We start from the raw sequence: 144,179 nt of genomic DNA on the forward strand, positions 1-144,179 counted from the left end.
AGGTATATCCAAAGGTTCGAGCGAATGCTGGATAGACCCTTGGCCGATGTATTTGTTTCCATGGCAACTCCGTTGCCGATGACGTCAGCCGCGGTGGGGTTGGCTGTACGCCCTGAAAAGTCAATATCTCATCGTTAAACTATGAATAAAATGAAGCTTTAATGAGCGCACAATTTTTAGAATTATAATAAAGCGTAATTGTTTGCCAATTGTGTTTCAGATGCTGTTTTACATGAGTGTTTGAATCAAATAAGTATCTCAAATTCGTACTTTCATTTATCGATCTTAGAAAAATCAGTGTAATCTTTCATCGCTACATAAAGTTTCTCATTACTTTTTGACATTAATTGATAAATAAGAAATTTATAATTAATTTTTTAATTTTGATTTGATATATTTAAGCCAATCCAAGCCTATTTTACATCTAAAGTAATTTAAAACTCGAGAGTGCCACTCAAAAATGAATCATCTTGGAATATATGTATCTCTTAGATTTTTTCAGCTGCATTATGAAATGTACATAGAGTTAAATAGTTCACTTGCTTCAACCGTTTTTATCAGGAGAAAGATTTTGTGTTGGTCTCTTCGTGTTCTTGAATCGCCGTGTATCAACGTTCTTGCATCAAAGGTTTCCGACCGTCGGGAATATATTCCCAGGAGCTTTCACCACCACCGAAGTGAAAAGAAGAAGATAGGACATTAAATTTCGCAAGGCTAGCCTTTTTAGGGAAGCTTTTTTGCACGAGAGTGCACCTTAACAGGTTTATGCCTCTATCAAGGGCTCTCATCACGACGTCTCATCAACTTTTCAGGTCCTGCCTGGAGGCTAGTGGAATGGCGAGGCCGCAGAAGGGGTTTGAATGGGGACGATGTGAGATTAAAAAGAAACTGGCCTAAAATCGTTGTTTAGCAGGGGATGTTTTTTCATGTGCATTTCCCCAGGCATGACTGTAGGGTTATCCACTGGGAGTTCTGCGCTCATTGTTACGATGACTAATAATAGTTAAAAGTTGGTAATGGACCGTCAACTTGCGAACGTTGATGCATCCATATGTACTGAACTCGCTTTTGCTTAAAGTTGAGTTTTTTATGCATACTTTATATATATTTATTACTACTTCATTCATTCACACGGCGCCTTAAGCGCAAACGTACAAATAAATTCAGAGGTAAGGAAAGAAAGGGATAGGAACATATAATAGAGATGTCGTGGAACAACGTATCGAATGATGAGCAAAGATATCGCACTGCCCGCTATTTTTATTTTAACAGCATAGACTTTCTCTTACTGGGGGGGGGGGGGTGTGTGGAGATCTGTCCGAGGAAAAGTCCTGCGACCTTTTCTGGTCACTCTCTTTGACGCAATCTTCCGTATCTGCCACCGTTTTTGATATTATAATTCAAGAAATAGTGAAATTGCACGATTTGGCCAAATTAAAAGTGCTCCGTTCGGCATGGAAAATTGGTTTCTAGGTATATAACGCAGTCTAGATTCGAAACATTCGAATGGAAACAGTTTTTTGAAAAAAATATACAAGCCCCCCAAAAGTAATATCATAAATGGAAGTTGGCAACACTCTAATTGGCATTAGTAGTGTTTCGACAATTTTTCCTAGGGTGTATCTATCAGGGTATTCCGCGTCTCTGGAATTTATCTCACGGGAGTTCATGGTATTCTCAACCATCTGCCTAGTCCAAGTAAGTTTTAATGAAATTGGAGTCTATTTTTAATGAGATGAAATAAAACGTTGGTATTTCGCCGAAAATCAGAATAGAATTGTCTTAGGAATAGGACCGTGTTTTCGTATGTAAGGCTTGTGCGTTCGTAGGTCCGGAATAGGCCTTTTGAATCATTTTTCTTTCTCTATGAATTCTATGACTATCAACTGATTTGTTGCGTGATGGATAAACGAGGATGTGGCTACAGTGCCGCTAGTGAATTGTAGAAAGGTAAATTCTGAATGGTACACAACAATTTGTTTACTATAACTCTTTAAAGAAATAAGAAAAAACAACCATCGATGTGGGATCATTCTTCGCCATGACCAGTGGATGTAGCCAGGGGGGAATACAGGGGATCCGAACCCCCTTCCCCGAAATATAAAAACTCAATAATTTTTCTTCATAAAAGGAAACAAAATATTAAAAATTATGAATTTACGAAATATTTCTTTAACAAATGAAGTTTTCCGATTATGAAAAGCGTTAAAATTAGTTTAAAAACAAATACTTAGTAGGTACCCCGTTTTTCAAAAAATTTCCCCACTGGATTTGGACCCCCCCCCCACTAACGAAATTCCTGGCTACGCCCCTGACCATGAAAATGCGAGCTTTCACACATCGGTCTAAGCAACTGAACATTCAGCCAGTCAAAACATGGAATTGATGGTTCATCAGCCGTACAGTCCTGATTTAGCACCAAATGGTTTTTTTGTTTCCCTCCGTGAAGAATAAAGTACGTTGGTAAACGATTTTGGACGCCGCAAGAAACTGTTGATGCGCTTAAAATGCATGTTTTGGAGAATCTCAATCGGAATGGAAAAAATGCTATAAAAATTGGTCCAAACATACGAAAAAGTGTATCAAACATCAAGGAGAATAATTTGAAAAACAAAAAAAAAACATTTTCAATGAATAATATTTCTTTAAATTTATTATTCCGAATACATGAATAGCAACCCTCGTATAATCGAAGCCCCAACGCATTCGTGAGCGACTTTGCCTTATTTTTTCATTTAAATCTATGAATTACTTGGAGACTATTATACAAAAATATTTCATGTCTCATAGGACATTCGATCGGGTAGAAAATCGGCTATTTAAATTTTACTACAGAACATTTGGAACAATAGCAATCGAAACGCATTCACACATTTCCTGCCGCAGCTGATTTCACTTTACTTTCCCTCCTTTTCCTTATCACTCTCCTTCTGCTTTCACTTGAGTAATTCCGTCTTGTGCTATCATTCATGCAATCAACTTCTCTTTCTTCCTCACTTTTTACCCAGCACATTGACTGTGATTGCGTCTTATTCCACATTCATACCACTCCTACGTAATAATCATTTTGCTTTGTTCCCTAGTTCCATACCTGTTCCATCTTAGCGGTCACTTCACGTTGCCATTCCACCGAAAACGGCTCTCATTGGCCTTTTTACGTTGGGGTTTTCAATAAGATCACATTTTATCATGCGCCAAAAACCATGCTCTGGGTAAGGGCAACATACCCAGGCGAGACTCAAACCCGCGACCCGCTGCCACCGAGTGCGAGGATATAATGTATACGGAATTATTACAATTTGTATCGAAGCAACTTAGCTGCTAAAGAATTTTTCTTCGACATATTTTATATAATGGGAAACAATTGTGTCCTTTCCACGCATGGGTTTTAGTTTTCTCTCTTTCTAGATTTTGCTATCTATTGCATCTTTGAACCAGGTGCGTGGTGTTCCAGGATATGTATGCATTAGGGACAAAATTATAGCTTATTAAAGTTAACGCTTTTGTCTGAATCATGGTATTTTCTCAACAGTCTTTAGATGCTGTACATGCCCTTCGAAGGATTTCGATATGATCAGCGGATCGTTTATAAAGTTCAAACATTATTATTCTATCTCCTCACCGAAGACATGACTAAGTGCCCTGACAAGTGCACTGCTACTGATGCAGCAGCCAGAAGCTACATGCTTGAATTGGTAGATCCGACCCTCAAACGAATATTCGCAATATTGCCTCGAGTCCCTGTGTAGCTTTATTTTTTTAAAATGTATTTTTTTAGGTTTATGGAAGTTAAGAAATCCGCTGTGGTACTGTGCTGGAACAACTCTTCTGCTGCTCCAGAGGGTGTTAAATCAGGTTTCATCAGCTTATGAATTGATCTTCCGTCGATGCACATTTATGGATCCATATTTTTTATTCCGCATGCCAGCGGCGAAATTTATCAGGATGAGCTTTCTTCAACTGTCCCATGCTCCTGCATCTTTAGGATAGCTTGTTTCGCTTGCGTCCGGTAATTCAATTGAGTTCCATAATCCCATTGATAAAACTGACCATCATTCTTTGCCATTTGATTCGCGAAATCTTGTATTAGTATGGGTATATCGTTAAAAAAATGATATCCTGTGATCTCTGTCGCTAAAATTTCCTAATTGTCATTGATCAATTCTTCCATTTCTGCTATGTATTCCCGAATTCGTCTCCTCTGCTTCCTTTCCTCCTCCTCATTGGCTATCCTTATCTTCGTGTTGTTGTATGTGCATCGCGCTATGTTGCGTACCTTCACGTGTGCGGACACTTGTGTACGTCCCAAAGATAAAGCAACTTATCAAATATGGCATAATAATACATGTCATGCTGGTGTCGTATTCTCTCATCTCTATCTTTGGACATAATTTGCTTCTTCATGCTTCAACTTCTTTTGACCCTATGACCCCAATTACGCAAGTCCCTCTGACTGATAATTCTGGTACATTTCGTAACTTTTTCAGGTTCTCTTCGTAGAATTCTTCGTTTAAGCATGTGATCTCTCATCCTGTGTTTGTAAATACATTTATTTCAGTTCCTCCCATTATGATCACAAAGTCTGGAAATTTAATAATGTGCTTTACTTCCTTTCCCTCTTCCAGTAAAAAATTATGAGGCGATTCAAATGCTTTGCTTATCGCTCCTTCGCCGATTCGAACGTATTCTCCTCTTCACGTGGGTTTTTTTTTCTCTTCCAGCTTTCCTCCTTTTCTTCCTCCTCTGCTCCTTTGGTGTATCCCACATTTTCCTCGGCCTCTAGCACTCGGTGACATCTATCGTGCTTAGCCGCTGTTAGTCTTTCTTCATTGGGTGCTTTCCATTCATCGACACACGTTGACTTGTGTCGTGGTTTTCGTGTTCCATTCTATATATGTGTGTCGCCGACTGTTGTTACACAAGTATCTAACTACTTGATCGTTGGATCATTCTTCCTCATAGAATGGTCCTCTAAGATTGTTAGAACATTAATTGCGTAAGCTTGGTTTCGTTAGTGGTAGGACCCGCGCGCCTTTGTGACGGTGCGGGATTCCTCGTCCCTCCCTTCCTTCCCTATCCCTTCCCAGGAGACGTCGTCGGGCTCCTATCGCGGCGGCGCCTCCTTCCCTTCACCTTCCTGTCCTCCCCCTTCTGGGTGCGGAGGTAAAAAGCTCGCGCTTATAGACCCTGCCCCGGGAGTGTATCCTCGCGAGTCCGCCCTAGGGTTTCGTTCCATTTGTTGTTACACAAGTCAACAAACGATTACGCGCAGGAATTTGAGAGTTATAACCAGTTTTCGTGAGTCAACACTAGTCGACGCGTGGAATAAAAAGCCCCTATTGTCGTCGCTCTGTATTACAATAGAATTTATAGGACGTCTCTACTCAATCCGATAACCTCTCGCATTGTCATCACAGCCGCGCTGCTGATCAGCTATTCGCGTTTCGGGGGAATCACCGCGCTCTTGGCCGCGAGAGTGACTTGGCCAGCTTCCGTTCTTTCTCTCCTCTGGTAATCGTCGCGGTTTGCCTCTTGGTGGTCTCCAATCACGCGTTTGGTTTCCGCTAATTATTCACTCTCGTATTCTTTTGTTTGATCTAATCATATCATTTGCCCCGTCTGCCTAGAACGTCTATCTTCTCTTGGGATCCTGTCGTATCTCGCCATCAATGCCAAGATTGTTGTAGCGAGATAATATAATGTTTTACCATCACTGCACCCATCTCTACACCGAAATGTTGCCTACCATTGCCAAGCTTTTGCCATATATCGCTTGCCTCAGCTCTTTTACTGCGCTGTTTTTGTAGGTAGCGTGTTCTACGCGTAATGGCCGTCGTTTTCCTGGCATTTTCCCGTGTCGAGGGCTCTTCTTACTTCAATTTGTCTTTCTTCCTTCGATAGTGCTCTAGAAACAACGCTCGGAATGTCTATCTAAATGGTCGTACAATGTTTGTGCTGCGGCAAACAAATCCCATTCTCTTCCTTAGTTCCCAGAGCATAATGTAATAGGGTTGGTTCCGGCATCTAGGCTTGGCGCCGGGTTGACGTCCCCGTATGCCAACCTAAATGTCGCGGGTTCGAGTCCCGCATGGGTGGATTCACTACTACCCAGGGAATGGATGTGTGTGTTTTTCGAACAAGTAAATTGTAAGAAAAGGACTATGCACTCCAAAATTCGCTTTTAAATGAAGACGACATTAGATATTATTGTTAAAGGGTAGTTTTTTAATTTGGTATTAAATTAGTTCCTGGATGTGCCTAATGGGTCTTGGTTTCTGCCTCCCGTCGAATGACGGAATCTTAAACGGAACCGTGGATGCTAGTGTCCCGTCGACTCTTTGTTTTTTCTATCCAATTGCTGCGTCGCCATTTTTATTATCTGCTCTTGAATATGTTTCTCCATCTTCGATCCCTCATCTCTTATTTCGGATGATAGCCGTATCATGATCTCTTCATTCTCATCGGTCCTGTCGCGTATACGATGTATCATTCCTCTAGTTATGTTTATCCTTTACTTGCAGGCCACCCGGCGTTGCTCGGGAAGGATAGTACCCAGAGAAGTGGGAACTTGGATTTCATGATCATACACGATTTTTATGTTTTCTCTTTGACAGTGTCAAGAGTTGTGCCGATCAGGGAGGATGTACAATCGCAAAAGTTGCATGACGTGACGTAAAAAACGGTAATGTGATAACGACGCAAAAGACGCGTTGGACGCAACCAAAATTAGCACCACGGGGTTTGAGAGCATGAGTTGTATCTGTGTACTAGCTTTGGTCGTAATACGTGCAGCCGTATGGAAACGCATTGCGGACAGACAAACAGACACCCTCATTTATGTAAAAATAGATTCTTTTTATTAGTGTCTCGATCTCCTCGCGGACTTGTTTCTGTCCCTATCCCACGTCAAATTTATGGGCTTCGAGGCCATCTCTCCATTCTCTCCTAAAGCTATCGGAATTTAATAATATACCTGCTAAACTCTTTTCCCGTTGCTCATTCAATTACTTCTTTAACTGCTTAAACAATTACTGTTGTTCGCCTAATATTCTTTTCTGTTCTTTATCCCTTCTTCTGCTCTTCCCACATCTCTATCTGTTCTTCCCTCATATTTCCTAAAATAGTATCCATCGAATTGTATTCTGCTCTATCATTTGGAATTTACAACCCATCGTTTTCTATAAAAATCCCTTCCGCATCAAATATCGGCTTAAGTCTTTCTTGCAAATCAAATTTTGCCACTTGCGTCACTATCCCACGATCTTTAGTTACCTAGTTTATGCAATTCAGCCTTTTTTAATTCGTGAAATGCCTTAGTTACGTCCACCATTTTGTAATCTCGGGCTATTTACAGTTCGTTCATGTTTCCCGTGGTCTCTCACTCGCTACGAGTAGTCGTGCCTTACACGTTGTGGCGCCAAAAATGAAACTTTCACCGAGGAATCGGTTCTCTTTCTTTCTATTTTGTTTTCATATCGTGTAACGGACAAGTTATATTCTCCTGTGGACGATTGAGACGGGTCTTTCCTGTCTAGCGATCCAAGGGCGTATCCAGGATCAAAACTAGGGGCGGGGGGGGGACAAGCCATGGTTGTTCAAGTTGTAGGTAAGATTTAAGCATGGAAAAGGTGAATGAAATCAACATTTTAAGGGAACTGTAAATTATCTTTATTAGTTTTTAAAAGTATTTGCTTGAAAAAATATTATTTTCCATAAAGACCACTGCAAATTTTGCTTCTAGGGGGCTGCCCCCTCCTGCCCCTCGCTGAGTACGCCCATGTAGCGATCCCCCATCGAGTGACACTCTCTAAGCGTCCCTAGCTCCTTTTCTCAGTTACTTTTTTATTATATTTTCGCGTCTGTTGTTACTCATTGTCTAACTGCCTATCTTATCTGTAACAGTTTTCTAACGCCGTAATGGAGAACTACGACACAAATTTTAATCTTAAGCCCTTTTTCACCTAACAGAAATTTCGTATAACTCAAAATTTCATTATTGAATAAGATGTCATGAAAAAAAATAGTTTTATAGTAAAACTAGCAGGCCACCCGACGTTGGTCGGATAATACTCAGAGATGTGGGAAACTTGGAGCTTGAAATTCATGGTCACAGAGTAGGATTTTAGGTAAAGGAAAAAAGCATCTATGATCATGGTATACAAATGTAACAGCAAACAGTGGAAGAAACGATTTCCGTATACCGCGCACTGGATTACCCCTTGTACCCCGCTCCACAACCTAGATCGATATGTGTCCGTGCGTGCGTAGACACAAAGAGCCGTGTGAACGCATGCCCCAGAGAAAAATCCTTTGAGGTACCTGTTTTCCTTTGGAGCTTGTCGAGATGTGTGCCTACCCGGCAGGATATAAAACCACAGAAGTTTTATGACGTAACGTAACAAATGGTAATGCGAAAACCTTGTAAAAGACGCGTCGAATAAAATGAGAACTACGGGCTTTATGAACGTGAGATGCACCCCTGTACTGACTTTGGTTGTAATCCGTGCTGTCGTATGATAGTGCGTGGCGGAAAGACAAACAGTCATCCTCTTTTATATATATAGATAGATGACTGTCACTCCAAAACTTTTCCATTGATAAGTTACATCATGGCATGAGTGAACAGGAACTAGATTCTGTATTATAGTCGATTTATAAAAGTATCTTTACTAGTTATTTCCAAAAAGTCTCTCTTTAACCTTAAATAAATGAGGAAACTTTATGAAGGTTTTTTTTTTCATGACAAGGGCAAAAATGTTTTTTTTCATAAGAAACTCGATATCTGATGGTTCCTCTGAAAATGGTTTTATTTTTTCAAAGTGTATTTCCCACGAATAAAAAACGACGTATTTTTCATCCTCTCTCGCATGTTGACTGTTATTGGCTCCAAAAAGAGGGAACTGAGTCGCGTGATATCCCTTACCAGCGCCTAATTTTGAAGCATTATTCCTTTATGCTCGGGAAGATTTTGTATACCATTCTCTGCCTACGCTCTTAGTCGATGAGCTCTTGTACCTTCAAAAGTTCGACGGGCACTCTCCAGTGAGAATTCGCTTTAAACACAATGCGGCCTTCGGAGGTATACTCGCATTTTAGCTGTTGCGAGTTACGTCCGCATCTATGCTTCTCCAAGCATTTGCTTTCGAGATGAAACCCCCCCCCCCCTGCTCTTCCTTTGTTTGATTCATCTTTTCCTCTCCGTCTCCCGAGTCTCATATCTTGTGAGTAGTTACGCGTGAAATTAGATGTTGGCGAATCGTCACAATGGCTGGAGACGGTATTGCGGAATCATTCTCTGCCAACGTTTTAAAGTATATTACTTTGCTTATAAGAACAAGTACCGTCCACTCTATGATGAAAAGAAATTTTGCCATGCGGATTGAATTTCTTCCGTCATAAAGAAAATGTTGCGTGATGGATAAGTCAGGCAGGAATAAAGTTGAGTTTTCCACTATTCAAAGAAGTAGATGGAAAGATTAAGATTGCATCGCGTCTTCATTAATTAGTATTGACTTGCCTCTAATTTTTTCAGAGCAAGCAAGTAATGGTCAACTAATCCTAACGTGTGAGGCAATGGAAATAGCTTACACGTTTAAATTATTCCCTAGAACTTACCTTCAAGGTGTTCGACAAGGCATGGTTCCTCCCCGTGTAGACCAACGGTAAAGCAATATTGCTTCAGATTCTACTGTCCGAATGTGTACACTAGGGCGGATCGGAAAAAACGATGTTTTTCAAATCCATCTGGCCCAATGAAAAAAAGTTATGGGACCGATCAAAAATAAGGCCTGAAAAATTTGAGACCTGTACGTGAACCCCTGACCCTCGCTCAAATGCAATTTAGGGGGGGAGGGTCAAAATTCGGAAAATATAATATTTTATGGTCATTCCCTACAGATTTTGCCGAGTTTTGCTCTTTCGGGCAAAAATTTCGTGCATTTTGACGTATATGCCACCGTTTAGCCACAAAATGCCTAATTTGAGTCCGCGTCCGCGAAGAAAATATTCCAACGCCCACGCAGCGTCGCGGATACAAGAGCCGCAGGCCTATCCCTTCCCCTCCACGCTCGCTCCTCCCCCTCCCACGCCTCCAATACAGCAAAATTCATCCCGCGCATTCTGCTAGGAGGTCGTTTATCTTTGATAATATAAATTGGAAGATGGTAGAAGGTAATAAAGGAAGCGTAGTGAGACGACTTGTCCCTTATTGGGCGCCTCGTCGGCGTTAAACAAATCGATGTTACCAACTTTTAGAGAAGTGATGAAATATTTTTAGACCCGAGAGAGATTACCACCCTCCCCCTCTTATATTTTATGTAATATTAATCCTTTACAAAATAGGGGGTGAACAGTGTATTCATCCCTTAAAAATTTATCCATTAGCTACCGTATCATATGTCATAAAAAACGAAGAAAAACGGTTATTTTAATGTTTTTTAACGTTTTTTTTGGAATTTTCACACCCTAAATCTTTTCGACCCCAGTGAAGTTTCCTCTCTCTTGACCCTGATAGCCTTAAAACGTCAGTTTTTTCAATCAGAAGCAGATAACATTAGTATAAGTCCCTTGAAAAGCGATAAGTTTAGATAAGGGGTTGTTTTCCCCAATTTAGGGGTTGCGTGAAAATGGAGGGTGATAGAAAAAAACGGAGGTCATTTTCGGATTCAGCGACCCAAAATTAGCCAGAAGCACCATAAATTGTAGCCGGGTATTTTTTGAACTATTTTTTTGCAGAACAGTGTAATATACTTATTGCTAGACGTTAGTGAAGGAAATAAAATGGCCGTTATGGATAGTTTGAAACATAAAGGTTTCTGCTATTTTTATCATCAAATGTCAGCTACTTTAACATTGGTTTCTTGCGATTAGATTAATTGTTCTTTGAATTAGAAAAATAATCCAAGGAAGCAAGTAAAATATGCTATCGTATTCAATGTATTATGTATCAGGTGAAGGAATCATAAATAACAAAATAATCATCGATATACCACCTAACCAGAAAAAAGCTGTGTAAGTTTTTAAATGTGTTCACTCTGTTGTTTAACTGCCTCTATTTTCTAAAGTATCTCGGCCATAGTAGTGTCTCGGTGGACGGACAGATGATCCATCGTTCAGCCGTGACGGTACCGCCCGTACGCAGGTGCCTCCGGACCCTTATGTGACTTATTGCGGTCATGAAAACGTTACGTTGGTGCTACTCCAATAGTGTTTCTACTCCACTTAGTACTGGTTAGAATTGGCTAATATAAACTAGACTTTCCTAAAGTAATAGGTGAAGCAGATGTAGGAGGGCAACGTGAGCAATTCCACTATGAGTGGAGATTTCAGAATTGAAATACCAACCGAAATGATCAGCATGTGATAGAAAATATCGAATAGCGCTGTATGTGTAGACGACCGTGACCTCGGATAAAAAATATTTCTCACTTCAAAGGGTTAATTATTGCTCTGCCGAAATCTATGATGTGGGCCGTTATTCTGTTGTATGATTTTCCAACAGCGGATGACCACCCATCGAGGAGGCTCATAAGAAAGTGACATCTTCTCTAGAATTGTTCTCGAAGCAATATGATCTTAAACCTATAGGACACTCCTGACTCCTTAAAAAAAAGGATTTGCCTCGAATCATCTCTCATGCATCAGTGTGAAAAAAATAGAGGGAGATATCTAGACTTTGCGACGATACGAAGAAGAAATCATGTCCACGGCGTTAACACACATTACAGGATGCTCATACAGCAAGAGGCAGATAACATTTCGGCGAGAAACGACCATAGGTGGACAGAAGTGACCAGACGGATTTTTAATTATGCGATAAAATACAAAAATGAGCCAACTAGGGTTTATTTAAAATTATCATTAAGAATCATTTTCCTAAAAAATCACTTAAGATTTTCCCGTGGTATTTTTGCCTAACATTAATGATACGGGTTAAAATTGAAGATGCATAAATCTCTTCCTCTAGAAGACACATTTTTAAGGCTATTTAACGGAAGCCCGAACTTTGGGGGGGAATGTCACTGTAGATACTTATGTGAGGGTGGGATTGTATGATACTTAATGCGGAGAAAAAATTTTCAGGCTGTTCATATGAATTATGTTTTCATACCACTGTTAAATATGAAGAAATCGGATTTTGGAGACTGTGGGATAATAAACAGTTTTGATCATCTATCATTTGAAACATCTATCTCACAGAATGTACTTACAGCATCTAAATCAGCGAAAATGGTTTATTTATATTTAATGAACGCTAACATTGATTCAATACGGTATGAGTCTCAATAAAGAGATAGCTTGCGATTTAGCTGCATCTTTACATCAAATCGTCATAATGTTATTCATTTACCTGCATACAATCCATCACAGTAGTATAAATGCCGGCAACCAGATAATTGTCCTTATTATTTTTTCTCGCATCGTCAAGGTGTGATGGTGGTGGTGGTGATGTCAGTGGTATTGTAATAAATATCTTCAGAAACCATCGAAGCTTTATCATCCAGAAAGGGGCACGTAGTGATTTCAGTAGTCATCCATCCTCTCGTCCTGGTAATGTGAGATACAATTCGGCATCGCGGCATATTTTTTGTCAGCAATAAGCTATTTGCGGTATTGCATGAACTACTGGACGATACTTGACACCTTATATGATCAAAATACATGAAGTTTTCACCATGGAAATAAGTATCAGAAATAACTCCTTCAGACTTTAGCACATAAGTATGAAAAGTAAGAAAGTGAGGTAATTAGGGAAAGACTTAAGCTAATAAAGCTACCGTAATTGGCTCCACATGCCAGAATCATGATAACAGAAATAGGAGTATCGGAATGATTTTAGCTGTCAAATAATTCTTTGCAAAGTTATATTTTTATTTATCGTTAAATGCTTGCCAGGAAAACGTGGCATTTATATCGCATTATAGTATATGCGTAGTTTTTTACTCCAATGTTACACTAAATACGAATTAACGTCATAAATTTTTATTTCGAGAGTCTAGTGGAAGCGGTATCGTCTTGTTTTGTTATAGAGCGGAGGAGATTTAGGATTTCATTGAACTCTACTCTTGCTATTTCATGTCTTTGAGCACTTTCGCTTGGCTATTTCGAGTATGAGCCATTTCTTCCAAATTATTCTCAAGCCTCGTGAGGTATTTTCGGAACTTTGGCTCTTAAATTACGCTGACGTTGATGGAGAGAACAAAAGGTTGCTTTGAAATGTTGAAGTTGGGACGCGGATGTGGATACGAGTGGCATTCATTGAGACCCTAGAGTTTCAAGTCACTCTTGAGTACGAGCGGGACCGTTCATTGGCTCCGTGGGTTTATGGGAAGAACTTTTACGCAACGTTACACTGGTGCGAGCTTTTGGGTTGCGAAACTCGGCCATCCCTTCGGCTTTGATCTGCAAATATGCTTTCCACCGAGATTGCTCCCTGGAATTGTTGCGTCCCTCCTCAGCGTTTCACCAAAACTAGCGTTGCGATCCCTGCGTGTGGTACCTTCTCTTCAACCCTCTCTCTCTCCACAGCTTACACCTCCTCTCCGACGACTTTCCCATGGTAAACAGTATTCCTGTCCCAAGCGACATAGACCCTTCATAAGTTTCCCGCAGGAGTGGTCGGAATAGAGGAGACTTTGCTCAATTCAGGTGGATATCAAGTGCTCGTAGAAATGGTTCGAAAATTAACCACCTCGGTCCGTTCCACACAGATGGGGATGAGTGGAAAGACAACGTATGGGGTTCTCTTCTGCTCATATTTCCTTGTCCATTTATCATGGGGGAAGAGAGTAAGCTTATGGGTCTACTGGGGAGTAGACGTTACCTTTATGGACACTTTTACCTAATTTTCGTGCGAATTGGAGGACTCAGAGGATTTTTTGTATGAAATTCGAATGATTTTGAACAGAATTTAATTGACGCAAGCGAGCCACACTCGCGTTTAGCGATTTTATTAATTTTATGGCCTTTTAAGTTGTTAAATTTTTTACGACAATCGGTTTCGGCTATTCAGTAACTTTCAGGTGCGCATCAGAGAGTATATGTATATTTATATAAGGCTATACAACAATACACACTTTGAAATGTTCCTCGGCGAGGTAAATAACGTAAAAAACCCTAGGATGGGCAGTATCACAGAACACACAAGATAAAGATTAAAAACTCACATTAATAACTGAATTTTCGGTGGAATTACCACCTCAAAGTCAGTCTTTTACCTAACTCCGAGGAAGGTGGTAATACCGAAAATTCAGTTATTAATGTGTTTTTGATCTTTATCTTGTGTGTTCTGTGATACTGCCCATCCTAGGGTTTTTTACGTTATATAAGACTTTATTTATATTTAGTACCATTTCGCTCTAGGGTGGAGTGGTGACTGAGGTGGCGAGCGAGGATAGGTTGGGTGTGGTAAATGAAATGGGTGCGTGAAAATGATTACCGTTTAAGGTGATTTAAATTCGGTGTTGAGGTGCGTAATAATATGCTATTATTGAATGGAATCATGATAACCTTCCCTTTGAAATTCTATCAGTGAAATCAAATTTGTAAATGCTCGCATTGAAACGAGAAGGCGCGAAATGTTTGACAAAATCGAGCGGATTTTATAGCTCCTTATTTTAGTATTCATAGAACCTTGTAAATGGGGTTGCCCAATGTCTACCACTATTGAAAATGACAAGGGATTGGTTGTAAATTAAACCTCGGGGTTTCTGTGTGACATAATTCCAAGTTTTAAGTCCAAAGATGTTATCAAAGGCAAAATTATGTAAATGAAAATTTTCAAAGACCGCGAAAACGGGAGGCCTTATAGAAAATTTCTGTGACGTCAGCTAGCATATTTTTATACCTGTACCGAGAGGACATGACAATATAAAGAATTATTAGCCACTATAAGAGTATGCCACCTACTCCTGCTCATTGCAAAATGGCAAAGTTATGGGCGTATTAAATTGGATGCCTTTAAAATAGGGTGGTGTCTCATTTTTCTAAATTACCTAAATCGAAAGATTATTACTCTTGGAATATGTATTTCACGTTTGTAGATGTTTAAATGGTGATATCTATTTTTCGCGATTAAATGAAAAGTGAAAATTTTCAAGCGCCCGAAAACGCAACGGCTAAGTATGAATGCCGGGAAAAGCCCGTGTGACGCCATTCTGGTTCCGGCTGCCGCCGTGTGAGGCCACCTCGGTGCGAGGCTATGAGCGCCGCTACGATGCAGGCTGATAGCAGGTAGCAGAGTACCCTGCTAGCAGATAGCGCTTGGCTTAAATAAGGATTATTAATACCCTATCAAACGTATCGTTACGTAAAATATCCCCTCCCCAAAACTAGGAGCAGGGATTAGTTTATATTGGTCATTGTTGAAAATCTTGAAGCAGAGCGCATCACAAGTCAGGCTGTCTTAATGCTGTATCCTGTCGGGCTCTTTCCCAACTTTTGCTTTTCCATACTCGGCAGCTTCTTATTAATGGGAGAAGATTTCCAGTTTCCAGGCGAGGGAATATATTTTTCCTGCTTATATCAAAGTTAATAAAGAAGCCATAACTTAGAATTTTTCCTTAATTGTGCATTCATTCTGAAGAGTGATTTATTCTTTACGATAAAAAAGAACAAACTGAAACACATAATTATGAAGCTAGTTTGAGTCGATTAGATAAAAATGGCTAGGGGGCACGCTTGATAACTTTCGCGGTTTTTAGATTATAGACGCCATAGTATTGTCAACAAGTATAAATCACTACGAACATATTTGATACATACGGGTAAAAATTAGTATATTTACATTATTATTACAGATAATTTTCTTGCATTCTATTATATTAATCCCAATTGCATGGGAATTTTATTACGCATTCACATCATTTTTAGGCCGTCATAAAAGTTTGTCTTTCCAACGAGCTATTTATTTATTTAATTAGCTATTTACCATCTATTACCATCGTTTTGAACTGATTTGTAGAAATTAGTATCTATTTTATATTCGAGGCCCAAATTATAAAGATATGTAAACTTCCCCAGGTGCTGTGTAAACCTTCCTCATGCACGGGGCAAGTGTACGTATGACTTTGAAAAATTATTATTATTTCAAGAGACGACTGATGATTCACGAAAAAAATCAAAAGCACAAAAATGAGGGTCAAATATTGCCCTCCATGGTGTTTTAATTTTTATTTTTTAACAATATTTGAAAAAAAGCCATATCCCTGTACGTCCGTGTTCGTCCGCGGTCTCCCCAACACTTTCCACCCGCATCCTTCGTCTTCATTTGTTCTCATCTATCAGTTTTCTCTCCTCACCCTCAATGTCAACTACTTCGGGTTCTCTGTCTCTACCCTCCTCAATTCCTGTTATATTTCAATAGCTGGTTATGAGAAGCATTTTTTTAACGAAGAGAATCCTAAAGAAACCAACTAAGAGATGGGAATGTTGACTCAAAGGTTCGCGGATGATGTGTAGCAGTGGCATAACTAGGACCTGGCTTTTGGATGTAATACCAGATTGAATAGCACAACGCACTGGGTAATAATAATTGGGTGAAGCGAGGTCTGTGTGTATTAATTAAAGAAACCTGTCAGAATTTATCAATTATGCACATCAACGACGAAGGTGAATACATTTGAGAGGCCAACTTTAAACTATAAAAAATGAATACTGCATTTCAAACGGTTAGAATTGCTGTGGTACAAACATTGTTTTGTTCTTTTAGGGTTCTTGTGGGTATGCTTGGGTTGAACCACTAATGTGAAACTTGACAGGTGTCCCAGTAATACAAAATAAACCCATTTAATAAGACCGTCTTGTCTAGACCTATCGCTGGAATGAATAGAAATATTGAAAATAGGTTCGTAGGCCGATTCGAGATTTTATGCCAAATGAGTAAGAACTAGCGTTTCCGCTATGATTTTCAACTCTAAATCGTTTCCACTGCGATCATCTTACGCCGTTTCGGCTATTAATAATTGCATTTCAGAGTGGTAGTAGATTACTTCGCGAACCGTGGTTATAATTGTAATCCTATTAACCTGACGTTAGTTAGCTGGTAACATGGCTTCAAAATCCTATTGGAAACACTATCTGTGTGACTGCATCTGATCACGTGGCCTATTGCTCTTTCCCTAACCGGCTCAAGAACTTATTTCCATATTTCTCTTCTTCCAACCATGTTGTTGAAAAGGTAGTCTGCTAGCTCAGGTTAATTTTGCATCACTGGAGCGTTAGTCGTATTACCTATGATCCACTGTATACTGTAACCATTTTATAGAGGAAACAAGACGTTTGCCTTATTTCCACTTTATGGAAAACATTCACTTCACAGTGCAACATGACTACCCTGGGTCTTCTCTTTTACTTCTGTGACCGTCATACGAACGGACGACCATTTCTTTCGCATCGTTTTTTTCCTTTTAAAGTTTCTTTCTCCCTCCCTAAGGAAACGATGATTTTGCCAGTGTGCGACCTTACCATTGTGAGATAATAAAAAGAAAGTATTATATATTTATTGTTCGATTTCTATACAAAAAAGGAGCGCTGAATATGTCCGAATTTTCGGAACTAATAGCATATTGAAATATATATGAATGATGGCCAGGTTACCAATAAATGGATCAATTTTTGCTGTGTTATCAAGGGAATGTGTTTAACTGACATTGATACAACTGTAGTGTCCATTTATGCATACCTAAAGGCACCCTACTCTACTCTCTTTTATGAATCTTCCAGAAAAGGCCGCGCGTTGAACTGTACTGGTGGATGAGATAACACAAACGAGGTAGTCATGTGGAACGCATAGATGTTTGGTAAAAAGTATGATTTCTCCACGAGGTCACTTGCATTATTCATTGATTATATACACGCTCAGTGCTAATATAGTCCACCAATCTACTGTCACGTAAATTTGTTTTGTTACTTCATAGTACTCTTCTTCTCCTGTCCGCGCAACATAGAATTATTATTAATTGTATAAAAAAACGGCTATGCATGACTAAAAATAAAAAAAAAGCTGAGTGGGGCACTAGAAGAGTTAGGCACAAAATTTTTTATGTTATTTAAGATTTTTTTGCCGTTATCTAAAGATGACACTGGCGAAGGGAAAAGGCTGCGGCGCTCGCAGTATTTTTACGCAAATCGCCCTCGGCAACATTTTAGTGTTTTTCAAACCATTTCACATTTTTTTTATTTCTAGGGTTTATTTATAAGGTTACAGGTTATCCATTAAGGCATTTTTTAGTTTTTATTCTGGCATTTTTTATTTTTTCATACTTATCTATTATGCCTTTTTATTATTATATTTTATGCATACGATGATTCATTTTACCGATATCGGCTGAGATAAAGCAGCTTTAATTTCTCGTTACTTCCAATCCAAGAAAATGCAGTGTTTCTTAGAAGTGGTTTTAGATAATTTATAGATTTTCGTTCCGCCGGGCGGCAACTATCTGTGCGCGCGTCAAGTTAGGTTGACTCGGATGAGCGGTTTCTGACTTGTGGTGCCGCTAATCGCGCTGCTTGCGTGCGAACGTTTATTTGAAAACGGAAAAATATAGTTAGTTATGAACACGTGCCCCATTTGTACCAGCTCCGTACATTCCGAGGTCAGGATCCAATCCACAAATCTCCCGCAATGCCCTTGAGAACTTGGCCATGTGTGCAAGCCGACGAAAATGGCTCTCTTTTTTACGGATAAAGGTCACTGAAATATTCTTAAAAGACTCCGACCCAAGGAAAGAATTAAGGGTTGCATCTGGGCTGGAAGGGAGAGAGCTTATTGTTTGCAAAGGAAGAGCAAGGCCATCTAACCCCAACTCCCATTCTTTCCAGCAAGGTGCACTTCCTGTTCCATTTAGGGATGAATAGCTGACGAAGTGTACTGCGGTAAACAAATATAGCCAAATAATATTGAAATGTCTTTTCTACAGACACCGTGTGCATCCGAGAAAACTGTGGCCATGACCTTGTCGGCAGAGTGACCACCTTAACCTTCTTTGGTGCATGGTCACCCACAGAAACCGATGGTCTTGATTGCTCTTCGGTTCTGGTGTGTTGTGATGGATCCATATTTCATCCAAGGTTAAGAAACGGCGCAAAAACTCGTTTGGATTGAAAATTAACATCGCTAAACACTCCTTTGAAGTGATCATACGGTTGTGCTCATGCTCGAGCGTGTGCAATCGCGGCATCTATTGCGCAGATAGCTTTTTTATGTCCAAACATTCATTTAAAATGTGATGTACCCGTTCATTTAAGATGCCTACATAATCAGTCATCTCAAACACTCATTGTTCGATCGCCCAGTATCATTCCATGGATTTATCCACGATTTCTAGCGTGACGACCTGTTTCGGGCGTCCTGAAAGTTCGACGTCACTTGTGCTGGAATGCAGTGAACCACTTCTTCACTATTGAAATTGATGTTGGAGAGTTTCCGTAGTATTTACAAATTATATCCTTGGTTTCAGTGGCAGTTTTTTTTGCTCAAAAGATAATGTTTAGCTAGCACGCGAAATTAATTGTTTTCCGTAATTGTTACAAGCCACAAGGTTGTCTGGTTTCAATGGCTGTCAAACGCAAACTTAACGACGGAACTTGCTCAAAATTTCGCAGCCGTTTGTTAATGTATGGTAACTAACGGGATAATTGTTGTATTTACATTAACTATAAGGGAAATTCAAAAAGTCGCGGACTTATCAAACGACTCTCGTATTCATAACCCATAGTGTAAGCATAGAGATTAAGATTGCGTGAGTACGAATACGTTTTGAGGCTGATGTCAATCGAGTATTCGAGGTTTTTATTAAAAAATAAGAAAAATATTACTGAAGAAAACACACGGTGCACGAGGTCTATATTTGATATTTTTTGTGCCTACAAAATGTATGAAAATATTGCTTCCTTCTGAAGTTCATGAAATCATTCTTCATTTCAGTTCATAGTTTCCTAACCCATGAGTAACCCATTTCTGAATACCATGTCCACTGCGAATTAACTCGGTTCGCGTCATTTACGTTAAGCTCCGAGTGTTAACTGTAATCGCGAATAATACGAAAGAGGATACTCAAGGCCTCTAAATGAGTTCTTGCCCACGGCGCGTTTAAATGGTCTTAGGGAAAAACACCGCTCGTGTCGCTGACGGACAAATTATAGTGTGTAGACCGTAAGTTGGCGCACGGGCCCGCGAAGTGCCTGAGCCGCGAGTTAAAACAAAACATACAGAATAACGGCTAAAAAATGACTTTCGACCATTTCGTTATTTATGATCGGAGCACTTTGTGTTTTATATGGTTCTTCTTAGCTTTTTTAGTACTATGCTTTTTAGAAAAGAGATATTATGTGAATGTAAAAAAAGTTAATAATTCTATTAGAGGTGCTATTTGCCTTCGTCGGGTGGAGGAAAGGGACGGGCGAACGGACCCGCCAGCTACCTGTGTCGGTCCCATACAGTTTTTTTGTCAGTCCTTTCCTCCCCTCCTTTGCTCGCTGCTCAGGTACTTCGCGGGCCCGTTCGCCAACTTACGGTATACACACTATAATCCGAGTGTAACGAGGATATAAGGTATAATTAGGGGTGTTAACCAAAATTTATGTATATAATGATGCGATCTATCTGATTCATTACTGCTCAATGCTATTCCTCATAATGACAAACATTATACTGAAAAATATTGGATAAAGGTGAATCGCATTGCACTCATCACCGAGCCGCGGACAATTTTGAAAACCGATTAAAAAAAAGTTAGAACAGAAATCAGCCTTGCATGGGATGAAATTGGGCCTCCTCTATGCAGTGCCCTTGACTGTTAGTTTTAAAAGTCGACCAAAACAGATTGGTGGCTATATGCCTATACGCCTCGGCACATAGCGCATGAGTTTCCCCTGAAATTCGGCAACATTCAAACTTGATCGAGTGCAGAATCTCATGGGAACCCGGAAAATCTCTACCAGTGGTCGGCTGGCCTCCCCCACTCGGCTACCGTGCCTCAAATCACCGCCATCAATTCACGAAGCACAATAAAATGATTGCTTGTTCCATGTAAGCATTCGGCTTTTCCTTTTAGGTTCCTGGATTTTCGCTGCCCCACTATAAACGTAATAGATGGGCACGAAGGGACCCTAGCAATTTCAGAAGCAGATATGTGGAAGGCAAACGGACTGGAACGAAAGGTTCTTCTCGACGGTGAAATGAAGGAAAATTTTTTTTTTCAATTTTCACATGAATATACACGGAAAATATTGAACCCACTGTGGATTTTTCAGCTCGACGAGGAAAAACTAAATTGCTAATTGAATGATCTAATAATGTATTTAGTCGATCATTAAATTATATAGTAATTTAAAAAATATAGTTTTTCAAATTACATCCTGTCATTCACGTGGTGAACTGTTCAATGAAAGACCATATTTTTTATATCTCTTTATAGATTTTTTACAATGCCATGCAGTTTCTAATATTTGCCTGAACATTTTTATATTGAAACAAATACCGGAAATGATGGTGGAATAGCCAATGGAATTCTGGAATAAGCAAGTAAAAATCGCGCATAAATGTGTAAATGGTAGACGCCAAACAACTAAAACGGAAATGCGGCAATCAGTGGAAATGCTTGTACTTGATAATAACTTGGAAATGGTACTCTTTTGCATTTTTAAAAGTCGAACCTTCGAGTATTTCAATCGCTCGAGATTTTCGTTGCATAACATAAATAATTGGTGGTCAATATGTATCAGATTTGTCTCCTTGCGAAAGCGAATTTAATCTTAAATGGGTATCTGGTTTTTAGTATTTGATATCTGAAATGTTCTTCTAAAACTTATTGTACTTTCTCATCAATCACATTCTTCTTTCTTGCACAACGTGGCTTTTATAAATATTTTATTTTTTTACTTAAATATTTTTATAATATATATACTTATTTATTTTGTCTTTAATCATAGAGTATAATCTGTGCTATAATTAACATGTTAACTTGGAGCAAGGTTTTCATTAATTTGTGTGTTCAGCATGAAGAAAATGTAAGATGCTTAGTGCCGAGCTTACGTTATCGCAAATACTTACCCTTACTTAGTGTTTTTACCCAGGAAATGATTAATGCCCATTGATGAATACCCTAATTCCTGGAATTTTTATCCGCCCACATTATCAGTCAATGCCTCACCTAAAGAACAATTTTACACAGAGTATTCCTACACTATTTATGGAAATTTCCGTGATGAAATTCAGTTCCATGAATATTAATTGGCACGGACTGTATTCTTTCTTTAAATTTAGTTATCGATTAGACTGTTTCTATGATTATGTTTGCCGTTTGCATTGATGCGTAAAAACTTTCCTTGTGACTGTCGCCGTGAATGCTTGAATGTGAAATATTTTTAGTTTTCCTGGATTTGCTATTCTATGGATTTGAGTAAGGGCCTAGCTTGAAGGCTGTTTTACAGAGAATTTAATTTCATTATTCAGAACGTTTTTCTTAATTTGGAGTGCAATGGCGAGTATGCGAGAACAGAGTTACAAAAATGTTTCCATCTCGCATTCTCGTATTTTTTTTCTAGCAATTCACTGCTCTGCCCGACGCAATTTGATACGCCCTCTCGCACGTGCGTCAGATTGTGCAAGTGCATTCCATGCACTCTCCTTTTGGCATTCTCGCTTTGCCGAATCGTTACCATGGCATCCATTATATTTCCCACCTCTTTTCGAGTTTCTGTTCCCTAATTTTCATTACCTTCTGTACATAATTCCATTTATCTAAAAATTAAACGAGATCAATTGGAGATTTAAATTGTATTTCAGGATATAGAATAACAAAATTTAAGTTCTTTTCACTCAGGTAATTTATTTTGCTCTGAAACAAATTAAGCTTTGTATGCTGGTAAAAATACTATCTTATACAGTAAATACCTGCGTATTTGGATTTGGAATGACTGTGAATCATGGTTTAACTTTACTTTTGTTAGGTGTACATCAATTGATTTTAACTTGCGCCAGCATCTGAATCTGAAGCATCGCCTAAGCCTCTTCGTTTTGGCATTAAGAAAATTAATTGCTGCATCTATTATTAGATCAAATGTTTCTTTATGGTGATTTTGTTCTACTTCACGGATTGCATGGAGAAAATTTTGGGAGGACATCATCCTGATTTAGCTCTAAAAATAGGTACTTCAAGTCTGGTTTTAGCTGTTTCCCACCATGTTTCATTGCTTGATTCCTGAAGGATATTGCCAGCCTTTTTCTCGTGTTATCAATCATTCCCTTATAATTAATTGTTCAACCGATTTCTTTAGGATGATTTTAACTTTCTGAAGGAAGAGACGAAAATAAATGGAACACTTGGTAGTGAATTCATTGGTTCAGATTTATTGTCAAATTCAGTTTAAAAAGCGTTTTGACAGTTTATGTGATTAAGATTTTTTTCATTGGAAAGTAATTACAAATTCAATTTTTTATGCGGGGACCGTTAATAATAGGGTAGTTTCCTTCATCAAAGAAAACGAAAGGCATTGATTGCAATTCGTTACCCACCATAAGTGTATTCATAATATTATGAATACACATTATTACAAATTATTTGGTTTTATAATTCCCACTTTAGACGAATGGCAATGGTCAATTTTAACTGTATTTGAAAAAGGCCAGATTAGTGACCATGCGATGCCACTCCACGTGACGTCACAGGTACCTAGTTTCTATACGAGTAGATAGGAGTTTTACATTGTCTGAGATTACCAATGCATGCATGAGGCACAGAGCTCAGGGCAACATCCAATAATCACCTTTTAAAACTCCCTACGGTCGGAAAGTTTCATTCGTTTAATAGGGTATTAATAATCCTTATTTAAGCCAAGCGCTACCTGCGAGCAGGGTACTCTGCTACCTGCTAGCAGCCAGCATCGCAGCGGCGCACAATATCCACGCTCCAAGGTAGCGGTAACCAATTGACGTCACACGGGGTTTGCCCAGCATTCATACTTAGCCGTCGCGTTTTCGCGCGCTTGAAAATTTTAACTTTTCATTTAATCGCGAAAAATAAATATGGTAATTTAAAAATCTAAAAGCGTGAAATGCGTACTCCAGGAGTAATCATCTTTCGATTTAGGCAATAAAAAATAATAGGAAACCACCCTATTCTCTCCTTCTTTGAAAGGTAACTTTTGCCTGCAAATATAGGTGGATGGTGAAAAACACGATTGCACTGTCAGTTTCCTCATTATACGCCCCACACTGCGCCTAGTCCCGCTAACACGGAGATTCCCTCTACAAATATTAATGATCTCTGCTCCTGCATTAGAAGTAAAATACGTTTATTTGCTGACGACGCTGTCATCTACCGCGAAATTAGTGATCATTCTGACTATGAAATTCTATCAACTGACTTAAACAACGTACATTTGTGGAGCCAAGAGTGGGGACTCAAACTTCATCTGAGCAAATGCATGAGGGTACATTTCTTGCGGAATTCGTCCAACTCTAACCATGTTTATGCAGTGGATGGTATTAACATAAGGTAACAGACGAAGTGAAGTACCTGGGAGTTACGATAACCTCGAACCTCACGTGGGGAACACATGTAAAGAATATTTGCGGCATAGCCCTGAAGAAATTAGGATTCGTCAAGCGTATTGTGGGAAGATTTTCGGATGAGAAAGTAAAAGAAAGATGCTATTTCGCTCTCATCCGACCGCACCTTGAATATGCAGCGAGCGTATGGGATCCGGTGCAGAAAGACTTAATCCGCGAACTGAATAAAATACGAAGGAAGGCTGCGCGTTTCGTCAAAAACTGCTACGGGCGTACAGATAGTGTTACCCAGATGTTAAGCGAATTAGGCTGGGAGCCGTTGCAGACTCGGAGGCTGCGCGCTAGGCTTAGATTGCTTGAACAATTGAGAATGGATATCTTTAAGAGAGACACAGAGAACATATTATTAGAGCCACACTATATCTCCAGGTCCGATAGAAGCGATAAATTAGGAGAGATGTTTTGCCGAACGGATAGATATGGGAATTCGTTTTTCCCCCGAACCATAAAGGACTTTAATAAACCCTAGTCCCAACCTCGTTAGAGCACTTCTTTTTTTTATAGTTGTAAACGGCTGGTGTCCTAACACCCCCTGCCACACGTATTTTAGGCGGCTCGCGGGGTATTATGTAGATGTAGATGTAGATGAAATAGTGATTTTGTCAAATATGCGACAGGACATGCCTTGACCAAGGAATTGCATCATGTCGCGAGGCTGCTAATGATTATAATGAACCTTGGGTCTCAGCGTCAATCGCACTCTCAATGAAGTTTTGTTTTCCCTTGGATACCCAATTTCAAATTAACTAGTTGGCTCGACGGCATTCCGTTTGTGGTTTCGAACGGGATATAACGTCATTAGAGATATTGGCTTATGAAGATATGTAATAACACGTTTCTACTTTCCTCATAGTCACCTACTCTGCACTTTGGTGTGATTTGGTCTCCTTATCACTATGCTTTTACTTATCGTGGCCGGTAATTCGATAACGCAAGTGAATTTATAAACGGCAAAACAATTTATGTTAATGAAATTATGTATTTTTTATTGCGAAATCCATCAGCATTAGCAGTCGAGTCTAACAGAATTTCATTATTTTATACTTGTCATCGTGAAAGTTGTGCGTTGTTATACTAATATGACTGATTCAGACATAACTATATATTGTCTAGCATTGAACAGTCATCGAGGCACACTTACGCCTCTGCGATTAAAAAAATGCGAAATGCTTTATCGCAATTGCGTAAAAATCTTAAAGATATTTAATGGTTAGATATTTGGCGTATATTTTCCAAAAATAATCACTCTCTAATTAAATTAAATAATGGCGGATTAAATAATTAATAATAATTAAGTTGACGTCTGAAGCAAAGTAATGAAACATCAGTGTAAATTTTAAAGCATAAAGGTCGTTTTACACGGGGCACGTATTTGCACAATCTGACGTGTGTACGAAGGTGCAATCAAAATTGCATCGTGTAAAGCGGTGAATTGCTAGAACACATGCGAGAATGCGTGGATGCGAGACGGCAAAATAGCCCCTGTTCTAATTTCGTTCATGCATTCGCGCAATTCCACGCCATTTTATAAATTAATGCAGCTCTAACCTGCGCAATTCCGTCCCCGTGTAAAACGGCCTTAAGAAGCACAAAGTTTCATAGAATACAAATATTTCCGTTACTGAAATTATAACTGCTCCTTTCGAACAGAAACGTCTTTCAAGGACAATTGATTCTAGTTCTGAGAATAATAACTGGTAGAAATGTTTTTATTATCGCTTCACTGTGAACCACAATATTCTTTCGTGATATGGGGGTTACGTGCCAATGTCTCGTGTGAAAATTCTTAACCTAATAGGTATAAATAAATATATTAAAAACTTAAATTGGTAAACCCATTTTCATTAGGCTAAATCGTTTTTATCGGGAAGTTTTGTTTTAATGAAATTTTCGTGAGTTTTATGTGATTACTCCCTAGAATATTTAACAGTGTGCGTCAGGGATTAGCGTAGACAAAGGATGTTTCTAGACCGATCGATCGTTGGTTGCGTTATCACCAAATCAATTAGTTTAATCGATGGCGAACTTGATTGCCATTGGCTCACGTACAAATTGCGTACAAGTGATAAAATTGGCTGTTAGTGATTACATCGCTAAAATTATAGCTGCAATTTAGTCCGTAATTACTACGGCATGATGAACATCGTAATTACTGCGGGACGTTATTTGAATATGTTAAATAAATTTTTTGTTTCACGTCGTTTTTATTAACTGATAAATTTTAACTGGTCACTTTGAAGTTCACCTGCTGTAATAACTCAATGACGGCATACTACGTGTTCGTATTTAACCCATTATAACCCAATGTTGCTTTTAAGCAACACCAAAAATCTATAAATTTTCTGCTCTATTTACGTAATATCTAAATTACAAATTTTTTGTGGTGTTAATAGTAATAACGAAATGTTTAGATAATTGTGATTGAGAGAAAAATTTTCATGTTTTCAAGTTTTTTCAAGTTCAAAAGTCAATTCTGAAATTTTATACATCCCAGATGCGGCTCTGGGTTAGAAAGGGTTAAAGTCTCCCCGTTGATCTCTGTGTTGCACTGTCCTCAAGTTGGATTTCAGAGTGTATCTTTCGTCATACTCTGCTTAATCTTATGTCCCTCTCCTACCCAGCCAACCATTTAGAAATTACCTTGATTGCGAAATATATCCGTATTACTAATCTGAGTCCTTACCACCTTACTCATAATTGTTTGGATTTTTTTGCGTTGATTTAAAGGATTGCTCCCAAGAAACTTCTCGGCCATGAATCCACATTTTGAAACTTGTAATTTTGTTCTTTAACAGAATCTGTATCTGGTAATGCTCCAAGACGCTAAAGCCCATCGTGAAGGTATGAAATTTAATGCATAAATTACAGTTCAGTTTTTATACTATGGCTAATTCATAATTTTTGGACATGAGGTTTGAAATTGGTGTCTAAACTTTTACTAGCTATCTATGAAAAACAACACAGATGAAGGACTAAAAGCAGTAGCGGAGCGAAATCAAACGTAATCGTATTGTACAATTGATTGTCTCCAAATAATGTTTGCGTTATTTTATCAACGACATACTTAGTTCTTCACTCAAATTTCTTCATTGTTAATATTTACTCGGCCTTTATCTGAGCCTTCCTCACCAACTCCATGTACAGTAGATTCCGGTTAATTGGACATGTCGGGACTTGTGCACTTTGCCCCAATTAAGCGGCTGCCCCAACTAGGCGAACTATCCTGTATATGGGCATAAATAAACTTTTATATTGTAGAAAGAAGACTAAAGAATGTTTATAATGCAACATAAGTTTATTAAAGCATTAATTTTATTAATAAAAAAGTGAGTTTTGTAAATTTATTATCATTTTTGTTAAAAATATTTTTCACAGCCTCGGGCGATGCTGAATGAATGTCTTTTACTAAATCCTATTAAAGAGAAGTCCTATCCTCTTGCGGATAGCATAACAACAAGAGCTTTCAAAATAGGGTAAGAATAGGATCATTTTTGAAAAATAAGAGTAAATCAAAGGAGGAAAATATAAAAAATAGTATTCTGAAAACAAAAAAATTTAATTTTTTCGCGAGTATAGAGACTATGTCGCCGACTCATGGCCCAATAAAGCGGCATGCTGTCCCAATTAAGCGGAGAATACTCTGGGTTATTCCCCTTTTGGGTTGTTCTTCAAGATCTGCCCCAAGTAAGCGGCTGCCTCAAGTAACTGGTGGACCCATTAAACGGAATCTACTGTATATCATTTGAGGCATTTATTTGCCATCATACCGTTGCACCTGTCCCTCTGCGCGTACTTGCCATAGTGATCGTAGCTTATTTGTAGTGCGTAATCGATCTACTTTTAAATATGCCCGTAAACAATTGAGTCTACCGTGACTTAGAGGCGAAAAGTCTATTGCCATATTAGGTGTATGGCACTCACTATAAAAAAAAATCCTGGCAAAATGCAATAAGAATCATTGCCAATAATTGATTGTGATATTTTTTACGCATTGATGAATCAATAATAGTTGTTCAGTGATAGTTTTTTGTTAATAAATAATTGGTATATTACGATAATAATAATAATTAGTAGCTATAGTGCGATTATTATATTATTATTATAGATTATTATTGTGGTTCCCATTACATTTTTAAATGTGATGCCACGCTTTCCTAGATATTTTCCCTTTCATCGTCGTCTCTTCATCGCGGATCTTTGTTTAGTTGAGATGAGGAATTTATTCGAAATCATCTGATTTAACATACTCGATTAGACGTTATCTTTTCTTCATCTGTAAACCGTGACTTTAAGGTCGGAGTTTAAAGGGAAATGCATCGCGGTGCGCTTGAATAGGACACTGTGTCGCCAAGGGTTGACGCACATGTGTATGTATTGTGGGGGATATGTTCTGCCTCGCTCTCCCTCTCTGCTGTGCATGCATGTATATTCTCTCGAGAGAGAGAGAGTTCCCCTCCGGTTTGCTACCTCACTCCCCCCCAGGCGCCAGCACAGGAGGGCTCTTCTTCCCCGTCACTGCCCGGATTCGGGTCATCCGACCTGTTGCGTCGCCATGGCAACGCAACTGTTGATCGGCGTCGGGGTGAGTTATTTGCATCAAAGGGTGGGCGGGTGGTGGGGCACCGGGACGCCCTGCCAACCTGCTGACAATTTTTCCTCCCCAGGGATATAGCATAGTTTTTCGCGTTCTGAAGCCGGAATTTCGCAGAATCATTACCGAGGCTCTTCATGAACTGCTCCATATTGTTCACTTAATCATCTCGATGATCATTTAACCCACTGTGAGATAGCGTGATGATGTATGAACTTGCCTTATACCGCTACGCAGGTCATCAGGCCTTCTGTCCTTTGCAGCTTACATGCGCAATGGGGAGCTTTTAAGTTGTTGAATTATATTCTCCTAAACCTGAAAATTATAGTTTGTGATATACGTTAGTTAGGCGCGGTGTGTTTGATTAGATACGTTATTTAGATGATTATTGTCAATTTATTGACTTACAATCGCAGTTATTTTCTAGCAAATCGTTAACTTGTTTTGTGAAATGAGGAATGGCTGTGATAATTTGAAAATTGGAATCGATTACTTTATAAGTGGTAGATGATTTTGATATCGCTGCAAAACTATATACATTCCAGATTGCCTTTTATACTGCTCTAGGATTGAACTAATGCGTCAATTGATAAAATTAATTATGGTGCAATTTTTTTTTGCTTTCTTCATTCAGACGTTTGAAAGTGTTTTTACTAGTTTTGAAACTTAAGTAGTAAATTTGAAAAAAATAAATAAAAATTAATTGGCCATATGCTCTCACATCAGTGTAGCCATGATCAATATTTTTAGGAGCATAAATGAACTTTTATAGTTATTAGGGTGTAGTAGTTAGGGTGAATAGTTTTCACTATCCTGTTGGACAAGAGTATTATTTTTCTCCTGGAATGAGGTAGATGGGTATTCCACTCATAATGTAGAAAGATGATTGAAGATTGTGATTTGGTTAATTCGAATTTATATCTAAGATTTATTGATTTTTTTCTTTCAATGGAAAGTTCAGTGTTACATTATCGCGTCAAGTTAAATAAATAAGCTTGAAATCCGAAGTTCAAAGTAACCTTTTTAATGTATGCCAGCCTTTGTGAAACGTACTTGGATGATATACTTTTGATATTTCCTGCTTAATCCTTTCGTTTCATATCAAGTAGCATCCCTGGTGAGTTCAAGTTTCCTTCATGTGAATCGGTAAAATTCTCCTTAAGCGGGCATTGGGATTCGGACATACACTTTTCAGGCCATTAAAGCTACCTTGGGCCTTGATGCAAAAAAATCTAAAATCTAAAAACCAATGATCAAAGGCGCGTGGTTAAATTTCCGATACCATGACAATCAAATTAAATTTCATCGCCATTAAGTCGGCAGATTTGAAATGCATCACACGAAGTTTCCTTGTTATTATGTCTAATTTGAGAGTTTGAATTCTATCCATTAGTACATGGGTAAAAGCGTGTCGTAAGTAAATGCCCCTGTATTGTAAAATGAGACCAACCTGAATATTGTGACGACAAGAGGGTTGCCAAGCAACACCGGGCCTGGCTCATGTCAATGCTCCCCAGTTTAGCGAGTAATTTGGATAAACACAAGCTGCAGCAGTGGCCGATGCTGACGCTATTATTATCTGTGATGTTAAGGATAATTTATTTATTTTTGGAAAACCACTTTATGACGATTCAGGAAATACGATTTGATTTAGAGTCACAAACAAATGTTTCTGCTGACAATACCCTCTCGCCTTTCAACTTTTGTTATATATTACCACGTACCGTAAAACGGGGTGAATAGACTTGTTTTTCAAGAAATTTTTTTAGATTAAAATAAAACTGCAGCGAATGCAGATAGGTCTAAAATATCAACGGGTTTCGAATGCGGTGAACTCCATGGTTCAATTAATTGATTGGTATTTCTTTGTCTTGTAGCCAGTTTAGTGTGAGATCGATCGCAGCACTCGTCAAAGCAAACAGCTTTCCCAAGCTCCCGGAAAAATTTGTTTACCTTTCAAAAACTGTTGAGGTAACGTTGTTGCCATTTTCACTCCTATATAAATCGTTATATTTCTTCCTGCTTCTAAAGTTTGAAAATTTTAAACTTACCAGGTGAAAAGCAGCGGCCAATTTCCGCCAGATAGTGGCTAATCTCGCTTGAAATGGGGTGAACAGGCTCACACATCACTATGTCGGGAAATAACTAGCCTGACCCCGTAAGAAAACGGTACATAAAATGGGCTCCCGAAGGGATCAATCAGGCTGTGGAAGCTGTGAAATCAGGGTTCAGTGTTCGTAATGCTGTCCTTGTATACATTATTCCTTGCTCGGTCCTTTTGGACCTTTATTAAACATTAAAAATGAAGAAAATTTATTTTAAATAAATCTATTAATTCAAATCAATGTTTTCGGATCATTATTTCTTGAGCCACTTCATCATATAACGGAGGATATAATCTGCAAGTGGAAAACGTGTTAGAGTCCATTCGTCCCATTGCATGGACCAATAGGATCAGGCAACTAAAAACATAATTACACCTCACCAATTAAAATATCAAGATGAATCATGTAATGAATCAGAAATATAGGCCAAGACACATGAAATGGCATTACATTCATTGTGTTGTTTTACATAGTCTAAACGTTACAGCACAAGTACCTATGTTGAAAAGTGAGCCTATTAACCCCATTCTAAGGTATCATCACAAAACGAAAGACATAAAGCGTATGATAAATCATACCTATCTATGTTTTTTCGTCCCCGTAACGATGAAGGATCTTACTGCATCAGATTTAAATTATATATACACGAAGACGGAAAGAAACCTTAGGCATTGTCATTAGTTTGCGTGGTAAATATCGTGTTAGTTACAAAAAAACAGGATTATCGCGAAATTACACGATGCAGACAACACATTTCGGTTTCTTGCGAAGGATAATAAATAGAATTTAGGGTTTAATTTATTTGGATGCTAATAAATAATAAAATACCCCAAGGGGGTTCCCCAGAGTAAGGAACGACGACCGTCAACGGTGATTCATGTTTCCGTTGGTTTTCACTGAAATCAATTTGCAGAAAACCGACATGATGAGTGCGAGATTCCGAGTCCTCCGGCCGCTTTGATTGACTGAGTGTGATAAAAGTTTGGATATCCATCCTGCTTTCGTCTCGAAAAAACACTTGACGTGGTCACAAGAGTTTATTTCACGACAAAGATCCAAAGCGTTGTCTCTGCGCCGAAGGACCGCATAAGAATAACAGGAAGGCGTGTACCAAGTTCGTTAAGTCTTATGAGGGAGAAAAATGACGAGGAATGGTGACAAGAATAAAGGAGCATGTTAGGGCTACCAAGCAGAAGACGAGTAGGTGGTCAGTTGGTGTCAAGCTTGCACGGAGTTAAGCGGACCAAAAAGCTAATTTAAATGGGGAAAAGGTATCGACAGATGAGAGCCGCTTACATCCCATGTAGATCAGAGAAGCCTTTGAGGTCGTTTTGTAGGCTTTTGCGGTGTGGTGAGGATCCAGCAGACTGGTTTTCGGGATTACTACCGCGTAGATTCATCTCTGCAGACGACAGTTTCGCCGGCATTGCAACAGGTCAATGAAGTGGAGATCCGTGGTATCGCCCGCCTCTTATACACCCCGTCAGAGGCCGGTGTCTTCTCATTGGCTGGTTCAGGATGCCCGGGTGGCTTGTCATTGGTCCGCATTTCCCGGCTCTGTCCTGTCTCTCCGGGTTTACTCTTGAGGACTCTTCTCGATGTGTTCGGGAGCTGGTATCCGTCCTCCCTATTGAGGTTGTTCGGTGTCTTCATAATCTCTATAGCTTCCCCAATGATCCGAGGGAAGTATCTCTTTACATTGGCAATGACTTAACTGAATAACGGCGAAACTGTCATCTGCAGAGATGATTCTACGCGGCAGTAATCCCGAAAACCAGTCTGCTGAAGCCTTTGAGATCATTAAGATTGAAAAATTTAGCAGGGAAAATAGCTATCCAAGTGAAGTGCTGGTAGAGGAGAGTGCAGGACAATCAGGAAGGGCTGATGGCTAGCACTTTGCATATAAGTCGGCGACCAGGCGTCTCACCTTCGACCTAATGACGAAAACAGGATGGCTTTTGAAGCTGTTGTCACATTCAATCAGTAAACGCGGCTGGTGAACCCGAATCCTACACTCATGATGAGAACCGCCGCGTAAACCTGCCCAAAACCCCGAAATGTTTGGTAACGCTATCCGTTCACCACTAGTATGACTCCTCATCATGGACTTTTCACGCAGCGCTATCGATCCGGAGTCGGACGGCTGGCATATACGGAATTGGGCTTCAGTTTATTATTTGCAGGAGGCGACGGACAGCTTACCCATTTTCACCTTGTGGAAAGGATACGTAGGGAAGGTGGAGGGAAAGCCAGCACCAGCGTTGGCCTCACTCATCGAAAGGCGCCAAGGGGAGCACGGTTTAACGTCCCATCCGACGGACGGGGTTTTGTATTTTGAGTGCCCTCCACAAAACGCCCCAGCAGGGATCGAGCGGTATCAGAAAAAAAAACTCCTGCGTTACTGGATTTTGAGCCAGCACCCGTGGGGTGTGAATCAATTTCTCTAGCCAACGCACCTGCCCGAACCAATACCTTGGTTTGGCCCAGACAAGATAGATAATAGAGGTGTGACTTCACAGCAATTATACACGGGAGAACTCAGGTGATTATTGAGTAGCTCTTTGTTGATAACAATGTTGACAACAATAGAATTAAAATTTCAATATAAAATGAGGAAATGGCATAAAAATTGTGAATAGATTTGTTATGAAGCTAATAAATCTCTTCCTCTATGAGTATTCAATATATTTGAAATTGAATTTTCAGTCTAAAATAAACAAAACATTAATACAAATGCTCGTAGCATCAGATAGATTGTTGACGAGTTCACTCGGTGGTAATTCATTTTTATGAGATATAAACAACTGTAGTAATTTTCCACGCGATATTATTCGCTCAACCAATTTCAATGTTTACACGGCATTATAAGGCATCTCATCGTAACGTCTTTATCAGCCAAGCTGACCAATTACGTGATTCCGAATTTTACCATTTCCATCTTGATCGCAATTGGGATTTCGATAATCGCTATTCTTTACATTTAATATGGGAATCTATCTATGCGTTCGTGTACTTATGCCAATAATTACCAAGGAGGTAGAAATGTCATATATTTTCTCTACAGTCAAAATAATAATATCCTCTCGAGGAAAGAAGTTCTTAATAGTTCATTTATCGAACCACTTCCCTCAAAATTAGTTGTTTTCTTTGCGAGACTTAATCAAGATGGAGATGACTTTTTTTCCACTCTTGAATTTTTTGTAATGGGTTTTCAATTCATGAGGGGGATCCTCACATTTTCATTATAGAGAAAAAAGAAGACAATGAAGTGAGGAATAATATGGAGGAAAATGAGTGTTAGCGTTGAATAGATGCCAGTATTAAAATATAGGCAGTGAAAGGATCTGGTATTAATTAGCTGTCAGGGGAATTTATAGACCGAAAAAAAGAAGATGGAGGAAACGTGGAACGTAAACACAAGAAAGGTTAAAGGTTTATCCAGTGGCTTAAATTAATCTTATGAGGTAAACATGCGTCTTAAGATGAAAAATAAAAATCTGAACACCTTTATGATGCAACGTACATCACATTGTGAGCTTGTTTCAGGGCCAGTTTCGTCAGATGGGTGGAAACACGTACACCATTAGGTGATTTGCAATGCAACGAAACTGAGTGTGAATTAAGCGTGTCTTCGGGGAATTTTAGCGTAAATTACATTTACATTACGAAATACCACCACAGTAAAGGGTGGTATCTCGGATTTAATCACTCTAAAAGGTTAGATTTTAAGAGGGCACAAAGTTAGACGTATTTTAAAAAAAACTGCTCATAGTTATTGTCTACTGGTGGTATCAGCCCTTAAGGCATTGCAAGACTAGAAGTTATTCGCTTGGCACTCTGGATCTTTGGGTCGTAGACTTCCTGGATTGTCCGCGAAGACAAAAAATAAAATGAATTAATTCCCAATTGCTATGAATAACAATCTGAGGTTCGCTGCGTTGCAGATTATCAGGTGCTGATGGACTTCGTGTATGTATTTTGAAAACTAAGATACTGATTTGGGATTGTGCCAGAATTCAGTCATCATCAAGGAATAGATAATGTCATTGGAAAATCCAAAGAATGGGTGGTGAAATATTGTCCATTAATTTTTTAAATTCTCCAAAATATTGCTGGGTGTCAATTTAATAGCTTTTAGTTGCCGATTAACTTCAGTTATATTCGATTTTAAATTGGTGGAATTCAACCAACTCCTATATTATGGCATCTGTTTACGCATTTACTAAAGGCTGGGTGTTCGCACGAAGAACTTATAAAAATAGCCTTGTTCTGGCATCCATTCTTGTGCGTGAACAGGACTTAATTCTCTGTTGAAATCAGAATGAGGTAGAGGCATCTTGGGCAGGAAGAATTGCGATTTGATCAGCTGCCATCAGTTCACCGAGCGTGCGTTCATTTCCATTTGAATATATGACTTGATGAAATGAATCATTGAATCACTTGGAGTAGTACTATTTCCAACTCGAATGAAATACTTGAGTGCGGCAAGAGTTCCACCAAAGACTTCAAAATGCCTACTGATAGAAACACTCGTCATACTCAACCGCATATTAAAAGCATTTGTATCCCTTCTATGTATTATTTCATATTTTATTTGCCTCATGGATAAATATTATGAGGAATAGAAAGACACCAATCTTTTTACTTCGTCAACTAGGGTAAATAGAGGCCTTGGAAGCCTCAGAATCCGTTAAAATCTCTCCCATTCCCATGATGTCTTTGTTCATTTCTTAATAAATATACTACGTATTTAACTGGTGGACATTTGCTGGTCACCATGATATTTGGTTTGAGTGCTTTTTTGAATAATTATTTTTGCCGATTTCGGCGTTCTTTTGCTTCGTCTGGGGTTTAGTAAAAAGCGATGATTTTCTTTTTTATGAATAAACAACTTCTGTAGTCGGTGAAATGAAAATTACACAAATGAATTCCAAAAAAATGTTTTCCACGTATAAGGGAGTTAGTAGCCGTCATCTGTTTTCAAATTTTGGTGTTTCTTTTAATGTCAATAGCCTCCCTCACGGGTCGGGGAAAGTAACTACTTCCTTTGCGTAAGACTTTTTGAAGCCTCGCTGTTAATGGCGTGACCTATATCTACCCCAACAAAGCCTGCAGAGGAGTTCGGGGAAATTGTTGCACATAATTATTTTTTTAATATTCGCAAAACCCAAGTATGACCAAATCAAATATCCAATAATTTTGTAAGAAATTTTACAAATCAATATCGTCTATGATGATTCATTTGGGCACCTGCGCTTTTGTGAAGTTATCCTACTTCCATTTTAAGTTTTCCTCTCGCTGCACGGTGTTGTTTCTGGCCGTTCCCTGCTCGGGAAAAAAACTATCGCAAATGGATTCTATCCACGTGCAACAGAGAACGTTTATTTGACATTCCATGAGCAGCGTAGAGTTTTTGCCTGCCCATGTTTACTCTGCGGAAAATGTAGCGGAGTTTTCGGAGTGAAAGTAAACGAGTAGTTTTCGCGCTTGTTTCCGCTGATGCCGGCAATTTGCAAGCGATAGATGCTTCTCACTTTTCAAATAGGAAGATGGGAAATATTTGAAGAACGGATGCAAAACGGCCTCATTCTGTGCTATCGATGCATCACAGGCCATTCGGATAATAGCTCTGAGTAAAGTCACATTCGATGATGATATCAAAATTGTAGTAGGTAATAACAGGTAATAGTTAACGCATTGCGGTAATTTTTGAAGCGTTAGTGATTTTCATTTGAGTTGCGATGCGTGTCAGATTTAAGGTACTTGCCAATCGAATAGAGATGCGAGTTTTTGCCGAATAAATTCGAGGATTTTCATTCGAAAGATATATCCGGTTACTGATTGCTTGATTATCTAATGTTTTCTTTGCTTTTCATTAACATTCTATTAGATTGCATGGAATTCTCGAAAAAGAATAGTATTTTTAGCTGTAACTTGAATGCAGATGCGGTATTTCTCCAGATATGGTTAATAAGAGTTCGTGGTTATCAGAACATTTTATTGTGACTTCGTGGATTGAAAATTTCTTGGATATTGACCCTTGATCTCACAATTGTTCCATCATTGCTCTTGCTCCATAATCACTCGAAGCTTTTACTTTTATCCAATTTATGATGATTATCCTTAAGTAATCCGTAAATAAGGTAACTCACTCTGTTTTTCTTGCGCTGAATGCCGTGTAAAACAAAGATTTTCCCTCCTTGCGAATGCATCATTCCTTTTAATTTGTAAGAAACGTTCAAGTCTGCGGGAAAGGAGTTTTATATTTTGCTCTCTAAATTCATGAGGCGCTCATTGTAGTTAATTTGATGGAAAATATGATTTTAAATAACGAAATTTAATAAAGATTACTGTAAAAAATTCGCGAGACGGCACTCCGCGATATTAATTTGCTGAAAAAGGTGTTGAAAGGAGGATAATTTTAAAATAATCATATTTTCCGTGCTATTCAAAGATAATTTTGTTCGAAATACCCAGCCTCAGTTCATAAAATACTAAATAAAGTTTCTTTTTTTGGAGATTTTGTTGAAGTCTATGCCATGTGAGTCAATTTGAGATTTTTTTATCCAAACGTAAACGATAATTCATCCAACAAGTTATACTGCATCTGGATGATGCTGCTGACGTAATTTCTTTAGTTCTTTTCTGTTTTCTTTAATGTGGAACAGTTTATTTCTGCGCAGAGGCCGTATAAAAGAATAATTTACTCTGTTGCGTGTGCATAGATGCAGTATTTACAGGATATGGTTGATAGCTGAGGTTATTAACTCCATGGTAATACGTCGTAAAAAATCTTTTGGAAGAAGGAGGGTGCAGGGAAACATGCGGTGCTTTAGAATGTTCCAGACCGAAGGATTTATAGTCAGAAACATGGTTTCACGTTCCGTACGAATGACAGGAGTGACGTTTTTGAAATGTTCTTCAAGAAATAGCTGGCTAATCACGTTCCCTTCGACAGATCTCCGCCCCAGCTGGAATTCAAAGCCTTACCCTATGAATGGGAAGCCAGTCCTTTAGTCACAACAATAACCAAATCTGAATCAAATAAAATTTTGAGCCTAATTGGATGTTTGTTGTGGTATCCTGTCGTAGTTTTAATATCCGAAATCTATTCTATTTTCGCGTGGAGACACTTCGTAGGCGAGTGAAAAGGTGTACATATTCGCATTCTCGAGTCACGCATTGTGTGTACTCTGGATGACCTTAAGGGTAGTTCTAATTATTTATGATGCCGGGACTGAAGACCTTTGCATGGAAGGTATTAATTATTTTATAGCCTATTAGCGGAGTAGTTAATTACGCTAATTGAATTCAGGAATGATATATTTCTCTCTTTATTCTTGTCATTTATTTTACTCATAAAATTACAGATGGAAAAGATCACGGAAAAAACGCACCTTTAATGTAGGTATCTATTAATTTCTTTTTCTTTTGCATCTCATTGGCCTCGCTGGGGCGTATAATGTTATACCCATGCTATTCACGTAATCGCTTGTTGAGGCAATGCTTAATATATTATCATATTGATTTTGATCGGGCTTTGAGAGACTAATTAGAGATTAATTTTGGCTGACTTTTCAGCTCGCAGTAGGCACATCGTTACTTTGGCATCTAGAGGCCGTTTCACACGGGGCACGGAATTGCGCAGGTTAGAGCTGCATTAATTTCTAAAATGACGTGCAATTGCGCGAATGCATGAACTAAATTAGAACAGGGGATATTTTGCCGTCTCGCATCCACGTATTCTCGCATGTTTTCTAGCAATTCACCGCTTTACACGACGCAATTTTGATTGCGCCTTCGCACGTACGTCAGATTGCACAATACCGTGTACCGTGTAAAATGGCCTTAATACAGAGGCAATCAGAATATTTTAGAATAAGTAGCGTGTTTATAGTGATTGGTTTATGGAATTGTAGTGGTCGCCGTTTCCCACGTTTTGGTGTTTAAAATTGATTTAGTAGCCAAGTAGTTAACAGTTTTTACATGGGTTTTTATTGGTTCATACCAACTACTTGGTACTGCTGCTACAGGTGTTTATCACTCAGCATGGGCTATTTTTTTAAACTATAGTCATTCAACGATTTCATAGTTATACTCATATTATACTCGTGCAGCAAATATTCATTATATTCAAATCTGCCGTGACACATAATTAGGGTGGGCCGCAAAACGACTTCTTTTGGGATCAAATTTGCCTTCTCTCAAAATTTGTTGATTGCGTCAGAACCTTGAGAAGATTTAGCTGCGTCAAAATTATCTTACGACTCCTGGAAAGCGATCATGATAATAATGGCGAACGCTAAAAGATTTACTCATAATTTTTTCTTACCAAAATAGCACTAGTTGCAATGACTTCCTCTTCATAACTATTCGTCTGAAAATGCTGCCTTCATTTTTGAAAGATTTAAACGAAAGATTTTTAGATGGCTCTGTCGGCTGATGTTAGTATTAACAAAGAAATGATCGGATCTGTGACGCCGACATCAGTTGAATACTTTCTGCAAAAAGCAAACTTGATCCCGAGTTATTTTTCGGTCCACCCTACCTATATTTAATTAATTAATAGAAATTGGATTTCCAATAGTTTCGGTGGAAGCTGATGACGTTAGGCAGTAGGCAATTTTAGATTGTATATTTAAAAGAGTAACTTATTAAAATACTTTTTGTGATGGGTGGAAAGATGGCACCAGCAGGCTTTTGTTTACAGTTGTCTCTGCCAGGTTCTAAATATTTTTTTTTGTTCGTAGTGAATTTGAATGCTCCCAGTTATTTGCTGCAGTAGGATAGTGTATCGCTCCTCCCTTGGCAGAGGGGAGGAACAGCGGGGGAGGTTTGGCCTACGTGCCAAACGCTTCATTCTCCACTGCGAGTCATATTGTCCTTAACACGTTCCCTGCCGCGGACTTTTAGTCGAATTCACCCATTGCGCCGACGTGTTATTCTATTTTCTTTTGTTTTTATATTGTATCCTTTCGGTTTGAGTTTTTGTGTTCATTCGTCTCCGCACGCCGCGTCGGTCACGTCATGTACGCGTCGCCGAAGTAGCTGTGACCGACGGCGTGCTATAATCGGCCAAAAAAAAGGCTCATTCTTCGGTCGTAATGACCGAAGCAGCGTGGAGATGAAGTACATGTTTCGGTCGTTATGACCGACGCGGCGCTGAACGTGTTAGTCCTCTATAACCCAATGTTTCTTCTAAGTAACATCAAAAATGTTCAAACTTTCTGCTCTCTTTAGGAAATATCTGAACTGCCTACTATTTTGTTGAGTAAATTTTAATGACGAAATATTTCGCTGTCACGATAATTATAATTTAATGTAAAATTTTCAAGTTTTCAAAATGAAAAATATTGAAAAATGATTTCTTCCAGAATAGGTTTTGGGTTAGAAAAGGCTAACATAATATTTTAAATTTCTAAGTTAGTCTTTCTGCGTTCCATGTGATCACTTTCCCCTCCATTACTTCCTCCACGCATTTTCCTTCATTTTCAACTTGCTCAGCCTCTTTGGTCAAAATGCTATTGTTTTCTAAGATATATTTCTGAGTAACCATAGTCAAGGGAATTAAGATACTATCTTTTAAAATGCGTGCTAACATTATTCCAAATGTTCTAACTTTTTGGTGGCCGTATGCGGTAGCTTGATGGGCGTCGAATTGCCGGTACCTTATCTAACTTTTTTTTGGCAACAGTTGAAATTTGCTTATTCAGCAGTCTGCGTTTCATATCTATGGTGACACTTATGTTATATCGCACCGTACATCAATTTTCTGGGAAAACAGCGTTTATATTCTCTTTCTGATATACATTTTTCTACGCCCTATGATCCAATTGAATTCCAATTTCTCAGAAAAAATCCTGAAAATATTGTGTGGAAGGATTTAAGTAAGTGTCTTTAGGGCACGGCATGGTAAGGAGGACATGCGTTTAATATTTCACGAAATTGTCATTTGCTGTGCTGGATCTGATGGTACTTCCTTGTACTTTTTCACTTCCCACACATCTGCGCTCATGCAGAGTGGATCAGTGGCCTCGATCCGACTTTTGTTACAGCTTACATTGTACAAGGGGCTCGTCCACATGCGGCCTCGGATTGGCGACCGGGGCCACGAGTTTTTCCGGATTCTGCCCTTTGAGTTTTGCGTGATCCTGCAACAGCGATAGAGTTCTGGGCACGCATCACACCTGCTCGACCGGTAGTGTTTAGTCTCGATTTCCTCATGTATCACAATTTAATACTTTGGTTGTCCTGTTGAAATGCTCAGGTATATTCGTAGAGTCCCCTTGTCAGAGAAAAATTCTATTGAAAATATTTAAATTTTATTTCAGACACTGTTACGCATCTGTAATACGGTGATGTATACTCATAGTCTCCTTTGAGGTAGATTTTTCATTAATGATATTTTTTCGCGGGGGTGCGCGCCCCCTCTTGCGGTGCCGCTCCGCATTGCCTAGCATTACGGAACCACAACTGTAACCTTTTTTATATCATCCGATGGCGTTGTATTGTACATGTGAATAATCAGTTTAAATAAGAATTTCATAAATTCTGCATGCTACTTGATTATTTTTATATCATGTTAAAAGTTAAGGTTGCGTCACATATCTTTTGCCCCCGCCCCCTTGAGTTTTTTCTCTATGCGCCACTGAATGAGATTCAGGTTTTCATTGATAAGGGTCTACTATTTATGTGTATGATATGATCTCAAAAGTTTTAGGTGATAGCGTAAGTTGTAAACTAGCAATGCGTCAGAGCATCAGAACTGAGGCGTTCTCTTCAGGGCATTCCGCCATTGTTGTGTGCGTCAAACTTTCATCAATGTTGTTTGAAAAATAATACTTTGATAATAATTTAACAAGGGGAGACCACGAACTTTGCTCCGCCTTTTTCAATGCCGTATATTTCATGGCCTTCGGAATGGTGAACACATCTCTGAACTAGTAGTGGTTTCGTTGAATGGGCCTTAGTTTGGCTGTAATTAATTAATTTTCATGTGGTATTTTTCACAAGCCGTATATAATTCTAAAATTTCGCACCACTCAGTAGACGGGTCAGGGTGGGTAGTGGTAGCGTACGTGATTCCCACTCAGGGGGGCAGGGTTCGGGGCTACATCATGGCAGTTTATTTTGTTGTCTTCATTGTGATCATACGGCGTCAAGTTTTTGTAAGTTTTAAATGTGAAATATGAGAGGAAATGGAGACAAAATATGACCGGTCGAGGCAGTGTGATGCGTGCTCATAAGTCTATCGGTGTTGCAGGACCACGCTAAACTTCAAGGAAGAATCTGGTAAATGTCGCGACCTGGGTCACCCACCCAAAGTCGCAAGTGGACGAGCCCCTTGAACAATGTAAATGGCAACAGATCGAGGCCACTGCTCCACTCGGCATTATCCTGCATTCCAGCAGGCGTCTTACGGTCGAAGTGAAGATTCCGTCTGGTATGCAGGAGAAACTCTTCGACGCGACGCAGTGAAACCCGGAAAATGCAGCCTTTATTATCGCCGCACCTCGGAACCCTTCGTATCAATTGTAAAAGACTACATCGCCTTTTTATTGGGTTTATTTACGTATTTAACCATGGATTTTGAATGCGAATTCAGAATCAGTTCGCAACTGACTGAGAAAGCAATTTTCTAATAATGTGCAAAAATTTAATTTTTCCATGTAGCGCAATATTATTACACATCTACTTTTATAAGATTGTCGTAGCGATATTCGTTATATAATAGTTTTACAGGTTCTCTACGCAAATTGAACGTAAAAAAGTCGCATTCATAATATGCAATAATAATATCCAAAATTATCGTGCAATTCGGTTTTTCTAGGAAAGGTCAATATTTGAATGATAAAAATCGATGATGGACGGAAGAGCATGTGTTGAAATTTTCATAAGTTAGCTTTAATTAAGTTTCTCGATGGAACCTCCTAACGCAGAAAAATAATTAACTCGGTATTATTCCAAGCTCTTTCGGAAGATATAAAGTAACTTTCGTACATTTTCCCCTACACACGATTATTTTCGTTATTTGAAGGCCTAACTTGAGGCACTACGCTTTGTGAGTCAGCCGTCTGAGTAGACACACCCAAGTGCCAGGCCTGCATTATAATGAAACCTGAAAATATTACTCACGTGCTTCAGTAGCTTCTAAAAGGGACTCTTTTAATAAGCCCTCATTGTAGTCACGAAACCACTCCGACCTGGAAAATCGGGTATCGAAGGTGTTGGATATGTAAAGAAGCAGTCGTGCTGGAGGCATAGATTACGTGTTAAATTTGCTACACCTCATGAATCAGGAACTGCTCATTCTAGATCAATGCGTCATATTAAATGCAAAAAAATATAAAAGAAAAAAAACACGCTTTATCCTAAAACAGTATGAAATGCACTGAAAAGTAAAAATAAGCTTTTCATCAATCGGAAAGCAAAAGGTGGGTGCTGCTTCGGTTTACTAGAAATGCGTGTTGAAGAGTCTGATAGGTGCTTAAGGAATTATTTTTTAATGCATACTTCACTGGTTTTAGGAAAAGCGTGGTTTTTAATTTTTCATTATTTTTTTTACTTTACTAACAACTGATTGTGAAATATAAAAAAAAGTTAAAATAAAAAAATTGGGATGGTCTGGGATTGAACTCGTTTCCTCCGACAACTTGCAGCATCAAAAGTTCTAAAATAAACGAACGAAAATTTAAAACTATTTATCACGTGGAAATTTATTTAATGAATTGGAGCTCAATGGAACAAAATCTCAAATGTTTGGTTATTGAATACTGTTCTCAGAAGAAAATATTGTGAAAAATTTCAAGCCTATCCCACAATGGAAAGTGAGTTAAAAATCCGTTGTTATATTCCGTCGATGAAAAGGGCAAACTGACGAAGCAATTTGAGAGTGAACGTGTATAAAGAGCTATTTTCGGATTCTGCGCTTGGGACCAAGACTTAAATGGGAACGTGCGAGGCTGCATTGAGGGTTTAATTGGCTTATCACATCGTTTGAGTTTGTTTCCGTGGTGACTATTTCGATATGTATTTTTTATTCCATTGCGTTAATGCTCACGAAGAAGGAAAAATATCAGGACTTAAATGAGATCTATTTTAAGTATTTCAATAGCTAGCCTCTTTCAATTTCGAAAAAAAATACTGAGGTCGGGGTTCAAGATGTTGCTCTCAGCTCTTGGTCACTGCACAGGCACACAGGGAGGTCTTGAACAGGGGCGCAGCTAGGAATTAAGGCTGGGGGGGTTTAGGTACAACTAATACAGTGGTGTGTGGGGGTATAGTATACCCACCAGCATAAGTGGTAGGTGCGAGATTAATAGATTGCGGAATTTTAAAGATATATGGTTCAACATTTTTACGGCTTTCTGAGGGATATTTTATTCATTCTTACACTATGCTATTAGTAATATCAATCCAATTAAGTAAAATGGATTAAACTTTGAAAAGTTCTCTGAGCTCTGGGGGGGGGGGGGGGGGGTTATCCCTCGATACCCCCCTCGCTGCGCCACTGGTCTTGAATACATTTACTCTAACGTCGGCACGATGTTGTTTTGGCTATATTGTAGATAATATGGCGGGGGGGTATAAGGATAGCGAGAAGAGCAAATGGCATTTTTTGAGGGAAAGGGGCAAGCAGTTCTTTCTGCCGATTGGATATGATCATAACCTTCCAGTACTTTTGCATGCAATTTAAGGCCCGTTTCACGTGGACGCGACGGTCCGCGTTCCGCGGGGAGCGGTCGTCGTTGTTAACTTAGGCGCGGACGAAATCCGTCCACGTCCCGCACAATGTCAGCTCTGTGTGGTAGAGTGTAGAAGACCGTTGCCAAGGTAGAAGACCGTCTTGCAGCCAAGTGCAATTCAAGCAATAGGGTGGTTTCCTATTATTTTTTAGTGTAAAAATCGAAAGATTATTGCTCCTGAAGACCGCATTTTACGCTCTTAGATTTTCGAATTACGATATATATTTTTCGCGATGAAACGAAAAGTGAAAAATTTCAAGTGCGCGAAACCGCGACGGCTAAGTAGGAATGATGGGAAAGTCCCTATGACGTATTTCTGGTTCCAGCTGTCGGCGTGTGAGGTGACCTTGGGGCGAGGCTCTGAGCGCTGATACGACGCAGGCTGCTAGCAGGTAGCTGAGTACCCTGCTAGCAGGTAGCGCTTGTCTTAAATAAGGATCATTAATACCCTATCAAACGAATGAAACTTTCCGACCTTAGGCAGTTTTAATAGGCGATTATTAAGACATGTTTCCCTGAGCTTTATGCCTCATTCATGCATTGGTAATCTCAGACGATGTAAAAATCCTATCTACTCGTATAGAAACTAGGTCACTCTGACGTCACGTGGAGTGGCATCGCATGGGCGCCAATCTGGCCTTTTTCAAATACAGTTAAAATTGACCATTACCCGTCGTATGAACTGGGTATTATAAAACCAAATAATTTGCATATTATGGATACACTAATGGTGGATAACGAATCGCAATCAATGGCTTTCGTTTTCTTTGATGAAGGAAACTACCCTATGCTGTATATCAGGTTAGAAAAAAATAAAAGTGCCCGTCAAAGGAGGTTTTGACTGCACCCTATTGTGGCACGAAGAACATTAAAAGTCGCTTTAGTGACCATATTTACAGAACTACGCGCTGATGGATATACTTTTTTTCAATTATTTTCACAATGTCAATAAGACTATATCGCGGCGGCGCCTCTCTCCTTGTTCCTTCCCATCAAACCCCCTCCCCGGGTGATCGGGCGTATCAGCATAATTGCTGGGTCCCGGCCCCGGTGCGTTGTATCCCCCAAGGGCTCCCCTGAGCCCTCACTTGTTTTCAATTAGACTGTCCATAGCGAAAAGACGCACTCGCACTGTTATCTCTAAGCTCGCTCTCTTAACAATGACAAATCTGCTTGGTCCGTATCAGTCGTCCGCGTTCATGTGTAAACACGATCCGGTCTGTGGCCCGTTGGCGCGCGGATGAACCGCGGGGCGCAGGGGCCACGCGGATGGCTCTTCCGTGTGCAGACCGTCCGCACTCATGTGTCAACGTCAATGGAACCTTATCCGCGTAGCGCGGACCGACCTCATCCATGTGAAACGGGTCTAAATGGCTTGCATGCCTTCTCCACTTCCATAAACCTCCTCGCAGTATCACCGGATAAGGATGAGGGCTCAGCGAGTGCGTTTGCTGCAGTGGGTGGATTACGGTAAGGTAGGAATAAGGATAAATGTTGACAGGAGAAAGCTTTATTGATGAATCAAAACCGCTGGGTTGTCACTGAACTTCAAAAAAATGGAATGCTATTACCTCTTCCCCTATTTAGCCTTCTGATAGACGCAGTACAAATCCTATCACGTTCGGACGCGATTCGTCCGTCTGATTAAGTAATGAAATTTTGTGTAGGCTTAGGAGATTGAGGAGAGAGAGATTCATTGATATTTGTGTATATTTTTATTTTTAGGCAAAACGTCCTTGTATCTTTGCACTTTTATCTATGAAAACTGGGATATATAACATTTTTTATAAATTTGTACTTTATTGAAAACATTATAAGGCTTCTTCCTACTAACTCAATCAGGTAATACCATTTACAAGGATCAAATATTTCTCTGTCAGGCAAAATGTTTGGACTGCTGTTGTCTGTTACAACATCTTTAAAATTAATTGCGCCTATCAGAGGGTTAAGTCAAGAAATTGTACAGACGACTTGCTTGTCCCGTCGCCGGAGTATCAGTCAACGGTCTGGGCACTATTGGGGTGTTCCATCAAACTGCAGCCCTCATTTGCGGTCTCCGTATAACACACCAATGCTAGGTTCATGTTACCTGTCTTCCAAAGTGAGTAATGCAAGGCCGCGGGATGGTCATGAATCATTCCAACTATTTTCCTTCTTTCGAAGTTTTGCCTGCGCAGGGAGTAGTAGTCTTTTATTTTTAGCCCACACAATACTGTGGATACCTTAAGGTCTCAAGCTGAACCCGAACCGAGAAGAGGGAAGTATCTGTCAGTGCGGGAACCGATCGTCATTTGGGATAAACGTGACGTGAAAAAGGTGTTAAGAAGGTGCAACACTCCAGCTCTGCCCATGTAAGAAGAGGGAAATATCTGTTTGTGCGTGTACCGATCGTCATTTGGGGTGAACGTGTCGAGTAAAGGTGTTAAGAAGGTGCAACATTTCCACTCTGCCAATGTTAGAAGAGGGAAATATCTGTTTGTGCGGGTACCTTTAGTCATTTTGTGAACTGTGAGGAGACCAGGTGAGTGTTAAGAGGGTGAAACTCTCCGGCTCTGCCAACCTTGTTTCCTGACCCGTTACTTTGTTAAAACCTATTCAATTAAGTGCTAAATCCCCTTTAAAATTATAGGATATTTCGGATAGTCCTCCCTCAATAGCTATCTGTTTCTAAACATATCAAATACGTCTCAGTATTTTTTCTCAGCGAAGTTTCCTTAATTGAGATTCAAATGATTCTTGTAATGTCTCTACTGTAATACCTATATTGATCCCGTGGAAATTTAAAAAAAGAGAGGGTAGTTTTAAACTAGCGATGCATGAGGAAACGACAAACTATTACCGGCTGAGCGGAAGTGATGCGTCATCTTAATGGGATTTTTAGACCTTTCTTGGGATTTAAATGTGTAGCTGTGTGTTTGTAAAATTTTCGAGGGCGCGATATTCACGTCCACTTTCCTTCCCCAAATTCTGGCGTAGATAAGCTCTCGGGGGTGCTAGACCCGATGGCGATAGTTGGCGTTCCTCTTTTTCTCCCTCCCGGACGTGAAACCAATTACCTTATGATAATAAGTAAACAGGGTCAGGCATTATATTTTTAAACCTTGAACTTCCTCATGACCTATGTGGTATGCGCAAATCTCTTATTTTGTTTTTTTTTTTCTTTTATAGGCTGCGTTATTTTTGTGCTGCGAAAATATGGCCGCAGAGGAACGTACAAAATCATAGTCTTTTTATCATGGACTCAGAGGAAGCTGTCCCAATGGAAAGAATGCTGGCCTTCTGACTGAATGGTACCGGGATCAAATCCCCTGTGAAGTCTTCGGACATCCACGAACAAAAAATTTCTAAATTTAAGGTTGCTAAGGAAAAGGAATTAGACCATCCTACGCAGAAAGTGTAAAAATCAACAAACCTGTGAATTAGTCTCGGATGAACTCTACCCTCGTCTATCCCAACCAAACTTGAAACGCTTGAGTGAGTGAGAAACGTGTTTCCTGTGTGTTTGGGAATGTACTGCCCGTTATCTCTTACGTGCAGTGACGCAGCTAGGACTCAAGGCTAGGGGGGGAGGGTTCAGGCGCAACTAATACTGGGGTGCCTGGGGGTGTGGTATACCTGTCAGGGTAAGCGGTAGGTGCGGGGGGCCTCCGCTAGAAAAACATTAAGATAAATGGTTCAAAATGTTGAGTTTTACGGCCTGCTGAGGGATATTTTCTTAATCCTCACACTATTCCATAAGCAATGCTTATCTAATTAACTAAAATAGATTTAACTTGAAAATTTCTCTGAGCTCTGGGGGGGGTTTTATCCCCCAAAACCTCTCCATCGCTGCGCCACTGACTTACGTGAACTATGAAGGCTGGAAAAGCTGTGTTTGGAACAATAGCTTGTGTAAGTCATGGTGCGGCCAGTTTCTGGTCAATCATGACGAAGTAAATTCCGTGGAAGTTTTCGAAGCCGTGTTGTCAAAACGACGAGTCGACGGGAATTCCCGGAGAGAAAACTTTGTGCCCCGGGGAACTACGGCATCTAAATTGAATCCTACTCGGTATCAACCACCGTCGCGTCTGTGTCGTAGCAGCGGAACCAACCGTAAGTCTATTTTTCTTCTTCTGCGAAGGTTTGACATTCCATGAATGCTCGCCGCGACTGCAAAATAATGTTGAAACATTAAAACGTAAATAAGTTTTCAAATTTTCGGTTTAAATGGCTCAAACAAGGCCGTAAAGTTATTTCCAAATTCCTTTCTTTTTTAATCATGTGATTAGATTTTATCACCAACTGTATCATGCTAACGTTTTTATATTGTCAAATCCGTAACTTTTAGCGTTTATCGATAAAAATAGGTGAAATTTCAGCGTTATGTTTTCGTCATGATTATTTGTTTCTATGAATATTTCGTTTAAATATTTTTGACGATTTAGCTGTAACTTACCCTTCGTTAATGGGTATCCAAAATATCGAAAAGAGTCAATAGAAATTAAAGGTTTCTTCATTGCAGTTGTCTAAACTCTTGTTAACTTGAATTTGTGCATAAATGGCAGTTAAGGTACTTTGTCTCTCTGTGATACCTCCCGAAATCACTTTTATAAACGTTCTTATCTCTATTAAAAAAATTCTTTCCCCCCTTTTGTTGCTGAAGAATTATATCCAAGTATCAACTATAGATAAGGTCAGTAAATTCTGCAGCATCAAAATATCACTGAAAAAGTCCTAATATTCCACAGTTACAAGGAGTTATAGTTGGGTTGTAGAGTAGGTACCACTTCTATATGCGCTTGTATTTATACTTAACGGCTTCATTTTCATTGCGTATTCATTATTGTTTATGCCATTTTACTCAAGTTTTTAAATTCTTCCCGTCAATGAGAAAATGCTGTGAATATCAACTCCACAGTTTCATTATTTTTTCTCTTAATTCTAACAGCATTTTATCTCCATTTAATCCTTCCGAAATTAAGTTCTGTCGTCAAATTAAGGTTAATAACCGCCGTATTTTATATATATCAGACGTTTATAGTTCTTAATTAGAATTTTGCTTTGCACCCATAGTTAACATTTTTTTACATGAAATATTTATTCTTATAGGGCTAATGCATTCCTTTTTACGCGGCAGGGGTAGTATTTATGAACTCTAAACTGCGTGGTATTTAGTAAATTTCTTTCTCGAAAGTGGATGAAGAATATATATTTTAATGGATTTGCTGAGAGAAAAAAATTTTCTTATCCTTACATTGGCCAAAATTCTAGCTAATGATTCCTATTCCCAAGATATTCCTAGTATAAAACTTTATTTTTAATTCATCCAGTTTTCATATATTTTATTAACGACTAGTTACTCACTTTAAATCATATCCTTACTTTTCCACTAAACTTTCCACCAAAGTTTAGTGGAGATGTTACGAAAAAGAAAAATTACGAATGTAATTATGGATATAAATTACTTCCACGAAGTGAAACATGGTGTTGTTAAACATATAACCTCAATTTGCTGTTGACATGCTACTTAGAGCGATTTAACTTGTCTAAACTCAAAGTTTTGAATTGATTTAATTCATCATTAATAGCTGGCCGGAACTGATTCACCTCGAATGTAATCAAATGTCATTATAATTTGTGTGCAGTGAAGTATTTCGGTTGCTGGAAAAATTCTCTCTGCCGCCTTTAAATGGTGCAATAATTCTCATTATACGAGGCAAGTTTTTAAAGTAAGTACCGTTTTGACATAAAAAAACAACAAGTGATTTTTTTTCAAAAAGAATTTATTCATTCGAAAGGCCATACTATACTCTACTTTTCTACATAATTCCCATTACTATTGAGGCATTTATCGTATCTTGGGACCAGCTGTTGTATGCCATCGTCAAAGAAGCTTGCCGCCTGATTAGACAACCACTGCTTCACGGTCGTTTTCACTTCGTCGTCATCGGAATGGCGCTTACCCGCCAGATGCTTCTTCAAGTGCATAAACAAATGTTCGCTCGGCGCTAGATCGGGACTGTATGGAGGGTGGTTTAATTGCTCCCAGCCAAAAGAAGTGATAAGGTCTTGTGTTCGATTTGCTGTGTGTGGACGGGCATTATCGTGGAGCAAAACGCCACTTCACTCAGCATGCCACGCCTTTTGTTTTGAGTAGCGCGGTGCAATTTTTGTAAAGTCGCACAGTACGCTGTTGCATTGATTGTGTCGCCGCAAGTCAAAAAATCGACCAGCGAATAAATTAAATTATTTTTGAAAAAAATTTACTTGTTTTTTTATGTCAAAACGGTACTTACTTTAAAAACATGCCTCGTATATACGGTGCTGTGGTAGATGGAAAAATTCATAGATCAGAGGGTAAAAATGCGGAAAAAATGCTAATATTCCACAGTTATACGAGGTTACAGTTGGCTTGTAGAGTACCACTTCTGTGTATGCCATAAGCGGCATCATTTTCATTGCGTATTTACTATTGTTTATGCCATTTTACTCAAGTTTTTTTATTCTTCCACTCAAGGATAAAATGCTTTGAATATCATCTCCACAGTTTCATTATTTTTTCTTTTAATTATAACAGAATTTTTTTAACAGAATTAAAGGAAAATCAAAAACTTGAAACCATTACAGCTGGCCCTTGTCTTCTGTTATGAGCATAAATGTCATGTAATGTCAGAAAAATGTTCATGTAGTTATTCAGTTGTCATTATATGTTAGATATTTCAAAGTGGCGATTGTATGTCTTGTGGATTGTCTCTCGTAACGAGGAGAAATATTCAAGCTAAAATAAATATCATATTACTCTTTGACGGGATCCAAAGGAGGTTGCTCCCACACTCCTGCTATCGCTCTTTCTATATTTTTTTAAAATGTCATTGGTAAAGCTTTTTCGCTACCCAAATAACCTTTGACATTTTGTCCGCATTTATCAATCAAGGCTTTGCATAGAGGGTATAAGTTTGACCTTGTGCAAATTGATCTTTCAGTGATAACTACCCCTCAATGACTTTTAGCACCCATAAATACTTGCATTGTTGACGCGTCCGGTGAGAGCATTAGAGGAGAAAATTGTGTTTCTCGGCTCTACCTATCTAAAGAGCTGTAAATAGATCGCATAGAATAAAGGCCGTGGTAAATAAAAGTCGCTCATCTCTTAACCGCAAGAGAGCTCGCCGCGAAGTGAAGTCACAGAGGCACACGAGGGACTTCTGTCACTCCATCCGCCAGTGAATAATAGCTGTAACGTCACGATAATTAAAAGAAATTCTTTTTAAAGCAACAGAAGCCATTGAAACTTCTGAGGTTCGTAGATTTTATATTCGGTCTTAAGTCTCGGTCTTAAGATTCGTTCTTAAATTTCGGTCTTTAAATTCGGTCATAAATCTCTGTCTTAAGATTTGGTCTTAAGATTCGGTCTTAAGATTATAAGCTCTGAAACTTTTTCCTATCCCTGAAAATAAACAAAATACTAGAAATTGTAATTTTCATGATTTCAAACTACATTTTTCAACGGAATAACTCTTGGTTAGTATGAAAAATCCCTTAATACGGTAAAGTATCGCATAGTGGTGCCTGAAGAAGGAATTCGTTGAGTAAGATAATGTTAAATTCCCCGAACTTTCTCGTTAATTCCCCCACGGTCACGAAGAAAAAAGTTGGCGAAGCAGATCACGTATTTACGTTCGTCCCATTTCACTTCCAAGAAACAATACTTCCAAAGAAAAAAAAAGAAAAAAAGAAAAGCAAATAATGAGATATGTAGCGGTAAACGTGTTGTTATTATTATCATTACTAAGCAGCCTACCTACAGTAGTTTCCAAAAGTTTCTTCACAAATTGGGCGGCGCCACTTACGCCGCAGTTTGGAAATTTAGTTTCGGTATTTTCTATGGCACCAAAAGGAGGGAAATTTGAACACAATTCCCATCGCCCGCAATATTGAAATTACTACATCATTAAAGGACAATGTATGCGGGATATGAGCATTGTTTAATGCCACATGAATTGTGCAGCTCATGCTAGAAAATAATTACACCTCCAGACCTCCAATTTATTTTCTCTCGTAAATTGACCGATCCATCGAAGTATATTTTCATACAATGAATGCAGTAGCCTTTTGATGATAGTTCACGAACATTAAATATAAATGAAAAGATCTGCCGTAATTCCAATTCGTTAAAGCAAGCGCGCTGAAATCGAGCATAAATTTCAGGACGCAGGCGTAGTCATTGGAACAGAGAGTTGACAGAGAGGATATACAAGCAACAGCGAAGTTTCCTCCAGGATATATTAACCTTCAAGTACGATCGATATAATAGGACAGGTAGCGGAGTTTTCCTAGCAGTTAACTCACATTTACTCAGCACCGCTCACGAAGTGACTGGCAATGAAATAGAAAGTGTGTAGAGTACAATTAAATAGCGAAACAATAGTAGTATACATTTGAGCTCTTTTTATAGACCTTAAAACTCCTAAGTTGATATTATTTATTAATTAGAAAATCTAATATCCGCATTTACTTTGAGAGACAGCGAAGGTTTTTTAATAATTATTCTAGGGGATTTTAATTTCCCATCTATGGATTGGGATACTCACCCTGCAAATCGAAATCAGGGAATAAAAAAATTAGCGAGATCTTACAATAGCAGATCACTCACTTGGTCTAGCAATTGAACAGCTACGAGAGGAAATAAATTATTAGAACTCTCTGTAGTAAGCTATTCTAATTTGATAAAGCAAGTCAATATTATTGATTGTATAAGTAATCAAAGAGTAATTTTTTGCAACCTTAAAAACTGAAGCAGAATCAACTGTAAAACCAAAACGTAACATTTGTTTATTTGATAAATGCAATTTTATAAAAAATTGGCGTGATGCTAAATGAATCGTACGCGGAATCCGTAACTAAAGATAGAGATAAAGAGCATAGAACAAAAGCACTGATGTATCATGCAATTATAAATTTCTCATAAATTCTACGCCATGGAATCAACGAAAATATTTCGCAAAAACGAAATGCGAATGTAAGAAAAACTTCGCAGGTACAGAAACTATATTTTGTGGGACCTTATGAAAGAAAGAAAACTGCGCAACTTGTTCAAATTATCCGTTACGTTATAAAAATCGAAGTAACTTGAAGCAAAAAAAGTTACGCGAGCATAATAGCATACATTCCTTGGATATGGTATCAAGTACTGTAATAGATGAATAGAGAAGGTGGTAATATGGATAAAATACATTAGGACATAAAATTAAGGTTAATATAATCGATTAAAACATAAATTTAAGAGTGAGATAAACGCAGTAATCATCGTTTGTTGTCATATTTCTCACGGGAAAAATAACCAGATATCCTTGTTTTTGCAAGCTTTTTCTCTAACTTTTAGTTTTAAGTCCGATCAACCTTAGGCAACTGGGTTACGTTGGATATTTTCATGACCTTCTGTGTGCATACCACAGGAATTGTTTGTTATTTTATTGTTAAAATTTCAGCTTCTTTTGGTCTGAACATGGCTGCCATTTCAGATGATCGCAGCAAAGCCAGTAAGTTTATGTATTCATGTCGATATCAACTATACGTTTCTGTATCAATCTTTTTTGCGCACAGTCTCGAATTCAGTGACCAAGCCTACCTCCTAATTACAAAAAATAATAATAATGACTGTACATTTTCCACGACCAAATGTAAGACGCTTGGGTCGATGTATTGCGTCAAAATCGAAGTGTTTTTCTGATAAAGATATTTACTCCCTTACCAGAAACGTTGCCCCCTTGGATGCATGCGCAAGATTTTGCCGGTAATTCCTTTCAGGTTACAGAAATATACATATTCCTATTTGAATTTCCGTAACGACAAATGATGGAGGAAGGTTGCGGACGACAGGAAAAGAAGGCTGTTAAGATGACCCTCCTTGAAGAGAAAACGCTTCACATGTTCGCGTTCTCCGTCTCCTTACTTTTTAAATTTATACTTGACCTCGTCTTTCTGGATGCACTGATGAACGGTATGCGACTCGAAAACGTGAAGTCTGTAACGTTTAAATATAATCCCTTGAAAACTTGTTTAGAGATCGATCTTTTCTCTTCTCTACTTTCGAATTTTACCAACTCAGCCGGTTTCACCTTCAAAAAAGAACGCACAATATGCTTTTCAGTGGTCATAAATCTGAAAAAAAAACCTTGAGATGGCCATACACACTTCCAGCATTGGCCATTGGGAAATAACGCAGGTGTTACTTTACCGTTTCCATGCAAACAGCAAGGGCTTGGGCCACTTTGAAACTCATGACTCAAAGTCAAAGAGGTTTGTAAAATTCCATAAATTCTATATGAATGCTTTTGATGCAGATTTACTAGTTTCCAAACTGGATATGGGATTTCTATATTGCTAAAATCACTGTACGAACTATAGCAGATGAGATACTCGACACTTCAGCGAAATTTATAGTGATCCCCCGGTGTGAAACGATTTATCTTCCAAACAGCAGCATCAATATAAAAGCATCAAGATTCCGTAGAGATGAAGGAATACTATGGACGCGTAATTTTAACGCTAATGGCCTTCAAATTTTGGGAATTACTTGCTGAAGACTACTTCTGACTTCACGGATGGGATATAAACTAGGGATGAGTCGATTACACTTTTTTTCGATTCCGATTCCAATTCCGATTCCTTCAAATCGATTCCCGATTCCTGATTCCGATTCCATCGATTCTTATTCCTTCTAACAGGTGGGATTTTGATTTATCTGTAGCATTGCTGTCATTAAAATTTAAGAATTGAATGGAATAAATAACTAGGGATGGACGGATCCAGGATTTTTGGAGCCAGATCTTTCGAATCGGATATTTTCAAATCCAAATGCATTTAGCAAATTCCTGCCACTAAACAAAGTCATTATTGGAAGTTATTGTGGGTACATACAATCAATGGTATGCTTTATAGATTTTCATACACATTTTAATATTTTTATAAATTAAAAATTATTTTATGGGCTTTCAAGTTGTTTTTTAAAAACATCTTTACATACTCTGGGCCTAAACTGTTACGCTTGGGTTTGGAAATGAAAGTAGGAAAAATCTTAGGATGAACCACTGACCAGTGGCGTAGTGAGAGGAATATAAATATAAAAAACACAATTACTTTCCTTCATAAAAGGAAACAAAATATTTAAAAATCATGAAATTACAAAAATGAAAAAAAAATGAATCTTTGAAAAATGAAGTTTTTTCTATTATGAAGGGCGTTAAAATTAGTTTGAAACCCTCTCCTTTGTACCCTGTTGTTTAAAAATTTGTTTGAGGGGTTAATGCTGCGCTTATTTCTTTGAAAATTGTGCTGTTTGGACAATTTTGCATATCAGTAAAGTCTAATTGTAGAATTGTAGATAGAAAACTGAGTGGCAATCAATTAGAGCTGAAAAATAAACAGAAATATAGTCAGGAATGCGTCTCGTTTGGTCTAATTCATTTTTAAGTCTCGTGCATGTCATCTAATTGTCGAAGCTATCAAGATATCTTCGGGCCCATAAAGTCACTTTCCGAGCATTTGTCGTCTAGAAACGCAGAGTTGAAGCAGGTAGGCCAAAAAAGGTCAGTTGGTGAGACGAGGTAGGGTTGAAACACGCTTCAATTGTTTTCGTGTGATTTGATATTTTCCTTAGAAGACAATGATTTATGGTCCGTGTGATTTCGGATACGAAAAGAAAACAACAGAGGCACGGGCTGCTGGACGGCTGAGGGTGGTTTTCTGAAATCTGCGACGTAGTTACTTTTGACGTGGTTATTATCGTACGGCTCTGAGATTCCTCCGATGATTGCTCAATCTCTTAGGAAGAGCCACACTATGTGCCAGTCGTATTTTGCTTTTTTTGTTTTCTGGCTGAAAATCCTGGCCACGGCTGAAATTCTACTCGTAACCTCTGCGAGAGCTTTCAAACAAAACGGTTCATGAGTAGGACTAGAATCGCATGCGACGACGCATCCGAAGAGAGAATCGGAACTCTTTCCACCCTGATGGGGCGTTGCATTCACTGAAGCTATTATTTAAAATTTCGGATCCGGATCCGATGTATCCGATGAAGGGCAATATCCGCGGATATTTGGGTCCGAGGTATCCGAACCGACCATCCCTAAAAATAACAGTAGCTGCGGTGGCTACATTCTCGTTTGGCCGCGTGGCTAAACAATAATGTAGCGTTCATTGCGTCCATACATACGAGAACAGCCTGGCGGGTGCGCGGTGGCGGCCGAACGCAACCTGTCGAGTCCGCACGGAGGCCGCGGCGGCTTATGCCAAGCAAGTATCAACTTTCTCAAGGGTTGCATTGATGAAACTGGGCTATACAAACGCGAATGTGTCTAATTTTTTTATTATTGTCGCAGACGCGTGTTAGTCTAAAAAAGTTACATATATTAAAAAAACCCGCTCTCAGCGCGTATTTATAAGAAACTTTTTTCACAGGAAAACTCGCTCTCTGCAAATTTTATTATCATGAGACTTCAAATATCATTGGAAAATAAAAAAAATATGTTTCGATCTATTATACTTTAAAATTGGTGGTCACGATGAATTCTCCGATGATCATTCATAATCGCTGTAATTTGATTTGCCGTGACCAGCGGTTAATAAAAGAACGGAAAAAGCATGCATTGCTTCCGGATCCCGTGGTTTCCAATTTTTTTTCTCTCTGAGAGTTGCTCATGAACACGCGCCATTTCAGGGTTCGTCGGTTTGTCGCTCTTCCCGACATTTTCATGTTTCCGAGGCCTCTTAGGCATGTTCGTCGCAGCACCCGCGTGCCGGGCGTATCCTCCGCGCGGGCAAGGCTGACACCGCGGCCGCTTCGGTGTATAGTAACTTATAGTCTATGCTCAAAACATTTATCTTCCTGGTATCGATGGAATCGGAATCGACTTTAGGCGATCGATTCTCGATTCCGATTCCGTGCCCGAGAATCGGTGGAATCGAGAATCGACAGTTGGAATCGACTCATCCCTAATATAAACAGACAGAAAAAAAACAAGTCTTTATTATTTATTGGGAATGGAACTGAATGCAACCATAGTTACAGAAAAAATATCTATGAACACTGTACCCATTTGCAGGTGGTTATTGATTCAGCCAAGACAAAAGATTTCGACCGACTGAGTTATGAAGAAATTGATGGAGCTCAACCGAGAAAAAGCAGTTTGTGATATCAAAATTGGAATCATTTTCTCGTATAGGCAGATTGAGGAGCTTTTCCTGGAATATCAAGTAAGTCATACTAACAAATATCGGTTCATTTTCCATCGTCTATTCAAAAATTTAATAAACTCCAGTTTTCACTCAATTAATAAGTATGTATTGAGGTAGTAAGGGTCTACAAGGTTAGCTTTGAGTGAGATATTAGCCGTAATTAGTTTTATGCAAACTAGAGATTTATTAAAAAGAACAAGTTTCCATAATTCTACATTACCATAATTTTCAAACATTCCACTACGACTGACGAGGCGTTCAGATGACTCTTAAAAGGCATTCGCTGAGTAAATTTCCACTCATCAGGCTGATTTAACACTTGGTTTATCTATTATTTCAAGTCCGTCAGTTAAGGATCATTTAATTACCAGTAAACACGATTATAAAATCCAAAAATAACATCGTGAGATGCATTGGAATGCAATTAGGTAAGCTTTCAAGGTGTGAGACCATATCTTGGAAGGAAAAAAGGGCACTGGAAAGAGATTGCGATCTTACCAGTTGCATGAAACTGATCGTTTTAACAAGAGTAGAGATAAGTCAAGTCGATACACCAATGTGTAACGCCAACGAGCTTAAGAAAGCCTACTTAACTTAGTTACCTGTTCAGGAAGAAGAAATACATTATATACAAAGACAAGCATTAGGATTCAGAATTTAAAGATTGTATAGAACTACACGCATAGTCACGTTATCCTCAAATAATGACTCCACCCAAAATAATGATAAAGCTATGGAAACAAATGCAATAAGATAAGTCTCAAGATATTTTACATCCCCGACGTAAATAATATCTTTGTACTCTCCTTGTTGTAGAATCGTCCCCAAGTGCAATGATTGACTTTCCGGTCCGCCATATAAACTCGTATGCTAACCAAGAGTCTTAAATTACATGATTATTTCATAATATATTAAGTACAATAAATTCAAAGATCACTATCATTATTTCAAAAAGAAAGAAAAATAATTGGCATGAGTCTTTTACAGCTTCATATTTGTAGTTTGCAATTATTTCTTCTTTTAAAATTCACTTACTTATTCATAACTGTGTGGTATTCTATTGTAAGGTATCTTGGATAGAAAATTTTTACTTATTTCACCATGGTAGTGGTATAGGTAAAACAAAAGTTATTCCTTATTTATTTCCAATCTGAGATTATAATTAGTGTTGCCACGAGACGAGTCGAAACTTGACCCGTCTCGTCTACATCAATTTTATTGATACTCAATGAATAAACTAATAATGATAAAATATTTCTAAAAAGGGACTGTAGACACCAATATACCGCAGAGAAATCCGCAGAAGGTTTAAGAAAATAATAGCAAAAATAATGTGAGTGGTACAACAGAAACGGAATTATACGATATCAACGGCTTTGTAGCTACAAAACGGGATGAGATATCAAATGACCTTAATTAAGTCCTGTAACTCAAACCATCTCTAATGTATTTTTCAGCCGTGTTTCTTATTTTACCCGAGCAATATCACGACGAGTATCGGATGGATATATCGTTGATAACTTTGTGTTTATAACTTTTGATATTTTCAAGGGACAGTATTTTACACGCTGCCCAATGCTGGCAAGGATTTCCGGCTTTCACACTTGTAGGCCTCTCGCAGTAAGTATTTTATACGAATCGACTATACGAGTTTCGAAAGCGAAAATTTATAATATATAACAAAGTGTATTACTTATGGTTTATTTTCTAGAGATATTTTTCCATCTACTTCACAAAGCCCCTTTGATGTCTTGTCATTGCTTGCAGCAAAGGTTTTCTCTTTTAAAAACAGTCTTCTAAGAATAGAATTGGCATTGGTCTTTGGGCAAAGCGGAGATACAGCACGAAATCTGGCTATTTAGTATTCGTATTTTGAGATATTCAGTTCTGTTTCATGTGTAGTTGCACGATATCCAGCGTGCGTCCGTTCTGTTTATTTAAAAAAATCTATTCCGCGCTCACTTTTTCTTAACATCCCTTAACTCAAAGCATATATTTTTATCGCTTCTTACTGGGTTATCAGGTCATCTACTATTTAATCATGTGAGAATATATTTGTCTATGAAGAGGGCTGTATTTCTAATAAATAGTAATGCTAACAGTGCTCCTGTAGAAGGCTATTGTGATATTAACCAATGTCTTTTATAGTTAAACTTGAAAATGCTAATCTATTTTTATCCAATTTACCACTTCATCCTATGTGTTACATCATTTCGTTATAAATTATGCATATTAGTTTAGACACGGTCATGGGGATTTACTGTTATGCTTCTAATTAGCTGGTATTAATTCTCGAAGGTATTTTAGCATATTAAGTGCCGATTTTATAATGCCTGGTTAACGCTAACCATAAGATGATAGAGCCTTCAGCTTTAACTGGCGGTGTCAAAAGTTCTGCTAAGCTCGACGTCTGATCTTATACCGAAGCTAACCAGAACTTATGGGTAACGTTAAAATTAACTGTATCATCCTATAGTTAGCGTTTACCAGATAACATAAAACCGGTCCTGAAGGTCATATTGTTTATTTCGACTTCCTTTGCTTATGTTATGAGTAATAATGTATGCGATAATGTAAAAAATGTATTTACTGCCAGAGAAGCTAAATGCGAGCATCAGAATATGACCTACCGTCAAATTTTAAGTAAACTTCTATCAAATGTCAATATGAGTATAAGTTCAGCCTTCGCGATCAAAATTAGTTTTGCGTAGATAAATTGATCTTAGAAAAATATTCATCTTTTGGAAATGAAATGAATAGATACATATTAATTTGCTGAAACTATTGAAGGTGAATCGTGCGAATATTTAAAAACCTTGTGATGGTATTCATATTTTTTTCATCCAATTGTTGCTTGTTAAAATTTTTCCATTTTCCAAATTGTTCCCAATTTTTCCAAGTTTTTTACAAAGTTCTATGAGGTAAATTTGACCATCTACGGACTTTCCACATCAAACGTTAGTTATAATTGGATAGTGTTTCTAATTGTTTTGCAAGCAAAATGTAATCTATATCTATGCACAATAAAGCCCACTAACGCCCACTCACTCACTCAATCATACAAATGTTTGGGATGGACGAGACGAGATATGACAAAAAGTCTTATGGCGCCCCCCTCTAAAATTGTCTGAACCCCCAGGAAAAATTATGAAAGCGCTAAATTTCCAATTATATCCCGGACTATTCATTAAAAATAGAGCATGAAAATTAGTTCAAAAAATGGCCAAAAAATCCAATGGCGTCATGGCGACCATTGTAAGGAAGATACAAACAAATAATCATAGCATCATATTTGTTTATGCAAACAAAAGGAGCAAAGTTGGAAAAGAAGATAATTCCTCAGGAACGTCACCTCATTATTGTGGTGGGAACAAATTAAGCCTTTCCAATAACAGCTTTATAACTTTAGTCGTTGAAATTTTATTTGAAAAAAATATAAAATGGGTGTTAACAGCGCAATGATATCACAAATATGTGTTAAACGCTGTTATACCTACCGACTAAAGCATGCCGAAGACATATTTCTCCATGTAATAAAACTTGTCTGGCATGCATTCTATACCATCGAATGAGAAACATTCATACGAATTATTTTTATACGATGAATAGGAATAATAATTAGATTTTCATTGATGTCTGCTTTCCATTAACAAAAAAATAACCTCGGCAGGGTCTATGTTATTAAATCTCATCCCTGAAAAGGAGACATATAATTGACGTAATAGAGTTATTTGAGGTTTTATCACCAGTTTCCATCAAAAATCATAACTCTATTCAGGGAACTACGGCTGCTTTGAGTGTAAATTGAACAAGTAATATTGTGTTTTTAGACGAAATTTTGGGACAAAAATATGTGATTAAGATATATTTTGATGCATAAATACCAGTATTTTATTTATAATGGCTATGTTTAATTATTTGCTTTTACTCCTGTTGCCTCACAAATACCGAGAAATTTTTGGACTCGCTAACAAGTTGCCTCCGCTGATGGCTATACGGGTTGAATTTGTATTCTGTATTTAAAATAAGTCTGATAAATTAAGTAGGAGAAGGTGGCAATCTGGTGTGCTCACACATGAGCGAAAATGCGCGCTATTCCGGACATGATCATAAAATTTGCTGACCAATGTACGAACGTCGTTCACTACTAAATGTTGCCTTCTATTTATTTTTTATAAATTATGGGTGAAGCCATGCAGAATATTTTCCATTCTGCTGGTTTTCAAAGAAGCGAAAGAAAGGAAGCATAGGATAGTGTATGTATTCGGAATGAGTGGGTGCTAAAATTGTCTCAACCGTGATGCTCGAAAACTTCAGGAAACAGAGGATACCTATTTGCCAACGAAGCTCTCATTATTCAGTGCATATAAAATTCCTTATTTCTCCTAATGTATCATGTTTTATTGTATTCCCCTGTTTCTATTACTTTCCAATTATCTGTTATGTCTTCAAATTAGTTTAATTAAGTCGATTCATTAAATGAATTTAATTTTATGAATTAATATTAATTCAGTTTTGATAGACATGCTTTTGCAAGTTCACTGTTTACCACATATATATTTATAAAATCTAAATCAATAAACTATTTTTTTACAGCTCCCAAAATAGAACCGCGAAGCCAAAAAAATGCATTGTTTTACCTTTTTTTAATAAACGCTGATGGGTTCATGATGAGTGATCTAACTCGTGCATTGATACATTTTAATGCTATTAAAAGATTTTGAAAAAGCTTAATTCCTGGCGAAAAAGTTTTGAACATGTTTAGAGCCTACAATTATTCTCTTATCTTTGGTATAGATTCTATGATATCAGTTGATGTATTGGCACTCGATGGTTAAGACTCTAGTTAGTGAAATACACTTACGGTCAAAGGCTTGATACAATTAAAAATGGGCTTAAAATTAGTTTCAACAAAATCGCAGTCATTCCCTTACACCTGATGGCGCACGCTGTGGCACAATGTGACTGTAATTCAGAGAATTGAATCCAACTTAATGTAATCCCCACGATTTCATTTTAATGAACCTCGTTAATGTATTTAACTCATTGCTAGTGAAATATACACTTTTTATATTAATCGCAAAGGTCTCTGCACAAAAGTTCGATATATTTATTGATGATGTATGTCTTAGTCGAGTCCTGGGACGGTTTCAGTGCATGTATGTCGATGCCAAAGTAAGTGTCTCAGTATATGTCCGATAATTACTATCGACAAAGTTGGGGAAACAAGGGATAGATTTTATTTCAATTTTATACCAGATGGTTTAATCAAAATGAGGAAAATGTTAGCCAAATGTTTTTGTGTGCGGCGTGTGGTTTTGTTTTCCGTGTAGGGCTTCAGCTTGAAACACGAGATAGTAGGAAGAGGAATATTCAGAGAGCTTTTAATTTCGGCTTGATTAAGGAAAGAATTGCATAGAAAAAATGGAGTGACTGAATTATACATTAATCGATTTTTACAGTTTTTATCGAAATTAAGAAACGGAGACTCCTGCATTAAGGTATTGCGAGATGTAAAAACCATTTTGTGTTCTTCCTATGGTATTCATTGAGAAAAAAAACAGATTGAAAGCTAGACACATTAACGGAAAATTGAATTGGAAGCGTAGAAGGTATAGAAAAACGAATAGAATCATATCAGACGTTTCGGGAGTCTGAGGTATGACAAGGCGAAAAGCCATGCTCGGGATAGAGAAGCTTTGATATCCATTTGAGATCTGTCCTGTAACAGTTTAAACAAGAAAGCAATAGAAAATGGTATGATACACTTCCATGCGCCGTAAGCTATCGAATTGATGAGCACAAAGATATAATTCGTATAATTAAATGTACTTTTCCTGCAACTACTGGCGCATGTAAGCATAACTTTCCTATTCCTCCGCGTTACTCAGAACATCTTTTTGAAGTATAGCGTAACATTTCGAGGTTCTTAGATTTTTGAGAAGAGTAGCAGTCATTGATTTTTGATGCCTATACCACTGAGTGCTCGGATTGTCGTTTAGAATCTCTAATATATGAAAAAAATACCTAGCTATATTTTGAATCGGCAGAGTCGATTAAGTTACAAATGAGATAAAATTATTTAAAAAATTATAACTGATAGAAATTTTTAATGATATCACGCGTCCACACTCATAATCCGTTAATAAGCTGCATCGATTTGTAAGTTGCATCCAAATTGGTAAATTAATTTTCCATAGGCCTATCATCATGGCCCTAAATTTTTAACGCTCGTATTATAGCGCGGATTAAGTGAATATCAGTGTTGGTCGGCTCCAGTCAACCTCGTTTACCCAATATAGACGTTGGCCATCGCATTTCATATTAATTGGGAGGAATTATTTTTCGTCGCTTAGAGAAAATGATGGAAATAAAAAATTCGAACCATGAGCGGCTTCGATCCCTATTTATGATAATTTGAGCACGGGTAGCTGCTTAACCTCATCATCGTTAATATTGAATGGCCCAAAAATCGAGTTAATGCGCGTCGTTATTTCGATATTTAGTGTCCGACAAATTGATTTTGCGTATGACCCTGCTCCATCAGTAATTGCTTCTGTTTACCTCAACATTTTGGGGAAATGGATGATAAAATTCGCAATTTTGGTGAATTGATAATATATAAGCAAAGGGATTGCTTTGATGCATAAATCATGGGGTATCTATGGCTCTTCGGTGGAGAATATATTTAAGCGATGGAAAGCAAATATCATTATCGAGCATGGATTCAATTGCCGATATTTAGGGAGGAAATTCGAAACACTTTCTAAACTAATATCTGCGCTGGGCTATCGTGCCATGGGTAAAATTTTGTGAGGAACCATAGTTATCGACGTTTTTCATTAATATTTAAGATTTGGTTCTTGACGAAGGGTAAACAGAAAATATATTTATTTTCTTATAATGCTGGGTTACGGTTTTTATTGGATTTTCATGTTCTCGCTTTGAATCTGAGCAATTAAGAACTGTTTCAGAAAGGAAAGACAATGGCAGGTTCCACAATTTATTAATTACTGCGACCGGTTTCGATTACATAGCATTATCATCAGGCACTTGTAATAGAATTATTTCCACATATATCATAGTCAAGAGAGATGAAGGGTTGGAGGAGAGGTTGAGGGGAATAGTTAACAGCTTCAAGGATTCAGCGCCAAATAGGTGTAAAAGAAGCCTACTAATACAGTCTGCTTCTTTAAGTAATAAAGAACTTGTGATTGAGAGCTTTTTCAACAATATCTCATTGAAAATATTAAATAATTAAGGATATGATGTAAAAACATAAGTAGGGTTGACACATATCCCGAGGGAAGAATGATTTACGGGTTGAAGAAGACCGTGAGAATGAATGAAGATACTGATATTATGATTTATACGCTTGATTTCTAGAAAAATGTACCAGCTGTGCTTTTCGGAAATATTGATAGCCTTATAGTTATTTTCATGGTCCTCAATTTAAAGTTTGCTAATTGGTCTCAATTCGGAAGAAAAGGAACAAATACGGCCCTTTTTTGTCCTCCATGGGGGTTTCTATCGGGGAAAGCAAAAGCATAATCACAAGATAATTTTCAAATGATGAAAGTTAATAAAATAATAAAAAATTGGAAATTGCGCTCTCTTCCTTAATAGATATTTTTAATTATAGTAGCATTCATTTAACTTACCTTGTATTATTTCCTTCTTTCATATCGTCATGCTCCGGTGGCTGAATTTATGCCCTCGAATGGCAGTGGCATCATCACTATTCCGCAATTCTACCACCTCTCTCCGTTCACCTTTCTCATTTACTTTTCCTCTAGCCTTTTTCTGGACTAATTAAGGATAATGAACTAGGTTTAAATTTGTTCGCTGACTTGTTGGAAGTGTCTTTTCGCGTGCCTTCCTATTTGTGTTTGGTCGACATGAAAACGCCTTTTCTTTATAGCTAATTGAATTTCGCATCACTAATGAAATTTGAACGTTTTGTTTTTTTTTTTGCTTTCTACATAATTGTATTTTATTACGTACAAAAGGACATTCTAATCCGGGGAAAAAAGACATTCATAATATTTTTGGATGACAACGCTACAACGTTTTTACATAGTATATGTCATTTTCTGTAAGAGATATTTCAGCGTTTAAACTGAATGCTTTCTGAAAATACGCTTATATTGAGAATTCCGTTCGAAAAGTTTTATGGATCGGAAATTTTATTTTCTCATTCACCACAGGTAAACTTGAGGTTGCCTCATCATGGCAGTGACGGGAACAGCTGCTGTTCCTCTTGTGATGCTTTTTGTTGCGGTCTTTCGCAACGAAGATACATGTGTTTGTTGAACCCCTGTTCTACCTGTTTTTTTCGCCCAATGAAACCCTGAGATTTGAATTAGGCATAATCATGCGTGGTTTTGATCCAAATATGAGCATTAAGGCTACTATTCTGGATAAGGGGTTGGAATAAATAGCGGTTACTATTCCGCGGGTCATTATTACACCGGACCCGTATTATGAATGAAGGGGTGAATTTATTTTCTTCGGAATAGCTTAGTGCTATTTATTGCGCGAGCTAATTGGAAGCTCCGCCTCTTCCCGTTTGATAATCTTTCTGAGTGTTTTTTCAACCAATGAGGGAGAGGAGATTTTATATATGTTTCTGTATTCTGCGGAATATAGACTCTGCAAATACAAGTTATGGCTTTATTTACAATTTTAATTTTAATTAAAACCTTGGATGTTTTTATATATAATACGCCTTGAAAATCTCATTCAGGAAATCAGCTGTTTGTTGCTGTTGGTTTGAATAGATTCCACAATGGCTACGTACAGGTGGGTCAGGTCATTATTCCATAGTAATTTAAATGATTTATTGGGAATAAAGTATAATTTTAGTACCTATGTCAGTTCGCTTGTCCAACGTAAGATGTATGATATGCGAGATAATCATCGAAAACTAAATATTTTCGAAGTCCTTCGTAATTGTGTTAGACTTCGATGTCCCTTTATTTTTTGCATGTCAAAATAAATAAGAAACAAAGAAGTAATCTGATGCTTTCTTGGCGAATATATTCGTGAATGGATATTCGGGCTTCCAGCCGGGTGGTCTCCCTCCATTCTGCCGACACGACGTTTCGGAGCACGAGTCGGGTTCCATCCTCAGGGCTAATGGTGATTGGATGAAGTTTGCCAGCTTATATAGTCTTCCATTGGCTGGATTTTGAGTTGGATTGGTAAGGTCTAACGTGATTTGCCGGGAGGCAGCCAGTCTTATTTTCCTAAGTGCCGGTTTCCATACATTACTTAGTGAATACCCGGCGTCACGGTTGAGGGTGTTACTTGTTAGCCGGATTTCGATGGATGCCTTTGCCAGTCTTTCCCAGAAATTAGTCTCACGCATGGAATTTTCGCGTGGTCCCACTTCACCCTATGGTCGAATTCAATGGCGTGTTCTACAACCGCGGATTTTTCCGGTTGGCAGAGCCTAAGGTGGCTCTTATGTTCTTTGATCCTGGTATTAATGGTTCTCCCCGTTTCCCCAACGTAAACCTGCCCAAACTCGCAAGGAAATTAGTAGACCTCTGGAGTATCAAAAATATAAACCACAACCACGTCACAGGGACCTAGATTCTACACGAGTAGATAGGAGTATTACATCGTCTGAGATTACTAATGCATGCATAAGGCACAGAACTCAGGGAAACATTTCTTATTAATCACCTATTAAAATTGCCTATGGTCGGAAGGTTTCCTTCGTTTGATAGGGTACCAATAATCCTTATTTAAGCCAACGCTACGTGCCACTAGGCTACTCAACGCTACCGCCATGCTCTTCAGCAAGCAGCCTGCATCGTAGCGATGTTCATAGCCTTGCACTCAGGCGGCCTCACACAGAAGGAGCCAGACATCGCTCGGGGTTTTCCCAGCATTCATACTTAGCCGTCGCGTTTTCGCGCGCTTTAAAATTTTCACTTTTCATTAAATTGCGAAAAATAGATATCGTCATTTAAAAATCTAAAAGCGTGAAATATGTACTCCAGAAGTAATAATCTTTCGATGTAGGCAATAAAAAATAATAGGAAACTACCTACTTTAGAATTTTTGTATCTAAGCATACCGTGAGAGTTTATGAAACAGCTTTAAAGGAAGAAAAATAATCATTCCTTTTTTCATCATGATAATTATTTTGATGGCTTACTCAAATTCCTCAAACCAATTCCCGGGAGATCTTCATTTGCACCGTTTGGATTGTATTTCTGGTCAGTGTTTAAGTTTGTTCACGGTTTTTCAGACTTATAACCTTTTTAACGTAATTAATACGTAAATCATTCTTCACCGTTGAATAATGTGCTTGAATTTCTCTGAGGTTCTTTAACTGATTAAAAATTCAAAACGTGTCGGCCGCGGAGGTGGCGTCTTGGGTAGCATCCATTAATGACGAGTCGCTACTCGAAAAGTATGGTGCTTCTTAATGTAACACTCAGGGGCTAGCCGGAAAATAATTCACAGAGCTCGTGGGCAAGAGATGTCAAACTTACTCATGAAATTGTTTTCTCGGTCGTATTGTATAATCTAATACACTTTTTAAGATGCTTACAGCCTAGTATACTTGTCGGAGCCAATTTTTAAGATAAAACTTCGAGAAGGAGTTTTTTTAAAATACGTACTTAATATAACTGTTTCATCCAAATATAGATCCAAGTGTTCTTTTGTGTCTGTTTATTTTACTATACGCAGTATTTATGTATATGCCTACAAAACCGTTTGAGAAAATGCGTCCCTAATTCAGTTTCTGAAATGACATAAAAAAATAAATATGAGCACAGAAACTTTTGAAATGGCAGTTTTTGTTCTGGTACTTCCAAAGGAGCAGCTTTTTACCGGTAAAAATATTATTATAACTAAGTGAATGCGTGAACTGTCTTTGCCACCAAGGGCTACAAATTATTTCAAAACCTGAAAATTTTCGGCAGCTTACTATAGAAGCCGCGACTCGGAGATTATTTTGTACTTTGTTGGCTTGCTAATGTATGTGGAAATTGTCCCGTTGGTTGCAACCTTAATTCCACTCTTGACTAGTCTTGTTGTCGTACCTTTAGCGCTAGTGGTTGAATGCACGATATGTGGGACAGGGGAGCGATTGAACATGAGCATATATCAATGCAGAACATATTCACTTTCTCGTTTGAGCCTTAGTCGCCACCGCGACACTTGTCGATGTGCATAATGTAATGAATTCTAAAGCAAGACCTCTTGCCCACTTTCGTGACGTTTTTAGCTCCGCATTGATTTGAATGGTGAATGTGTGTGACGGTATTTTCCCCGTCGACCTTTATATTCAAATACAAGGTGGCTTAATGAACCACGTAGAAGTTTCCTCTTAGAGGTTTTTGACTCACTGGATCTCGAATCGAGATTGGGGGTAATGTGTATGCATAAAGGGAAACTAATAAAAAATCCATCAAGGGAAATAAGTGTGCAGTGCACATTATTTTTGTAGTGCAGTGGAGTGCAGTATAGTGTGCAGTGCAAATTATTCGTGTATTTTATGTCTTTATATGTATTATTCGAGGTGGTTTGACTGGCTTTCAACCTTGAAAATTGATGGTTTCATTTAATTAACTTCAGAAGACGGAAACTTAATCCTTGGAAATATTTGAAGTATATTCGTACGGAATTGCTCCGATGGAATTTTGCTCTTCGGGAATCCGTATATTTTATTCGAGAGGGGAAAATATTTTATCGATTTAATTATATCTGCACACGAAATTGAGGTTTATGATCAATATTTGGATGGAAGTCCAGGTGGATTGCCCCCAGCATAGAAATTCCGTTAGAATTTTGAGATGGATACGATGGAGACACTCCGGTTCTGGGAAGACCCCGTACTTAGCCTTGAGAGTCCGGAAAAGGAAAGGTGTGCCAAAAAAAGAATGTGAAAAATCTTGTGTAAAACTTATTTATTCCCATGCCACCGAAAACATCTCACATTGGCCTTTTACATCGGGTATCTCAACAAGATAACATTTAGACGTGGACAAGCAACCATGCCCAGGGAAGGGGCTATCTTCCGAGGAGGGACTCTTTTGTGGTATGATATATCAGTAAAATGATATATCAGTTGTCAGGTGATCAGTGATAAAATATAAGTAATTGAATCATCCGTTAAGATAAATGCTTGGCAAGTTTTACCATCTGTGATTTTGATTGTAATCGTACTTTTTTCATAATAATTTCAGTTAAATCTGATACGATAAAAGATGAGCGAACATCAGCCCACGGGCAGTATTAAGCCTCCGAAAGAATCATCTTTAGCCCACAGAATTGTGAGATATCTATTTATAATCATAACAACTCAGGCAGTGGATATTTGCCTGGATTTAGTTGTAATGCTTTAATTCATATTTTAAATTATTAATCTACAAGTATAAAAAAAGTGAAATTTATTTTAGTTACACCATTTATAACTCGAGAACTGTAACGGCTGTACTGATTTTAATGATATTTGGTATTTTGAATTCGTCCGAGACCTGGACAAGAGAATAAACATTAAAAAATTGTAAAATTTCACAAAAAATGATCTTTTTCTTAGGGGTATGTTTTTAAGAGTTGATAACACTACAAAAACTTTGAAGTCTGTCAAAACTAGAAGATTTTTTTTGTTTTTACCAATTTATTAACTTTTTCAAGTTTATTAACAAAATTAAAACATTTTAATTGTTAATGCATGTTAAAATATTAAAGTTGCAGTAAAAACATTTAATTTCAGCTAAGTCCAGCTCGAGTCGACTCGTCACAACCGGGTTTTGGTAAACAAATCTCCAAGCAATTGTTGACTATCGGTAATGGCCGAGTTTCAGTCGAGCGGGTTTATTTCGTTTCCTCAGAACTTTTTCAGTTTTGTTTCGTCAAATGAGGAGCTCATCAACAAAGTGCCCTTGAACATGACTGAATGACTGATAACCACAAAAATTACAAATGGTTGAGTGAGCGAGCAAATTTTGCGACTAAGAACGTGTTGTATTCGCGATGACGATTTACAAATGAGAAGGTGAAAGTTTGTGGCCTGAATCTAAGAAATATCCACGTTTTCCTCGTGGTCAAATATATGTGGCATAATCACTTGTTAGTAAACTATCCGTTTTATATGTTCTTGCGCCTGATAACTAAAAAAAATGTTGTATATCAGAAGGTACGTACGAGACTCAAGAGAATAAAGCCGAATGTATTGGGTATACCGGGGTGCGTTTACGCATGGGACACGTTTACGCAGTGCACTTTTCCAAACCGAGTTATAACTAGTGCGCTACAACTCACATCATATAGCTGCTACATAGGTGATACTTTCTCCAAGAACGGAGCAACCTTACGCAACAGATTAGGACCTAAAAGTACTTCTTTGCTGTTAAAAACACAAATAGGCCAACAACTCAACGATAAAAATTTTCACTTTATTAACTGCTTTGTAATGCCGCTATGCCCAATATTTCACAGGTTAAAACATACAAATTAGAAAATTCATTTTAAAAACTGTTTATTGATTATTTGGTGGTACGAAGTTTGCTGGGTCAGCTAGCTATCTAATATATAAAATTCTCGTGTCACGGTTTTTTGTACACAAACTTCTCCGAAACGGCTGTACCGATTTCTATGAAATTTTGTGTGTATTCATTAGGTCTTAGAATAGGGTGTAAACTATTTTTCATTATTCCGCAGGACACATGAGGCCCTGGATTGGGTCCTTAATCATTTCCTAAAGAAATACATGTAAAGTTAGTTATTAATACCAGCAGATCTTTTTTCTTTTGCATATTTAAGTCCGTGATAATGGTCACATACAGTTTAGACATATTATTTGGAAAGAAAAAATTACACATTCTTATTCTTGCAATTGATTTTCGTTTTCCCTGTGATTTGCGGTGAAATTTGAAAAATAACACATAAAAATGCTGAAATATTAGCGTTTTTGTCTTACTGTTCCCTTGACGACCGTCAAAATTGTTTATGTAGTTCAACAACTCTTCTATCGATACAGTTTGCGATACCAACGGAGCTGAAGATCATCCCGCGTAGTTTTTGAACTCATTGATTTTGCCGGACATGCTATCGCACCGTTTTCAACAGAAGGTTGGACCTCCGATTATTTTTCTTCGTAATTTGAACCCACCATTCCTGTGCAATGGGACGCGATTAGTCTTTAAAAATTGATAAAAAAAACGTTGTTGAACATTTTGAATGAAAATTTTTAAGGACAGGATGTATTACTACCAGGAATATCTAATATTCCGGCAGATGTACCAAATGAACTCGAACGGGTTCAATTTTCAATTAGATTGGCATTCGTAATGACAGTCAATAAGTCTCACAGCCAAACGATGACTGTTTGTGGCTTAGATTTGGGTACACCGTGTTTTTCACACGGACGATTGCGCGTGGCATATTCTCACATGGGTAAACCATCTACTTGGTTTGTGCTGGCTATACATGGGCTAAATTAAAATATCTTACATTCCATTGCACTAAGAGACTCACAATTTTTCTTTTTTTTTTTAATTTTCATAAGTAATTTGTGAAAGAGATGAAATTAAAAATTACTGATTAGCATAGTAAAATTGCAAATAATTCAAAATATTTATATTTGGTGTTTCGTTATTTTTAGATATCGCCATCGTTCACAGCGCGTCATTCATCTTTGAGCCATATACCACATCCCCAAACACTTGAAATAACTTAGTTATTTTTTATTTGACTACCAATAAATTTACTAGAAATAATTTATATGGCCAAGCAACGTTTGCCAGGTCAGCTAGTATACATATATATAAGAAAGTCGAAAATCGTGTTAGTCACACAATTTATAACTCGAGAACGGCTGTACTGATTTTAATTATATTTAGTTTTTTGGATTCGTCTCAGCCTCGGATAACTGAGTAATCATTAAAAAATGTTAGAAGTTCACTTGTTCTTAGGATCATTATTTATGAAATGGTAACACTGTAAAGCTATCAAGTTGATCAAGACTAGATGATTTGTTTTGTTTTGACCAATTTAATGACTGAGCTTTTTAACAATAATTGAAACATTTCAATGATTAAAACATATTTAAAATATTAAAATCATTTAATTCACGCTAAGCCCAGCTCAAATTGAGATGTCAACAAAGATCTTTACCGTATGTTAAAACAAATCTCCAAGCAATTGCTGACTAACAGTAATGGCTGCGTACCTGTTCACGAATAGAGCGGGTTGATTTCATTTCCTCGGATGTTTTGCAATTTCGTATCACCGGAAGGTGAGATTATCAACAATGTGTTCACGAACATGATTGATAACCACAAAAAGCACAAATGGTTGATTGAGCGTGTAATTTTGGCGGCTACGTACGAAGATGTGGATGACGGAAACTTAGTAAATCAGGGTAAAATCGTTTGTACTCTGCATTAATCCAAATCCATTGACTGCGAAACAAACAAAGTCATCAACTACAAATATGCCCTTACTACTTAATAGCAATATGACCTTACTAAGGGCAGTCGACCTTTATCTAGCTTTCGATTCCTGTCTATTACCTATCCTGTCACTGTTCAAACATACACGACAAGAAAAATAAAATGGCCGTTCATCAATCGATGAGTATTTTGCAAGTTAAATGAACGTGGAGATTAGGCATAATTGGATGGAGCGAGGCAGTGGAACGTTCCGCTGGAACTGCTTATTTTCATTAGGCCAGCATGGAGACGCTTCCCCTGCAATGCTTTGTTGATGGATTCAAGGATTGGGAAAAATCTCTCAAGTTCTTCTTCGCATAATATAATGACAGCGGTTGATAATTCGAATTTAAGAAAACCTGAACTTGAGTGAGTCATGAAAGCAAACTGTGTTTGTGTGGCTGTTATTAACTCCAAAATATCCCTCTATTTTAATTTAATAGATTAATAGAGCAGTTATTTTTTTAACTCGGTCAATAGAGTTCACTACATTTTAATTTATAAGTTCATAAATCATTCATATCCTCTCTACACAATATACTCCCTCCAGTTAAGTTTATCCATATACGATCAGTTTTTAGGCTGCTTTCTTTTCTTTCCAATTTACTGCTGAAAAAATTACAAATACTAATTTTGCATATTTAAGGTACGGAGAGACCTTTCTTTTTCTATGAAGTCAATAGTAGTTCTTGCAGCTCTTACTCTTGTCCTACATATATTAAAATTGATTAAATCCAGACCCATGTCAAACAAGTATTAGTTTGAGTACGATCGTTATTATTGTCGACAAACCTTAGAGCTAGAGCTTTATTTAATCAATTTAGCTGTATATACTTGGATACTATATATTTGATTACTTTAAAAAAAAATTATGCAATTTTCTTCTAAAGGATGAAAACTATCAGACAATGACCTTTGGCTTTTTTGCATATGTTTACTGAACTTACCACAGGAAATATCTATTACATCTGACATTAACTTATTATATTATCGTACAGCCAATTCTGATCAGATCTACGTATCAGAACAATAAATCGTCTTTTTTCCACAATATTTACACCACAAATGTGACACCACTTGACGTAATTAAATATTCACCGATAAAAGTACCTTAAATATAACTTTGTTGCTGGTAGTTCATCAATACTTTAAAAAATACTGTAAATTAAAGAAAAAAAATATTTTTTAAATGCCAGGCAACAGAGAATAATAAGGGGGAGGGGTAACCGAATGAAAACACAAGCGGCAATTAATCAGTATGTGGGAAAACTACTTTTTAACTGAAAGAAAACATTTTTCACTACATGCACCGAAGCATTGCAGGGAAAGTGTCTCCATGCTGGCCTAATGAAAATAAGCAGTTCCAGCATAACGTTCCACTGCCTCGCCCCATCCAATTATGCCTAATTTCCACGTTCATTAAACTTGCAAAGTACTCATCGATTGATGAACGGCCATTTTATTTTTCTTGTCGTGTATGCTTGAACAGCAAGGAGGTTGTGAATATCTGGAGGCACTATTTCCGAGTTTTTAGCGTGGTCAAAACTCCGCCATCTAAGTTTGAAAATCATTAGTATTTCGCGGGTGATTGTCATAGGATTTTTCTCATCATTCGCGATGTCTCTATTAATGTATAAGATCTGTTTCTTTTAGCCACTTTACTGGTGGGGATATCGTTGAAAATATACTTTATACTGTATTTGTTAATTTCCGTTGGCTACAATAAAATTCAATGCCTCTACAAGTGCAGGTAAATGACTAGTTTACTCTCGTAAAATTTCATTTTCAGCTAACCTGGCTGTATGAGATAACCGTGGTGATTGATAGTAATGTTTACCTGGGAAAAGATATTTCAGTCGTAACTTCGCGAAGCCTACCTATGAAGTATGAAAAAAGGTTTACGTTGTGCGTTCCATAGTTTATTTTAGTGTATTAACGAGTTATGACCCAAAAATTTCACCAGACAGTTAGCACTGACCCTTATGGGATTGTCAAAGTTTTGGTCGAAGTGGGCGTGGCTTGTCCTACCCAAGCACCCCCATTGCGGCCACACTTCGCTCCACGCTCGAAACAAGTGGTGTCCCCTTCAGATATTTACAACCTCCTTTTTGGACAGTGACAGGATAGGTAATAGACTGGAATCGAAAGCCAGCTAAAGGTCGACTCCGCTTGGTAAGGTCCAGTGGCGCAGCTAGGAATTAAGGCTAGGGGGGGTTTCAGTCGCAACTAATACTCTGTTGCTTGGGGTATTGCATACCCGCCAGGGTAAGCGGGAGGTGCGGAGGCCTTCCGCCGGAAAAAAATAAGATAAATGGTTCAAAATGATTATTTTTACGGCCTTCTGAGGGATATTTTATTAATCCTCACACTATTCTGTAAGCAATATTAGTCCAATTAAGTAAAATAGATTTAACTTAAAATTTCTGTGAGGTCTGGGGGGGATTTTATCCCTCAAACCACTGCCCTCACTGCGCCACTGGTAAGGTCGTATTGCTATTAATTCGTAAAAAGAATTGTTTCTAGCTTGTCTTGAGGTATGGTTCATAAATTCTTTTTTGATGTTTCGAAAAAATATATCTTTCATCCTCTGGGCTTAAAACTTCATGATGAAACTCCTTATAAAAACAACAATAATTAGCCAAAAATTATGAAACAAACTAGAAATAATTGCATTATCCTATAGGCTTAGAAACAAATTCGTTAAATTATTTTGTTAGTTAAGATATGATGAAGAAAATCGTCGAAAAGTGAATAGCAAGACTGGCAAAGTAGAGCTACGATTGAAAATATGGAGCACGCATGTAAGAAAATCGAAGAGAAGAAAAACGTTGATGTGAAGAGATTAGTTAATAGGAGGATTGAGTGGAGAGCTTCGCCTAACCAATGAAAGGGTTCTTGGCCACTGATGGTGAAGATGAGACGAAATATATGTAATTCCTTTTCAAGACAGTGGTACAAAATTATAATGCACGAACAAATTCTTCTAGGGCAATCAAGTCATTCTGCAGATTATTATATTAATTGTCGACCTGAGGCCTCAGTGGAATGGCTACCAAGACCGTCGGCAATTAAACCCTAAGAATTGAAGAATCATGAACAACTCCGCGGAGACCTGTTAAGCACATAATTAAATGGAAAAACTTTTTCAAAATACTAAAATGGAGTGATCCCAAGTGAAATTTTTAATCCTGTAAAAAATACGATGACGTTGATAAGCATTTTTAAACATTACTTTATTATTTCGGTCGTTTAAAATTTCTTTTGAACGCCATCCTCGCATTGAAAAAAGGAAATCAATGATATGAATAGATAAAAAGGTGAGCTCTACGGCCTCAAGGTCAACTGGGAAATGAAAAAAATGCAATGGCCGTAACAGGGGACATCGTCACATGTATAAAGAAAAAAAGTGTTGGTATGCTGGAACGGGAAGATTCGCAGCAGTGACCAACCCCAGCCTCTCTACCGGAAACCCTTCACAAACACACGTTGAACTTTGAAGAAACCTTCGCGAGGGTTTATGGGGACCTCGCTAAGGCTGCTTCCGTTGAATAAACTAACACCCAATCACTCGCTTAACTCCAAAGGAACCTTCGCGAGGGTTTTGGGGGACCTTACAAGCTTGATAATTAAGATAAACTTTACTACAAATTTGAGAATTCGATTAATGGCTTTAGAACTCCATACTTAGTTATGCAGCTATAGGTCAAATTAATAAATTTCCACGAAAGAAATGAATGGTTTGAAATAAGACTTATTTATCAAACAATACGGTAAATTATCCTATATTAATTTCCAAAGACATCTAACCGCAAGCGATTGTGCAATTACCTGATAAGTTAACTCTAAGTATATGATATATTTTACAAATAACAGTACCGTAAATATATTTGATAATGTCAAAGATCATTTCCATATTAATTTTGTCGTAGAGAAAAAAATGTGTTAAAATAATATAACTGATCAAATTTTTAATTTCGTTTCACACTGCCAAGCATTTTTGGAACTGATATTTCCAAGAATATTAGAGAATAAATGCTAAGCCATCATGTTTTTTTGACCAACTTGATAACATCTGGTATTAGTCAAACGCTTTCACAGCAATATCAATCATGTCAGCTCATTCCTTCCATTTTTTCGGGGAGGGAACTCGAAATTAATTACACACCATCACAAAAAAAAACGCTGTGGGATGGCCGATTACGGGAAACACCACCCACTCCCTCTTTTTTCCATCAATGCAGACCGAACAAGGAATTTTCGTTAGGTTTGCCGTCGGCTCACATTTTTCATCTCGGCCATCGAAGTGTCGGCACAAACGAAGAATGTCAATGGTGAACCCGAACAGCATTTCAAGACATAATACTCAGGGAAGCTTAAGATCTTTCTTTAGCCCCAAAACACGTTCAGCGCAGTTGCTCAGAACTTCCGAACGTAAATGACGATATCCGGAGAGCTGTAGTACCTTCAAATGAACCTGTTCGTGCGTCATTCATCGCTCGAGGAAGAAGCGATCACATGATGGGAAATCATCGTTTCTGTGGAAGTGAGTCGTTTAATTGAGTTATTATCAACTCGAGAATGAGTAGGCGATCACTTATCGAAATTCCAAAAAAATGTACGTATTTGGCTATGACATCATCAGAATTTGAACCCTTAATCGGAAATACAGAAAAACCAGGTGTGCTTAGGAGAATCACTGACGTAAACGTGAAGTGATTTTCTTTTGAATGTTTAATTTTACTAGCCACTATCAACCGAATAAACGTCGATTTAAAATCAAATTTTATCGCCTAAAGCGTCTAATATTTTGCGGTTCAATGGCTGAGAGCGTTTACGATTTTCTGCTCCAATCATTTGACAACTCAGAACGTTACTTAGTTAGGCATACTATTTTTTTTTACTTTAAAAAAATAATCTAAATAAAAATTGTGCCATGCATACCTTTATTTCCATAATTGTTCCCCAATAAAATATATTTCCAAGGATGAAAATATAGGAAGCATGTCTACTTTTCAAGTACGATTTAGGTAAATGTTAATTCTCAAAAATGTTTTATACCCCTTCGTATTTAAAATACCTCAATATCAAATGAAATTTTCCTCAAAAAAACGAACGATATGAAGTAGAATGTTTCCGAGTAGTCCTGCGGCATCATCACAAGTTCAGACTGGCGTAGAAAAAGAGGAGATCACCTCGAGCGGAGTAGACGGGTGAAGTACAAGGGAGTGGAGCGGAAATAAGATGATGTCGATGGGAACAAAGGAACTAAATTGAGGACCTTTTCGTAGGTCACCACGGGATATCTTCCGTTTTCTTTCCCGCATACATACACACACACACATACACTCTATCTCCCGCCTGCCTTCCTGTTTCTTCTGATAGGTCACAGCCCGAGAGACCCCTGAATATTAATAGCACTCAGCTCGCGAGAGCCTTGAATATGATACGAGACAGTCCAAAGAGTCGCCATTTATTAAAATAATTCTTTAGATGGAAGAGTAAGATAAGTTTCGGCAAAAGAAAAGCCTTGAAAGTATAAAATCTCTTAAGGTTAAAATAAAATTAAAAAAAGTTAACGCCTGCTTTTCATGTACTGGTGACGTCATTAGAGTTGTGGCTCATGTACTCGTTCAGGGAGAAACTTCGACTGATAGAAATAAACGCTCAAAAGAATGTAAAAAAAACTGGAAATTTAGGAGAGGTCGTTGCGCGAGACCAAGCTGTAGTTGACAAAGCGTGAACCACTCTGCATGAGTTCGTGACGTCATTAACCTATCTGCCAAGGGTTCAGATTTTTTCATTTTCAAGTAGGCCAAGAAGTAACGATGGAAAAACGGAGAAATTTATGGACTTTCTGTATCAAGGTAAAGTTGGAGAACAAGACCGTTCTACGAAGCGCATGTATTTTTCTTCATTCTACGATAAATGCGTATAAAAACATCCTTTATCGAAGGATGCCTAGAGTAGGAAACGTCGCGTCGCGTCGTGACTCTGTAGGCCAGAAGGAAGATGGATTTCTAATTTGATTTCGTCTGAAGGGTGTCAAAGAGTAGATATTGTAGCTGCACAAAGAGTAGATAGGTACGCTTAGCGCAGCATAGCGGCCCAGTAGGTATACCGTTGAATCGAATTCATATTCATCGAATAGCCTCGGGTTATTAACCAAGGTAAAGCCTTAGGACACACCCAAACAAAAATCCTACTGACTATGGTAATTGCCCCACGGACTCTATTCCCTGATGAAATCACACGACCGTTTGACCGTGTCCTACTTTGGGGTGAGCTTTACCCTTACGGATCCAAACTAACCTCCGGGTGAATAACTGAAATGGTGGAGGGTGTCAGATAATGTAATTCCTTTCTGAAACACATGCGAACCTATTAATAAGAGGGATATCGTAGAATTTCCACTTAACTCAATTCAAAAGGTACTCCATATATCCTGTCGATCTTTTTTCAGAGTGAAGTTTAGAAGGGAAAATATTGGAGTATTTCAATAGGAAGTTTAAGTGTTGATAAGATTGAATATAACAAGACAATTCATGGGCCTCACACGAAATCTAAAAATAGGGTTTTGACCTTTTTAATCAATCACCATTCATATCACCACATCAGGATTTTAAATATTAAATTATGTGAATTTCCACTTGATGTTTCTGCTAACTAAAATCACTCGCCACTCGCGTAGGCCTCTCAAATTCGCTTAAACTCGCATGAAATACGCATAAATTAATATATTTAGAACCTTTAAGAAAGGGTTTATAATATTAGTCAAATTTAATTGCTGTCAATATTCTAAAGTATTAATTATTCCTTCTGTAGCTCTAAAATTTTAATCGAGCCCAATTCTGAATATTAAAAAAGAGAAAAAAGCTCATAAAAAACTTCTACCTTTCCTTTCATCGTAATGATAAAAGTGCACTGGTAGATAGTGTGCACATCTGCTACGCGACTACTATAAACTTAAAAATTGGTGTACTACCACGATATAGGTAAAACTCCGCTAAATTCCTCCAAGCATCCACTGCAACATCAGACTCAAATTTCATCATAATTTTATCTTCAATAAAAGGCTAGATTAAGACGACTATGTTAAGCATTTCTTTTGGGTAGTTCCGAGGCAATTTTGATGTGAATAGATTCAAGTTCCTAAGTGGGAGGCTTTTTATGACCTTGAATTCGATATTCCCTCACTGTAACTACAGCTTAACGGTCTGAAAGAGTCTTTTAGTTTATTCACTCAGTTTGAATTTTCCTAAGGGGAGTTAATTAGAATTAACGATAAAACGTAAGCCACTATGGAGTACAGAATTTCTCAAGTACAATCAGACAGAACAAACGACCAGGCAATGCCGACACCGAATTTCTCTCCACCCTGCTTTTCTTACCCTTTCTCATGGCACAAATAACCTTAGCTCGCTCGCTCGCCTCCCCCGAGTACCATATCATACGTGGAATGAAAATAAATTCGTCCTACCGCACCTCACGTATCCATACCCATAGGCGGCTATGTTGATGTTAGGGAATAAAAGATGTTTTTTCTTGGAGAGACGTGGAAGTATCATTGTAACGACATTTACTTTGTCCCTGGGTAAAAAGCCCTAGGCGTCTTTGACAACAAGTTCCCGAGGAAAGCTGATGCCCCTTATTCAGTCACCGTGGGAGTTTATTCCATAGGGTCTTTCCTCTTCGCGAAGAAGACGTGGCGAGAAAATAAGGGTACGTTGAATGGAGAAAGAGAGCGGAGTGGTACATTTGAGTTTCGTATCCTAGGGGATGGGATTCTAGTGTGAGGATGGCGTGGGAAGCGTGTAAAGGCTGTCTGCTCTTTTCTTCCCTCCTGCGTCACTGCCATCTGCCACTCGCCAGTAGAACTGAGGGAGGAAATGCATCAACGACCACTTATCCAAACGTCAAGCGTGTGCCATGTTTAGAATTCGACTCGGGTTCACCGGGGTCGCCTCTGTTGCTGTTGATTGACGTCTTATGCATTACTCAAGAGCAATAAGTTCCATCTTCCCTTTCTGTGGAATAAGTGAGAGATACGGTTTAGCTTGAGTGTAAAGAAAGCGCATTGCTACCTCCCGCAGGTTTGTTTCTTTCTGGTTTTTTATTATCTTTTATTATCTGGTTATGTTTTCTGGTTAGGTATTTCTGATTTGAAAATAGCGTCACCGCACAGTTGTCTGAAATCGGAAAAGCCGGACGAGAGTCCAAAATAGCTTTTTTTGAGATAGAGACTTAAAACGTAGCATAAATACTCATAAATGATTGCCAATATTGGATTTGTATGCCGTTTTGCATACATTTGATCCATTGCTGAGATACAGCAGCTCAAACATGACCATTTTTCAAAAACGCGTGCGATCTCGTTTTCTCCGAAAATCTTTGAACTTAAGCAGGTGGTGTTGCAGTAGTATGATTTTTGTAGAATAAAAAATACAACATTGCTTTGACCAAATGCTTTGGCTATATATTTCATGATTTTTGAAGATTTTAGTTCACATCTGCATGGTTTCACAACACAAAATGGCGTACCCATTTTTCGCGTGATATTTTAAATGAAGTTGGCATTATATTTCGTTTACGAAATATGTAAATCGGGAAATTTACATCACAGTGTGAAGTAGAAATTTTTTAAGAATAGTACGAAGAAATCTTGGAAAAAAGTTTGCGACCAAGGAAATGTGAGCTATTTTTCGATCGCGCGTCAAGTCTGAGCTACGCGACGCGGGACCCTAAGTCTCAGTAACTGCGGTCGATTTATCAAGTTTTTTTCAGAATTAATTCTTAAAAATCGTCATTTAAAGCATGTCATATGGTCAGTATTGACCTAAAACACTATTACCATGATAATGGATCGATCGACTTTTCCGTTTAACGCATTACTCTAGTGAAGATGGTAAGGATTAGATTTTTGTCCATACCATTCTACGTTTAAGAAGTATGCTTCGGATATTGAAGTATTGTTAAGAGATTAAGTCGGCATGCGAAAGACTATACTCTTTGTCCCTTTCCCCCCCCCCTTTTCAATCCTCGTCGATGAGGGTCGCGCCGAAAGGGGCGTTTTATGACCACGCAATGCCTTTAACGATTTTTAAAGGGTCCTTTCACAAAGTTTTTTCCTTTTTAATGCCACTACACGCTAGGGGAATGTTTAAGGAAAAGAAAACGATATTTTTTCATCCTTAAATTCATAATGTAAATATGATATAAAAATGGTAAATAAAGAGTTAACTTGACTCAGGCCAATTTCACTTTCCATCCATCATAATACAACGTACAAGAAACACGTCTGATAAATGCAAATACATAATAAAATCAAACATTTACGTTTTATAAAGTTTTAAAACTGTTTACTAAATCCGCAATGGAATTTTTCCATTAAAAGCAGTATAGCATTAATGGATCACCAATCATTAGCTAAAACTTAAAAATTAAATCTATGCGGAGTCATAAATAAGATTATAAAAGATACACATATTTCGGAATTCACCTTTTGCTGACACCAGAGTTTTATGGGGATCAAAATGATTTTGGGATTGCTTATCTAAAGAGGCTATAGAGATAAGACTGGAAAATAAAAATGTCAACAGAGATACCAGTATTTCGATCAGCAGCTCTTGGAATCGAATTCTACAAAAGAATTATGATTGCTAGAGTAAAGTCTATGCTGGTCCACGGTCCTCCACGACAACAATCTGGACTCGACCAATCCCGCCCCTCCTGATGCTAAACATCAACGGTCGCTTCAAATATTCATTCAGTAGCCTTGAGAATGGGTGACGAGTCGGAATCCGAAACGTCGGCGCTCTTCGAATATCTCACCCGCGCGGAAACTCGTGAAATGTTTAAATATTCTGTTCGCCGGGAAAGTGTAAAATCATACATTTTCCTGCATTGCAAACACAAAAAATTACGACTGAGAAAATACCGGGTAAAATTTTTATAATTTGAGATGTAGGGAAAAAAAGTTGACTTGGGTCTCTTTTACATTCCCTGAAAATTTCAACGTGATGAAATAATTGTTAAACGAGTAATGGGTCATCAAAAAAGACTGGTGGAGCGGGAAGGGGTACTTCTCTAAAGGTGGCGATGAACAATTTGATTCCATGTACTACTGGAAAACGTTAAAAAATACGAACCTGCGTCACATATCTCTGATATGTTTCACTTCATCTAGTTTATGAATTATCATGCATTAGAAGCGGTTCGTTATGAATGTTAGATGTAGGGGCTATTAAAATACAAAGAAGTGTATTACAATGACCTTTTTTCTAAAATAATATCTAATTTTCAGCTATTACCCTTGCGTAGCACAGGTGTCTGTTAAAATTAGATTAACTAGGCACATATTTCCTCATGAGAGTGTATATGTATATCTTTCTGCTTCCGTTCAAAAACTGATAGTCCCTTAGTTTAAAGTTCAATGACCGCTGGATATGATGACCGGTGGATGGTAGTAATGAGAAATGATTAAATAACTAATGAAATATGATACGCTAGAGAAATGTTCACTCCATCTAGCTTATGCCATACTCGGTATTAGAAACGGTATGGTGTCATTTTTTTCCTCCTGTGCTCCATATTATGTGACAATGTTACCTTTTGCAGCACAATTATTATCTGAGCTACTGGCGCAAGTCATTCAGTACCTACTCCATTTTTAATGGACCTTAATGAGCGCAATCATAATATTTTATTGGAGTTATTATATTTGCTTAGTTAATGGTGCACTCTAACTTGAGGATGGAAAGCACAGCACTCGGAAATATTTAAGCTTGCCTCAGTTTGAAGACTATAATTCAGGCTCCTACCCACAGGAATTTCCGCTTTTTTGTCCTCCCAAAATGCTATTAACCGTTCCGAAACACTTTGATGACTTGGGTCACTTTAAAGGAAGTAATGATAATGATACGAGGCTTTTCCTCCAGGACCGTAACCCAGCATTGGTTGGCTTAAGAGGTAAAAAACGGTATAGCGGGAGGGGAAGCGAAACGACTTCAAATATTAGCCCAACTAGTTGATCTTTCACGGTCGGCCATAATGTGGACGCTCTTTGCTTTGTTTGACCGAGGAAAGGACCATCGATAATTGCGGTAATAAGTCATTCTTTTAATGAATTTTGGAAGGAAGTTCCCGTGTACTCTTAGTTCCATAGCGGAGAGTGTTTATGAGATACGGGTGAGGAAAGTGTCCCATACTAACGGACGCAAATGATCATGGATCATGCAGCTTCTATAACATTCGTGTTTTGATCGAGCAAATCCGTTCAACCTTACTTAGAGATACGGCTGAATTGAAATGTTGGTACCTACTCATGATGTACAATTCAACTCGCTTACAACGGCCATGCATGTAACGAAATACCGCGTATAACGAGGTGATTTCCCAGTCCCTTGGACTTTCTGGTGACCGCCAATGTTAATTTCCCCGCATGTAACGAGTTCGGACGATACGAGATCCCCGTATTACGAACAATTCTTTGGTCTCTTGGGGAATTATTTCCTCTTTTATAATGGTCATCAGTTGTTCATACGGCCATCTTGGCTACTTAACCGTTACTTACCTAATCATCAGTTTTTCATACGTGAGGTTATCACCACATAGTTCTACTGTTGATCTTGAAATCCTTCCCTTAACAGCCGTTTTATGAAAAGGGTGAAACGACAGTTTAATATTACGGATATGTTGCTTAAATAAAGACGTTTTACGAAATATTAGCCGGCAATCATGTGATGTAAAGCGTAAAATCCTTAATTAAGGATATAATAAAAGTTACTTCTCGTCCCAGTTATTCCCATTGGATTAAAATGGAAGTCGTTATTCTTACTCCCCAGTTAGCTGTTCGAAATTATATATAAGGCTACTAATTTATTCACTGTACAATTAATCTCCTAATGGATTCTCATGTGGTCGTGGTCGGCCGCATAATTAGAAAACTGCGTTTACGCCAGCAACCGATGTCCGCATGGCTTCCTTTATTGATCTGGTTTTCGTTTATCCTGTTAATGCATAGTCCGATCTTAGCCAAAATTAATGCTGAAACTGAAATAATTACTACATTGCAACCTCCGAGTAAAATCATAATGAGAATTCTTATATCACCACTGCTAATATTAATAAGGTGTAGTTGATAAAAGAATCCTAGACCTGAAGAAAGCTAAAAATTATTCCACTTTTCAAATCTATTCTAGTTTCTAAAGTATTTTTAAGTTGTACTGCGGAATTTGGATGGAGCAATTTTCGCGATAACGGCCAACTTTTCATTTGGGCCTCACATCTTTTTATGCGCTATGATTATATCACATATTTGTACCTTTTTTCTTAGAGGAGGCCCTTGCTTTTTACTAATGAATACTCTCCTTGGAGCAGTTTCTTCATGTCGTTTTTCATTACTCTCCGATTTGATAAGAGGATTTTAATAATTTTGTCCTCCTCCCTATCTCTACGATGCAAAATTTTAGTCTTTTTTTAGCTGATGCTTTTAATTCTCCTTAATCCTATGAAGATTTTCCCATATAATTGGGATCATTGATTTGGCTTACATTATTTTGAAAAAGCGACACAGATTCCTGAGTAATCGATGGAAGATGGAGTCAATATTTCTATTCATCCCTCGAGTTCATGCAGGAAAAGCTCTTTCCTCTGATGAAATATCTTCAGGAGCGAGTAAAAATACTTCCACAGGCATTGAAATATTTCCTAAAGCACTCTGAAAATACTAAACCGTAAAAATATGAATATCCTTCATACAAAAGTATTAGCTTGATTACAGACCATTAATTAAATAGTAAACCAATTTAAGTACGTTGGACAATTTATTATTATCAACTTTAATTTTTGAATGCATAATTTTTCTCTTAAAGAAAATCATTTTTCAAGCGTCTTCACATTTGGCAAATAGCAGTAATGGTGCTGGTTTTAAATATGGAAAAACAATTTTAGTCGCAATAAGCACTCCTAATGGGATGACAAAACACTGGTTTTGCATGTTATTAAATTTTGACCACGCTCCTTAAAAAATAATCGTAAACGATGGCTCTCTTTTGTCCATGACAGTATGCCGTTGATCAATTTGTATAATGAAAGCGAGTCAGGTTCTATCTAAGATGATGGACACGAGAAAACATAATTTTTTGCATGGACTTGCGACTACAGCATCGAATTAGTAACTGTAAATCTAGCTTCAAAGCGTGGAAGCTTTGTGGAAATGATTTGCCAATGGTAACGTTAGTGTTACATCAGGTCTGGCGAATGATTGTAATTTTTTATAATCAGTTTTGGTGAAAGTCGAGGATACTGTTGTCCTTACAACAGCAACCAATGCTGTAGAACCGTGGAAATGACGAATCTCATCAAGAAGCACCGTTGAAACCAACGCTCTTAGTCAATGTTGAAGTCATAAACTGTTCTCTAATATTTTCCCGGTGATAAATTTAGATATTTCCTGGTAAACGTTCCTTGTGGTTTCATGTTTGAAATTTTCGCTGCTAATCCTCTCCAGTACTCATAGCTCGGCTTTTTCATTATAATAGTGAAATGATAAATATGACCATGTTTCCTTGTGATAAGCTACATCATGTAACATTGCACTATCCTGTCTCTAAAATTAACAAACCACCACCTCATCTCAAAGGTCAAAAAAAGAGATAAACCCTCAAATCTAGGGTCACCTTCGTAATTTTTCAGGGAATACTCGACGTTGTTCGGGCTCCACCAATTAATTATTGCAAATGAATTTATCGGGTTTCCATCCGGGTCGAAAGTATTTTCTCCGTCATATTTCGGCAGCTTTACCCGCTACCGGCTTCAAGGATAGAGTAACGGCGGAGAGTCCTGTAATACGGATTCCGTACTCGGCCAAAATCGATCGCTTCGAGATTTGAGTTGGGCCAAAGTTTGAGCGAATGCCCAAGCAGCTGTCGAATATCCCGAATCCTTTCATGCTCGGCAGTTGACCGTGAACTCGATGCGAGCGAGCGGTCGAGAACTGCTACCACGAATATTACAAAAGGGGATCCTCAAGTCTGCCTCTAAATGTGTTTTTACTGACCGTGCATTTGAAATGGGTTTACAAAAGTCGCCACACAAGTTTACTCAAGTTTCAAGTGGAAATATGGTATAATTAGGGGTGTTAACCGAAATTTATATACATGATGATGTGATCTCACAATCCTTTACTTTTCAATGGTACATTCTCGCAATTACAAACATTATCTTGCAAATTATCGGGAAAAAGTGGACCACATTGCACTCATAAACGCGCCGCGGACATTTTTGAAAACCGATTGAAATGCGACAGAAGTAGAAACAGAAATCAGCCTTGTATGGGATGGAATTGGGTCTCCTCTTTGTATTCCCCTTGACTACTACACTTGATTCACTCAAGGCTCTAGGTATAGTGCATTGGATTTCACCGCCAGCCGAGTTGAAGTGGGCAAGTTTGGGAAACGCTTATTTGGGTTCTATGACGGAGAAAGCAAATCAGCCGCTTAACTCAGCAATCCAGTGTCGTCTGAGCAGTCTCATTCCCGAGCTATCCCTTGGTTAACTCTTGTGTCGCTCCTTTTCTCTTGATATCATTTCAGGATTGATATCCGCACGTCACAGAAATGGATACCACCCTTGTGGTTCATTTTTCCTCTTTCAAGCTACATTTCAATGGATTCATTGCCTTCTGCACCATGCCATTACTTCAGTGACACATTATAGGAGGCTGATAAACGATTACAGTGGTGAATCGCCTGTCTTCGTTATTCCATCCCTGAAGATGATAACGGAGTCAGCTGCATAAATATGAAATAGATAGCGCCTTTAACCCGGATGGTAACCGGAGAAATTTATCTGCACAGCATCCACCAGTGGCGTAGCTAGGGGGGGAGGTCCGGGGGTCCCCCCGAAATATAAAAATACAATAATTTTTCCTTCATCAATGAAAACAAAATATTGAAAAATCATGAATTAAAAAATATTTATTTAAAAACTGAAGTTTTTTCGGTGATGAAAGGTGTTAAAATTAGTTTAAAACCCATTACTTAGTACCTGCTTTTCAAAAATTTTTACCCCTGGTTTAGAACCCCTCCCGAACGAAATTCCTGAATACGCTACTGCCATCCGCTAGTTATGTCTTATTTCAATGGTCGAATAAATATTTTTATGCGGAATTACCCCTTAAAGCTCTCTCCATCACGTTCAATGCATTTCAAAGGTGACGCTTGCATCATATTCCTTTCCCAACCTATTCCCTACACATTTCTTACTACTCGTAAAGCTGCCTTCCACAACTCTTTGCCCACTCAAGAACAATTCACAGATTAAGTTGTTCCTTACCACGTATACTTCCTTGAGGAGTAACATAGTAAGGTTATATAATTCGATATATTTTTATCATTTCGAATGTATATTTCACCCAAAATCCATTATTTTTGTTTATTTCCCCGTGGATTAACTCGCTCTATCATCAGCTTCGCAAGCAACGAGCTCTATAATACTCATTAAACTGAGCGATGGGTGACGGAAGCATATCTAATGGACCAAAGTAAAATCATACCTTGAACATACATGACTCTTATCTCGATGGGAATCCATTTTAGAAGACAACTTCATCCCAAGTTCCCGTGCCGTCGCCCGATTTGATCGAGCAAATCCGTTCAACCTTACTTAGAGATACGGCTGAATTGAAATGTTGGTTATAGGTACCTACTCATGATGTACAACTCAACTCGCTTACAACGGCCACGCATGTAACGAAATACCGCCTTTAATGAGGTGATTTCCCAGTCCTTTGGACTTTCTTATGATCGCCAATGTTAATTTCCCCGCATGTAACGAGTTCGTATGATACGAGATCCCCGTATTACGAACTATTCTTTGGTCTCTTGGGGAATTATTTCCGCTTTTATAATGGTCATCAGTTGTTCATGCGGCCATCTTGGCTACTTAACCATCACTTACTCAACCGTTACTTACCCGTTGATGGAACCCCTCTCTCATTCATCTTTTTATACTACCCGGCATCTCGTCCGTTCTGCACTCTGTCACCTTGGCTCATCACTCACGTGATTAGGTGGAACACGGGGATGTCTCTCCGTCAATAAGTATCATCCCTCTTCTGAGCGCCTTCTTCTCGCTTCCAATTCACTTTCCCTTCTTCCCACCCCTCATTCCTCGGCTGCCATCTTTCTTCACCTCCAACTGAAAAACCTTTTCCCCCTGATCCCTATCTCTTCCGCACTCAAAAGTCTGAGAAGCAATTTCTCCATCTATCTCCCCCTCCACTCAACCTTCAACAAACTGCCTTTCTCTTTTTCTCTCTGTCTGCATAACCATCAACTAACCAATTTTATCCGGTTTCTTCCATTATCAACGGTGGTGTATTATTCTCCTATCCATTCCTTTACATTCCTCTCAGCGGTGCTTTACAGCACGTGGCACTCCCGTATGCCCAATGGCAAAATTTAGTTTCAAGGGAACAAATTACAGAATCGATATCATTATAATTAAAGATTGGCAATGGCTGCTTTAGTAGGAGAGGAAGATGTGAGCGTTGAGCCTGAATAACACGATGATTTTTTATTTCGTCATTTTCGAGTGATTACTCCAGCGATCTCTCGAGTGATCACTCAGAAATGATCATCGCGCGCAATTGTTTTTCGCGATCACTCCAATGGTGAGGATTCCCATCACTTTTTTCATCACTCTTCTGGTCGCTTTTTCCATCGCTGAAACTGTCACTGAAACCCCATATCAGCCAATCAGAACGCAAGCCCGTAGGGAGCGATTGCAGCGCAACGTTTGACAATCGCGGCACAACACAGGTAAATATAAACACGCCCGACAGTGAGAAGTAAACATTAGCAAAGCTGATGAACATAGCGATACCTACACTCATAAATACTCTACGCTATAATAGTAATATAAACTCTATGCTTCTACTGCTCAAATGCTCAACAATCCCCACCGAATCGAATCCGATCATTTAGTAGGCCAAAAATTCGAATGCGCTCAGCTGGCAGTAGCCATCTTGTCATTGTCTGCCATCCAATTTGCAATCTAGTCATTTTAATGTTAACATTTACATTTTAATCTTTGAAAATACCTTAATTCCCTATGCACGATATTTTGTTGAGTCCGTAGCCAGTATCACTTCTTTGTATCCATTCTCTCGCCCATTTTCTACGACGCTGTCGTTCATTTCGTTGCCGATGCAATGTAACTGCTGCTGCAGCCAAAAGCAATCTGATGTAAATAGTCCATAGTGTCGCTCCCAAATTTGAATGATATCAATTTCAGGATTCAGGCTATCGATTTTCGTAATGTAGGAGCTTCGACTACGACCTGTGATATCGGAAATGATGCGAAAAGCGACGGAGGGATGAACTTCCACTTTTCCGGTCCCGAAAAGCGATCGACTTGAAATTTCGATCTAAGTCATGTTAATTTGCTGATCGATTGATATTAAAGTTATTATTAAATTGATTTAGTTAAAAATTAAGGTTGTTGAGGAAAATTAATTCGTTAAAATTTGTTTAACTAACGCAAGCTTCATTTGGAAGGCAATGGTTCCCCTGTTGGTACAGTGCATCGGCTGCCGGTCGACGGGTCCCGGTATCAAAACACTGGTTTTGTAGCACGAAAATAAATTTTGACCATGTTCCTCAAAAATAATCGTAAGCGGTGGCTCTCTTTTGTCAAAGAAGCCATGTCGTTAACCATGTGTTTCATGAATGTGAGTCAGGTCTGGAGAGGCTGTATACCAGATAAAATAACTACGGCATAAGTATGTGTTTGGACTGGCACTTGCAAGAGGGAGTTAGTGACTTGAAATATAGCTTCAAAGCGTTGTAATCCTTCGTGGAAATGATTTGCCAATGGTAACATCAGTGCTGTGTCAGGCCAGGCGATTGATTTCAATTTTGTAGCATCAGTGTTAGTGAAAATCGAAGATACTTCTGTCGTTGCCACAACATCCGACGCTATAGAACCTGGAAAGAAGCCTTCGGGCACCCCAAATGAAAATCCTCTAACTGATAGGTGGCCCAGGGAAAGGAACTCCTCCCCCCTACCCTAAATATATTAATTTCACACGTCTGTGGCTTAGCATGGGGTGAGCTCTATCCTTTCGTATAAAAATCAACCTTTTGGTTGAATTACTCTTTCAGATATATTTAAGGCGTTACTATATTTCGTCAGAAAGCGTTGCAGTAAACATCACGATTTCACGTCGCTAAACGTTTGACACAGCGGTGAAGTTGACTTTTCAAATATTTTTGAGGGAGAGGCTTATCCTTGCAATCAACTACAATTATTATAATGCATTACAATGTGCTTCATGAATGGTAATTACAATCCATTTTTCATTTCAGTGTTAATGCCCGGGAAAGGTAGACTGAAAGCTAACTTTTTTAATGAACATATTTTAATTCAGCTTTTGGCCAAATAAATCACGCAAAATATATGAAAATATAAATTCTCCATCTTCCTTTACCAGCAGTATGCATCGCTCAATCGAGAAATATAAATGAACAACTAAAGCAGCTTACGAACGCTTGTCACGTGTTTGTTCAACAACGTATCCACAGAAATTATGAGAAAGTACTTGAAATATGCATTAGGTACCCTACTATTTTTTCCATAATTATATTTAAATTGTGGTGTTACGTATTTATTTTCACAAAATGAGAACTAATATATGTCATTAATTTTCGATTGTTACGTCCGCAAATTTTTAGTCGAGGTAATTGTTCAGTGGCTAATAAAGTACCTGATATCCTGATGTATAAGACGACTAGTCGTAATACACGACCCAAAATTTATCCAGTTGAAATATAGAGTTTGGGCTATGCTCACTATATCGCTTTGAAATAATTATTACTTGCCTTGCTGCTTTCATACGATCACTGCGTACAGCAGAGATAAAGGAGCAGAAGTTCTTGTGCTTCCTCAGCATATACGGCGGACGTAATTGAAAAACGACACAATGATACCAGGCTCGGCGCATAAGACTATCCTCGACTTCTGGAAAGATTTTTCAAGGTTCAAAAGTCGTCTTATACGCCGAAATATGCTGTATGTAGAAGTTTTTCCATTTCAATGATGATAATAATAATAATAATAATAGCGCAGCACTAGAACTTCTACAATGGAATACGAAAATGAAGTTCCACGTCACCAAAATTAGACTCAGGGGCGGCCTGGGGTGATTTGGGGCCCTCAGCTAGGGCTCATGATTGGGCCCCCCATACCGGCGAGTTCGAGGGTGCTCCACCATAAAATTTTACGAAATTGCATGTCCTGAAATGGATTTTGACGCAATTCGAGCTCATAAAAACCAATTAAAATTCAATGAAAAAAGCAATTTCGTAAGATAAAATACTTTGAAAAGTGAGAATTTCACAGATTATAAAATTTAATAGTGTATAATGGTTCTATTTCCTATTACTTAGTGAATTTTTTCCTTTAAATTTCGATAAAATAAAAAAACCTACAATGTAACTTTTTCGAACGACCTTTAAAAAAGCATACTGTTCTCTTTTATCTTCTGACACTTTTATTTTATTAATATTTTTACACTGAGTACTATGCATACAGTGTAAAACAAGTAACGAATACTTAGAACTGTGTAAATACAAAACACTTTGGTTCATGTAATCTGAGAGTTTTCTTATTGTACCTTTCATATTTACGGTTCACGATAGACGTGGGAGCCCCTTAAGCTCGCGGGGTCCTCGGCGATAGCCGACCTGGCCAGACCGCCCCTGGTTAGACCTACCTCCATGAAATCACAAAACGGGGCTCTTTTTTCATTACCTTGTTCAATTATTTTTAGTGGGATATATGTTTCTATACTCGGATCGGTTGAATTTTGGAACGGGCAGTAGATACGCCACTGATTCTCGTGAGTGTTTGTATTGGGTGTTTACTCTAAATTTTGAACTACTTGATATCCATACTTCTTTGCCTTTTGGATTTTGGTTGGTAAGGTATGTGCATTGTACAACTTCGCACTACATCCTCAATTTCCAAATGGTCTCAATGCGATGCACATATTTTGTATCCCCCTCTAATTAAATGTATGTATTCCTTGTGATCGGGACGAATAGTTTCTTTCCCCTATTCGCCACTATAATTATACTGGATTACGTGTTACTCAAGGAAAGTCCAATATGGTGGATTCCAAATTTTTATTGCCGAAATAGAAAGTCCTGGAGTACGTATTTCACGCTTTTAGATTTTTCTATGGCGATATCTATTTTTCGCGATTAAATGAAAAGTTAAAATTTTAAAGCGCGCGAAAACGCGACGGGTAAGTATAAATGCCGGGAAAAACTCCGCGTGTCGTCGTTCTGCTTCCCGCTGCCGCAAGTGAGGTGACCTTGGGGCGAGGCTCTGAGCGCTGATACGACGCAGGATGCTAGCAGGTAGCAGAGTACCCCGCTAGCCGGTAGCGCTGGGATTAAATAAGGATTATTAATACCCTAACAAACGAGGGAAACTTTCCGACCATTGGCAATTTTAATAAGTGATTATTAAGAGATAGGTCCCTGAGCTCGGTCCCTCCTGCATTAATTGGTAATCTCAGACGATTTTAAACTCCTGACTACTCGTATAGCATCTTGGTCCCTGTGACGTCAGGAGGAGTGGCATCGCATGGGCGCCAAAGCTGGCCTTTTTCAGATGAGGTTCAAGTTGACCATTGCCATTCGTCTAAACTGGGATTTCTAAAACCAAATAATTTGTATATTATGAATACACTGATGGTGGGTAACGAATCGCAATCAATGCCTTTCGTTTTCTTTGATGGAGAAAACTACCCTATTCAGCATTGATTTACTTGGCGAGTAAAATTTTAATTGTGCCTGTTCGAGAAGCTATATTTCTATGATTTGTTTTGCATAAATAATAATATCACAGGCTATGGATGGTGATCCTTGTCGATACAGGGCTTTTTTTTACTAGGTTTGGCAAAATACTTCCTGCCTCATGGTGGCAAAAAGTCTAAAGGACCTGTGCGCTTGTATTTTTGTTTAATCGTTGCAACGTAACGGCTTCTTGAATATTAATTGTATGTTACTGCTTATTTAAATTATCAAGTTATTGCCTAGGTCGTGAATTATGGAATAAAATAACTTATTTGTAAAAGATATTACAAGAAATTTTTAAGATATGTATCAATCGTTATTTTCAATTATCCAAAGAATTTCTTGTTGCCAAATAAATTAACCTTTGCAAGAGAAAATGGACAGTTTCAATTTAACACCTTAACGATTAAGCAAATGTTCCCACGCGTGTTATTCCGCAAGCTTGAACATTTACATGTGTTAATTCCATTAACGTGTTGCAAGGAAGGTCGCGCTCGCAATTAATCTTCCTCCGAGAGCATATTTTGATATCATCATCATTTTTCAGCAAGCCTAGGGTTGGTTTACATAGCTCTCCACTAAGTTCCCCTTTTAAGCTTTTAATTTTCACGTATTTATTTTCCGTAACATCCTTAGTCGCTCTTTGTGCCTCATTCAAGGTCCCTCATTTTTTCCATTCTGTTTGTTACTTCGTTTTCATCAGACCATGATGTCTAATGATTCGGTAAATTTTGGCTTTATTGATGACCGTAGATAGAAATAATATCCTGTTCTCGTGATTTGACGGCGCTTTTAGACTTTATTATAACAGCTTCCACTCTTGGTAGTAACTCTGGCAAATTCAATTTTTTTTCATACTTTGAATAGGTTGTATTTTATTACGCTGCGAATTTGGTGTGTAACACGAGTAATTAAGACGGAGATCGACGATATATGTAAATCGTGTATACCAAAGCCAACATTATGATTGAATGCTATAGTGGAGTGGGATCTCAGGGAAAATTCTTTAAATTCCCTAGTCCAGTGGTCGTCAAACTTATTAGCCACTTTTGAACATTACAACAATTAAAAAAATGGAAGCCAAACCTGCTTGTTTTGTAAACTTTTATTACACTTAATAAGTAGTACACTAAATAAAACTAAATTTCATACTAAATAAATATTATTTATAGTAGCGGGCGTAGCTTGGTGGAATCCATAATCGCAGGAATAGAAGGATCAACAACTTTGTTATTTCCACATAGTAACATATTGACACCGACGATGGTTTCGTTACAGAGTATCATAATCAAGGTATTAAATTATGCGAACAATGTGCTTGCATCTCCTTGGAAAGTTTGAGTATGTCAGGTTGGTATGTTCTTGTTTTTAATTTTAGGAATGATTCCACGTTCTCATCAATAAGACGACTTGTCAGTTTACTCTTGATAATATTCATGCTTGAAACATATTTCGCGTATATATATGGAACCGAAAAAGGAAATAACAGCAACCGTGAGCTTTTTCAGCTGATCATAAGATTCAGGAATACCATTCCAAGCGTTGAAAATGATCATATCATCCTTCTTCAGGTCATTCAAAGCAGACCACTTGTGTTGTGAACTAAGATCACATTTTTTCTTCTCCAATATTTTCAATTCAACAAGAAGACGCTCGAATGTCGAGCGCCATATTTGCTTTTTTTTTAAATCCAGTATTGTATTTCAAATCTACCAATGTCAATTTCAGAATGAGAAAATAAAAAAATCGGGTTATTTAAGCATTAAGAGGATTTTTTACAAATACTAACGTTGCTCTACTGTTTTTAAATTCCTGAAACCTGTTGAGAAAAAAGTGAAGTAATGTTTCCCGTTTAAAATCCTGAGAAAAATGGATAATTTGTTATTTAATGTTATTATATCTTCTAACAAAGAAAAAATTAAGTTTCCTTCCCCTTGTAGTTTACCATTAAGCTGATTTAGATGAGACGTCTACGATGAAATAAAAGTTTTGGATCCACTGATCGTCCGTTATTGTAGATAGTCAACGCCCTTGTCAAGGAGAATTGCTTTAATATCCGGAAAAAGGTGAGCGAAACGTATTAAAACGTTCCCTCTTGATAACCAACATACCTTGTTATGAAGCAGAAGATCAGCGAACTCACTCTCCATTTTTAATAATAATTCTTTGGATTAGCGATGATTAAGAGCTTTAGCTAAAATAGAGTTGATAATGGTAATCACTAATTCCTCAACTTTACAAATTTCATCCGGAAATGTTTGCGCACCACGCGCTTCTTGGTGAATGATACAATGGTAAACAAGTATCTCGTGATTTATTTTTTATTTAAAAATAGCAACAAACAATTAATTCTTGCGTTGTTCATACTTTTGGCTCCATCTTTTGAAATCGACACAACTTTATCTAGGGGAATATGATTTTTATCCATACACCTAATTATAGCATTTGTGATATATTCTCCACGCGTCTGACCTTTGAGTGGAAATGATCGTGAAAGCTCTTCTTTAGGGCCTGAATGAGACATAAATCTTACAAAAAGTGAAACTTGCGCTGTATCATTTATATCACAAAACTCGTCAACTGCTATTGATAAAGCCTAAACTAGCTTCAGATCTTCTGGGTGGTTATATTCGAACACATTTTAATTGTTTTATATTTATTTTTTCGGCAGACGATGGTAACTGTTTCATTCTTTTTAGAATATGTGCTTTGTTCTTAAAATCCCAAAATAGCTCTTCGGATGCATTTATAAAACAATTTTTATGCATTCGACATCTGTGTACGGTTCCTCTGTCTTAGCAATCTCTTGGATAAAAACAAAATTTGCCATATTAATATTGCTGGAAGATTGCATTTAGTTGATAAACACAGAAGTTGACGACTCTTGATTCTTCTAAAGGTACCAAGGAGCCACAAGTGGCCCTGGAGACGTACTTTTCCGACCACTGCTTGTTGTTTTTTTTTAAAGAATATTCGTATTTTTTCCCATTCAATTTCTCCCTATTTTGGTGAGAAATTTTTTTGCAATGCTTTGTTACACTGAAAATCATTAAAAATTGCCGTTAAAAATTTCCATTTGCGAGTAGATACTTGTGTAATTGAGAACCGAATAATTCAGCGTGGAATTAAAAAATTTCTACGAATTACCACCTTGCCAGAAAAAGGCCAACATTTTTACACCTTCGACGCATAAAAATTTGGAATCGCATGACGACTCTTTGTTCTCATTAGCAGAAAATTTAATTGTGAAAAGCGAGCCGGTGTAATCCCATCGCTTAAAAAATAAACTTATGGGTGTGGTGTGCAAATGAGATTACAAACTGAGAAAGTAGACTTCCATATTTATATTTTTTCTCGTGTGCTTTGCGATAATGACTGAATATAATTAATGAAATCGTAAAAAATTGATTTTAATTTTGCAGACTGATGTGAATGTGATTGGAAGTGCAAGTTAATCTTCCTCCGAGAGCATATATTGATATCATCATCATTTTTCACCAATCCAAGGGTCGGTTTACGTAGCTCTCCGCTCAATTCTCCTTTCAAGCATTTCATTTTCAAGTATTTATTTTCCGTAACATCCTTATTCGCTCTATTTATCTCATTCAAGGCCTCTCATTTTTCCCTTTCTTTTTGTTACTTCGTTTTCATCAGGCCATGATGTGTAATGATTCGGTAAATTTTGGCTTTATTGATGACGGTAGAAAAAAATAATATCTTGTTCTCGTGATTTTACGATTAGTTTATAACAGTTTTCACTCTTGGTAGTAAGTTTGATAAATTCTATTTTTTTCGTGCTATGAATATGTTTTATTTTATTACTCTGCAAAGTTGATGTGAAACACGAGCAATTGTGATGGCGATCGACGATATAAGTAAATCGAGCATATCAAAGCCAACATTATGATTGAATGACATAGTGGAGTGGAATCTCTGGGTAATTTTTTTAAAATTCCGTATTCTATCGTCCCGAAGGTTCACAACATTTTTCCCACTTACATACCTACATTGATCATAGGCCTCTGGTGTTTTTTTAAAAAAGAATAGTCGAATTTTTTCCCATTCAATTCCTTCCCATTTTCATTAGGAACGTTTTCGTAATGCTTCATTGCACTGAAAAGCGTTAAAAATTTCCGTTAAAAAGTTCCATTTGCGGGTAGATGTTTGTATGATTGAGAACCGAATAATTCAGTATAGAATTAAAAAAGTTCTACGGGATACCTCCTAGCCAGAAAAAGGCCAACATTTTTTACACCTTCTCGACGCATAAATTATGTGGAATCGCATGACGGCTCTTTGTTCTCATTAACAGAAAATTTAAAAGTGAAAAGCGTGCTGGTGTAATCCCATCGCTTAAAAAATAAACTTATGGGTGTGGCGTGTAAATGAGGTTATAAACTGAGGAAGGGAGACTTTCATGTTTATATTTTTTTCTCGTGTGCTTCACGATAATGACGGAGTCTAGTTGATGAAATCGTAAAAAATCATTTCAATTTTGCAGACTGATGTGGGCATGGAAATGTTTGTAAATTTTGTAAATTTTTAATTAATCGCTGAGAAAAACCTGACTTTTATTATTTTTTCGTACTCATTCCTATGTCAAACGTAATTTGCGTATTTAATTTTTACTCGAAATCAATCAGAAATTGATTTTTTCACTGATGACGGTCGAAATGTTCGACACTTGTGGAATAACGAGTTCTATTGGAAAGATGGTCGCTGGCGTTGTCCTTTCAGTGAAACCATTTACTAAATAATACTAGAAGTTTTCTTAGGGTTTACAAAGTAATCCAATTTTTCTAATCCTGATTTTTTTCTAATGTAATCCAATTCTATATTATTAATTTTTTCTGCCAAATTCATTCGCTGGTTAACTCGGTTATGACTGTTGTTTGCAAAATTCCGTTTATGTTTGAATCGGATTTTAAAAGCCACGCTTCACAGTGTTGAAGAATATTTTACATTTATTGCTAGCCACCTGATTCGAAACACTATCCCAGTATAACCCGGGCTAAAATATATAATGCCACATTCCAGTTATTTTTGTCTCAATCAGGGAAAAAATACGATAATTTTGTGACTTGTAGCCGCAACCGCTATAAGCCATCGTGTAGGAGGGAGAAAATCAATAATGAGAGTCAGACGTAATGAGAGTCTTATCTCGCGCCGTCGTTTTTGCAAATTATCGTACCTACACTCCGAACCGACATCTCGATTCATAAATGAATATTATTTGTGAAAGAGTGGATAAGTTAAAACGAAAAATGAATCTTCCTCATTCAGACTCACTCTCTCATTAATTTAGAATAAAAATTCGCAAAAGTTGGCGCTTACTTTTCATGAACTGCCGATGCAATAATAGTGACTCTTTCACATTGAATCGCTCGGTGAAGAATAGCATCGCTGTGAGTTTTAGCAACAACGAATCACATCACAAGAGCTCAAAGAGGAGTAGTTCTAGTACGGAGACTCACTTAATCCATACAGCTTCAAGGTGAGGACGAGGAGAAGTTGAGACCCATAATCCGTCCTGTAGGAGTTGGTGACGTCATCAACTTATCTTTTAAAGGGTTAAGTCCGTGGAATTTTCGCCGCAAATAGCAGGAGAAGTGGGCGACGGATCGAGTAACGATTAAGTACGGGTCTCTTTATCTTGCAAATTCTATCACGATGGACCTGTACAAAAATATGATGAACGAGCGTTAGCGTCCACAGCCGTCCGGTTAACTTCATGGATCAAAAAGGGCATTATTGTCAAAAAAGCGCAAGTCGGCGCAAAATGTGATAAAAATATCTATAACTATAAGGACGTTTCCACATGTCTTTGAAGATTTCGCAATACTACTTCGACATATATTTTTTATAAGTCAATTTAAAAATTTGAAGTCGATAAAAAACGAGGTTTTAAAGACTGAGAGATTACCATTTGAAATCTAGTATTTGAAATCAATTATATTTGTAGAAAAATCAATATAAATAATACTGCACACCAATGGCTATAAGATCCCGTTAGAAATTATGGTTCCTTGCGTTATTGCTATCTAGCAGGTACGTGGTAATGCTTGCGAGTTAGCCGCCGTCTGGGTGTAGGCGGAGGGTAGGCCATCTCAGCGCGTGACTTTTCAGCTGCATAACATTGTTATAACTTATATAAACGTTGTGAAAGTTACCAATCATGATGAAGAATTTACTTGCGGATATCGCTACACCTACGGCGACTTTATTTTTAAAAGTTGCAAAACGGACTTTTGTCCCGCTAGATTAGCGATTGGTACCACTGTGCAGCCCTTTGGATTGCGCCGCGAGCTGCCTTGGCCATATGTCACAAACTTACTCCTCCTCCTTCCCATCGTCTTCGCTCTCCCCTGCTGCAGACCTATGCTTTCACAGAGGGGCGGTCTGGCCAGGTCAACTACTCAGCAATCGCCGAGGGCCCCGAGCTTAGGGGGCCCCCCACAACGCTCGTGTCTATCGTGAAGCGTGCATGAATGGTGAAATAAGAAAAAAGACTCGAATTACTTGAACCAAAGTTTTTTTTTGCAATTACAAAATTCAACTTTTTCATTAGTTGCTCTACCCTCTATGCATGCTAAATGTAAGGAGAATACATGAAAATGTAGTAAAAGTACGAGATGATAAAAGGGAACCTCATGTTTTTTTAAAGGGCTATTCGAAAAGGATATTTTGAGTTTTTTAGAGATTTCAGCGCAGTTTTAAGGAACGATTTCACTAAATCATTGATAACAGACCCATAATACAATATTAAATTTTATCATCTTTAAAATTCTCTTTCTTATATTTCTTACGAAATTGCTTTTATTCATAGATTTTTATGTGGTTTTCCAAAGCCAGAATAGTGTGAAAATCCATTTACGGGCACGAAATTTCCTCTTTATGGTAGAGAATCCCCAAATCCCCCGGTAACGATAGCCGCATCATTAGTCCCAGCTTAGGGCCTCCGCTTACCTCAGAGTGCCCCTATTTTCACAGATACATGATGATAAAATCGTTATTAAGGAACCCGAGTTTGTTGGGAATCTATAGAAATTTTACTCCAAGTATGGTAATTGCCAATTCTATAGTTGACATTTCTAAGGTTAGAAGACTTAACTTTACTCCCAAAGCGTTGTCATTTGCAATTAAATTTCAACTGGAGTGCGACTGAAGTATTATTTTCGGAAACCTCGGAGTTTAAGTTACTTTGACAGTGAAAAGGAAATGAAGCGCTAACGCGTGGAGATGTGAGTGACGGTCTGTAATGTACTGTTCAAAATGCATTTCTGAAAATAATGTAATTTCAGAACCCGTCCCACTGACACAAGAAATATTCCTGGGATGCAACAAGCATGGATCCGTCACATGAAGTACTTTAAAAGATATTTCAGACGTATCAAGTGGGGGGGGGGGGGGAGAAACCGTTACGGGAACGCTACACGTTGTAAAATCCTTATTCTTACTCTAATTCACACTCTGAGGAAATTGTGAGGATGGCACAAGTTGTGAGCTGAGGGTCGCGTTGGCAGCTGAATGCAGATAAAATGTATGACAGCAGAATGCAGATAAAATTTCGTGGAGCAGAATGGGGAACATGCACAATTTTTTCAAAGTACTAGAATAAGAAGGTCCATACCTCAAATATACTCGCCTAAATGTTAGCGGATGAATAACGTTTTTTAGCTGAGTAATGAGTCTTTGAAAATTAATCTTCATCGGCTGCTTGAAAACACGACGTCAACGGAGCGTGACGTCACGGCACGGTATCCACTGATGACAGACTGAGGAAGTGGATAGAAAATCGGTCGATGCAGGTGCTCAAACGCAAATTTGACGAAAATAATTGCTGTTTCAACGTCAAATAGCAGATTGTTGCCAAGGTGCTACTGAAACAAATGAAGGGGACTGTTTGATGAGATTTGGAAGCAATCACTATTATTCAGAAAATCAGCCGCCATAAGGGAGTCGACCAAAAGTAAACTGTCGTATTGTGCTTTCTGAAATCCCTCTTAAGTCAATTTGTCCTTTGAGGAACTTCTACAAAACTCGTTGATGATTTTTACTTCGATATCTTACAAATCAAGACTCTACCCTTCTACTCTCTTAGCGAATTAAATGATGTAACGTGCGATGACGTCAGAAGGTGTTTCAGGTCACGTGACATCAAGCGATATTCGAGCAATTTTAATAAGCATTTAATGACGTCTGTGGAGAGCTAGGAGAGTTTTGACTTACATATTTGGACTCGTGAGAAAATTTTCTATTCAATGAGAATAACTAGCATGATGAACAAATTTCATGCATGTTCCCCATTACCTCCATTGGATAAGAATGAGCGATGCCTGTTTGAAAATTTTTAAATTATTATTAAATTCTAGAAGGATTGATCGAAATTTTTATTCTTGGAAGGAGGATGAAATACTTGCTGACTTGTGTTTCCATTTAATTTTTTTGCAGATAAGATTTGTTTTTTTCTCAATTAAATAAAAATATTGTTCCTCCAACATATTCTCTCAAAACCAAAGAAGTTGAAAGTGGCTGTTTCCTGGAGAAATATATGACAATATTACTCATCTACACCTAATAAGCATTAAGAGTTCCAAGATCTAATAAGAAGTGAGACATATGATCGTATGAGATCGTACCAGACACAATGTGTAGCTTAAAAGGTTATTTTAATTATTATGTAACCATTTTTCATGAATCGCGTAAAAGTTCAGACATTTTAACCTCATCTGAAATAAAATTATGGAAAATAGTCTAGAATCCGACTTGAATTTTAAAAAACTCGCTGTTCGTATAGCTTTTGGGGGGTAAATAGGACTATATTTTGTTCTATCGGAAACTAGTTTGGTTTTTATAGGCCAGCTATCTAACATAATTCATACATAATTAATTTATATGACCAATTTATATAATATAATATGTAATTAATATGTCGTTATTCGAGTAATATAACAAGCATTTCTCAGTGATATGAACGTAATATAACGTAGGTCCAATAAGAGTCGAAGTTCATCATCACGCTTTCAGGCAGTAAGCATATTAGATTACCTTTGTAGCTCCACTATTCATTTACAATCCTTTTCATGCAGTTGCGATAGTGTGATTTATTTGGAAACTTCCGCGTTAACCGCGGTAAAATACGCAGCAATTGCCATGGGAACAAAGTCCCCCAGACCGGGAATCAAACCAAGGTTCTTTGGATTTCCTGGCTACCACTACGATACCCAGACTACTAGCGCAGACTACTACGCTACGCAAGTTCCTTGAATCTCACGGTAATTTACCGAGCTTTTAGCTCAGGAATTGGATTCCAGGAGTGGTTCATTCGAAGCCCATATTCCATCCTAGATTCCATCCCTAAGGGCCTAACACGAGGCAAAATGAATAACCATAAAAAGCAATAGCATTAAAGGAATTTGGATGGCATGGTGGTCCGCGCAGTGGCCTTGAAAGCCAAAGGTTCAAGTTCCACTCCCGGTCCAGGGGAATTTTTTTCCAGTGGGAATTATTGTGAATGCCGTGGTAGTTCTAGGTGATTGGAATTTCTCAATGCGCGTTTTTTGCACAGGCTACGTATTATGGATGGCATTTTCCCACGACCGTCCTTCCCTGACCACCGTTCTTTAGTGAACGAAACTGTTATTTCCTCCTTGCAACTCTTTCGTCTCATTGTTTTACGCAAATTTTAAACTAGTAATTTTTGTTTCTATTTGATTAAGTCATATTATATTTCTGATTATATGCATCTATATGTTGCTTTGACTTCGTTTTTCCCCTTTTCATCGCGGTATCAAATACGCTTATTCCCTTCTTGTCTAATTTTGGAATCACTATTGATCCAATGATATTGCTTGTCTTTGTGGCCATTCTGTTTCACGGAGAGTGTTGTGTTTGCAATCGACCCACTTTTTATGTACTTTAAACCAGAATTAATGATGAAGAGCTGTATTGTCCGCCAACAGAGAGGGCCAAAAGCGGTGTTAACTCTTAAACTGAATCGTTGCATAAATGGACTGATTCCCTTCACAGTGTGCATGTAAACCCGACCTTTGATATCGCCGCCTTTGAGAGGGTTGGTGTCTCTTTTACGTGTACTTAATGACATTCTATACGGCTATGGCGTCAATGGCTGTGACAAAGAGCAATTTCGCTTACCAACGACGATTTTGAGTTGACCGTCGACGGCCTGAGTTAGGGTCCCAGTTACCCAGTGACTTTGACGCCGTGACCTTACTTAAAAGCGGCCACCATTAGTTGTCAGAACCATTTGTCTCAACCCTTAACAGAGGATTTGGGCTTCAAGCAGCTTTAATTTTAGAAGAAAATCATTCTAAAGCATGATCTTTCCCCTGTTACGGATGTGAGTTCGAGAGTTGCAAACATTTCATGGCGATACTCTAAAATTAATCAGATATTTGTTTTTATTACAAATCGTTTCGGTGTTAAAAGATAAGAATCTTCTTATGCATGTATTTGAATTTTAATTTTTGATCAACATTTTTGTCTCTCTTTGCAAACGATCTGTCTTTCATGGCTAGGGCTGCATAAAAAAAGCAACCCTGAGGCTTCTCCACTTTTACAATTAGTGAGAGTTTGCAACAGATCTTATCATATGGATGCTTCTTAATTGAATTTCTTCGCTCAAAATACATTCCTATGGAAAACACTATGAAATAATTCAATGGAATCCTCATCCTGTAATGGGTTCTTTAATAAATCCAAAGAAGTTTTTTTTGTTATACTCACTTCTCACAAGCTGTCTTCAACATTTGCTCCAGTTGTAGCTCTGTAGTTATTGGGGATTAGAGGTACGCGTTTACGTATTTCGAGCAGAGAGAATTGCTGACCACGGTACTGGCCTCTCCAGCATAATGCTGGAGAATTTTTTCGATTCAATTTTTCAGCGTAATGGATGTAAATTAAGTTAAGTGCTTAAGTGCCCATAGGATCATGTCAATTGTCTTATTCAAAATAAAATAACTGCCCATTTCAACCTGGAGCCAGAAGTTTTGAATATTTCATGGTATGATTTTGGTGGATATTGAGATGCGTTTTTCTCTGGCAACTTATTTCCCTTCAACATTTGCTATGAAAACTACCATAAAATAACATACATGTGCTCTCGTATCTTTCCGTAGCAACTTCATCTACATCTCCATAATACCCCGCAAACCGCTTAATAGACGTGTGGCAGGGGGTGTTAGGACACCAGCCGTTTTCAGCAAAAAAAAAAAAAAAAAAAAGAATGAAGCGATATAACGAGGTTGGGACTAGCGTTTATTAAAATCCTTTATGGTTCGGGGGAAAAACCATGTATCTCAATAATGGAATGTATGTCTCTACATTTTGAGATAATAATCGTTTGAACGCGGGAATAACGTCCGTATTAATATTCATATTAATATTAGGCCTTATTTGCTAGTTACTCAACCAGGCGAAATCAAATAAAATCATTGATTTTAGTTTTTCTAAGATATAATACCTTATAAACTGTTAAAGTGTTGAACTGAACATAATTGAACATTGAACCTCATGTCCGATGAACTGTGGAGGATAAAATGTCTTGAACTCCTCGCATTGCCAATGCTAGCGACGTTTTTTCATATCCATTCCTTGTGGGTCAGGGCATCTTAGATAGTTTAAGCCAACACCTTTTCCTGAATTCGATTACAAGTTATTACGAACCACCACGATTTCAACTATGTAGTGGGCCCCAGTGATGCAGTGTTTTTGCATTACTATCAACTTTAATCCCGAATAAAGTTTTAATAATGAACGTGGAATCGTTGAGAGGTATAACTTGACCTCAGCGATCCTTATGCTGAGGAAAAGTGCCCAAGTGCAAGATATCCAGGTAGCAATAAAAATTTTGGGTATAAATGCCGCAGTCAACGAGTAAAACGTAGAAAAACTTTCCCTCAATCTAAGGGTTAAGAACTGCTGAAAATCTTGAAACCCGGTCCATATTGATCGATCAGCATTGTAGGTCGATCTAACTAATGAAATTAAGCGAGGTCCATCGCTCAAGCTGTTATTTCGCATACCCCCAATTGTCTCTCTTTCTCTCTCTTGCGTCGCGTCGTGTCGTGCCCGTGAAAAAAAATTCTCGGAAACGTTTTCATTCTCATGTTGTTTCAGGCGGGAGGAAAACAAATTGCGAGGGAAAACAAATCCTTTATCTTTTGCGAGACAAGGACGCGAGCGAAACTCGTTCCGTCCTTTCACGGATCGTCCGTTGCACGCAGAGAGGGAGAGAGAATGAAAGTTTTCATTTGGGCGATGGATATATCCCCCCGCCGCGCTGAGACGACAAAGCAAACTCCAGCCGGTCACGAGTGATATCAGTCATCCGGCTGGACAAACAGAAGAGGACTCAAATGCGTTTGTACTCTACTTAGGGGTTTTCCGAAAGTATTCAATCTTTATTGCTCGAGTGCTTGGATGATATTTTGGTTACAGTCAAACGATCACTTGAGTGGTGCTCAAATGAAAATGTACACCGAATACCGAGTGAGTACTAGTGAGTAAATGAATGCTCAAATGAGGACAACGAGTACTCAAATATTCCTTTTCAATCAGATGCCATTTTTGGAAGACATCTATTGATGTCCCCATGCCTTTCACCGAGTATCAATTTCAAATATTCTTATTTTCGTAGGAAATAACTATTTATTCAATCCGCTCAATCCTAACTAGAAAAACATATGAAAATAATTCTCAAAAAGCGAAATAAATGCACCTCTGACTGTATTGGAAGTGACTGTAGGTACATGATAAAATTCACTGCGGAACCTGAGGAGGACATGATACTCATTCATTAAATGCAACACTGATGTAAAATTCGTTAACTTTTTTCATTCACCTCAATTACAAGGGCGTGCCGAGGATCAAAACTAGAGGGGGGCAAACCTTGGTCGGTTTTTTAATTTAAATCACAGAAAAGGCAATGAAACCAAAGTTTCAAGAAAATTATAACACTGCTTATTATTAGCTTAATGAAAATTATAACTTATTAGTTTTTAAAATTGTTTGATCCGAAAAATGTTTTATTTTAGTTGCATGTTTTATACTAATATCTCCTTTCTTGGATTTAAATAAAATCTATTCAAAAATTTCTTTTCGTTTTGAACTAAATTTACCTTTGCTTCTAGGGGGGGGGGGTAGCTCCCCCCAGCTGGGTACGCCCATGTCCAAGTGAGTGTTTGGGTATCCCAGTCACGATGATCGATTGTTGTAGTCCCATCCCTACCCTACTCTATCATCTTTAGCCGAATTTTCTCTTGCCGTTCCTCGATGTTCTTCTCCTCGTGAGAGGCAAGGAATGAGGTGGGGCGACTGGTTCCATCAGCTTGAGGCGACTTGCCACTCCATCGAAATCTCTTTGTCATCTCGTCATCCCGTCGCGTCTTTTGACTTACCCACCTATACGTTTTTTCTGTATTTTTAATATCGCCGCGGGCTCTACTCGCGAATGATGGACCATGTTTGGCCCAGGGAAACGTGTAATTATTTTTATAACACTGTAGGAAACATTTGATTTTGTACGCAGTCACGCGTACGGGTCAAGTATACGCAAATGTTGATATTCCCCATGAAAAAATATCGCGGCTAAGTCAAATATTTTTAAATGTCAAATTTCACCGTTGATGTGTAAATATTTTGTTCTGCGTGGAGAATGAGAGAGTTCTTTACACTGTTGAGGAATGGAAAAAGAGACTTTATTCAGTAATTTTATGCTGCGCTTCTAATTGATTTAATTATGGAATCCTCTCCTAAAGGTTGTATCGCAGGAATAAATTATTATTCAATATTCACGATTGAAATATTTATATATATTTATAACATTTGAAATATTTTAATCGTTGACGAGCGCCTAATGACAATCATAAAAAAGTGGTAAACTATGATTTACTCTTGGTTGTATGTTTTCGTTGATATTTAACTGCTTGCACATGTTTTTTTCCTTGCATCCAGTTTCACCGCATTACCGCGTCTTTAGGGTGCAATACAAAGTTAGCGCTTTCGAATTTGTTCGAGTGCGCTAACATTTGTCGAGATTGTTCGACAAAAATGGCTGTGGAATATTGCAAATTTAAGCATTGACATTGAAATACTGCCTCGGAATGAAATCTATATTTACTTGCATGCAATAGGTGCTAGTATCTGCTGTCATATATACCTGATGTTTTTTTTTTCTTCCATTTTAATTGGTAACTGGCGAAGAAGAAGAGATTGATTTTTTTTCTCTTGGCTGCTACCAACTTAGGAAATTAATTATCGCAAGTTGTAAGTCAACAAAAGTCTTTTTTTTCGGTGCAAGAAGCCCTTCTTTAAATTAAGAAGTTTGCTGACGGCCTAGAAACTTCCAATTTGGGACTTCTAATTTGATTAATGCTTGCAAATTTAGTGTTTGATGATGGTAAACTAAGATCGGCCTGCGCACCCTTGAGACACCTCTTGCGGTTTTATGCGAAGGCTCGTAAAACGTAGGTGTCGCCGAACCAGATAGGATGTTGGCCTTTGGTCCGTGGAGGGTTTTCGAGTGCATCCACCGGTCAGGGATTGCGGGTCTTCCTCCTGTGGAATTTACTTGAGCAACGAAGTCGCCGAGAAAAAGCGGCGGAGTCTGAGTGTCGGAGATTTTCCTCGAGTAATCTCGATTGAAAGTAGACGGAGAAACCTCCAAAGTGCGTAAATACAAATGAGCTGAAACCCTATGCGTGGAAGACTAATGCGTGGGTCGGCAGAGCCACACTCAGTACCCTTTCGGTCCTACTAGACATTTGCCAAAATGGATAGCCTGTAGGGACGAGGAAAGCCTTCTGTGTTATAATAGCCGTAGGAAGAACAATATAAATGGCGTATTCAAGGAAGAAGCTCTAGAGCGTCTAAATAAGCTCACAAGGAGAGTGTCCGAAATCCGCGACTCGAAATAAATCAATATCTGCAGTCTAATAACTCTTTCGGGTGCTGTCCTCCAATCACTTCCCCTATTGGGTTATACATCCAATACTGTAAACAAAATGCTTGTTTAAACATTTACAATTCAAATGTACTCCATTTGGAACGACTGGTACGTATGTGTGAATGTGGTCTAGCGGTGGCATAACTGTGGGGGGGGGGGATGAGTCCTTCCCCAAAGACTGAGAGAATTCGAAAAATTATTTTAAAATCTTGTCTGGATTTGATTAAAAATAACTGCCTCGGCTTAAAGTTAAGTTTTAAGAGCCAAAATGATGAAAAATTTATTTTCAGGCATGTTATTTTTGATAACTTTTCCTGAACTTCCGGTAGACTCCACTAACTCCCTTCGTCCCCCCCAAAACCCCCACATACCCCCAAAGCAGATTCATAGTTACGCTGCTGTGGTCTAGGGGTTACGTTGTTCTGTATCCATAATTTACTACGGTATTTTTTCATAATTTCTTATTTCCATAAGGATTGATAATTCTCTTGATGGAAGAAGTAAAAGCAAAATTTGCCTACAAGGCGCTTCTCGGGAGTCTCTTATTACAAATGGCTCGTATTCAGATTATTGACAGCTCGCCGAAAAGATGGTTGGCCGTTTTCAACTCCGGAGAAAGAGACCTTATCCTCCCCTCCACGGATTTCAACCGTTCTTTTCGTCTAGTTTTCGAGTGTCTAGCCTAGTTTCCGAATATTTGGAAAATAAAATATTTAAATGCGTTTATTGTATGATCTTTTGGTCATATTATCCAATATGGAGGGTGATTCGAGGACACCGCCCGCTGGGCTATAACACTGCAAAGATTGATTGAATTATAAGACAGGTGAAGCGAAGACCCAGTGCGTGCTCGCGGGGTTACACTCCTGAGTGCCGGATCTGTAAGTTCGAGACTTTTCACCCGCACACCTCAGGAGGGAAGGACAGTGGAAGAAAAAGGAAAGGAAGCGCCGGCTCTAGGGAAAGGATACGGTTGGAAGGATTAGGATTTGGAAATCCCAACGCTGTCATTGGGGCGGCGCGGCGTGGACAAACGAAACTATAATTTAATGTTTCCACGGAAAGGAATGATTTTCCTCTGGAGAAGATAAATAATTTTTCGTAGATCGTGCATTTCGAATACTCCCCTTGTTAGCCACCGCAAAACTTTTAGTCATAAATGCAACTTGTGCGAATAACGCCATCCTAATATATACGAGCATTTTGCTCCGCCAGGCGTTGAAAGTTGGGGATGGATCGGATTTTTTTTAAGACCTGGCAAATGTCAATTTTTCGGCTTCTCATGATCGGATGTAGTAGCAATGAATTAACAATGAGAAAATAGGATGTAGTCCTCATAGTCTACGACCTTTTTTTATTTTTTTCAAGCTTTTTGTGTCCAGGAAGTGTCTCCATGCGGGGTTACCAAGGCTATCGCGATACTACAGGCAGCAGTTCTCCAGTTCCAAGGAAGTGAGATCACTTTCCTTTGGAAAAGACGTGGATTACTTCAACTTATGAGCGAACGGTCAATTTACCCCTCATTACCTCCTTTTTATTTTTATAAAATTCACAAGGGAAACGTTAAACAGTTCGTTTTCCCGCGTTTATCGTGTTTCTTTCTCTTATTTGTTTTCGAAGAAAATTACACGAGTATCACCCCAATGGCACTGTACAGAGATCTAAGGAATTCTTTAACTCCCTATTCTGTGCCAATGAGACCATAAACGGAGGCCCAAGTTCTTCCCATAGAAGGTTGATGTATGTTGCCAATTTCGGCGTATTTAATTTTTTTTTAATTGCAGTAGGGCGATGAATGAAGAGTGATCCGTGTAACCTCAAATTATTCAACAGTATATTTGGACTCGCCAGGAATAGCTTTGAATTTTTTTTAATTCGATAAATTACATCCCCATGAATATGGATTCCAGTAAACGGCCCTTTTAAATGCACTGAGGGTAACAGCAGATCAAGGGGTCGACTGTGGGGCATTTAAATATCAGTGATTCACCCCGTAATGCCTTTTTGCGCTTACATATTTATGCACTTGTTTGTACTCTAAAAATATTGCTGTTACGTAAAATGCATTACATCAAACAGTCTGGAATATTGTGAAGTTAGCCTGGAAAAGTAGCCGTTTTAATTTGTTGGGAAGTAGTTTCGCCGAAGTTGTCGTTGGTTCCTTCAGGTCATTGAATTAATATTTAATATGACTAGATATCTAGTTCATTTTTTCCACCACCATGCAGGGAAAGTCAGTTTTCATTCAGACCGTACTTAAAGTGCGAGTTTTTGAATGGACGTCATCTTCGACTACAATGCCAGTTAGTGCCTTGTCGAGCTATTGCAGAAAAAAAATTAAGTATTTTTTTAGCACTCAGTTTACTCGACGGAACACCATCCTGCCATAAAATAAAATTTTAAGTAGCTGCGACACCTTGCGATGAAAATGCAATTAATAGAATTCTTTTTCTTGACCTCAATTATTTTATGATGATTAACGTCTCGTGGTATAGGTCTGAGAATGGTATACAAAATTGTTTACCAACGTTTTCATGTAACGTTTGGCAACTATTGGTAACTATGATATTCTACCAGCTTGGTTTCATTCAGTTAGCAAATTTGTGAAAATAAGGTATTCTAAATTTCTTGCCTCTTCTTTTTAATTTATGCACAATTAAGTTACTTTTACATTTTTTTAAATTTTATAGTTGAAAAAACCTTGTAATAACCTTTCATGTCTTCAATTATCAATTTTATGTAACCATTATCATTCATAGATCAGAAGAGGAAATAAGAAATATGCCGTTACGTTGGCAAACAATTTTGCGTATCATTCTCAGACGTTCCCAGACGTTAATCATCATTACTATAAGTAAAATCTATGTGTATAAAATAGGATGTCTGTTTGTCCGACCGCTATGCGTTTCCATAAGTCTTCATACGCCTTCTCTGAGTGCTATCCTTCTCGAGGAACGCCGGGTGGCCGCCGGCTAGTAAGTGATAAGAGTGCTTTGAAGAGTGGGGGAAAACTGAAGTCATCTTACGACCCTAAAAAGAAGGCGGGACAACTTCATGGGCCATAACATGAGGTATGGCGGCCAGATGAAGAAGATCGTGGAAGGACAAGGGGACGGGAAGAGCGGCAAAGTATGGTCCCGAATTAGTTTCATGGAACAGACTGTTAAGGATGTAAAAGAGAATAAATTGGTAAATGCGAAAGGAGTGGAGTGTCGTGTTGAGTCGAACCAATCATCAGATTGGCTATTTATTGATGATGACTCATATGTTAATGCGACTTAATATCCCCGGCATGAACCACGTTGCACAGAGGTTAGCACGGTTTAAGATGGAAACGCCCCGTTGTGTGCAAGAGTGGCAAAGCTCCGTGGGCTATCTCATTTCCAAAACATCGTCATCGATCGCTCGGGTATATCCAGAAAACGAGAGTTGAAGGACAGGAGAGCGAAGTGGGAGAATGGTGATACCGACGGGAATGGGTAAAAGAGAAAGGACGGCGACATGGATTCATTTGGTTTTTTTTTTCAAGACCGTGGAGACGTCTTTGCTGATTCAGTGGTTCGGAAAGTTTTGAGGCGCGTTATTCGGTGTGAAGGCAAGATAAAGCGTTCTGCTCCCAGCCGGTTCCAATTAAGGCAAAAGCATCTGCTACCAACCCTCGTCGCGAGAGGATCCAAATTACGCTTTGGAATGAAATCCTCGTTTTACAAGATCCGTGTCATCTTTGAATGAATGTAAGCGTGAAGTACCCATTTGTCGGCTTCAAATAACTGAGTCGAGAGTAATATTTTAATTTTTTTCCTTCATCTTGATAATGTGACCGCGATTCTCTCTTTTAATGAAAGGTGAGGTTAACTTTTACTAGTTTAGCAGAGCTTTTGACAGTTATCATTTTATATCGTCATTGTTCTATAAGTCTCCATCTCGTGTTAACGATCCACTTTCGAACGCGATTGGTCGCGTGGCGTCGTCTCACAGGTAGCTACGCTACTCCACGCGACTTACAGCGTATAGGTAAGGCTTCATTGAGCACGTACATTCAGCAATATTTACTTTCAACGTGAAAATTAATTCAATGCTAGTTATGAATTTACTGGTCATACTAAAGTTTTATGTAAAGGATAATATTTATTGGGTGAACTGACTTAACTAACTAAAAGAATTTATGCACCTTTTTTGGACTAATTATTAGGTTTCGTTTAATAGTAATCATCTAAGTATGGTGGATGTTTATTGTGGAAACAAATTGTTTTCAAATTCTTCATGTGAATATAGTTTACATTTAATTTTCGCTGTGCGATTCCTTTTTCCTCTCCCACATATGATGCACCTCTTTCGTACCTTTCTTCTTTTCTTCTTTGGGAATCGTTTAGGTGTATTAGGTGTAGCTAACAGCATACTCGTCTTGTCCATTATCCATAATTTACTTAAATTCAAGCGTCATTTCCCTCAACTTTGATGGTGAAATAGTTATTTGAAAAGTTCTTCTCGCGTGTTCTGCCACTAACTCATCAAAGAAAATTCTTGAAAATACCTTCTTTCGCAAAGTTTCCTCAGTTTGAAATATTTTCTAAAGAGACAACTTTGGCATTCATTTCCCCCAAGTTTTTCATTGCTTAGAATACTAACAGTGAAAGATTGGTATTTCACGAAATTTAGAATGATTTTACTAAATCAACTTCACATTTTATACAACTGTAATGGGTAGCACTCTCGGGTTAGCAGGTGATTCCTGTGGATTCTTCTATATGCAAGTGTATTGATGATAATTAATTGAAATATTTAAAAATAGTCACATATATTAGCAGCTAATGTGCAGTCTTTCTGAAATCCAAATCGTGATGAAAATTTTATCCAGCCTTCTGTAGACAAAAATCTTGGTGGCAGCTGGCTTTCGCGTATCCTAATTGTTACCGCATTTGTAATTTTTTCACATTGTGAGCGCTTCAGTATTGTAACAGTTATGTAAAACAGTTTTTTACCGTCATTTTGCGTTAATGCCACGAATTAGTCGGAACAATCTTTCTACAAAGTCATCAGTACTGCTTTCGACTGAAACAGACGGTCTGGCTGCTTTCCAGCAAATAATTCTAAAATTGAAAGGTTTAAGATGCAAAATTCTGTGAATAAAAATAATTTTATTCCTTACTTTTTGATTTTAGTGGGATTTTTCCAACGAAAACCACGTCCGAAATTTAAACCGGCCAACAAAACTCGCCCTAGCATAACTTTCTTGGAATGAAGCCCACTTGTAGAGTCGTGAAAAATAATTTTTATTCATTTATGAATATAAAAATTCCAGGCATGAGGGAAGTGGAGAAAGATGAGCTTGTCTTGAGCGTGAGACAGAACTGTCAAAAGGGAAGGAATGGGAAAGGTCTGCGGTACGTTCATAAGGTTATATTTTCCGACATTGATGGGTCTCAGGGACAGTGGGGTGCTGCGAGTGTGGAGAAAGAAGAGAAAAATCAGCTGGGAACGCGTCGCCCCAATATTTTTTCTGAGAAATTCGATGAATGATTGGCTACTTCGCGGAATCAGCTAGCCTAGGATACTAATTGCGTCTTAGTACTTGTAGAGGGAGTTTTTGTGGGGTTGGTTGGCTCAAAGCATTGGAATGGAATTGTGATTTCTTAGAATCTCCCAAAGGGCAATTCGGAGCATTGGAAATTCCGGTTTGGGGTTGAAGACGAAAGCGCTTTTGATGCTATTAGTTGATGAGACCATTTGTTGGAAGAGAAAAGCGGGAGTGAGATGGGAGTAGGTAGTTGCTCACTGAAGGATATTTGAAGGGAATTTTTAAGAGTTTGGGGAGCACGATGCATATTGAAGGAAATCCACATGGGTACAGAAATGCCATTTCCCGGAGTCCTTGAATGGCTCACCATTAGTTAGGGTTGGGATAAAGGAAATTTCAGGGCAGCAATAAGCTTAGGATTGCACAAGAAAGTGGCGTTGGTCAATGATGAAACCCTCAGTTTGGTAGGATCAAAATAGGGCGATGGAGATGGAAACCCATCCTCGTTCACCACGAGCAAGACGCTTGTTTTTGACGTGTTACATCAAGATGAATTTTCTAAAGTTTGCGCATGCACTAAAAATGTTGCCCATTATCATTGCGTTCGTTTTGTATTACGAGGCATTCTTGTGCCCCCCCCCCCATCTCCCCCAGAAAGAAATCCATGATCCGCACCTGTCTGCTGTAGTAACAAAATATAAAGACGCGTCAGCAACTATCTCAGAAGCGAAAAATAATAATTTATACCGAATGACCGTTGTCTAAATCTAAATCAATCTAGAAAATGAGGTGGAGCAAGGGAAGAAAGTAATTAGAATATTGATAACTGAATTCTTAAACATTTGCTTTAAATTTGAGTATTTTGTATTTGCTATTAGATGACCTTGGAAGATAGATACGAAGGTGATACGAAGATGAACTTCGTATCACCTTCGTATCTATCTATGCATACATTAATCAACTGCAGTTAGTTCTTCTCGCTAATACCCGAAAAGGCTAAAACGATTTGGCTAGTTTTAGTTAAAAAATAGCTGTGGAATTCCTAAAATTGATTGTCCCGTTTTTCAACCACGTTTATCTAATCATTGTATCTCAGATAATTATGTCAACATAGTAGTACCATAGAGTAAGTATATATAGAGAGCTCACCACACGTACAAAAATCGTATACGTTTTTGGTGTAGTTCTAGAGCGATTAACCAGATGTCACTAGAAGAATTTTGGCAATTTTTTTAATTTGCTCGTTCCACAAGTCTAAAAATATATTCTGAAGCAGAAAGGGTTGCTACGTTAAGTGAAGACGTTAATTATTCGATTTTGTTTATAAGAATTGTTATAAAAAATATTTTCTCGAATTTCGGCTAGTTACTTCACTTTTCCGAGGTTATAATCCTAATCCATTTTCCGGCAGACTGTTCTTAGTATAAAGTTGAAACTTGCAGGAAATGTTCATATCACATTTTTTTCCATACTTGTAAACTTTAATTTGTTCATAACTCAGTTTCAACGTTGTTATGTGTGTTTATATATCTTTCGGACGAAAAATATGGAATTTTGCAGGGTAAAAATCAATCGCCTGCTAACTTTCGTATCTTACGATATAGGTCCATATATGCTGCGTATGAAATTTGGACAAAACTATAAATTTATTTTTGGTGAAAGAATTGTAACTTTATCTCAATTACAAGGGGAGTTATGCATTTTTAATGGCCGCACCTCGTCAGGCTTTCCCACTGGCCTGGGTCTACGCAGAAAGCTCCCGCCTCCTAAAAAGAGTTCGTTTTGCCATCAGATAGGTTGGCGAGGCGAGGGTTTTGTTTTGACGAGGAAGAGATTTTCCGTGAGGTAAGATCTTTTCGCTTCAAGAGACAATATAATTCTTATTGATGGTCATCGCATCGTTGAACGATCAACATATCGGATGAAATACATTTCGCGTAGTGTGCTTCAGAACTTCAAATAGGAAATACCTCACTTTGGTGAAGTGTAAATGCTATTTACAACACCAAGTGCCGGAATATTACAATAAAAAGGGAATGCGAGATTGGATCTCTACATTGAACAACAATGCACTGTTTGCCTTTCGCTAACGGTCATAGCCTCTTCACCACAGTTGGTTACTAAAGCTTAAAAGTATTTGGTAATGAATTCTTAAGCGCGCAGCTTCAAACGAACACAAAGAGGTATGGATCAGCAGTAGCATTTTTGGGAATAGGGGTGGTCGGTGACCTTGATTTGTTTGCTCGATAGCGGGATGAGTAATGGCCCATTCTGTTACCACGTCGAAAATGGAAAGGTTTCTTTCGGCTGTACCAGTTTTCTACTTCAGGTCTTACGTACCTATGGGGCCGGGGATCATCTAATGCATGTTTTTGTCTTTCCTTGAGACCTTATTCTGATCAGAGTTGTGATAAGCGTCGTCTCGTCAATAACAAGACGCATTGTCGTTTGAGGAAAGTTTTGTTTTAAGCGTTAGCATTTAGTTGAGGTACTTAAAAGTAAAACAAATAGCGGCTGCAATTGGGCCCGGGTTCACTCATTGCTTAAATTCTTGCCTCATTATATGAATGAATCCCTTCTCCCAGGGGCCGAAAAACTAAATATCCAAAGATACATTTTACGCGGTGAGCATTTATATAGCAATATCGAATGGAGTATTTTTGGCATATTCCAATTGTAAGATGCTGCGGCACTAGAAAAATATGGCGATTCAAAACTATCCGCCCTCCCCTTTTTCGGAATTAAACCTCCTATTATGCAGTTTTGTGTATCGAAACTGCAAGCAAAATTTGCTTCTTAGGCCTCATGGGGAATCCTAATTCGTAGGCTTAAATATGTTATCGCGTTAGAATCTTGAGTTATCCATTCATTAATTGTTATAAAACATTTTATTCTATGTATATTAGATATTGATTGCTTTTCGTACACATTTTTAACAGTCCAAAACCTATTTTTTTGTCTTTAATAACACGTTATTCATTTAAATACAGATTTTCAACACTAATACAGGATTTGTTATAATCATGCAACATAAAGTAGGTTCGAAGATTTTCGCGGCGTTGATCAGATTATCTCTGCATTCTCCTCGGGTTTCCACCGCGTCCGTTGGCTTTTGTCGATACTGTTCTCGCCAAAAGGCAACGGATTCCCCCAGATAACTTGTAGGGGTAGGGTTGGACCCCGTAAAGAGAATGTGAAATGTTTAGATTTTGTGCGAAAATGCATGATATCGGCGGACCTGCAATACAACCTGTCCAAAAGGAGGCGGGTGGAGGGTAAAGACCTCATCTATTAACACGTGTAGCTTCAATTGCAGGTCAGACCGCCCCTAGGAAAGCAATAAACTCAAGTTGGGTGGTGCACCAAGTTAAGATAACAAAAGGTCCCGACTAAGGACCACTTGTGATTAACTTTCATACGGTGAGATGTACTTGGATTAGCAAAGGTAATATAATTATATATATTGCACAATTTTATTTTCCTACATTCTCGCGCCGGAGGGCTACTTGTACGTCGACTCCGTCGAAATGTTTTTACATCAGATGGAAGTTTTTTAACCTTCTATAAACACATCACTAGTTTTTACTCGTCGGGACATAAGTCCCCAACAATGGAGGAAAATGAGGGTTACACCTCGGGAAAATCATTGATAGATGACATTTCAGCCACTCAGAGGAAGTACCTCCGCAAAGGCTCGTCAACAGGTCGGTTGCAGTTCGAAGTCTCTGCCTTCTCTTCGGGTTTCCACCGCCATTTCATGGCTCTTCTTTTTAACTCCGTCCTAATAGCGGTCAAAACATTTTGGTACCCTTCAGTTTCTCCTTTTCTGTCGATGTGAACGCATACCCATTACTAATTGAGAAGTCCTATTTTGGCCACAGTTTTTGTGTTTAACAGTGATCTCACAAAGAAGTTATAGTGATGTGATAACTAAAAAAATGTGATTCAGTAATTTATTAGTTCCTGACAACCACATAAATAAGGATTATTGAGCAGGTATACTATGTTGCATTTATTTCCGTTTCTAGTTTCCGTTTTTTAAAATTGGTCTGAGACGAGGCAAGCACTATTTTTCATATTTTCCCTTCTATTTTATATTTAAACTTTGTAGAAAGAGGACTGCTGTGTAGCTTTTTACAAACCTGTGTAATTATTGTTGACTGTCAAAAATTTCATGGGCATTTACGCGGCGAGAACTGCACGGAAAAATGCTGGAGAAAAAAAAAACTATAGTTGCTCGAAAAAGGAATTTGAATGCATATCTAGGGGGTTGTTTCAGATTACACGGAGATGAAAGGCAAAACTTGAGCTTATTAATTTTTTGAACATGAAATTTTTTTATTCCGACGAGAGAAGATGGCGAGCTAGTTCACGATCAATCTCTTTTTTTTAGAGGAATGGCAACTGGTTGAACAAAATTGTTGATTTCCCTTATGTATTTCGCAACCTTCCAAGCACCTCGGGTTCGTATTTTCCTAGTATTTTAATGGTGACATGGGGTCCCCTGGGATATTGTTCTAGTAGTCTCATTTTTTAACAGGTACATCCGATATACAAAGGGGTAGGCCAAGTAAACAATTCACTGACGTTACTACGCGCTCCAAAATTAGGAAAACGAAGCTGCTTGAAGTCAAGTAATTTGCAGGAGTAGAAGAAGAATTAATCTTTCAATTCTCAACAATTTTGAGATCTCTGTCTTGCGGATTATTGATTGATCCGGTAAAATTTAAGAAGTTCTGCTTAGATACAGCGTAAAATTTTTTGAGACATTATGGATGGTTTTACATGCCACCCACGGAGCACAAAGTGCATACATGGTGCAGATGTAATCGAGTCGGCTCTTCTTCCTATTGAAGAACTATCGGAGGAGGCCCAGGAATCTCGCAATAAAGATATTAGAAAATACCGCGAGCATTACGCGAGAAAAATATCTCGAATTCATACGAATGAGGATATTTTCCGGTGACTGATCCTGACATCGAACCCTTTTATTAGCACATTAGGAACTGACTGCTCAAATGTCGGGGCCTTAAAGATCTTTCGCAGGAGGTTCGTGATCTCTTGGTCTTGCTAGAGTCTCAAAATTCTGCGAGCGAATGCGAAGAAAGGGATGGGTGGGATTGGGAAGAATCTGATGATGAATAATTATAATACATAATCCGTAAAGTTATAAATCATTAACCATGCTTATATGAGAATAAAAGAGTCACTTAAATACTATTTTGACATTTATTTAAAAATTACTTTAGTCCATACAGAAGAACCTCACGAAATCTGGAAATCGCACCTCTTTAACGTAAGTCAATGAACCCAACAACCCTCTTGTTAGCCTTTTTTGTTTATTGACTAATTTCAAAGATCATTAACTCATACTTCATAACTACTTATCATTTATTTTCATGTTTTATCATGATTTGCGTTCGTCTATGCAGTTAGCGTTACGATTTGCCATATAATAAGTTAAAGTTCCAGGTATCGCCTAAAATAATATTTTTTCGTGAAAATAAATGCAGAAATGAAAGTAGCATGCCAAAATACGTGTAGAGTGCAATTTTCAAAGACATCCAACGAAAATCTGATTTTTGTCCAACTTTTTCGCGATCCTGGCCACTGAGCGCCGCCTCTCCTTCTCCTCTGCTCTCTAAGGCCGATGTAAACATCATCTTCCTCGGGGACTGACAGAGTTGGAAGAGGGGGAGCGGGAAGGAAAGGGGATAGGCGAGGTGACCTTGAAGAAAAAGACCCTCTCGCCTCTGGCTAGCTACTATCGTGCCATCTTCCTGCTTTTTGAGAATTAAAACTGTCGATACGATTTCCTCCTATGCCGTGAGCCCTCTATAATATACTTACTCTATGGTAGTACCTACCTTCAATTGTTTTCGGTCAGTACCGTTTGTGAACTATCGCTATTAAATGTGGTTATAAAATAAAACTTCCTGACAATTCAAACAAATGTAATATCTTCATCTACATTAAATGTAACGCAGTTACAATAGAGTTCATCATTATAATTCTTTCTGATAAAGTATATTTTTTCATTTTTTAGTGTGCTAAAATATACAAATATGACGGAGTCATTTGAAAACAACTGTCAATGTTGGCCAATAAGGATTTAGAATCATTTCTCATTCCAGAAACAAATGAATGCAATGGATATGGTGGTGGCATCAATTGCGGCAATATTACTTTTCCACCAGCACAACATAATACGGTAGATTCACCGCTGTATCTTAACACCTTACAATATTGACAAAAGATTTTCATTTCCCCAACTGTTACTGATTTGTCGACACAATAATCTAAAATCCGATCGCATTTGAATGCTACTCGTTCCAGGATCAGATGAGCACTGCGTCTTTATCGATTTATTTCATTATGTCGTCCTCGCTGTTGTTGTGTCTGATGTTCACGAACTCGTTGCATTCTATGCCTATCCCATTCATTTTCAGTTACTCTATAACGCAATTCTGCCATACTAATACGACTATTATTAATATTATAATCTGTCTCTCGCAGGTCATCATTACTGTTAGCACGAAATGTAGCTCGTCGCATATTTTATTGAATACAAGTCTGATCGTCATCTCCTTGGCCTTGTAAAAAAATCAAAAAAAAGAAAGTTCTCGCGCACTTAGCGGTAAATAGTGTCGCTATGTCAAACTACTTAAACCAATGACTGCCTGAACATTTACAACAAGCGGTTGTGAATACAAATATTTGTGAATAAATAATGATGAATAAACGTTTTAGAAAGAGATCGATACCTCCACTGCACAAACGCTCAACAATCGCCCACCGAATCAACACCGCTCATCTAGTAGCCCTATTTGATTTGATTCGGTGGGCGATTGTTGAGCGCTTCTACAGTGATGATCTATCTACAAAACTATCGAGATGTCAAAGTACATTATTGATACTGACAGTCGTCAAGGGGATAGTTAGTCGAAAACGCTCAAGATTCAGTATTTTTATGAATGTTTTTTTTTTCAAAATTCTCCGTAAATCACGAGAAACGAAAATAAATTGCAAGAATGAGAATGTGTATTTATTTTTCTTTCCAATTTTATATATTTCAACTGTATTTGACCATTATCACTAATTTAAATGTGTAAAATAAAAAAGGAGGCAGGCATTAATAACGAACTTCACATGTATTTCTTGTTGAAATGGGTCAGGATCCATTCCAGGGCCTCATGGGCCCTGCGGAATAATATACTCACCGTTTTAACCTTCCCTGTACTTATACGAACATTTTACAACTAAAATTAGCAAAATCGGTCCAGTTGTTCTCGAGTTTTAGCGAGACTAAGGCAGAGCAATTCATTTTTATTATATAGATTGAAAAAAATTCATCCGGAAAGTATTTGACTTTCGACTTACTTTCGACTTACTATCAGCCTTGACCCTTGACGACTGTCAGCATTAATATGTACTTTGACATCTCGATAGTTTTGTAGATAGATCATCACTGTAGAAGCGCTCAACAATCGCCCATTTGTGAAAAGTGAAAAAATTCATGTGCTGGCCTCGGTGGCGCTGGGGTAAAATCTTCGCCAGCCAAACCGTAGGTCGCAGGTTCGAATCCCGCTTGGGTAGGTGGTCCCTATCAAACGCATGGATGTTTTTGCCGTGCGTTGTTAATCCATTGTTGTAACGGGCTCTATGTGCTGTTTTCTGGGAAGTTGGATATAAATAAGTAAAAGTGACATTAATCATAATATATTTATTTAAACATCGAATTCGCGTCGGGCGCAATGAAATAATGATAGTCTTATTAGGTACAGAAAGTCACCAGTGGCTTACAGATTCACTGCTAGTACTTTTATCAGCATAGATATTTAAGCTTGACGATTTTACAGCTAAATGACGACATTTGAGATGGGAAGGAGGTAGATTTAATCCCGTGATCGTCAGGGGAAGGAGAGGGCTACAATAGAGTTAGGGACGGATGCATATTGGACGATAAATGACGTCAGTGACGGCAATATATAATGGCAGTATCTTCAGAAAGGGGCTTAAAGTGGATGCGAAGAAAGGAATGGTAACTTATGACTTACCCATAGAGGAAAAGAGTCGACCAGAGGCTTAAGTTGTCAAATGTCAAGAGAGGAGATGTTTTCACTATGCGAGTATCAAAATGAGACTCCTGGGGTCTTGGTGAGTCCCAGATTAATGGGCGAATGTGAATTCGTGAAGGTGGTGGGGGCACAAATGGATTTATCAATCCTGGCTCATTATTCCGTGCGATATTTGCCTTGAAGCCATATGAAATCGACCTCTTGCAGTCTGGGGATGAAGACTTTTGAAAACACGAGTACTTGTAAGTCACTGAGTTGTTCCCATTAATTTCACATTAAGAAAATCCGGTTGCCATCGCTCTTTAGCCATAAACTGATAAAAATATTGGGATGGAGGTTATTTTTACTTCTCTAGCAACCGTGACAAGTTATGCTAGGTTGGATATTAAAAATAAAACAATATTTGTGAAATATTGGTGTCTTTCTCCGAGGTATTCATAGAAAGAAGTACTATTTTCTTTAGAATATCTTGATGAGATTCACTGCTGAGTTAGCATGATACCAAAAAGGTAGTAAGATTTTCTGGAATGAAAATACCTCAGTAAATGGAACGAACTGACTGTGCTGAGCTTTATGGTTGCAACAATGGATTTAAAAATTGAGTAATACAATACGAACATTAACGTCCCTATAATAGCTGCGATTTGATTCACTGATTGGGTGATTGATACAAATTAGTAGCCAAACTGGTGATGGGTGTGGGTATATGGAATATTGGACGTAAAAATAAAAAAAAATTCATCGGGAGGAAAAATCTGAAATCTTTAAAAAGTCGATTTGTTCTCGAGATATATCGACTTGAATTAACATGGGAGCCTTATGGGACTAAAATTGTTTAGGTTTTTTTCGGTATTTATAAATGCGTCAGGAACATGAGATTCCCTGGAGGAAAACTAGATTTTTTGGTTGATTTTTCAGTGTGGTTGTCATTTCGATAAAATGATATTTAGTATTTTTTATGATTTTTGAAAGTGCCCCATGCTTTTCTTATGGCACTACGTTAGGATTTTTTTTGACCAACTTGCAATCATCACAGGACAAATTCCTTGAAACGCAAGATACTAGATTTTTTGGTTGATTTTTTGGCTATCTCGAAATTTTCATATGTCGAAACAATTCCGAGGAATAAACGATTTCGACTTTCCATTGTAGAGGTGGTCGAATTTTCAATCTTGGATTTCGGCGTTGGGACATGTGCCATATGAAAATTTGGAATCTCCAAGAAAAACCGTTAGAGGGTTCTCCGAACCCTCACGTTTGAGCTTACTTTCGCCGTATCCCTCTTGGTTAATTAATAATTAAATTCCGAAAAATGTCCTGCAAGCGAAAAATCATTGTCGCCATTTTTTTGTGGAGCATGCAATCTTGAATATCTTAGCAACCGTTTAAGCTAGAGGAATGAAATTTTCAGAGTAATAATATTATTAAAATGGTCAACTTTTGCAATGATGACCATTCCGCTCGATCGATTCATGTGCGAGTTATATCGATACGAATCTCCTTGGATACGCTTTAATCGCTAATAACTTTTTTATTAATCGAGTTTTGAACATGAATGTAATACAAAATACGACTGAAAATGTCATTCATCCGACAAAAGTTAAATCAGGCAAATCGATTGTTTAGACTCGAAGTTATGATCGATACAAGGTTGTATTCGATTGAGCCATTTTTTGGGCTTATTTACATAGTTACGGAAATAAAAATTTTAACAATATGTAAGGAAATGAATGAATTATGCGCACACAAAAATTATTTAGATGAATTATGTTTCCCTAATGAAAATACATCCATTTGAATTTATATCTTTTTGTATTAGGCCCCCGTAAGAAATACACGCATCCCGTCCAATTACGTCACCAATATAAGAACATAGGCTAAATTTTGAAAGCGGGGTTATTAGAGAAGGCAGGGATAAGGGAGTGACCATAGAAGGGATATCAATAGGATTGCGGATTTTACAGTACAGATGTCAGCAGTGTCTAAAGTACGATTCGATTAGTATAGCAAATACGCAAATTGGCATAACTTGATAAGTGTGTACGTTGGACCAATGAAACTTGGTAAACAGGTACATCTTGGTATTCCTCACGATACTCTATGGTAGTATGTATTGTATTCAGTCTCACGTTCGATATATATCGAATCTACTTTTTCTTAAAATATATCGAATTGCTATAACATGTAGGATTTAACATTCAAGGACATAGTTTACTAGGGATTAAATAGTAGATACCCATTGACTGGATTTTAAACCAATAGCATTGCGGATTTTACAGTACAGATGTCAGTATGATCGAAAAATCGATTCGATTATTATAGCAAATACGTAAATGGGCATAACTTCAATAGATTTACCGTTGGATCAATGAAATTTGGTGAATGGGTACATATTGGTATTCCTCACGATGCCCAATGAAAATTTGTTTTGTACGTAGTCTCACATTCGATATATATCGAATCTACTTTTTCTTAAAATGTATCGAATTGCTATAACATGTAGGATTTTACATCCAAGGACATAGTTTACTAGGGATTAAATAGTAGATACCCATTGACTGGATTTTAAACCAATAGCCTTGCGGATTTTACAGTACAGATGTCAGTATGATCGAAAAATCGATTCGATTATTATAGCAAATACGTAAATGGGCATAACTTCAATAGATTTACCGTTGGATCAATGAAATTTGGTGAATGGGTACATATTGGTATTCCTCACAATGCCCAATGAAAATTTGTTCTGTACGTAGTCTCACATTCGATATATATCGAATCTACTTTTTCTTAAAGTATATCGAATTGCTATAACATGTAGGATTTTACATCCAAGGACATGGTTAACTAAGGATTAAATAGTAGATACCCATAGACTGGATTTTAAACCTATAGGATTGCGGACTTTACCGTACAGATGTAAGTATGATCGAAATATCGATTCGATTATTATAGCAAATACGTAAATGGGCATAACTTCAATAGATTTACCGTTGGATCAATGAAATTTGGTGAATGGGTACATATTGGTATTCCTCACAATGCCCAATGAAAATTTGTTTTGTACGTAGTCTCACATTCGATATATATCGAATCTACTTTTTCTTAAAGTATATCGAATTGCTAATACATGTAGGATTTTACATCCACAGGCATAGTTGACCAGGTATTAAATAGTAGATACCCATAGACTGAAAATTGAACCAATGGGATTGCGGACTTTACCGTACAGATGTCAGTATGATCGAAAAATCGATTCGATTATTATAGCATATACACAAATTGGTATAACTTGAAAAGTATACCCGTTGGACCAATGAAATTTGGCGAATGTGCACATCTTTGTAATCATCACACTGCCCAACAGAAATATGCTTTGTATGTTGTCTAACGTGCGATATATATCGAAAATGCTTTTTCTTCTAATATATCGAACCGCTATAACATATAGGATTTTTCTTCCAAGGGCATAGTTGGCCAGGTATTGTATAGTAGACACACAGACTGAAAATTAAACCAATAGCCATGCGGATTTTACAGTACAGATGGCAGTGTAATCGCAAGATCGATTCGATTATTCTAACAAATACGCAAATTTGCAAAACTTGATTAGTTTATACGTTGGTCCAATGAAATTTGGCAAATGGGTACATCTTGGTATTCCTCACAATGCCCAAATGAAACATATTTTGTGTATAGTCTCACGTTCGGTATTAATCGAATCTACTTTTTCTTAAAATATATCGTATTGCTATAACATATAGAATTTTACATCCAAGGACATAGTTGACCAATATAATTATGTGGAAGATAGCCATAGGCTGTAAGTTAAATCAATAGCATTGCGGATTCAACGATACAAATGCCAGTATAATCGAAGAATGGATTCGATTATTATAACAAATACATAACATTGGCACAAGTTGAATAGTGTATCCGTTGGACCAATTAAATTTGGTGCTTGGTACATCTTGGTATTCCTCACAATTCCCAAAGGTAATATGTTTTGCATGTAGTCTCACGATTGATGCATATCGAATATGCTTTTTCTTAAAATATATCGAATCGTTATAACATAGGATTTTGCATGCACGTACATAGTCGACCAGGAATTTTAGTGTTGATGGTCAAAGATTGGAAGGTAAATCAATCGGATTGCGTGTTTTCAATGCACGTGTCAGTATACTTGATAATTCGATACGATTATGATAGCAAATATGCCAATTCTTTTTTGCAAATTGGAATATCTTGAGAATAACTATTTTTTAAGACCAAAGAAATTAGAGGTATCGTTACAATTCAGTATTTTACAAACTGCATTATGGATATTCGTTTTGCAAGTGGAATATCTTTATATATTTATCTAAAGAATCTGCGTTGTATTTTCAAGAGTGGCTTATCACAATGCTTATGAACTTTAACAGTTGAAAAATAACCACATAATCAACACTCTCTTGAAATTTTTAAAACCTTATTCCAATTATGTGTCAATGGTTAACTTAAAGGATCAAAGAATCAATTATCCGTCAAATAAAATCACATTGAAAATAACAAATATTTCTAACAGTGAAAAATTTAGTTCCTTACCCTTTCAAAAAACGGCGGGGAAATTTTTGAATATTAAACCACTTATGGGCACATGACTCGAAAATATGTGACACAACTATGTTTCCTACCCCCCTAATTACCCGCTTGATGAATTCAAGCGCCCAATCGACTCGTTAACGTCCCTATAATAGCTGCGATTTGATTCACTGATTGTGTGATTGATACAAATTAGCAGCCCAAACTGTGATATGTGTGGGTATATGGAATATTGGACGTAAAAGTAAAAAAAAATTCATCGGGAGGAAAAATCTGAAAAGTTGAAAAAGTCGATTAGTTTTCGAGATATATCGACTTGAATTAACATGGGAGCCTTATGGGACTAAAACATTTTACGTTTTTTTCGGTATTTGCAAATGCGTCAGGAACATGAGATTCCCTGGACGAAAACTAGATTTTTTGGTTGATTTTTCAGTGTGGTTGTCATTTCGATTAAATGATATTTAGTATTTTTTATGATTTTTTGAAAGTGCCCCATGCTTTTCTTATGGCACTACGTTAGGATTTTTTTTGACCAACTTGCAATCATCACAGGACAAATTCCTTGAAACGCAAGATACTAGATTTTTTGGTTGATTTTTTGGCTATCTCGGAATTTTCATATGTCGAAACAATTCCGAGGAATAAACGATTTCGATTTTCCATTGTAGAGGTGGTCGAATTTTCAATCTTGGATTTCGGCGTTGAGACATGTGCCATATGAAAATTTGGAATCTCCAAGAAAAACCGTTAGAGGGTTCTCCGAACCCTCACGTTTGAGCTTACTTTCGCCGTATCCCTCTTGGTTAATTAATAATTAAATTCCGAAAAATGTCCTGCAAGCGAAAAATCATTGTCGCCATTTTTTTGTGGAACATGCAATCTTGAATATCATAGCAACCGTTTAAGCTAGAGGAATGAAATTTTCAGATAAATAATATTATTAAAATGGTCAACTTTTGCAATGATGACCATTCCGCTCGATCGATTCATGTGCGAGTTATATCGATACGAATCTCCTTGGATACGCTTTAATCGCTAATAACTTTTTAATTAATCAAGTTTTGAACATGAATGTCATACAAAATACGACTGAAAATGTCATTCATCCGACAAAAGTTAAATCAGGCGAATCAATTGATTAGACTCGAAGTTATGATCGATATAAGGTTGTATTCGATTGAGCCATTTTTTGGGCTTATTTACATAGTTACGGAAAAAATTTTTTTAACAATATGTAGGGAAAAAAATGAATTATGCGCACACATAAATTATTTAGATGAATTATGTTTCCTAATGAAGATACATCGATTTGAATTTATATCTTTTTGTATTAGGCCCCCGTAAGAAATACACGCATCCCGTCTGTCTACGTCACCAATATAAGAACATAGGCTAAATTTTGAAAGCGGGGATATTAGAGAAGGCAGGGATAAGGGAGTGACCATAGAAGGGATATCAATAGGATTGCGGATTTTACAGTACAGATGTCAGCAGAGTCTAAAGTACGATTCGATTAGTATAGCAAATACGCAAATTGGCATAACTTGATAAGTGTGTACGTTGGACCAATGAAACTTGGCAAACGGGTACGTCTTGGTATTCCTCACGATACTCTATGGTAGTATGTTTTGTATTCAGTCTCACGTTCGATATATATCGAATCTACTTTTTCTTAAAATATATCGAATTGCTATAACAAGTAGGATTTAACATTCAAGGACATAGTTTACTAGGGATTAAATAGTAGATACCCATAGACTGGATTTAAAACCAATAGCATTGCGGATTTTACAGTACAGATGTCAGTATCATCGAAAAATCGATTCGATTATTATAGCAAATACGTAAATGGGCATAACTTCCATAGATTTACCGTTGGATCAATGAAATTTGGTGATTGGGTACATATTGGTATTCCTCACGATGCCCAATGAAAATTTGTTTTGTACGTAGTCTCACATTCGATATATATCGAATCTACTTTTTCTTCAAATGTATCGAATTGCTATAACATGTAGGATTTTACATCCAAGGACATAGTTTACTAGGGATCAAATAGTAGATACCCATTGACTGGATTTTAAACCAATAGCATTGCGGATTTTACAGTACAGATGTCAGTAGGATCGAAAATTCGATTCGATTATTATAGCAAATACGTAAATTGGCATAACTTCAATACTATATCCGCTGGACCAATGAAATTTCGTGAATAGGTAAATCTTGGTATTCCTCACAATGCCCAATGGAAATATGTTTTGTATGTAGTCTCACGTTCGATATATATCGAATCTACTTTTTCTTAAAAGGTATCGAATTGCTATAACATATAGGATTTAACATCTAGGGACATAGTTGACCAGGAATTTTAAAGAAGTTACCCATACACTGGATTTTAAACCAATAGCATTGCGGATTTTACGGTACAGATGTCAGTATGATCGAAAAATCGATTCAATTATTAAAGCAAATACACAAATTGGTTTAACTTGAAAAGTATACCCGTTGGACCAGTGAAATTTGGCGATTGGTCACATCTTGGGATTCCTTACGATGCCCAACAGAAATATGTTTTGTATGCAGTCTAACGTGCGATATATATCGAATATGCTTTTTCTTCAAATATATCGAACTGCAATAACAAATGGGATTTTTCATCCAAGGGCATAGTTGACCAGGTATTATATAGTAGATACCCATAGACTTTAAGTTAAACCAATAGCATTTCGGATTTTACAGTACAGATGTCAGTATGATCGAAAAATTGATTCGATTTTTATAGCAAATACGTAAATTGGCATAACTTCAATACTATATCCGCCGGACCAATGAAATTTCGTGAATGGGTATATCCTGGTATTCCTCACAATGCCCAATGGAAATATGTTTTGTATATAGTCTCACGTTCGATTTATATCGAATCTACTTTTTCTTAAAAGATATCGAATTGTTATAACATATAGGATTTTACATCCAAGGATATAGTTGACCAGGAATCATATAGAAAATACCCGTAGACTGGAAGTTAAACCAATAGTATTGCGGATATTAAAGTATAGATGTCAGTATAATAGAAAGATCGATACGATAATTATAGCAAATACGCAAATTGGCATAACTTGATTGCTATATAAGTTGGACCAAAGAAATTTTGGGAATGGGTATATCATGATATTTCTCACAATTCCCAATAGAAATATGTTTTGTATATGGTCTCACATGCGATATATATCGAATTTTCATTTTCCAAATTATATCGATTTGCCTTAACATTTAGGATTTTACATCCACAGGCATTGTTGACAGGGAATTAGAGAGTAGATGACTATTAACTGGAATTATAATATACAGCGTTGCGGATTTTAGAGTGCAGATGGCATTTTAATCGAAAGATCGAATCGATTATTGTAGCAAATATGCAAATTGGCATAATTTGAATAGTATATGCGTTGGACCAATGAAATTTGGTGAATGGGTACACATTGGTATTCCTCACAATGCCCAATGGGAAGATTTTTTGTGTGTAGTCTCTCATTCGATATATATCGAATATACATTTTCTTAAAATATATGGAATTGTTATAACACATCGGAATTTACATCAATGGGCAAAGTTGACCAGGAATTATATGGTGAATGGCCATGGACCGGAATTAAAATCAAACGCATTGCGAATTTTACATTACAGATGCAGTATAATCGAATGATCGAATCGATTATTATAAAAAATACGCAAAATGGCATAACTTGATTCGTATATCCTTTGGACCAATGAAATTTGGTGAATGTGTACATCCTGATATTCTTCACAAAGCTCAATCGAATATGTTTTCCATTTACTGTCTCATTAGATGTATATCGATTCAGCGTTTTCTTAAAATATATATTAAATTGCTATAACATGCAGGATTTTACATCCGCGGGCGTATTTGACCATGAAATATAGGGTAGATGACCTAACGGGAGGATAAATAAATAGGATTGCGAATTTATATTTTCACATGTGAGTATACTTGACAATTCGTTAAGATTATGGTAGCAAATATGCTAATTTGCGTATCTTTATTAATATTGATGTTAGACCGAAGAAATTTTATGAATATGATTATTAAAGCATTGGTCATGCTGCACCAATGAAAGTTATTCGCTTTTTATGCTCCCATTCGACACCTATCGAATATACTTTTTGTAAAATATATCGAACTGCTATTACTTACCGAATATATCATCAACGGGGACAGTTGAACATTCTTCGGTTCTTTCTCCAATTTAAGTATCATAACCGTATAAATATATTTATTGTAATCAATGCGTTTTTTGTTGTTATAAACCTTCCTTAGATCTAAAAAACATGACAGTAAAAAAAGACAGCATTGAGAGACATACATAGTCAGAGAAATCCGAACATTACTTCATTATTATAGACATATTTATTCGAATAATCATTTCATTAGTCTTTGTTCGTTTATTTTCTAATAATGATGTATTTAATTTCATTAAGTCTGCTGTATTCAAACGTTAAAAATCAAAAATGGAGGTGATATAATCCTAGGTTAAGGGCTAAAATAAGAAAAATCGGCTACATTTCATAAGTTCATCTATAGTACACTATATATTTTTCTACATTGCGTAAATCATTCATATCAAAACGGTCTCCCGAAGCATTGATCACCATGGTTATTAAGAAGGTCTTAAGTATTGTTGACAGCGAATGAGCGATTTGCCCGCATATTTCACTCATTTAAACGATATTTGGGGTGTTTCCTTTGCTTTTTGAACCACTTATGTGCATATGACTCGGAAACATGTGACACAACTATGTTCCCCCCCCCCCCCTAATTACCCGCTTGATGAATTCAAGCGCCCAATCGACTCGTTAACGTCCCTATAATAGCTGCGATTTGATTCACTGATTGTGTGATTGATACAAATTAGCAGCCCAAACTGTGATATGTGTGGGTATATGGAATATTGGACGTAAAAGTAAAAAAAAATTCATCGGGAGGAAAAATCTGAAAAGTTGAAAAAGTCGATTAGTTTTCGAGATATATCGACTTGAATTAACATGGGAGCCTTATGGGACTAAAACATTTTACGTTTTTTTCGGTATTTGCAAATGCGTCAGGAACATGAGATTCCCTGGACGAAAACTAGATTTTTTGGTTGATTTTTCAGTGTGGTTGTCATTTCGATTAAATGATATTTAGTATTTTTTATGATTTTTTGAAAGTGCCCCATGCTTTTCTTATGGCACTACGTTAGGATTTTTTTTGACCAACTTGCAATCATCACAGGACAAATTCCTTGAAACGCAAGATACTAGATTTTTTGGTTGATTTTTTGGCTATCTCGGAATTTTCATATGTCGAAACAATTCCGAGGAATAAACGATTTCGATTTTCCATTGTAGAGGTGGTCGAATTTTCAATCTTGGATTTCGGCGTTGAGACATGTGCCATATGAAAATTTGGAATCTCCAAGAAAAACCGTTAGAGGGTTCTCCGAACCCTCACGTTTGAGCTTACTTTCGCCGTATCCCTCTTGGTTAATTAATAATTAAATTCCGAAAAATGTCCTGCAAGCGAAAAATCATTGTCGCCATTTTTTTGTGGAACATGCAATCTTGAATATCATAGCAACCGTTTAAGCTAGAGGAATGAAATTTTCAGATAAATAATATTATTAAAATGGTCAACTTTTGCAATGATGACCATTCCGCTCGATCGATTCATGTGCGAGTTATATCGATACGAATCTCCTTGGATACGCTTTAATCGCTAATAACTTTTTAATTAATCAAGTTTTGAACATGAATGTCATACAAAATACGACTGAAAATGTCATTCATCCGACAAAAGTTAAATCAGGCGAATCAATTGATTAGACTCGAAGTTATGATCGATATAAGGTTGTATTCGATTGAGCCATTTTTTGGGCTTATTTACATAGTTACGGAAAAAATTTTTTTAACAATATGTAGGGAAAAAAATGAATTATGCGCACACATAAATTATTTAGATGAATTATGTTTCCTAATGAAGATACATCGATTTGAATTTATATCTTTTTGTATTAGGCCCCCGTAAGAAATACACGCATCCCGTCTGTCTACGTCACCAATATAAGAACATAGGCTAAATTTTGAAAGCGGGGATATTAGAGAAGGCAGGGATAAGGGAGTGACCATAGAAGGGATATCAATAGGATTGCGGATTTTACAGTACAGATGTCAGCAGAGTCTAAAGTACGATTCGATTAGTATAGCAAATACGCAAATTGGCATAACTTGATAAGTGTGTACGTTGGACCAATGAAACTTGGCAAACGGGTACGTCTTGGTATTCCTCACGATACTCTATGGTAGTATGTTTTGTATTCAGTCTCACGTTCGATATATATCGAATCTACTTTTTCTTAAAATATATCGAATTGCTATAACAAGTAGGATTTAACATTCAAGGACATAGTTTACTAGGAATTAAATAGTAGATACCCATAGACTGGATTTCAAACCAATAGCATTGCGGATTTTACAGTACAGATGTCAGTATGATCGAAAAATCGATTCGATTATTATAGCAAATACGTAAATGGGCATAACCTCCATAGATTTACCGTTGGATCAATGAAATTTGGTGATTGGGTACATATTGGTATTCCTCACGATGCCCATCAAAAATTTGTTTTGTACGTAGTCTCACATTCGATATATATCGAATCTACTTTTTCTTAAAATGTATCGAATTGCTATAACATGTAGGATTTTACATCCAAGGACATAGTGTACTAGGGATTAAATAGTAGATACCCATTGACTGGATTTTAAACCAATAGCCTTGCGGATTTTACGGTACAGATGTCAGTATGATCGAAAAATCGATTCGATTATTATAGCAAATACGTAAATGGGCATAACTTCAATAGATTTACCGTTGGATCAATGAAATTTGGTGATTGGGTACATATTGGTATTCCTCACGATGCCCAATGAAAATTTGTTTTGTACGTAGTCTCACATTCGATATATATCGAATCTACTTTTTCTTAAAATGTATCGAATTGCTATAACATGTAGGATTTTACATCCAAGGACATAGTTTACTAGGGATTAAATAGTAGATACCCATTGACTGGATTTTAAACCAATAGCCTTGCGGATTTTACAGTACAGATGTCACTATGATCGAAAAATCGATTCGATTATTATAGCAAATACGTAAATGGGCATAACTTCAATAGATTTACCGTTGGATCAATGAAATTTGGTGAATGGGTACATATTGGTATTCCTCACAATGCCCAATGAAAATTTGTTTTGTACGTAGTCTCACATTCGATATATATCGAATCTACTTTTTCTTAAAATATATCGAATTGCTATAACATGTAGGATTTTACATCCAAGGACATAGTAAACTAAGGATTAAATAGTAGATACCCATAGACTTGATATTAAACTTATAGGATTGCGGACTTTACCGTACAGATGTCAGTATGATCGAAAAATCGATTCGATTATTATAGCATATACACAAATTGGTATAACTTGAAAAGTATACCCGTTGGACCAATGAAATTTGGCGAATGTGCACATCTTGGTAATCCTCACACTGCCCAACAGGAATATGCTTTGTATGTTGTCTAACGTGCGATATATATCGAATATGCTTTTTCTACAAATATATCGAACCGCTGTAACATATAGGATTTTACATCCAAGGGCATAGTTGGCCAGGTATTGTATAAGAGATACACAGACTGAAAATTAAACCAATAGCATTGCGGATTTTATAGTACAGATGGCAGTGTAATCGCAGGATCGATTCGATTATTCTATCAAATACGCAAATTTGCAAAACTTGATTAGTTTATACGTTGGACCAATGAAATTTGGCAAATGGGTACATCTTGGTATTCCTCACAATGCCCAAATGAAACATATTTTGTGTATAGTCTCACGTTCGGTATTAATCGAATCTACTTTTTCTTAAAATATATCGTATTGCTATAACATATAGGATTTTACATCCAAGGACATAGTTGACCAATATAATTATGTGGAAGATAGCCATAGACTGTAAGTTAAATCAATAGCATTGCGGATTCAACAAAACAAATGCCAGTATAATCGAAGAATGGATTCGATTATTATAACAAATTCATAACATTGGCACAAGTTGAATAGTGGATCCGTTGGACCAATTAAATTTGGTACTTGGTACATCTTGGTATTCCTCGCAATTCCCAAAGGTAATATGTTTTGCATGTAGTCTCACGATTGATGCATATCGAATATGCTATTTCTTAAAATATATCGAATCGTTATAACATAGGATTTTGCATGCACGTACATAGTCGACCAGGAATTTTAGTGTTGATGATCAAAGATTGGAAGGTAAATCAATCGGATTGCGTATTTTCAATGCACGTGTCAGTATACTTGATAATTCGATACGATTATGATAGAAAATATGCCAAACCTTTTTTGCAAATTGGAATATCTTGAGAATAACTATTTTTTAAGGCCAAAGAAATTAGAGGAAACGTTACAATTCAGTATTTTACAAACTGCATTATGGACATTCGTTTTGCAAGTGGAATATCTTTATATATTTATCTAAAGAATCTGCGTTGTATTTTCAAGAGTGGCTTATCACAATGCTTATGGACTTTAACAGTTGAAAAATAACCACATAATCAACACTCTCTTGAAATTTTTAAAACCTTATTCCGATTATGTGTCAATGGTTAACTTAATGGATCAAAGAATCAATTATCCGTCAAATAAAATCATTTTGAAAATAACAAATATTTCTAACAGTGAAAAATTTAGTTCCTTACCCTTTCAAAAAACGGCGGGGAAATTTTTGAATATTAGACCACTTATGGGCACATGACTCGGAAACATGTGACACAACTATGTTCCCACCCCCCTAATTACCCGCTTGATGAATTCAAGCGCCCAATCGACTCGTTAACGTCCCTATAATAGCTGCAAACTAATTCACTGATTGTGTGATTGATACAAATTAGTAGCCCAAACTGTGATATGTGTGACTATATGGAATATTGGACGTAAAATTTAAAAAAAATTCATCGGGAGGAAAAATCTGAAATCTTAAAAAATTCGATTAGTTTTCGAGATATATCGACTTGAATTAACATGGGAGCCTTATGGGACTAAAATTTTTTAGGTTTTTTTCGGTATTTATAAATGCGTCAGGAACATGAGATTCCCTGGACGAAAACTAGATTTTTTGGTTGATTTTTCAGTGTGGTTGTCATTTCGATAAAATGATATTTAGTATTTTTTATGATTTTTTGAAAGTGCCCCATGCTTTTCTTATGGCACTACGTTAGGATTTTTTTTGACCAACTTGCAATCATCACAGGACAAATTCCTTGAAACGAAAGATACTAGATTTTTTTGGTTGATTTTTTGGCTATCTCGGAATTTTCATATGTCGAAACAATTCCGAGGAATAAACGATTTCGACTTTCCATTGTAGAGGTGGTCGAATTTTCAATCTTGGATTTCGGCGTTGAGACATGTGCCATATGAAAATTTGGAATCTCCAAGAAAAACCGTTAGAGGGTTCTCCGAACCCTCACGTTTGAGCTTACTTTCGCCGTATCCCTCTTGGTTAATTAATAATTAAATTCCGAAAAATGTCCTGCAAGCGAAAAATCATTGTCGCCATTTTTTTGTGGAGCATGCAATCTTGAATATCTTAGCAACCGTTTAAGCTAGAGGAATGAAATTTTCAGAGTAATAATATAATTAAAATGGTCAACTTTTGCAATGATGACCATTCCGCTCGATCGATTCATGTGCGAGTTATATCGATACGAATCTCCTTGGATACGCTTTAATCGCTAATAACTTTTTTATTAATCAAGTTTTGAACATGAATGTCATACAAAATACGACTGAAAATGTCATTCATCCGACAAAAGTTAAATCAGGCGAATCGATTGATTAGACTCGAAGTTATGATCGATACAAGGTTGTATTCGATTGAGCAATTTTTTGGGCTTATTTACATAGTTACGGAAATAAAAATTTTAACAATATGTAAGGAAAAAAAGGAATTATGCGTACACATAAATTATTTAGATGAATTATGTTTCCTAATGAAGATACATCGATTTGAATTCATATCTTTTTGTATTAGGCCCCCGTAAGAAATACACGCATCCCGTCTGTCTACGTCACCAATATAAGAACATAGGCTAAATTTTGAAAGCGGGGATATTAGAGAAGGCAGGGATAAGGGAGTGACCATAGAAGGGATATCAATAGGATTGCGGATTTTACAGCACAGATGTCAGCAGTGTCTAAAGTACGATTCGATTAGTATAGCAAATACGCAAATTGGCATAACTTGATAAGTGTGTACGTTGGACCAATGAAACTTGGTAAACAGGTACATCTTGGTATTCCTCACGATACTCTATGGTAGTATGTTTTGTATTCAGTCTCACGTTCGGTATATATCGAATCTACTTTTTCTTAAAATATATCAAATTGCTATAACATGTAGGATTTAACATTCAAGGACATAGTTTACTAGGGATTAAATAGTAGATACCCATTGACTGGATTTAAAACCAATAGCATTGCGGAATTTACAGTACAGATGTCAGTATGATCGAAAAATCGATTCGATTATTATAGCAAATACGTAAATGGGCATAACTTCCATAGATTTACCGTTGGATCAATGAAAATTGGTGATTGGGTACATATTGGTATTCCTCACGATGCCCAATGAAAATTTGTTTTGTAAGTAGTCTCACATTCGATATATATCGAATCTACTTTTTCTTAAAATATATCGAATTGCTATAACATGTAGGATTTTACATCCAAGGACATAGTTGCCTAAGGATTAAATAGTAGATACCCATAGACTGGATTTTAAACCTATAGGATTGCGGACTTTACTGTACAGATGTCAGTATGATCGAAAAATCGATTCGATTATTATAGCAAATACGTAAATGGGCATAACTTCCATGGATTTACCGTTGGATCAATGAAAATTGGTGATTGGGTTTATATTGGTATTCCTCACGATGCCTAATGAAAATTTGTTTTGTACGTAGTCTCACATTCGATATATATCGAATCTACTTTTTCTTAAAATGTATCGAATTGCTATAACATGTAGGATTTTACATCCAAGGACATAGTTTACTAGGGATTAAATAGTAGATACCCATTGACTGGATTTTAAACCAATAGCCTTGCGGATTTTACAGTACAGATGTCAGAATGATCGAAAAATCGATTCGATTATTATAGCAAATACGTAAATGGGCATAACTTCAATAGATTTACCGTTGGATCAATGAAATTTGGTGAATGGGTACATATTGATATTCCTCACAATGCCCAATGAAAATTTGTTCTGGACGTAGTCTCACATTCGATATATATCGAATCTACTTTTTCTTAAAGTATATCGAATTGCTATAACATGTAGGATTTTACATCCACAGGTATAGTTGACCAGGTATTAAATAGTAGATACCCATAGACTGAAACTTAAACCAATGGGATTGCGGACTTTACCGTACAGATGTCAGTATGATCGAAAAATCGATTCGATTATTATAGCATATACGCTAATTGGTATAACTTGAAAAGTATACCCGTTGGACCAATGAAATTTGGCGAATGCGCACATCTTGGTAATCCTCACACTGCCCAACAGAAATATGCTTTGTATGTTGTCTAACGTGCGATATATATCGAATATGCTTTTTCTTCAAATATATCGAACCGCTATAACATATAGGATCTTACATCCAAGGGCATAGTTGGCCAGGTATTGTATAGTAGATACACAGACTGAAAATTAAACCAATAGCATTGCGGATTTTACAGTACAGATGGCAGTGTATTCGCAAGATCGATTCGATTGTTCTATCAAATACGCAAATTTGCGAAACTTGATTAGTTTATACGTTGGACCAAAGAAATTTGGCAAATGGGTACATCTTGGTATTCCTCACAATGCCCAAATGAAACATATTTTGTGTATAGTCTCACGTTCGGTATTAATCGAATCTACTTTTTCTTAAAATATATTCTATTGCTATAACATATAGGATTTTACATCCAAGGACATAGTTGACCAATATAATTATGTGGAAGATAGCCATAGACTGTAAGTTAAATCAATAGCATTGCGGATTCAACAATACAAATGCCAGTATAATCGAAAAATGGATTCGATTATTATAACAAATACATAACATTGGCACAATTTGAATAGTGTACCCGTTGGACCAATTAAATTTGGTGCTTGGTACATCTTGGTATTCCTCACAATTCCCAAAGGTAGTATGTTTTGCATGTAGTCTCACGATTGATGCATATCGAATATGCTTTTTCTTAAAATATATCGAATCGTTATAACATAGGTTTTTGCATGCACGTACATAGTCGACCTGGAATTTTAGTGTTGATGATCAAAGATTGGAAGGTTAATCAATCGGATTGCGCATTTTCAATGCACGTGTCAGTATACTTGATAATTCGATACGATTATGATAGCAAATATTCCAAATCTTTTTTGCAAATTGGAATATCTTGAGAATAACTATTTTTTAATACCAAAGAAATTAGAGGAATCGTTACAATTCAGGATTTTACAAACTGCATTATGGACATTCGTTTTGCAAGTGGAATATCTTTATATATTTATCTAAAGAATCTGCGTTGTATTTTCAAGAGTGGCTTATCACAATGCTTATGAACTTTAACAGTTGAAAAATAACCACATAATCAACACTCTCTTGAAATTTTTAAAAACTTATTCCGATTATGTGTCAATGGTTAACTTAATGGATCAAAGAATCAATTATCCGTCAAATAAAATCATATTGAAAATAACAAATATTTCTAACAGTGAAAAATTTAGTTCCTTACCCTTTCAAAAAACGGCGGGGAAATTTTTGAATATTAAACCACGTATGGGCACATGACTCGAAAATATGTGACACAACTATGTTTCCACCCCCCCTAATTACCCGCTTGAAGAATTCAAGCACCCAATCGACTCGTTAACGTCCCTATAATAGCTGCGATTTGATTCACTGATTGGGTGATTGATACAAATTAGTAGCCCAAACTGTGATAGGTGTGGGTATATGGAATATTGTACGTAAAAATAAAAAAAAATTCATCGGGAGGAAAAATCTGAAATCTTAAAAAAGTCGATAACTTTTCGAGATATATCGACTTGAATTAACATGGGAGCCTTATGGGACTAAAACTTTTTCACTTCTAAAATATATTTCTAAATATGTGAGGAACATGACATTCCCTTGACATAAACTAGATTTTTTAGTTGATTTTTTGGTATGGTTGTCATTGCGATGAATTGATATTTAGTATTTTTTATGATTTTTTGAAAGTGCCCCATGCTTTTCTTATGGCACTACGTTAGGATTTTTTTTGACCAACTTCCAATCATCACAGGACAAATTCCTTGAAACGCAAGATACTAGATTTTTTGGTTGATTTTTTGGCTATCTCGAAATTTTCATATGTCGAAACAATTCCGAGGAATAAACGATTTCGACTTTCCATTGTAGAGGTGGTCGAATTTTCAATCTTGGATTTCGGCGTTGAGACATGTGCCATATGAAAATTTGGAATCTTTAAGAAAAACCGTTAGAGGGTTCTCCGAACCCTCACGTTTGAGCTTACTTTCGCCGTAACCCTCTTGGTTAATTCATAATTAAATTCCGAAAAATGTCCTGCAAGCGAAAAATCATTGTCGCCATTTTTTTGTGGAGCAGGCAATCTTGAATATCTTAGCAACCGTTTAAGCTAGAGAAATGAAATTTTCAGAGTAATAATATTATTAAAATGGTCAACTTTTGCAATGATGACCATTCCGCTCGATCGATTCATGTGCGAGTTATATCGATACGAATCTCCTTGGATACGCTTTAATCGCTAATAAATTTTTTATTAATCAAGTTTTGAACATGAATGTCATACAAAATACGAATGAAAATGTCATTCATCCGACAAAAGTTAAATCAGGCGAATCGATTGATTAAACTCGAAGTTATGATCGATACAAGGTTGTATTCGATTGAGCCATTTTTTGGGCCTATTTACATAGTTACGGAAATAAAAATTTTAACAATATGTAAGGAAAAGAATGAATTATGCGCACACATAAATTATTTAGATGAATTATGTTTCCTAATGAAGATACATCGATTTGAATTTATATCTTTTTGTATTAGGCCCCCGTAAGAAATACACGCATCCCGTCCAATTACGTCACCAATATAAGAACATAGGCTAAATTTTGAAAGCGGGGATATTAGAGAAGGCAGAGATAAGGGAGTGACCATAGAAGGGATATCAATAGGATTGCGGATTTTACAGTAAAGATGTCAGCAGTGTCTAAAGTACGATTCGATTAGTATAGCAAATACGCAAATTGGCATAACTTGATAAGTGTGTACGTTGGACCAATGAAACTTGGTAAACAGGTACATCTATGTATTCCTCACGATACTCTATGGTAGTATGTTTTGTATTCAGTCTCACGTTCGATATATATCGAATATAATTTTTCTTAAAATATATCGAATTGCTATAACATGTAGGATTTAACATTCAAGGACATAGTTTACTAGGGATTAAATAGTAGATACCCATAGACTGGATTTAAAACCAATAGCATTGCGGATTTTACAGTACAGATGTCAGTATGATCGAAAAATCGATTCGATTATTATAGCAAATACGTAAATGGGCATAACTTCCATAGATTTACCGTTGAATCAATGAAAATTGGTGATTGGGTACATATTGGTATTCCTCACGATGCCCAATGAAAATTTGTTTTGTACGTAGTCTCACATTCGATATATATCGAATCTACTTTTTCTTAAAATGTATCGAATTGCTATAACATGTAGGATTTTACATCCAAGGACATAGTTTAATAGGGATTAAATAGTAGACACCCATTGACTGGATTTTAAACCAATAGCCTTGCGGATTTTACAGTACAGATGTCAGTATGATCGAAAAAACGATTCGATTATTATAGCAAATACGTAAATGGGCATAACTTCCATAGATTTACCGTTGGATCAATGAAAATTGGTGATTGGGTACATATTGGTATTCCTCACGATGCCCAATGAAAATTTGTTTTGTACGTAGTCTCACATTCGATATATATCGAATCTACTTTTTCTTAAAATGTATAGAATTGCTATAACATGTAGGATTTTACATCCAAGGACATAGTTTACTAGGGATTAAATAGAAGATACCCATTGACTGGATTTAAAACCAATAGCCTTGCGGATTTTGAAGTACAGATGTCAGTATGATCGAAAAATCGATTCGATTATTATAGCAAATACGTAAATGGGCATAACTTCAATAGATTTACCGTTGGATCAATGAAATTTGGTGATTAGGTACATATTGGTATTCCTCACGATGCCCAATGAAAATTTGTTTTTTACGTAGTCTCACATTCGATATATATCGAATCTACTTTTTCTTAAAATGTATCGAATTGCTATAACATATAGGATTTTACATCCAAGGACATAGTTAACTAAGGATTAAATAGTAGATACCCATAGACTGGATTTTAAACCTATAGGATTGCGGACTTTACCGTACAGATGTAAGTATGATCGAAAAGTCGATTCGATTATTATAGCAAATACGTAAATGGGCATAACTTCAATAGATTTACCGTTGGATCAATGAAATTTGGTGAATGGGTACATATTGGTATTCCTCACAATGCCCATCAGAAATATGCTTTGTATGTTGTCTCACATTCGATATATATCGAATCTACTTTTTTTTAAAGTAAATCGAATTGCTATAACATGTAGGATTTTACATCCACAGGCATAGTTGACCAGGTATTAAATAGTAGATACCCATAGACTGAAAATTAAACCAATAGGATTGCGGACTTTACCGTACAGATGTCAGTATGACCGAAAAATCGATTCGATTATTATAGCATATACACAAATTGGTATAACTTGAAAAGTATACCCGTTGGACCAATGAAATTTGGCGAATGTGCACATCTTGGTAATCCTCACACTGCCCAACAGAAATATGCTTTTTATGTTGTCTAACGTGCGATATATATCGAATATGCTTTTTCTTCAAATATATCGAACCGCTATAACATATAGGATTTTACATCCAAGGGCATAGTTGGCCAGGTATTGTATAGTAGACACACAGACTGAAAATTAAACCAATAGCATTGCGGATTTTACAGTACAGATGGCAGTGTAATCGCAAGATCGATTCGATTATTCTATCAAATACGCAAATTTGCAAAACTTGATTAGTTTATACGTTGGACCAATGAAATTTAGCAAATGGGTACATCTTGGTATTCCTCACAATGTCCAAATGAAACATATTTTGTGTATAGTCTCACGTTTGGTATTAAT

The sequence above is a fragment of the Ischnura elegans genome, chromosome 2 (assembly GCF_921293095.1).
Source record: "Ischnura elegans chromosome 2, ioIscEleg1.1, whole genome shotgun sequence".
NCBI lineage: Eukaryota > Metazoa > Arthropoda > Insecta > Odonata > Coenagrionidae > Ischnura > Ischnura elegans.